This window comes from Camelus dromedarius, chromosome 9 (genome assembly GCF_036321535.1).
Source record: "Camelus dromedarius isolate mCamDro1 chromosome 9, mCamDro1.pat, whole genome shotgun sequence".
Classification (NCBI taxonomy): domain Eukaryota; kingdom Metazoa; phylum Chordata; class Mammalia; order Artiodactyla; family Camelidae; genus Camelus; species Camelus dromedarius.
Window position 1 is genome coordinate 35817580 of NC_087444.1, and position 144179 is coordinate 35961758.

At 45.6% G+C, this 144179-nt stretch overlaps 2 protein-coding genes and 1 non-coding gene across 4 annotated transcripts; all 3 read right to left on the reverse strand.

The window, feature by feature from the left end:
- Nucleotides 1-3936: 3936 nt before the first annotated feature.
- Nucleotides 3937-71782, reverse strand: CDH1 (cadherin 1). The gene is made up of 16 exons (XM_010979234.3): nt 71632-71782; nt 70663-70777; nt 27150-27373; nt 23411-23554; nt 23129-23284; nt 22241-22385; nt 20672-20847; nt 20272-20400; nt 18512-18694; nt 17021-17265; nt 14813-14958; nt 12816-13040; nt 12268-12498; nt 9257-9387; nt 7356-7499; nt 3937-5690 (listed from the first exon to the last, which is right to left on the reverse strand). Exons 1-16 carry the CDS (start codon nt 71680-71682, stop codon nt 5481-5483), a joined length of 2655 nt encoding a protein of 884 aa, XP_010977536.1. The 5' UTR covers nt 71683-71782; the 3' UTR covers nt 3937-5480.
- Nucleotides 14590-14662, reverse strand: TRNAA-GGC (transfer RNA alanine (anticodon GGC)). Its single transcript has one exon. It is a non-coding gene; the product is annotated as a tRNA-Ala (tRNA).
- Nucleotides 71783-98365: 26583 nt separating the features above from the next.
- Nucleotides 98366-134912, reverse strand: CDH3 (cadherin 3). 2 transcript variants are annotated; one of them, XM_010979238.3, is made up of 16 exons: nt 134776-134912; nt 134450-134570; nt 114434-114516; nt 113093-113218; nt 112712-112867; nt 112476-112620; nt 111012-111187; nt 110221-110349; nt 108974-109159; nt 107309-107550; nt 106781-106926; nt 105789-106013; nt 102687-102893; nt 101348-101478; nt 100833-100979; nt 98366-99236 (listed from the first exon to the last, which is right to left on the reverse strand). In XM_010979238.3, the coding sequence occupies exons 1-16, from the start codon at nt 134833-134835 to the stop codon at nt 99027-99029; spliced, it is 2490 nt and encodes an 829-aa protein (XP_010977540.1). In that variant the 5' UTR covers nt 134836-134912; the 3' UTR covers nt 98366-99026. The 2 variants fall into 2 exon arrangements, with proteins under 2 accessions (XP_010977540.1, XP_064345096.1); XM_064489026.1 differs by lacking the exon at nt 105789-106013.
- Between the last annotated feature and the right edge of the window lie 9267 nt (nt 134913-144179).

Here is a 144179-nt window from a genome sequence, read left to right on the forward strand (position 1 = left end):
TCTATAACAAGGCCCTGTATCTAAAAAAAGGGAAGCATTCTCAGACCTCTCCTGGCCTAAAAAATTATTCAAAGGGGCTTTAAATTACCCTATTTTCTAAGAATTCAGTATTTACACTCATGGAATTTAAGTTTATAGGAATTGAATTTGGGTAGCCCCTTCCTCAGTTTGTTCTGGGCAGCTCTGTTAAAATGCAGAAGTACAGCTGGGAGACCCCTGCTAATAGGCTATTAAACATCCATCACAACCGATACCCACCGGAGCTACATGCAATGAATCGTATGGGGATGTTCAAGACACACACATAGAGGCCTGTATTCGTGTACAATGTGTTCCATTGATTTGAAGTTGGCCAACAATGAGCCCATGATCAGGAACTTTAGGGTCAGCAGCCAAACAAGCTATCTAAGCAGGCGGTTTGTCTCAATCCAGAATTAACCCAAGCCTAAAGCATCCAATAGTTAACTGATGGTTGTTTTTATAGAAACAGAATTTCCAGTGAAGACCCCAGCAAACTGAAGTTTCTTGTGGGTTCTCATTTTCTAAAGCCACATTTGGTAACTCGAGTGGTTGCATTCCATTTCCTTAGGTGACTCCTAAGTTCTTACCCTGCTTGTCTCAAAACGATAGTCACTGTGATAATCCCTGCCACCCACTCCACAGAGGTAATTTGGTTTGTTTTCATTTTTTAATGGAGGTACTAGGGGTTGAACCCAGGACCTCAGCACGCTAAGCAGCAGCTCTGCCACTGAGCTGTGTTTTCATTTATTTTAAGTTTTCTCTTTTTATTACCACTTCCTTTTTTGCACCAATCAGATCCTTGTCACAGAGGAAGAACTTTTTCTCTACCCTCTATGTTCTGAATATGAAGGCCTGTGAATTAAACTGACAAGACAGATCAGCAAGAGGAAAAGGCAGGTTTATATCCACCTCTGAGGGAGTTCATAGAGAAATGTGACTCAGATGTGGTTAGAATTGAGGGCTTGATACATCATCTTAATAGGGGGAGGGGAGGGAGACAAAGGGAAAGACAAATGACTTTGGGGAATGATAAGTCAACCTGTAGAAGAACAGATGGGAGACAGGACAGTTCTGTGACTCTATCTGTTTAGGTCATTTCTTATCCCAGTGGAGTCAACTGCTAGTCTGTGGTGATAGGAATGAATCGGCTCTGGTTGTGGAACCCCAGGGGAAGGGATTTTATGACTGTTGAACTCTGTTGGGAGGCTCTTTTAGGCAGACAAGAGTCCAGTTAAAAAAACAAACAAAAATACCAAAACTCCTCCAAAACAACAACAAAACTTTTACAATGGTACATTCTGGATCCTCTCATTTTTTTTCAGCCTCCAGAGCCTCTTCACTGTCTCTGGTCCCCTCCCCAAGCTGGTTCATGCCCACTTCCCAGAGAACCACCTTGGGTCATATAGTTCTCTTGCTCAAAACACTTGAGTGGTTCTGTCTGACTCACTAAATCCAGTTCAAAACTAAATGCTTGGCCTTTTCTCCCCTAACATCCTGCTTTTACTTAAACGATCCCCTCTACCCCAGACTCCCTTGCTGTGGCCCTCACTCAATAAGAAAAATAAAAGCTAACATTTAACAGAGCACTACCACGAGCCAGGCACCCTGCTAATGCTTGAAACGTGTCAGCTTATCTAGAGTTCAGTGACCCTCCCAATGAGGTAGGTTATCCTTCTTTTGGAGATAAGGGAACTGAGGTACAGAAAGGTTAACTTGTCTAAGCTCATAGTTGGGAAGGACAGAACCGGGATTTGAACTCAGGCAGCGAGGCTCCCATGTCTTGGTGTCCTCACCACTCACAGCCGTGTCAGTACCTAAGGAACCAGCAAGAGAGAAGCAGAAGCACTGTTCCCCAGGACCCTGGCTTCTTCTGTGCAAATATTCAGAAGTAGAATTGTTGGATCACATAGTAATTCTTCGATTAGCTTTTTTAGGAACTGCAGATTGTTTTCTACCATGTGGAAAACATGGCTGCACCAGTTTACAGTTCCACCAGCAATGCACAAGGGTTTCAATTATCTTCACGTCCTTGCCAACATTTCTCTGCTTTTTGGCCAGTATGTGTGGAGTGGTATCTTATTTTGGTTTTGAGCTGCACTACCCTAATGATTTGATTTGCATTTTCCCTAATGATATTGAACATCTTTTCAGTGCTTATTGGCCATTTGTACTCAAATCTTTTGCCAATTTTTTGAGGTTTTTTTTTTTTTTGCTGGTCCTAAAAAACACATTCTGAATATATGATTTGCAAATATTTTCTCCCATTCTGTGAGCTGCCTTTTTGCTCTGTTGATGGTGTCCTTTGATACACAAAAGCTTTTAACTGTAGTGATCCAATTTATCCGTTTTTTTCTTTTGTTGCCTGTGCTTTACTCTTGGTGTGATAGCCAAGAAATCATTGCCAAATCCATCATGAAGCTTTTCCCCTGTTTTCTTCTAACAGTTTTATAGTTTTTGCTCATATGTTTATGCCTTTGATCCACTTTCAGTTACCTTTTGTATATGTAAAGGTGCATCCAACTTTATACTGTCCTTTCCTCATTGAATGGTCTTTGCACCCTTGTTGAATATCATTTGACCATATACACGAGGGTTAATTTCTGGCTTACTTATTTCTCTGTAACTTATTTTGAAATATTTTAAACCCAAAGAAAAATCAAAATTGTAACTGAACACTTACATACCTTTCACCTAGATTCAGTCATTGTGACCTTCTTGCCACCTTTGCTTTTGTGCTGCCTCTCTTGATACATGTTTTTGGCTGAACCATTTTCAGTTTCCAGACATCATAACTTTACCCCTAAATTCTTCATTTATTTCCTAAAAATAAGGGTTCTTCTAGTGAACCACATAACCATTATATCCAAGAAAATTAGTATTTGGGAGTATTACTACTGTAAGATCCATGTTAAAATTTTTCCTTAAAATGACTCTTACAGATTTTTAATTTTCACTTGAGAATCCAATCAAGGTTCATGTATTAACAGTTTCTCAAAAAACTAAACATAGAATTACCATACTCTATGGTAATTCCACGCCTAGATATATAACCAGAATTGAAAATACAGACTCAAAACAGTTATGTGTACACTGATGTTCAGTGTTCATTGCAGCATTATTCCTAACAGCCAAAAGGTAGGAAAAACCCAAGACGAATGGATAAACAAAATGTAGCATATACATGTAATGGAATATTATTCAACATAAAAAGGAAGTTTTGACACAGGCTACAATATGGATGAACCTTGAAAAGATTATTCTAGGTGAAACAAGCTGAATTTAAAACAAATTATTAAATGATTCCACTTATTTGTTTGGAATGATGAAAAAGCTCTGGAAATAGAAGTGATGGTTACACAACATTTTGAATGTGCTTAACACCACTGAACTGTACACTTAAAAGTGTGAAATGTAAAGTGTTATATGTATTTTACTAGTTTTTTAAATTATCAAAAAAAAAAAAAAAAAAGTCATACCTCTCCAGCAGAGGAGGCCTACACTAGGGTTTTTCAACAGCAGCATTATTGGCATTTGGGGCTTGATCATTCTGTTGTGGGGGGATGTTTAAGCAGCATCCCTACCCTTGACTTGAGGTGCTGGTAGTACCTCCCCAGTGATGACAATCAAAAGGATCTCCAGAAATTGCCAGTGTTCCCTGGGAGAGGGGGCCACGGTCTTCCCCAGGGGAGAAGCACTGAGCCTGTACTAACTTTGCTGACAATGTTATTTGAAGCCCTGCTTTTTTCTATCCCTCAGGGCAACCCACAGTCTCCCACTGACAAGGGAATTTTATTGGTTTCACCACGTGCCACATGGATCGATAGTCTTCAAATAGCTTCTTTCTTCATGTTTCAACTGAGCTCATCCACCCTTGGTCTTGCTTGGAACCATGTAATCAAATAAAACAAGCTTGACAACGGTTTAACAAAATTCTTTAATAAAATTATAAAAATGAACATTTAAGAATAATATTTTTCAGCTTGAATTGTTTTCCTTTTCCACACCCAAAGAAAATACAAAATTATCAGCACCAACACACATAGACAACTCAAAACTATAGTGGCATTGTCTACACAGAACTACACTAGATAGAGTTTCAATTGCTGAAAAATCAAGACAATTCCAAGAAGTGTGATTGCAGAGATGGTTTTTTCCTTCTCAAAACAGTTGACAGGTAAGGAAGCAATTTGGATAAAGTTCTTTTCTGTAGTTGTCGAAAGTTTTTTGAAGGTTGCATTTCAACTAAAAGAAGACCCAAATTAAGGGTCTCCCTACCTCCACCTCCCCTTGCTAACACCCTTTCGGCAGTGTTTTCTTCCTGCTCCTGAGGAAGAAAATGGATTTTAAAACAGTCTTGAGTTTTCACACACAGTTGGAATTTGGGGCAACTGTGTTCAGATCAGCCAGCATTTTCTGTAGAAATCAACTAAAGCAGGCACTTGGGGATTCTGTGCTTCGGGTACAAAAGATCCTGGCAGGAAACACATGTTGAAATTCCTGTGCTCTTTCAGAATTTTCAGGGCTAGAGGTAGAACCACCTCAACCATCCTCAGTCTCAGTTGACTAAACTGCCACTTTTCCTGTTTCTGCTCTGCTGTGACAAGTCATCTTCTGTCTTTGGCTGCAGCACTTCAGTCACTATTCTGAGTCTCGGAATATATCACTCCTTTGTTTTAGGGATAAATGAACATTTAAAGTTCAGTGGCACCTGAAAACTCACCACCTTTTCTGGTCCAGGCTCCCTGTGTGGAACCAAAGTACCCCATAATGACATTTACATAACAAACATTCTTACTCAGGACAAGTACATTGGATAGATGCCCATTTCAAGTAACATACTCAGGAGACGAAAAAGGAAAACCGTTAAAGGTCTGAAGAGTACATAATACCCGGTCAGGATATGGCCAGACTAAGATATGTCTCTTTCCCCAAAAGGGCCCATTAATTTCTGCATCAGAGAAATTTAACAGAATTCCGAAGTAGTAAGAGTGGATTTTAGAACATGGAACACCAGTGCAGTGATGGGAGGAACAAAAGCACACAAATTAATCTTTTTAATGTATATATATATATAATAGGGAAATTGACCCCTCCCCTTCCTTTTAAAAATGAGACTAACTCCTTAAGAAAATTTGAAAATTGCTAGTAGACCCTTGAGGCTGAAGCTATTCTCCTGAAATATTAAAATTCAGGAGTCTTTTGGGCATCATCACCATGTAAAGAGTGATGAAAGGGGGAAAAAAGATTCAAAGAAAAGTCAAAAATCTTTCTAACACACACAGATTAGATCTATAAACCGGAAATCATAACTATTCTAACTGCATCAGTGATCACGGTGTCTCTTCTCCAGAAATTTATCTCAAGTGAAGGGAGCTGGAAAACCACCAGGAATATTATTCCTACATTTCCCGTCATAGGAGGATAGGGACCCACCTCTCTCCCCACCTGTCTTGAGTCCCCTAGTCATCTTCGCCGCCTCCATACATGTCCGCCAGCTTCTTGAAGCGATTGCCCCATTCATTCAGGTAGTCGTAGTCCTGGTCTTGGTCTGACTCCGAGGAGTTCAGGGAGCTCAGACTAGCAGCTTCAGAACCACTTCCTTCGTAATCAAAGACGAGCAGAGAGTCATAGGGCGGGGCAGTGGGGTCACTATCAGCTGCCTTCAGGTTCTAAGGAAAGCAGACAATAGGATCTTTCAATGAAAGGAATCAGCCACTTGTCATCTTAGGCAGGATGCTTTCTCTTGGTGCCTAAAGCAAAGTGTTACAGCAATGCAACAATGCTGCAGGACACCAGGAGCAATTAACGCCCACATGGTAAATTTATACAAACTAGAATGGAGGACAGACATGATATATTGTTAATGAAAAGAGAAAGTATGCAGAATCTTACCCCTTAACCTAAAATGGTGAATTTTATATAGGCAGGTGAGATAAGCACCAAGCAATCAGGATGGACAAGGACTAAAAGCACTGAGGAGAGTCATACCAGGGCACACAGGCTGCATTTCAGTCTGGGGAGGTCTGAAAGGATGAATGCCAAACTGCTACGTTAACTGTGGTGAGTAGGATTGGGGAAAATGAGGAAGGATTTGTATGTTTTTCTTTACATATATTTTCATAATTTATATTTTTAAAATAGCAAACATTTTATTTTTGTAATTAAGAACAGCTACAGCCAGGTATGATGATATATGAATGTGAATGGAGGAAAAGATTTTGAATCCAGATGTCTCTGAAAGGGATGGTTGAAACTGGCCCTTGCTGCTGTCAGTTTTCTCTAAGATCCAGTGCCTAGAATGGATGCTGCTTGGTCACTTCCAACACTACTGTGCTTTGTACAGTCCTTGGTGACAGCTCCCCTGGAAAGCCAAGGCAAAACCAGCCTCCACCACCAAGACTTGCTGAGGGCCAATGGACCATCAGACAAGCCCTGAAAATCCTTCCAGTAACTGAGCAAGTGATCAGGTAACATAGTTTAAGGAAATAGATCCTGCTGGATTATTAATCTTACTTGGTTCTCTGCTTATCCCCACCAATTTTTCCTCATCCTACTCTAAGCTAATTAACTTAATGCCTATTTCCCATCCTCCCTTGCAGATGGGAACAATCCTGCCAGTCCTGGCCAATAACATGTAGTATGAACTTCCTTCTTGCCTAACAGTTTGCTAGAAGAAAGATTTTTGCCCTCTGCTCTACCCTTCCTACTTGTTGACTGGAATACAGACCCCAGGCCTGGAAGTGTGGCAGCCATCTTGTGATCATGAGGCAACAAGCATGAGAACAAGGATCTGCATGCTTTAATCATGTAGCAGAAAGGTAGAAAAGGCTGATGCACTAGACTTGACTGCTTACCCCAGTCTTCTATTTGCATGGAATAAATATACTTACATCTATTTAAGCTTCTGATATTTATAGCTGAATGAACTTCTGACATGCACAATATGGAAGCTATTTTTCTGGCCCTCAGGTAGCCATTTAACGTTATATCCCAACCAGCAGTGGAATGCAGGGAAAGAGAGACCCATTAGTGAAACCAAACTGAATCTACTTTTAAACTCTATAGTTTCATTTCTGGTTCTACTAAATCCTTTCAAGCAATTTTTGGTTTTGCTGTATGGACTTTGCCAATTCCCTAAGACTAATTCAAAGTGCTATTAGTTTTGAAATTCAGACGAGGCACAAATTTAAAAAATAGGGCTCAGGGATCATGAAGATGAAAACATGGTAAAGTTAAGAATAAAAAGACTTTCTCACTTTTGACACAACTAACCGCTCCTTTCTAAGTTTAGAGATGAGTTCGTTGGGCCTTGGCTTTTGACTTTGCTTACTTACTTCGTCAATAAAGTTTCCAATTTCATCAGGGTTGGCGGGGCGGGGCCGATACTGGGGCACACTCATGAGGGTTGGCGCCACATCATTGCGAGTCACTTCGGGCCGAGCGTCCAGGCCCCTGTGTAACTGGCTCAAGTCAAAGTCCTTTCGAGAAAAAGGTAAAATGATAGCAAAGAGCAAAAAAGCAACAGTCATAAACACAGGGTCCTACCTGGTTTATAGATTATGGTACCAGATATGCCTTAAACAGCCACTATAGGGTATCTACAAGGCTGTGCCAATGTAATCTGAAATGGTAGTTTTCACCTTAAGAGTCTCCAAGAAAAAAGCACTGGAAGGACAGAGCATTAAAGGCTTTTAAGGAATACTTGTGGGTGCAGATGTAGGCTGCTTTACCTTATTAACTTTTCATAGGGTACCATTATTAGCTTATTATTCAGCAAATATTCACTCCTTTCCCACCCTACCCTCTGTGAAAAGAAAAGAAATCCATTAGTGTAGGGCTTTGTCATGTAACTTATTTTGACCAATGGGACATTAATACATGTGACACAGGCAAAGGCTTTAAGTGTACTTTGGACTAGCCTGCTGCTACTAAGAAGGTAAGAGTTGCATGGAAGAGTCCTGGACACAACTCACAGCATAGAACCACCCAGCCAAACCTAGCCTAGACCAGCTGAGCCCCAGGCAACCCACAGATTCTTATGAACCGAGATGTAATAGACTGAATGTTAGTGTCCCTCCCTAAATTCACATGTTGAAACTTAACCCTGGTGGGGAGGGTGTAGCTCAGGGGAAGAGCGTGTGCTTAGTATGCACAAGGTCCTGGGTTCAATCCCCAGTAGCTCCATTAAAATAGATAGGTAGACAGATAGATAGATAGACAGACAGACAGACAGACCTAACTACCTTCCCCCCACCCCCCAAAAAAAATGTTTAAAAAGAAAGAAAGAAAAGAAACAAAAAGAAAGAAGGAAAGAAAGAAAGAAAAGAGAAACTTAACCCTGAATGTGATGGTATTTGGAGGTAGGCCCTTTGGCAGGTGATCAGGTCATGATGATGTATGGAACCCTCAGGAATGGGATTATGCCCTTATAAAAGTCACCCAGATCTCCCTTGCCCCTTCCGCCATGTGAGATGGCCATCTATGAAGCAGGAAGAGGGCCCTCACCAGATATCGAATCTGCTAGCAGTTTGATATAGGATTTCTCAGCCTCCAGAACTGTGAGAAATAAATGTCTGTTGTTTAGAAGCACCCGGTCTGTGATATTCTGTTACAGCAGCCTGAACAGAGTAAGACTAAGCCACAAATGCATGAGAAAAACATGCTTATTGTTGTGTGCCACTGACATCCTGGGGTTGCTTGTTATGCAGCATTACTGTGGTCATAGTTCACTGGTACAGGGTAAAGCAAGTTAAGAACATCTCCAAGACCAAGGGAAATAAAGAAAATCTAAAGAATTAACATCGAAAAAAGCAAAAAACAGTTTGGCATAGCTTAAAAACTCAAAGGACACAAAGTATTAAAACAGGTCAGTGGCTCCATGTCAAAGATAATTTGAAAAAAGTTCGTGTCCTGAGAAAAGCAGTGAAGAGAGTAGGCTCTGGAGTCAGACCACGTGGTTCTACTGCTTCCTAGCTGTGTGACTTTGGGCAATTTGCTTCACCACGCTGTGCCTCTGTTCATTCATCTGTGTATAGAACAGGAAGCAATCAATAAATGTTAGCAATGTTGTACTGATGATGATGGTGGTGGTTAATGACAATGTCTGTTTTCTTGGGTAAGACTTTAAAAAAATACACAAAGAAACACACATTTCAAATGCCTGCCTCCTCCTAATCACTGTTTCCTCCAAACTGAGACTGCCTTAAAGCTTTCTTCCACAGTTTTAAACACCCACCTGGTCCTCTTCTCCACCTCCTTCTTCATCATAGTAATAAACATTGTCCCGAGTGTCGTCTTCTGGGGGCAGTAAGGGCTCTTTGACCACCCTTCTCCTCCGAACAAGTAGCAGAAGCAACAGAATCAGGACTGGAGTGGGGAAAAGAGAGATGAGGGCCACAGGTCAAGACGGCCGTAAGCAGCAGCTGGCACAGAGCACCATGGCCTTGCAGACCAGACAGATCCAGACAGATGGCTGTCAGACAACCCATGTGCCTTCACATCCCTGAGGCTAATATTCACAGTACAACACAGTGTGAATTCAAGTGTAGTCTTTAACCGGATCGTAAACCGATCAGCCATTTCCCAAAATCTAAGGCAAAGTGCTCCAGGCAGCACAAATGGTCCAGGCAAAGGCCCTAAGGCCAGGTGTATATTTGGTGTGATTAAGGAAAGGCCAGGTCAGCTTGGCTGAAGCAGGGTAGGTGAGGGGGAGAGAAGGGGGGAAGAGGTCAGAGAGGCAGCAGGGACGTGTGGACCTCTGGAGGGACTTTGGCTTTGATTCTGAGTGAGTAGAAACCATTGAATAAGATTTGAGAACACGGCTGGGTCAGCCTAAATGAGATTGATGCACATGTATTATTGTAATTTAGTTACAGGTGGTGGGGCACAGACTGTAAAATCACCTAGTCTACAACTAACAAACACCAAAAAAACCTTGAAAATCAAAAATAACAACAAAAATCACTTGGTATATTCCTTATCTTCTCTTAGGGTAAAATCGTGTAACAAGCTTTCAAATCTGTTTAGTTTCCAAGGTTTTCATCTAATCTTGGGCTATTTCTGGGCTACATAATTATTTATATTAACACTTAATTATTAATCTATATTTAACATTTAACTATTTAAAAATATTAAACAATTTATTGTGAATGGGAAAAAATGTGATTCAGTGTGTTTTCTAATTTATAGGTACTTATGCCCGAGTACCTGTATATGGCAGCCTAGTGAAGAGTCAAAGCAATGAAACAGGAAGGGGCACAAACTTAGAAGTACTCAACCTACCTTTCTATTTCTGAAATCAGAAGGATTCCAAGCTCTTATCCAGATAAACAACATAACCCCCTTGATCATAATTCATGGACAAGAATACTGAGTTCCTGCTAGGTGGGCCAGGCCTGCCCCAGCCCTGAACACAATACAGGATGCAAACAGCCCCCACCCACACGGAGCTTAGAGCACGTGAAGAGCCAGAGGAACGTTATCATTTCCAAAAAGATGTTTCTTATCAAACATTACTTAAATGTGACTTAAGGGAAAATAACCAAAATGTTGTATTATTGTCATCACTTCAGAAAGAACCAGCCAACCCCAGCTGTCTCGAAATTCCTGAATCCCCTGTGTCTGATACAAATTCTGCACAAAGTAAGCAACTAAATATTGGTGGACTACACAAAAACCTTCATAACCTGGTGTCTCTACAACATTCCTTAGACGCTAAAGTTCTATGTTTGCCCATAAGGAATAAGACATTGGAAATCTGCATCCTGACATTATTTCTGCTGCAAATGTTGTTCTCAGCCCCAATGTCTAATGAAATATACCCAGAGCAAAGTTAGATAATGCTATTACTTTGAAAAATCAGTAGGAGGTGGATATAGTTCAGTGGTAGAGCACATGCTTAGCATGCTTGAGGTCCTAGGTTCAATCCCCAGTACTTCCATTAAAACAAAACAAAACAAACCCCAGTATTTTAAGTGTAATTACAGTCTTCATAGTTTCCCATCGTGGCAGTAAAGCCACATGAGTCCTAGAGGAAGAAAGGTCCAGAAAGCTCGCTGAATTCTAAACAACTCTCCCCTTTCTTCTCAATTTTGAGGGGACACAGGCAGCAGAGGGCAGGAGCAAATGGGCTAGACTGCAACTATTTCCTGAAGGCCAAAAGGTAACCCCTTCTCCAGTCTGTAGAAGCAGCAGCAGCAGCAGCAGCAGCAGGATCAGTTACACTGTGCTGACTCTGAAATAAAAGCCCCGAGCTGGTCCCATTGCTCCCCTCCAAGAATTTCTTCTATTCCAGCAAGGTTGGCCTCTCTGCTCTGCACAGTCCATTCCAGCCCTTCTCTCTCAGTGCCTTCGCTTGTGTGGAAATCACCACAAACATCCCTCTGTCTGTTTGGGCTCCACCAGCCCCTGAGGCCCAACTGTCCTACATCTTCCAACAACCTTCCCTGAGACTCAGTGAACAAACAGCCTCTTCAGCTGCTGCAAAGACTTTTGTGACCCAAACCACCCGTTATAGCTCCTAATGACAAAAACAACAATAACGCTATCTTTGAAGGTGTTCTGACTGACTTGAGGTCACTTGCTTCTAGAAACCCTAATAGCACCTGGGTCAACCCTAAGGGCTCAGTCTACAGGTTGGCTCAGGCAATATCAGTTTTAAGGACTATGGCAGAAACCACCCAATTTTCCCAAGTAACCATTTTCTCCTTCATCCTTTGAGTCATTGATCCTCATTGTTCAGCCCACACTCCACACCAAGTTGTAACATGGTCACCCAGTTCGAGTGGGAGCTTCCAGATGTGACTGTGTTGGGGCCAATGGGCTGAGTGAAGGTGATATGTTCAATTCCCAAATATGCGCCTTCACTTGCTCTAGCATCCCTCCTCCAGGGTGGAACATGGAGGAGGAGGTGGTGAGCTGGCTCTGACCAAGGCCTTGCTGCTCTGAGTGTGGTCCAGAGATCTGTAACACCAGCATTTTCTGGGAGCTGGTTAGAAATGCCGAATCTGCAGCCCCACCCCAGGCCTACTGGATCAGAATTCTCATATATGAAGAGACACAGGAGATCTGCGTGCCCTCAAGCTTGAGAAAGTGAAAGAACAAAGTAGAAGGGCTGGGCCCCTGTTGACTTAATGAAACGGAGCAGTCTTCCAGCCTTGGACCACTTACCCCTGAAATGTTCAGTAAGGGATAAACCACCCCCCATTTTAGAAGTTAAAGGCTGAAATACTCATCAGCTGTACTTACTCAGAAAAGCAAGGATGCCTCCAAGAATCCCCAGGATGGCGGGAACTTGCAGTCCTGCCTGGTTGAAAGTCCCAGTCTTCCTACAGTTGCTGACGACCCCTTCACAGTCGCACACGTGCACCTCTAAGGTGGTCACCTGGTCTTTGTTCTGGTTGTCTATGAGCTTGAGATTTATTTTGTAGTCTCCCAACTCTAAAGTCTTCTTTGGCTTCAAAATGAGAGATTCGTGTTCTGGAGGAAGCAACAAAAATAAGGGGATCAGGAGAGAGAAAAAGGTCGTTCTAAAATAAAATTATTAGGGACCTAAAGACATTCCAAAACTGAGTGAAGCAAATGGCCGCTTGGGTTGTAGGTTACTGGGCAGTACGTCACGGGCTCAGATACAGGGAACTGAAAGGGACTTTTGGTTCAATGCCACAAACGTAGAAGTCCAGGAAACATGCACTGAACAAAAAGGGTAATATTGAGAAGGGAAATTCAGAAGGGGGATGGACAGGGGAAGCACAAGGGTCAGAGCAAAGTTTCCAAAGTAAGACTCAAGTGCCCACCTGGGTCATTGTACTCAATGGTCCAGTTGACACTTGCCCCGTGTGTTAGTTCTGCTGCAAAGGGAGACGTGTTAGGGGGAAGATCTGGATCGATGATGCTGATGATATGAGGCTGTGGATTCCTCTGGCAGAAGTCCATAATCCGAGGTTCTGGTATGGGGCCGTTGTCATTCACATCGGAGAGGAACAGGAGAAGGGTTCCCGTTCCAGTAGCAGGTGGAGAACCTGAGAAAATACACAAGAAATATCACAGCTCAGGAACCTTGATGCGTCCTTACTGCTCCCATCAGACTAAATCCAGATCTTGCCCTGGCTCTTCAGGGGCCCATCATCGGGCCCCACCCTGCCCATAGAGCCTCCCACCCTGCCAGTCCCAGGCCATCTGCACTCCCCACTGGGCAGACCTCTGACATGCTTATTCCCCACTTTGATAACAATTATCTGGGGTATTCCTCCCTCCAAAGACCCTCTCCTTCTTCTCACATAACTTCATTCATCCTTTAAATTTTAACTGCTCCAAGAAGTCCTCATTGCCCCCTCATTCTCCCCTCTCTGAACTTCTAAGGCTTTTAAAGGTCATTGTCAAAGGGTTGAGCCTTTTAAAATGGCTATGGATTGCTTTTTGAGTTAGAGGTGGAGATTCGTACACACTTCTGTTTGTATTTCTTTCACATCCTGACATAGCACTTGGTAGTAGAAAAAGCAGATCCTCAAGGAATCATCATCATTCATATTAGTAAATCATAAGGGGAAAAAACCCCAGAGGAATCTATCTCAAACCCATAAATATTTATACCTGGGCGGCAAGATTCTAGTGATTATTTTTTCTTTTTACCTCCTAAACAAACTGTGGTGAAAAAAAAAGCATAAGATTTCTCATTTTAACCATTTTTTAAGTGTACAGTTCAATAGTTAGTATATTCACCTTGTTATGAAACAGCTCTCCGTAACTTTTTTATCCTGCAAAACTGAAACTCAGTACCCATTAAACAATTCCCCATTTCCTCCTCCAGTTCCTGGTAACCATCATTCTATTTTGTTTCTAAGAACTTGACCACACTAATACCTCACGTAAGTGGAATCAGAGAGCATTTGTCATTTTATGACTGGTTTATTTCACTTGGTATAATGCCCTCAAGGTTCATCCATGTTGCAACATGAGACAGAATTTCCTTCCTTTTTAAAGGCTGAATAATATCCCATTGTGTGTATACCACATTTTATCTGTTCATCCATGGATGGATCTTTTCATCTTTATCATTTGAATTTTCTTTTCTTTTTCTGTCTTTTTTAAACAATGAGCAGGTATCATTAAAAATTACATTTAATTAAAACACACAGAAACAGTCTGGAAGAAGCCACACTTCACTAATAATGATGATGATGGAAATAAAAATAATGACAACCTTCCATGAGCATGTACTATATAGCAGGCAGTCTTCCCAGCACTTTTACAAAATTAACTCATTTAATCTAGATGGAATGTTACCTTTTGTCAGATAAAGGAATTGAGGGACATAAAAATTAGGTAGTAAAGGAACTGAAGGACATGAAACTTAGGTACTAAGTCCAAGGTCACAGAGGTATTAAGCTGTGGTCCTAGGATCTAAACCCAGCCAGTCTGGCTCCCATGGGGTTCAGGTATAGAGAGAGTGGTAAAAAGGAAATTCTGGTTGACCTAAATTCTGTGCATTTTTTCCCCACTTTTTTGGGGGGTGGGTGGGTGGGGAGGTAATTAGGTTTACTTACTTGTTTAACTTTTTTTTTTTTTAAATGGAGGTACTGGGGATTGAACCCAGGACCTCGTGCATGCCAGGCACACACTCCACCACTGAGCTATATCCTCCTCCCTGTGCATTTGTGACAATGCTCTGAGAATGCTGTGTTTAAGAATGAAAGAAAGAGAATTCATGCCTCCACAAGAAGGAGTGGAGGCAAGGAAGTGAGCTAGGCAGGAGGGAGAGGCAGCAGAAGCCATGGCAGAGGGGCGTCCTCACCGTTGTCAGTGGCTATGATGAGGGCCGTGTACGTGCTGTTCTTCACGTGCTCCAAGTTCTCTCTGTCCAGCTCAGCCCGAGTGGTAATGGCACCCGTGTCCGGATTAATCTCCAGCCAGTTGGCAGCGTCCCTCCAAATCCGATACCTGGAAAGGCACAAGCTCTGGTTTAGAACAGGAACAGCAAACAGCAGGTTGCTGAAGGTTACGGTTCCTCTTTGTTGATAGACTTCTGACTTTCTTTTTTTCCAAAAAATAATCACGCCTAGAGAAATTTTACCCGAAAAATTTGATGACCATCCATGTACCCTTCACCTAGATTCACCCATTGTCGGTATTTTATCACATGGGTAAGTTGATGCACTATAAATATAATTTCTTGTTTTGCTGAACCACTTGAGAATAAGTTGCAGACATCATGTTCTTTTACTCAAATACTTCAGTGTGTTTGCTCCTAAGAACAGAGGCATTCTCTTACATAACCACAATTTGATTTTCAATTACGGGAGAAATATCTTTGATATGATACTATCAGTTAACATATTCAAACTGCTAATTTCCCCCCAACTGTCCTTCACAGCATCCCCTGCCCCAATTCAAGATCTAATCCAGGACCAGGCATGGCATTTAGATGTCAGATTTCTTTAGTGTCTTTTGGATCGGCCCCTTAAAGGATACAGCAGTTCTCAAATGGTCACAATATGGCACCCAACACCCCTGCCGTGAGCATTTGGAGATTTGGGTTGACACAGGGACCTGGGGGCGTGTGTTGCACTACTGACATTTAATGGGAAGTGCCGAGAAGGGTAAAGCTCCTTCTGGTCTTACACAACAAGTTCTATTCAGAATGCCAATTAGTCAGAATCCTGTTAAGCATCACCTTATTAGGAATACCAGAAACAGAGAAAATAAAAGTATGAAAAACAGAGATATACTGCCCAGTTATCTACTGGGGTCATGAAAGTCTCAGAAAGGGAAATAAAGAAACCTGAGGAAGGGGTCCTGGATAACTGTGAGCTCATCCTCACATCCTTATAAGTGCAAAGCAATGAAATACATACGTGGAATGATCTTTATTCCCTGGGTAAGAGCCTCTACCAACAGAGAGAAGTCTTGTGAGACTTGGTCCCTGAACTTCCCCAGTTAGATGCTTTGAACTATCTATTGCACTACTACAAGCTAAGATATCAACACAGCCTGAAAATCATACAACCCAAGGCTTTAATCACTGAACAGAAACCCTGCAATAGCACAATGCCACTAACACACCTAGTGAAAACAATAATAATTACTTAATGTCAAGTCTATGTTCAGATCTCTCTATTTGCCTCATGGGTGTCTTTTATAGTTGGATTGTTTTGATCAGGATAGAATTAGCACTTCCCAGAATAACCTCAGAAGCTGAAGCTGCACTTAAACTCTTCTTGTTTGTTTTACATTTAGTAAGTCACAGGCACTGATACTAAAACACAAACACTCCCCCTACCCCCAAAAACAAGAACATGCTCAATTAATTACCAAGTGTGCCTCTATTCTGGATTTGCATAACACTTTTTCTAAATAGTTCAGAACATTCTAACAGTTTCATCTCAAGTAGATATTAACAGGTAGGAATCTCTCTGAGAAGAGGAAGCCAGCATGTTGACTGATGTCTGTTATTCCTAGAAATCACGCTGTTACTAACAAGACACAGATATGCCATGTTTGGAATTGTGCTAATAGTCTTCCCTTTGAGTCTACACCATTGTCACACCAGAGCACCAAGTATGCAACCAGATCCAGCTCTCAACAGAGTAAGGACATTCTTTATCATACATGGTCATAGGGGTGTTGCTGTTGGTTGGATTGTATGTGTGTTTTAAGCATCTGTGGCTGTGATTTACATTACAGAGGCGGCTTCAAGTTTTAAAAAGAGAAGAAACAGTAAGCAACTTATAACACCATACCATGTATGTAAATTAAAACCACATTCCCACTACACTACATGAATACAAAGAACAGAAGCACGGTAAACCCAGAATGGCTGACTGGGGAGGAAATGGAAAGGGTGTGGTGAAGGGGCTAAAAGGGAGGAAAAAAATTAATAAGCCAAACAAGAGAACGTTCATGCACAGACCAATGATGATAGAATGCCATGAATGAAATATTTTATACACATATACGCACACACCCAGTTGCTGTGAGTCAGTTGCAAACCCGTCACACTTACGTGATCTTCTGCTCCATAAATGTGTCAGGCTCCTGGGCGGTGTAGGACGTGATCTCCAGGCCCACGCTGAAGTCTTCTGGCACTTCCACTCTCTTTTGAGGAGGCACAAAGATGGGGGCTTCGTTCACATCCATCACATCCACGGTGATGGTGGCTGTGGAAGTGGAGAGAGTGACCTCAAAGGCGGCCACGTTATTCACTGCCACGTACAGAATGTACTGCTGCTTGGCCTCAAAATCCAAGCCCTAGAGGGCAGGAAAAAATGAGTTAAAAAAACGTTTTGTTAGGAAACAAAAATTAAATCCTTATCTGTTGCTTTTTGGTTAGCAGTATAGCAGTGGTTCTCAAAACTGGCTGCATTAAGAATTAACTTGAGAATTTTGAAAGAAAGCAGATGCCTGGGACCCTAACCCCAGACCCTGTGAATGAGGCTGGAGCCTGGATGTCGATATATTTAAAAAGCTCCCAATAACAAACATGCAACGATATTAAAGTTGCGAACCCCAGGAAAAGAACAGAGACGAACTACGTGAAACCTCAAAAGCCTCTGTTAACAACTATTAGTACATTAAGTCATTTGTTTACTCAAGACCAGTGAGAAAGTTCACATCCTATGTTGACATGCGGTCCACATGACAGAAAATGGACAGAAGGCCCTGCCTGTCCACTTCCTTAACCCTAGTACGTTTAGTGGCAAGAACATGGAGTTCCGAGTCAGTCAAAAATGAGCTCAAATCCCCGTCAGGCCACTTCCAAGCCACTTCCAAGCCGTGTGATCTGGGCAATTTAATGTCTGGGTCTGTTTCCACACCTAGGTAAGCAGGAACAGGACTGACCTCACAGAGGTGCTGTAAGGAATCAACTATAACTTTTATGAAGGACTTAGTGTATGGCAGGGGCTCAGATTACTAGCTTCTTTCTTTTGTTGATAGAGTAACAGAAAGCACTGACATCAAACATTCAGTGGGAGAGAAGATCGCGTCCTAAGTGATTCAGAAATGGAGAGTCTGCTCATTTGCTCCAGGCGAAGTCCAAGTTCTGGGGCTAATTTAGGAATCTGTTAACTCTTCAACTTCAACAAAGAAATCACTCAACTCTTAGTTTTCAAGCTTCCAAGGCACCTTTCACGAACATATTTGCCCCACTTCCAAAGTAATCCGGCAAAACAGCAGAGACCAGGAAACGATTTTTCTTCTCATTTGCAAAATGGATATGGGGGGTGGGGGGTGGGGCAAATGTTTCAGACAAAGTGTATTGTAACAGATGGTATTTCCTCTTCAATTTTAGGGCACGGTTTAGGAGCTTGCTGACTTCTCAAATGAGTCTAAAGAGTCACTGCAAACCCCAAACAGTCCACCAGAATCTGGGAAAGCCTCCCACTCCCATCCCACCAAGGCCACGCTAATCTACTTCTGAGAAGACCCCAGGGCGCAAGGGAGTAGGCAGCTAGCTGGGCTGTCATTTCTGCATCTTGCCAGGCACCATACAAACCTTAGCCGTTTTCAAAATGCCATCATTGGTCACTGGGTCTGTGATGACAACAAACTGCTTCTCCTTATCATTTAATACTGTGTAAACAGCCTCCCACGCAGGGGTGTTGGGGACATCGGCATCGGTCACTTTGAGCGTAGTGATCACCGCATTCGCCTCATTCTCATACACTGACCCCTGGTACTGCAGAGGAAAGGAAAAGATGGCTCACTACGACACACTGAGACCCAACTGTGGAGCCAGGGCACAGGGGGCTAAAGGACTCCTTTCTTTAGTTCAAGCTTCAAGGAGAAGAGTCTTGGAAGGAGTGCCCACTTGACCCATATTTCCTGTGGGTGGCAGCCAGCACTCAAGGGCACCGTCCTCCATGAGTACCTGAAATTGCTTCCCAAGGCCCCGGCCCTCTGTGCCCCTCAGCGCACTGGCCCAGCTGCCAGCATTGTGGTTTATTCCCCATCCCCCTCCTCCCCTGTCATTCTCAATGGTACCAGTAATTTTTGTAAAATGAAAGTCTGGTCATTACAGTCCTCTTCTTAAAAACCCTTTGATAATATCCCACTGCACTCAGGACAAATTCTAAAAATTCTTACCTCAGTCTACCTGGTCCGGCAGGACCCGACCTCATTTGGCTCACTACACTGACTATTTTTCAGTTCTGCTGTGCATCAAGCTTCCTCTTGGTTCAAGGCATTTTGTACATGATGGTCCCTCTGCCTAGAACACTTCCACCCTTCCCTGTCTCATATTTGCCATCCTCCTTTCAAGTCTTACTATAAATGTTACTGTTTTTCTTAAGCCTCCTGTACTCACAATGCCTAGGTTAGGGTGGCAGACACTGCTAACTGTCCACTGAATATCCATCCTCCCCTTCTTCACTAACAACATTGTTGATGACAGCAACATGCCCAGATAAAATACTGTATTTCCAGTCTTCCTTGCAGACAGCCATTGCTAATGAGAGGAAAATGAAACTTGTGGGATGGGTCTTCTCAGAAATAAGAAAACTTGACTTAGCATCAGTGCTTTATGCAACCCTGGCCTTCTTCCTGAATAAAGCACAGATATGGCTGGAGCTACAGCAGCCATCTTGGGCCACAAGGTGATACTGGGGATAGAAGCCATGTACCAAGCATAGTGGAACAGCAGACAAAGGAAGCTTGGTCTCTACTGGCAGAGTGGACTATCTACCTCTGGGCTTATTGTGACACAAGAGAAAAAAAATCAACCCTATTTGTTTAAACCATAAAAGTCAAGTCTCTGTTACTAACCATTAAGCCAATTTCTAACACAGTAAGGCTTAAGGTCCTTTTGTGCAGCTCTTAGTATCTTCTCCTTGACTGCATTTAGTAAAATTGCACACAATAATTTGTGTAAGTTGTCTAACATCTCCCTAGCTAGACTATAAAGTCCATGAGAATAGAATTGTCATCTGCCTTGTTTGTGATAATATCTCCAGGGTCTAAGACAGAGCCTGGTGTAAACTCAGAAAATATTTGTTCAATGAGTCAATAAAACCTCGTAAACTCTGCTACCAAGATGCGCAGTATGAAGACTTGGATTCAGTAGGTGCTTTGTGCAACTTTGCAGACCTGTGCCAATGGGCCCCAGGCTGAGGGTGGCAGAGACACCCGACAGCCCCATCTGGTTTTTAGCTCAACATTTACTAGTCTGGGCAAAGTTTTCAAAGGGTACCCCCATGAGAATTTGTGAAACAGCCAAGGCCCTTTCTTTGGACACCGTCTAAGGCGCGGCAGGATTACCATGGTCGGGCTGAAGACGGGAGGGTTATCGTTGATGTCAGTGACTGTGATCACGGCTGTTGCGGTTGTGCTTAAGCCTTCACCTTGAAGGTCTGCAGCTTGAACCACCAGGGTGTACGTGGGAAAACTCTGTAGAGATCAAATGCACCTGAGTCAGGACTGACAGCCACATCAGGCCCGGCCCAGCGCATCACGTAGAAAAAGAATTATTTTCTCATCTGCTTAAATGCCAGCCTGCCTGCCTGCCTGGCCCCAAATCTCTGGACAATGTTTAGATGCAAAGCCTCAGACCATCACCATACTAAGTGGCAACTGGTCTCAGCAGAGGTTTACGTTGTCCATAGGGTTAAGCTAATGTATATTCGCCCTCAGCACCCTCTGGATCCTCCTGACCCCTGACCTCCCGGTCCAGCCCGGTGGTAAGCACGCTGATGACTCCCGTGTCCTTGTTGATGGTGAACATTTTGTTGTGAGGCAGCATAGGTTCTTGGTCGATAATGCTGTAACCAATGGCAGCGTTGTAGGTATTCACATCGTCGTCTGCGTCTGTGGCCGTGACCTGCATCACAGAGGTCCCTGGAAGCAAAGGAGAAGATTCATTCAAGCTCTACTTTAATTTTCAGAATTCTCATCAAAGTGCTAAGGGAGGAAGAAAGCTTTGCACCAAATAAGTGAGGTGTTCCCAGAATCAAGCTTTTCCAGTGGATATTTTGGGTAGGGAGTTGGGGTGAGGAGTATGGGGAATAAATAACCTGAAACTAAAACAGTTTGCTGTGTCCCTTATACTGCGTGAATAGTGTGTAAAAATAGGAAAAATCCTAGAAATTCCCGCAATTGGCTTCTTAGCCACAGCTCCACCTGAGAGAACATCATCTGCAATCATGGCCTTCAAGAGGGAAGAAAATATTTACAACACTTGTGACTGCAGATAGCTCCCAGAACAACCAATGAACTCTTTAAGAATAAACAGGCAATGACACAACATTGTAAACTGCCTATACTTCAATAAAAAAATTTAAAAAAAAAAAGAAAGAAACAGGCAAAAGACAAATAGTCCAAGAGAAAAAAAAGGGCAAAAGACTTTACAAGTCGTAAAGAAATCCAAATGGTCAGCAAACATGATAAGACGCTCGGCCCACTAATAACCAGAGAAATGCGATTTTAAATGGCATTGAGATATAATAACACACTCAGTAGATTGGCCCACAAAAGTCTAGTGATTCCAGGATATATACTGCTGGTGAGAGTACAAATTGTTTCATCCACCTTGGAAAATGGTTCGTCTCCATGTGGAAAAGTAGGCAAAACTAACAAGATATTATCCAGGGGTAAGTACACACAGGGTAAATGATAAATGAAAGCCAGGGAAGGATTACCACAAAAGTCAGGGCGGTGGCCACCTTGATGGGGGAGAGAAATTGAAATCAGGGAGGATTGTACAGGGGCCTTAGACTACTGACAAGGATCTCTTTCTTAATCAGGAAAGGTTGTTCTTAAACTGCTCCTTTCTTAAACCATGATTAAACATTTAATACAAGTGTCTATAGGTAGGATCTCTCTCTCTCTCTCTCTCTCTCTCTCTCACACACACACACACACACACAGGCTTCCAGAGAGGTTCTGTTCAGAAATAGACTCATAGACATAGAGAATAAACTTATGGCTACCAGGAAGTAAAAGGGGTGAGAAGGGATAAATTGTGTTTGAAAATTGCACCTCTTGGGGAGTGATGGAAATGTAAGCTATCTTGATTGTAGTAGTGGTTTCACTGGTGAATACATCTATCAAAATTCATCAAATTGTACATTTGAAATACGTGCAGTTGAATGAACAGGAACTATACCATAATGAAGATTTTTTTTAAAAAAGAAGTTCTGTTCAAAGGGCCTAATGCCCAACACTTCAACACTCAGGGTCCAAAGGATCTAAATGTCTTGCTGGGTGGCCAGCTCCTCGTTGTTGGCTATACCTGGGAGAGCTCCCTCCATGACGGACCCCTTAAAGACCTCCTGGGTGAACTCTGGCTTGTTGTCATTCTGATCGGTCACAGTGATCACAATCTCCATCGGGTCCTCAACTGCTTCCCCGTTCGAAGACACAGCATGAGAGTAGAGCTGCAGGAGCCAAGCGATGGTTACTCAGGAAGAAGAGGCGGGAGAAGTGATCCAACTAGAGCAGAGTGGGCTCCACCTGCTCCCCCTCCTTCTCACTTAAGTGTGGACCCCACAGCACTGAACTTCTCTCATACACGTGCTGCTGCTCCAATTAGGTCATGACATTAGTTAAGATCATGACATATGAAGACCCATGGGCTGGAGGACACATCCAGCAGGGCAGCACCCCCATTTCCCATATAAGAGCTGGGGGGCCAGGCCTGGGAGATAAAGGTGGAAGCCTAAAACACTCTGACTTATTCCAAGCGGGGTCAAATTTGCTCTGGCCACTCCAGTCTGGTGCTTCCCCCAGATTTTTCTGCATTTGGCATTCTTGCATTACCTCCTAGCTTCCCTAAGCTCATACCACTCCCAAAGCCCAGAAACGGTTTTTGTTCCCCAACATTAACACCAACCTCTCCCTTTGTGTCAGGGACTTTTAGTACCAAGGTTGACAATTTGTGTCTAAGCTCATGGGTGAGGCTTAAGGACTCCCCACCCTTTATTCCTAACAAGGAAAACATGAATAGCTCCCAATTTTTCCAAGTTCTCCTGCCACTTCTCCTTATCAACATGTCTAGAAGTGTAAAATTCACCTCTTCATATGTCTAGAACATCTGATCTAGGGGTTCAACATGGGCTCATTAAAGAAATTTTGGAAGGATATGACTCTGTTGTTATTAACAAGCTTAAGAGACACTCACAATGTACTTGGCAATGGCTTCTCTATCCAGAGGCTCCGTCACCTTTAGCCATCCTGTTTCTCTTTCAATAATAAACACACCAACCGGGGGTTTGTCAGCTCCTTGGCCAGTGATGCTGTAGAAAACCTTGGTTTCTTTTTCCCTATTAGATTTGATCTGAAGACAAAACAGAAAAAAACAGAATTAGTGAGGAAGGATGCTGACCTTGGCTCTTTTCCCTTTCTCTCCTGGGTTCTTCTCTGCCACATTCCTCCCAGAGAAAGGGAGAACTTCCTTCTGTACCTGGACCAGATCCTTAGGAAAGGGGCCTTTCTCATTTTCCGGGCAGCTGATAGGAGGGATAACCCAGTCTCTCTTCTGTCTTCTGAGACCATGGTGGGAGCCAGGAAATGTGAGCACTTCTGTCTGGGTTCCAGAGAGAGAGTCCTAAAGGGAGAGAAGATGAGGAACAGAACGAGATAATTCAGGAGATGAGACAGGCCTAATAGTCCAACCTTTCCCATCAGCATCTCCAGCCTTCAAAGGGCAGGACATGGTTTTAATTTAATAACAAAATGAACAGCCAAAACAAAACCCAATGAAGCCCTTTGCCATCAAGACAATTCCTGTTTTGATCCTCCTTAGTGCCAGAGTTCAAGTAATCATTATGCACACACGATTACAGGTCTGAGGGCTTGACATTATTTTATGAGTTATTTCACTCTTACGTATGACACCTGTCATTTTTAATAGCATGTTATACTTCAATGATTTAATATCAGAGCTTATTCAGCAATTAGATATTCAGGTGTTTTCTTTTATGTTTTTCATAGGGATTTAGGTCTCCAAAGTTGAGTTAGCCTAAATGAGTAAGTTTTGGGAATTAATACTAAGAACTACTTTGTGATCAATACTAATCCCTTTATCCCACTGTGTTACTAAATCCTCTATGGTTTCCATTTGTTCTAACAGAAGTTGTCAGGATGGGAACCAAAAATGTCCTCTGAGACTTGTATTGAATGGTTTTCATGTGCAATAGATACCTTTATGCACACACAGGGAAATAAGATAGCTGAGGGTGGAAGGAAAAGATCTTCCAAATTGTTTAAGTGTTTTCAAATGATTGGTGTTAATACAGTAAATGTTCCAGAGGACAATTCCACCTCCTCCTCTCCACATAGTCACTGGTCACTGTTTCTCAAGTGTGAGTCAAGCCCTATTTCCTGACTTTAAAAATGTGACTCAAAATGCACAAGACAGACAGGAGATGTGACCAGGTTATCATCATAAAATTTTTCCCAACCCTGCATTCCTGCTACCAGTCACTCACACACCCCTGAACACACACACACACACACACACACACACACACACACACACACACACCCTCTCTGCATCCTTGCATTAATCTCCTAGAGAAGCAGTCCCGCCTTGGCCAAGGGCAGGCTCTGGAGCCAGGCTGGCTGCCCTGCTTGGAATTCTCACAATGACATCTTCCTGTTCCAGGCAGATTACTTTACTTCTATGCCCCACAGTTTCCTAATGCTGAAAATGAGGACTAGCTTAGTACCTACCTCATAGGATCCTTGGAAGGATTAAATGTGATACTAGTATCACAGTAAAACACTTAGAATAGTGCCTGAAACGTAGTTAAGTGCTCAGTAATCTGACTGTGAACACTGTATCCTAACCCTAAAACTCACCACCTTGCAGTCAGGGTGAGTGAACAGGTATGGATGAGTGAGTACCAATTCATTTGCCATATTGAAGAGAAAGGCAAAGAGCAGACCTTGCTGACATCAGAATGACAGATATTTTCAGAGGATGGTAATAAATTATGATGAACACGGTGCTGGCAAAATATAACCTTCACATCTTCAAGTGTGAAATTAAAGGGAATTGTGCCTGAACATATTGAACATGGAATCCATTCCTCAGAAAAGGATACCAGACTGAGAAAACCCATCCAACCAGAGAAAGAACTGTAAAGTTAGATCTGTTTTTATTTTTTCCCCAGCTTTCTTGAGGTACAGGTGACAAAATAAAAATTGTATTTAAGGTATACAATGTGATGTGTGTGTGTATCTGTCTCGGATCTATTCTTATAGGAATTAAAAGAGAGGTAAGATTGTCACCCCTTCTAATGTAGGGCCACCTGGCTTCACAAGGGTCCCTTGAAATAAAAACAAACCAAAGTGAACTTCAAACCAGCTGTGGCAGAGTTGCCACCTACCACTCACTATCCATTCTTTCTTTCTTATTTAAAAACAAACAAACAAAATATTTCTCCCGTCCCTCTGTTTCCATATATATACATTTTATATCTAACAATGTAGCCAAGTAAAAGACTACACTTACAGCTAGGTGTGACCATGAAGCCAAGTTATAACTAATGAGATGCAAGCAGAAATATTGCTTGAAAATTCCCTAAAACCTTCTTCAAAAGGTGGATAGACAACTAAGTTATACATTTTGGGGATTCCTCCCTTTCTTTTTCCTATCATCTAGAATAAAGGGTGATGACTGGAGCTCCAGCAGCCATCTTGGATCATGAGGTATCCTTGAGGATAGAAGCAGACAGACCGGAAAGGAAAGAAAGAATCTAGGCTCCTGATGACTGCAAGAGCCTCCATACTGACCACAACTTACCACTGAATTGCATTAGTATGAAAGAGAAATATTCTATTTTACATAAACCACTATAGTGTGTGATTTTTCTATAACATGTATTTGAACTTACTTAATCATGAAGGCAGATGGCAAAGGTAGAGAGGAAAAGCTGAAAAACCAAACTGAAAACTGTCTTTGGCTCATAAGAGCTTCCAAGCACAACTGCCTAGCAAGAATTTACCACAATGCACTTGTGTGAATGATGGAGTCAACTGGATACCCGAGTTGGGAAGCTGTGAAAATTTAGTTCTACAAAATTCCTCACTTCTCTGGTCTATCCAGTTATACTAGGGAGAAAAATCGTATCCATCAGTACTATTAAGTTCCCAGAATCTCAGCAGTCCTTGGGGATTAAAACAGGAGCCAGCCTGAAAGGCCCTGGCACATACAACACTCCACACTCCCAAGGCAATAGCAGGATACAACAAGAACGGTTCCCCAGAGAGACATTTCAGTAGGGAGCACCACGGGAGCTGTTTAGAAATTGGCAAAGGCATTTGGCTTTGGGTAATAATTTCCAGAAATATTCTTGCCAAGAACCTGGGCAGATATATAACCTTTCATTTGTGGCCAATCCACCCATCTGTCCATTCAGTATCTACTGGGCTCCTGGTATGTGCCAGACAAAGAGCCAGACGCTGCAGATACAATGGGGCAGGACTGTGTGGAGATTCTAGTGCAACTGGGCAAAAGCTTCCCACTGATTCTTCCCCTTCTTTGCCAAGGCCCCCTCTCCATGAGGAACACAAGCAAAATGATCAGAGAATTGACCTCCTGTTCATTCTTCCACCAGGAAGGGAATGATAAAACAATTAATAATTACTGAGTACTTATTCTGTGCCTACTGTAGGTCTAGCATGTTACATGTACTAATTCATTTAGTCGTCATTAACTCCATTTTACAGATAAGGAAATTCAAGCACAAACAGATGAAATAACTCCCCCAAGTTCACTCGGGTAGTAAGTGGAAGGGCTGAGATCCAATCCCAGACAGCATCCACACTCTTGCTCAGTATTCTACACCACCTGCAGAAATAAAGGTAGTGTCTCTTGCCATTCACTCAACAATAAAATCCCCCAACAAGAGTTTAGTTAGACCAATGGTTCTCAACTGGGGGCTACTTTGCCCACCATCACCCCCAGGGGGCACTGGCAGTGTCTGGAGACAATTGTGGTTGTCACAACTGGCAAAGTGCTACTAGCATCTAGTGAGTGAAGGCCAGGGACACTGCTAAACATCCTATGATGCACAGGACAACCCCACAGCTAGAAATTACCCAGTCCCAAATTGTGAATGGCGCCAAGGAAGAGAAACCTGGATTAAGCAGCAAACTAAAATTACAGTGAGTTTCCAAGAAGCACTCCAACGTACATGATGATGGTGGTGGTGATGGTGGTGCCCTGGTGCCTTCAGCGTCACTTTGGTGGAGAGCTTTCTGCGGGTGGAATCCCAGGCATGGACATGAAAACTCATCTCTGGATTATGAAGTTGTAAAGGCCGTTTGACTGCAACCACGCCATCTGTGCCCACTTTGAACCGGGTGTCATCAGAAACATAGACTGTCCTTGGTTGACCAGTGCATCCTTCAAAACTCACTGCAGGACATAAATCACAGTGATCAGGAAGTTGGGGAGACGAAAGGGCTTTCCTTCTCTAAAAACTGAACTTCATTCACCCACCAAAAGCCCCACTCACACAAAACAAGTACAGGTAAAACAAATCACAGTCTGGTGACAGAACAGCAAAGATAGCAAAGTAGCTGACACCGTCATTATGTTCTTCACAATTATAGGGCGACTTAATTGTGGTCTGATTTTTTTTCTCATCTAGTTGCAGAGTGAAAACAGTAACCTGTCTAGAAAGTAACTTCTGTTCAATACAGAAAAGGGCCTGACCTTCAGATGGCTCTTGACAATATGAAAAAAAGCTGAGAAAGAATACCTATTGACTATCAAAGTTAAGAGACTAAAGTTAGAGACCAAAGTTCAGTGAGATGCTGTGGATTGACTACACTTAAATAAGCAGCTTACATTTCAATAAACAGAGGCAGGTAATAAGAGGGAACCAGCATGGACAGTGGTTAAGAGTATGGACTCAGGCAAATTTCTAAACCTCTCTGAACCTCAGTTTTTTTATCTTCAAAATGAGGGTAATCATGGTGCTTACCTTCGGCTCCCAAACATAGTATTTTCTCTGCCAAGGGTGGGGCTCAAGTCCCAGCTCTGCTTATTAGTTCTGTGACCTTGAGCAAGTCATTTCACCTTTCTGTGCCTCAGTCTACCTATCAGTAGAATGAAGGCAGCAACAGCAACTACCTACTAGGGTAGTTTTAAGATACATAGAACAATGCCTGGCAGATATCAGACACTATTAAATAAAAATTTAAAAACAAATGTAGCTTTGGTTCAGACTGGGATTTCAAAATGTAGAATAGATAAACAAGATTATACTGTATAGCACAGGGAAATATATACAAGATCTTACAGTAGCTCACAGAGAAAAAAATGTAACAATGAATATATAGATGTTCATGTATAACTGAAAAATTGTGCTCTACACTGGAATTTGCCACAACATTGTAAAATGACTACAATTCAATTAAAAATGTTAAAAATAAAAAAAGTAGCTTTGGTTAATCATTTATTCAGCCCCCTGTGAGTATTCTACAAAAGATACTGATAATCACAGATATTAATTATCTGATTATATGCTTATTGTCTGAGACATTGAAAGGTAACGGCTACTTGCACTATGAAGCCCTGAGGAGAAATTGATCACTGTCACTTAGGGGAGATAGTGAAGGTTTCACAGGAAAATCTTCAGCCTGATCATATAAAGCAGCAAACAAGACAAATGGAAAAGACAGAGGAGGACTACTTGGGTAAGGGAACTTAGTATCAGTGACTTACAGACAAAACGACTTGAAGCTTTACAGTTATTAAAATTATTGAAACCTAAAAAGTATTAATACCCAGTGCTGGAGAATGAATGGTGAAAAATGTCTGTGCTAAACATCAGAGAACCAAAGGACTCATTCAACAGGCTCCATCAAACTTCGTTAGAAACTGCTGGGCTCTAAGGACAAAATTGTGAACAGGACAGACAAGGCACCTGCATTCACTGAGCTCACACTATTGTGGAAGAGATGGATGCATAACAAAACCAACAATCTCAGGTAGTGACAAATGCTAGATACAAAGGAAATAAAGAGGGTGATACAAGAGTGAACGGAGAAGACGGAGGTGTGGGGAAGGTGTAACTTATATTGTGGTGAGGGCTGGCCTCTCTGAAGTTGGAGGCATCTGAGCTGAGACTTGAAAAAGCCAGCCTTGCAGAAACCTGGCTCAAGAGCCTTCCAGGCAGAGGGAACAGTCTATAAAACAGTTCATTCTGGGAAACTCTTAAGTTGGCCTGTTTTCTTCCCTTTCAAATAATTGCCCTGCATTCCTCCAGTGGGGATTTCAATTTTTGTCCAGATGATCTTTCATAAAAATTCCTGCTCTTGTGACTATTTTACACAGCTAGACACCTCTACATGCAAAAGGATCAGGTCTTTGCCAGAAAGCCCTAAAGCCAGATACGATGTCTGGGCTGCAGTTTTCATTTCTTCCATTAGGGGCCACCCTTGCAAACTTCTCTGAAACCAACAGCCCCACCCTAGCCAAAGAAAATCAGACAGTGTTGAGGGGCAGGGGTAAGCACTTTGATTATCCCCATTTTGAAGATGAAGAAACTAAGGCTCAGAGGTTAAGAAATTTGCTTGACACCCTATAACTAATAAACAGTAGAGCTGGCACTGGCCCTTAACATGAGTAATTCAGTCTCATGGTTCACTCTTACCCCGAGAGACCCTATTAGGACCCTGGCTATTTCTAAAGGATGCTTTTGCCTCCTAGCTAGTATCCAAAGATGACAGAAATCTGAGGCCACTTCATGAAGTAGCTAGGAGTCTGCTACCTGGCAAATAAACTGAGCTGCCGAAGCAATGAGAGTTAGTTCACAGGAAGAGATCTGGATCCTTTGACTGATCACCCTCCCCAATCCTCCCTTGCCAGTTTGTTTAAAAAAAAAAAAAAAAAGTCAAAACCATGCCTCCACCCCTACCCTCATCTTTTAGGTAGATTCTCCAACTCACTTCCCAAACTTGAGAATGGGTGAGAAGGGGAAGGCTAAGGACAGGAAGAGGTTGATAAGAAGGGGCTGGTCTCAGAGTCTCTGACTGTACCATAAACCCAGATTACCCCATGTTCTTGCTGAGCAGACTTGAGCAAAATACTTAACCTCCCTGGGCTTCAGTTTTCTCTACTGGAACATGAAGGATACCATCACCGACTGAGCCTACCTCTTCAGGGTTTTGTGAAGATTAACCAGGATGGTGAATATGATCACATTTGGAAGCAAAAGAGCAATCAAGTGGAAGGAGGTGACAATTATTTCTGAGCATTTGCGGAGACAAACTAGAGGACAAGCATTTGCTAAATGAACAGATGAACCCCAAAATAACAACAGAAGTAGGAAGAAACAAAATTCTAAAGGATGGGCAGCTAACACCCTTTACATCTAAAATAAGAATTTCTTTTCAAAGTAGCAAAACAAAACATTTTTCAAATAACCCACCCTCAGCCCCACCCTAGTAGAAGTAATGGGGCCACCAGACTGTGTTTGGGGGCTTGTCATATAAGCAGAACAAGAACAGCCCTCATTTTCACACTGAATTCCTTTCCCCAGCCGGACCCAATCGGGCAGTGAAAGTTGGGACAAGCATGATTGGACTTGCCAAGGGTGGCGGCCTGAAAAAATGAAAATGGTTTTGCAAATGACTTAATGCAAGGCTCTTAACCTGCTTTGGGGCATCTTGTCTTAATGGTGGCTAAGCCCCACCCTTTGAGAAGTGACGGAAGTGTGCAGACCCAACCTGAATTTCCAGGTGTTCATTATGGCCCATTATCTTTCGGTGCAACCTGATCCTCCGGGCTGATAAACCTGAAATTGTAGAAAAGACTAGGGGGATCTCCAGCTCTGGGAAGGCTCTGGGAAGCTTGCTTCAACCCTGGCAAGGGCTGGGCAGCGTCTCAGAGACACAGTGAACACTAATGGCAGCATGTGGGAAGACACAAGAATGGCAAACTGTAGAAACCAGAGGACTGGGACACGGGGATTGGCTACATTTGAACATTTCCACAATAAATAGTTAAACAAAAATAAAGTCATCAAGGGACTAAATATTCTTTAAGTCAGCATGTCGTCCTATCTTCAATATGTTATTTGGTCACTTAGTCTAGAAATGTAATCCCCTAATACCTCTAAACAGGAAAATCTTGTCACCCTGGTAATATCATCACCACCAGCAAAAATGACAGCCTCAACTAAGAGCCTCATCTACCTTTTATTTACTATTTTCTTAATATTTTAAACATATGAGAACAGTATGTGTCAGGCTCTATTCTAGGCACTTTACAGATATTAACTCACTTCATCCCAGAGCTCTGTGAGGTTGGTACTATCGAAATCCCCTTTTTACAGGTGTGGAACCTGAGGCCACTGGTAAGTGGCAGAGCCAGGATTAGATCCCAGGCAATCTGAGAGTTCCTGCTCTTGACCACTCTGCCTCGTGCCTCTTCTATGAGCGAGACCCTTACACTGCACGCTTTGGGTCCAGTTTTCTGATTTAATCTTCCCCGCCACATCCAGCCACCCTTTGGGGTCGGCATCACTATGCTCATTTTCTTTGCCCTAAATTATATGCCAGCAAGTGGAGGACTGGGCTATCTGGCCCCAGGCTGAGCACTTACTCTTCACCACATTCCCATACAGGAAATGGGGATATGCTTTCCAGCAATAATTTAAAAAAAAAAAAAAAGAAGAAATACTTACTAAGGAAAAACAACCAACAACATGAAAAAGACATTCCAGAACAGTACAGAATTCTACACAGCAGGAGGCTAACAGTAATTTGGATGGAGTTGGAGGGAAGATGGATCAAAAGTTATAGTAGGGCTGGGAGGCAGTTTTTCTTTTTTCTTTTTTTTTACGTATTTTCCTTATACATTTTTGTATTATATTGTGTGTTACAATGACAGTGAATTACTTTTTAAAATGACAAAAATAAGGTTGACTTAAAGAGCGTCTTTAACCCATTGTGACTCTTGCGTGTTGTTCTTCAGCCTTTAAGTGCCCTATTTTCTTGCGTACTTGGCAGAAGTCATAGCTTTAATCAGAGGACCCTGGAAGAGATGATTGAAGTTCAAATAAAAATTAAACCCAAGCTCATGAAAAGCTTTTGGTCCCGGGACCAGCTTTGATTGCTCAGCAACATTCTTCTCTTGGAATTGCCATCATGACCCATAACAGTCCTGCTTTAAGGACCCCATTTCTTCTCCCGCCCCCGCCCAGCCTCAGCACTGGAATGTGGGTGGGTGGGAACAAGACAGTCTCAAAGGCCCCTGTATATTTCCGAGAGTTGTTGAAATTTAAGGACGGGGCCTGCTAGCAAAGCCGGCTAACCACAGTTGAGTTATTTGGTAACTAGTGGGATAACCCTTAGAAGCAACTACTTGAAAGTAGTGATTCCCCCCACCACCACACACAAAGGCCTGTGTTACAGACTCCCTCCCTCTCAGGAGATCGCATGTCCCACAGCAAACACCAAAGAGCATTTACCTTTATTTTAAGAACCATTAGCACTTGAGTATTGTGAAGGGAAAATCACACACACTACCTTGAGGACAAGATCAGAGAGCCTTCTGGGCTCCTGGGGTGTCACACTGCTGTTGTGTACCCCCAAACCAAGGGCTTCGGTTTCTAACTTAAACGCTGAAGATGAAAGACAAGATGAAAGTCTGACTACAAGGACAAAAGGAATCCTGGGGAGACAGACACATGCCATCTAGCTGGGCAGAAGTTCCTTTTTACTGGTTAGGATCGGTGTTTCTAACTCAGCCGCAAAAGCCGTAATTCTCCAAGGATACCACCGCCCAGAAAATTTCTAGTTTCCACTTTCTTTGATCGCACTAGGTGATTTGGAAACATCTTCCTTTGATTAGTGTCCACAAAATCACTAAACATTCCGGGTTTACCAGGTACCCAGGTGCAGCAGAAAATGTAATTTTATGTTTAAAAAGTGGGAAAGAAAGGATGATGAGGCCTCCAGTTTGTCTGCCCTTGGGGGATGTTGAGGAGATTTAAGTTGCACCAGGAAGACCGTCTTTTTAGCCCTAGTGAGTCTCCAGTTTTCTGTGTCCATTTGCCACTGAGAACTAGGGACAATAACACAACCTAATAGCCTTACTAGCCACAACGGCCCTGGGCGGTAGGAGTTTAGCAGCCCTAGCTGATAAATGAGGAAACTGAGGCTCGAAAGTCCCAGTGAAGAGACTTGGCTAAGGCTCTCGGCTGTGAAGTGGCCAGTGACGTGGCTGATGACGCACCGTTAGGACTTAACCACCAGGCAGGTGGACTCTTAGTTTGATAACATTTGCGAGACTAGTTGCTAATTGAATGGACACAGGGAAGTTAGTTCACACAAAAGAACGGGACAGCGGTGGGTGTAACCAGAATAAAAACTGCAGAGTTTCCTATCACTGTCCTTCCCTTACACATATTCACTCCCTCTCTCCTTCAGTGGAACACTGCACCTTGGAAATCCTGTTCTGGGGCCTCAGAGAAACATAGGGACATTCAGACAGACAAGCTGAAGGAGGAAATTTTAAACTTCATATTCAAGAATGTTCCGCCTTAGGTCACCACATTACATAAGCTGAAATAAGTCAGAGTTCCTCTGATCATCCAACCTAACTCCCAAACATTTTCCTGGGGAAAATAAGCAGCTTGGAGTATCACATTGCACAACCACAACCCACAGGTGTGTCCACAGCGCGTACGATACGCTTGGCTGGGGCGCCCATATCCCCCCAAATCTTCCTTGTTGAAGGCAGCTCCCATGGGAGCCCCGGGATGGGAAGTTTACTTTCATGAAGATGATCAAGTTCTTTCTCCCAGCCTCCCAGCACCTCCATGCTCAGAATAAATCATCAATAGTCTCCATCTTCATTTAACTTACCCCTTAAAAACAGATGTCAACAACAGGCGCTGCCTGGGGAGGAAGCAAGCAACCAAGTTCCCTTTGCTTTGTTTCCATCAAAACAGACTGGGGTTGGGGGAGGGGGATAATAGCTCAGTGGTAGAGCATGTGCTTTGTGTGTAGGGGTCCTCCATTTTAAAAAAACAAAATAAAACAAAACCAAACTGGGGTGGAGAGGGGGCTTCAGGGCAGGGAGAGCAGTGAGGTTGCAGATTGAGGACAGATTAGCCCAGGACCCTGCAAAGGGGAGCCCACATGATGAAGGCGTGACCCGTCACCCTGGACTTTGTTTTACGGTTACCTGTGCTGCTTGGGTCACTCTGGCAGTGTATTGTTTGCTCCCTGGTCGTGTTTCTGCTTGGGCTAACACTGTTTTAGTTCTCAGACAACAAACACCATGGAGGTTGATCAGAATCAGCCTAGTAAAAAATGTCATAAATGGCACCTCCGCAGCAGGTTAAAAGCCAGTGCAAATACTTTTATAGTTTTACATTTGTGTGAATGGGGTCAGACCCATTAAGGTCAAATCCCTGCTTTGCTTCTTAGGTGCCACTGTAGGCAGGTTACTTTGACTTCCCTTGAGAATCAGTTTAATGGAGACATCCTCATGTCTCCCTCGAGGGACTGTCTCAAGGATTCTTTTTTCAACAAATGTTTACACAGCCTTTACTGCCTGCCAAGCATCATTCTGGGAAGGCCTGGGGAATACAGCCGCGAACTAAGCAAGGTTCCTGCCTTCATGGGGCTCAGGTTCCAGTGGGTAAGAGATAATGAACAAAATTAAGTATCAGGAATGAAAAGTGTTAATAGAGAAAAAAATAAGCCAGTCAGGGGGTCCCAAGGCTTTAAGCAGCAGCAGGGCTGGAAGGGGCAATGTACTAACAGGCATTTGGGGAAGGCCCCCAAAAAGAGACACGTGGAGACACGGCCCCAGCTGCTGGCTGCAGCCAGAGCAAGGCGGGGAGCCGCATGGCCATGTGGGGCAGCTCCACGGGCTGCTCTGACACCACACACCTGCCACGGGCCGGGCCCCATTCTAGTGCTGGAGACCTGGGTGTGAACACAGCAGGCAGTGACCCTGCCTTCCTGGGGCTCTTGTTCTAGTGGGATGAGAGTAACACCATCACGTGGGTCCCACACAGGCCTGTGTGAGTGGCGTTGGCTCCTGCTCCTGCAGTCTGGAAGGGCCAGAGGGCGCCCCGTTCTCCTTGCCCTCTTTGACAGAAAAGAACTGTTTTAAATCCTTTACCTTTCCAGGCCTCTCCTGGACAGTTGAGAAACGAGCCCACGCTCACTGACAAAACCTCACCCTGTTTAATCTCAACATTCCTGCCTCAATGGCGCTCCGGTGGCTCAGCTGGAGAAGCTGAGGCTGCTTCTCTGCTCAAGTTCGAGACCGAGGGCTTGGCTTCAGTTTTCCAGGGTGGACATTAACTGCCAAGGACTCTCAGCTCAATTCCTTTAAAAAAAGGGAGGAGGGGGAAGCAGGTGAACTCCATTCTAAGAAGGAGCTGGCCTCTGGCCTGCAGCGGAGGTGGAGACCTCCTCACTGTCACAGAGAGGGAAACTGGTTTTGTTTCGTCAAAAAGAACAAGATGCTCTCTGGCTTCCACACTAAGTTGGAGGAGTTTTATTATCCCAGGTTCTGGCTGTATGTTAAATACACAAACACCCGACCTGCCTGCCTGAATAGAGGTGATAATTGATCATTCCCTCGGCTGCCACCCAGGAAACATTCCTGTGGCCTGGTTGGGCAACTCCAGGAACTGTTTGCTTATTGATTAGAAAGAAAAGGGTCCCTCCCACACCATAGTATCTGCCCTGTTTTCGTTTGTTAGGTTCCCTGTAGGCCAGGGAGGGCCCTGTCTTCCAAATTAAAAAATGGCTGAACCCTTTCCCTCTCCAACTCCTGCTGACCCCTCACAGGAAGGGGCGGCTAACAGGCCTGGGGGGGGATGGACCATAAGGCCCTAATGCAGCAGGAAAACCTCTCCAGGGCTTGGTGGCCCACTTGTGAAATAAAGTACCCTGACCAAAATACCCCTAACACTGTCTCCACCCAGGGTCTGATGTAATATGCACCGCATAGAGACTCCTGGGATGCTTTTTTAAAGTACCCAGCCCTGGGCCTTGCCCTAGGCTAACTGAATTGGATCTCAGTAAATGGCTGGTAAAGCTTAGGCATGGGTATATTTTAAACCTTCACCAGGTCCTTGGAACACCCAGTGGGCAGGGGGTGGGGGTGGAGAATGGAGACAAGAGGCATAATTACCACTTTATTTTATGGCAATAACCAATGAGGGACTTTCACTTTCTCAGTTTATCAGTAAAGGCTCAGAGATGTTAAGTGACTCCCCCAAGGTCACACAGCCATGAGTGGCAGAACTGGGATTCAAACCCAGGTCTGACTGATCCCAAGACCCAGAGTCTTACCCTCTGCATTGTCCTGCTTCTCCAAGGCCTGACCTGGGTTTCGAGGCCTCCTTCTTTCCCCACCTCTGTCTCTCTGATAGTAGGATGTGAGCATAGCCAGCGATTTCCCTGCCATTTACTCTGGGCTGTTGGATATCAACATGATGGGAAAAACACACACACCTAACATTCCTCAGTCACTTCTTATCAGGGTGCTTTGTTACCTACATCTATTCTTTTATTCCAAATCTTAATTTGTTTTTAATTTCAAAAGCAGTACCTTGTGTATATTAAAAGAGTGACAAAACACAGATGACATAAACAGCGTTATTCATAATAGGCAAAAAATGGAAACGACCCAAAAGTCCACCAAATGAAGAATGAATAGGATGTAGTATATCTATACAAGAGAATATTACTCAACAATGAAAAGAAATGAATTACTGCTACAAGCTACCCCATGGATGAACCTTGAAAACATTATGCTAAGAGAAAGAAGTGGGTCACCAAAGACCATGTATTGTGTGATTCTGAGATAGGAGGGAAGAGGGCAGGGCACAACCACTCAAGCAATGACAGCAGTTTAACACCAAAATGGTGGAAGATTCACCTCCTAGTTGGCCTTAAGGATTAAGAGGTTTAACTTCTAGTAGACCTTGAGCTTCATTATATGCTCATTGTAGCAGCTGATCAAATAACATGCCCACAGGCGGCATGACAGCCCCAAGGCTAACTGCAAAAGGCCAAAGAATGGGCGGTGGCCCAATTCCTGGTAATCTCAGCCCCTTCCCCAGGGCGGTTGGATTGATCCCACCTGTAGGCATGTGAAGCTACTGAGACCATAAAAAGTGACAATAACACGCTTAGTGGCGCTTTGCGCTCTCCCCTTGGGAGACGGCCCGCACTCTGTCTAAGGAGTGTGTGCCTACTTTTACTTTAACCTGAGCACCCAATTCCCACACCTCTTTCCTTGCCTTTCTCTTGCCTTACACTCTATGCAGTATGTATCTCTCTAAACAAATCTACCTTTACTCAACGATGGTTCCCACTTGAATTTTTTCCTGCGTGAAGCCAAGGACCCACACTTGGCGGGGCTCAACCCTGGAACACGGCCCTCCTCATGCCCCACATACATTTTCCTGCATCAATTCAATGTATATGAAATGTCCAGAATAGGCAAATCCATAGACCAAAAAAAGATTATTGGTTGCCTGGGGCAGGGTGTGGGGGTGGGGCGAGCCAGGGAAAGGCAGTTAAGCGGGGAGGGGTTTCTTTCTCGGATGATGAAAATGTTCTGAAATTGTTTGCAGTAGCACAGCTGAATATACTGAAAAGCCATTGAATCCTACTCTTAAAATGGGTAATGTATGATGTGTGAGTTATATCTGAAAGCTATTATCAAAAAGAAAAAAAGAAGAGAGAGGCAAAAAAAAAAAAAAAAAAAAAGAGCCAAAAGCACAAAGCACTCCCAGTCCCATCCAGGCAGAGAAGCCACCATGGTTGTAATGTGTCCTTCAGATCTTGGCCCACCCCTTTTCATAAGTCACTCACTTCCCCTGATCAGCATCCCACGATATGTTCTCATTTTCTTAAATTAGGGTATGAACACTACTACACTTTCAAGGATCTTCTTTACTAATTTTCTTCTTTCTCCCCATTTGCCCATTAAACCATTTAAAAAAACCCCAACCATATCATTATTAGGATGCATAAAATATAGTATAGCTACTCAGCAATAAAAACAACAAAATACAATAGCATAGATAAACCTTCAAAGTATTATGTTAAGTGAAAGAAAACAGACAAAAGAAAGACTACCAGCCCTGGAGATTGGATTCAATTAGTCTGGGGCAGGGCCCAGGCCTGGGTATTTCGAAAAAGTACACAAAAGACTACATATTCCATTTATATGAAAATTCTAGAAAACCACAGATAGTAAGATTAGTGGTTGTCATAGCTGGGGTGGGTGTGGTCTTGATTGCCAATGGGCACAAAGGAACTTGGGCAGGGGATGATGAAAAGTATTCTAAAGCAGGGTTGTGGTGATGGCCATGGGCTTACAGTGGGTAAACTGTATGGTATGTAAATTACATCTCAGTAAACCTGTAACTAGGATTTCCTTTGAGGAAGACCCCATGAGTCCAAGTCTTGGGGTTCAAAAAGACACAATTCATTCCCCCAATAATGCCAAGGTCATAGTTATAAAAAAGTGAAGAGGGAAAAGAGAAGTCATAAATAATTCTTAGTTAGCATTAGAAGAGTAAATATTCAATTTAATGACAGTCACTCCTGAGAAGCAGATGGGGGTTTTAATCCCTGGATACGATGAGCCCCTGAGGTCCAGAAAAGCTTAAATCACTGACTTGCTCAAGGTCACTGAGCCAATCAGTCTCAAAAGTAAGAATCACACACCCAGAACCAGCTAAAAGCAACCTGCCTGAAGAGAGATCCAGAGGAAGTGGAGAGCAAGGTGAGATGGGGGCAAACCCATGCTGGGCACAAAGGTAGATGTAGAAACCACAGCCTTACTCTCCAGACAAGGATACAACCCAGATGGAAATATATGCTAATCTGCAGGCAGCATCTCCCAGGCGCTAGCTGACCGGAAACTGGCCGTGCAAACATGGGTAACTGTCAAGGAGTTTGGAATTGCGGCTCATTCAGTAACTCAGAAACAAGGTCTGTAAACTTCTTCCACAACACCAAGGACGAATCCCAGGCTTCCACCATTTCCAAATGTGGGCTGTGCTGGCAAAGATTTGGCCCTCTGCTTCTGACATTTGGAACAAAACTCCTGAAACAGCCCCAAAGAACAGCTGGACGCCAAAGCTGCACAAGCGAGGCATTTCCCACAGAGTCTCCAGGTCACATGCATTTGCAGATGACTCCAAAACAAGTGCTCGCTTGTCCAATAGAGCTTACAAGAGGAGGCTTTCTCTTTCTTAATGGAGGCTAGCATCATTCTTCATCACCAAGAACAAATAAGCATTGATGGGAAAGGCAGTCACTTCCAAGAGTGTTTGCTAAATCTGCTCAACTGGCTCTAAAGGTAACTGCTCAGCCCCCACGTGCTCAAGCTCCTGAGACAAACTCCACGACCAATCCCGCGCCCCTCCAAGGCCCAGGAAGAAGCAGAAATATCTCATATTGGGGTGCTCACTCATTCAGAATTAAAAAAAAAAAACAAAAGAAAAAGAAAATGACATAAAGAAGACCAACCCGCTGGTCCCAGAAGTAGACTTTGGTATATGCTGGGCACAGCCGGGGTCACAGGGCTAAAACTCTCCCAAGACGCTGGGGTGCACTTGCTGCCATAAGGACCTGGGGCACCTGTCCCAGCAAACTTTTAATTTTTCCTGGTTGCAGTTCTTACAAGACTCTGTGGTTTCTTTACCTGGCCTATTTCCCAATGTGATCAAAAACTGGAAACTTGCACACATGCAAAATGACATATTTACAAGGTTATTCACTAAGGCATTATCTGTAGTAGCAAAACATGGGAGACAACCCAAGCATCCATCAATAGAGATTTATTAAGTAAACTATGGAATTTCCTTACAATGAAATACTCTGTGGCTATAAAACAAATGAGAAGGCTCTTCATGCACTCCTGTGAATGAACTTTAAGATATAACATTAGGTGACGGAAGCAAGGTGCAAAGCAGTGCAGGGGATAAGAATGTATGTTCATGTTGGTTTTATGTGCACATAGAAACTTTGCAAGAAACCAATAAGAGAGATCACAGGTCTGGAGGAGCAGCTATTGTTGGACCAAAAGAGGACAGGGTTGGAGTACAAAATACTGTATATTTTTCATATTTCATACTTTTCATCTATGAATATATTATCTGTTCAAAAAGTAAAATTTAAAAAAAAAACCTAATAGGGGACCATAGGTAAACCACATAATATTTACTCTGTAGGAAAAATAAATAGATTTTTGCAAATGCTCAGAGGACTTGTCTCCAACAGACCTCGAACCACTTCTGAGAATCCCAGTAACCCAGGATGCAAGGGTCTAACGCAGGGAGAAGTCTGTGTGAGTGGTGGGAAAGAAGCAGGGTGACTCACACGTGACTGCAGAAGGAAGAGGTGCTGGGGGAGGGGGCACTCTGGTCAGCTGGTCTAGGAAGAATGCTAGATACCAAGTCAGGTGACCACATTCTCTCTGGGGTTTGTCAGAAGTGCTCAGGCAAGTCCCTTTCATTCATTCCTGTAATGCAGAGGCTGAACTGTATCAGGGAAGAGATGGAGCTCAAAGACCTTCTTGACCATCAACTGGTAGACCCAGCAGGACATTTTTGGAGGGCATCTTGACTGTGTTTACAGATTCCACACGCCTACACCCTCTCATACGGCAAAGCCCATATCTAGGAGCTCATCCCACAGGTCAACCCACACATGTGCCTGAGGACAGATGCACCAGGAACTCACTGTGCTGGCAAAAGACAGAAACAACATCAACAGAGGCCTGGTGAAATAAACAGTGGGCATGCACTCAACAGAAAAGAGTGCAGAAACTTAAAAGAACGAGAGAGCCATTAGAAAGAATTAAGTAAATCTACATTTAATAATGTGGGAAAAACTTGTCTTTAAAAAAAAAAGAAAGAAAGGAAGCAAAAAGCAAAATGGGACGGAGATTATGCTTAGAACATCTTCCAAAGGATACAAGAAACTGGTACCACTGGGTTGTGTCAGAAGGTGAACTGCTGGTGGAGGGAGTAAATGGTAGCGGGGGACACTTGCTTTGATAGTCTTTCATCCCAGTGGGGTTACTTGATGTTTGTTTCCCCATCTTCACATAAACAGACATTTTTCTTTTCTTTGATGAAAAGGTTGAACTGAAGGAGGGATGGTGTTCGGTTGACTGACTTCAACAGGTAAGCCTTGCATTTGGGCTTCCCAAACCTCTAAGGCAGACTTCAGTTGCATTATCAGAAATAAGACACTCAAAATATGGGGGCTATCTGGTGCTGTTCTGTCCAATTCTATTTGTGGTTTGCTAAGTACACTCTCAGGGTTACAATCTAATGATCTCAATGACGAAGGCCATTTTTCCCCCCAAGAGTTATGCTTTAAGAGGGACATTGACCCATGGAACTTGTCCAGAGGCAAAGGGGCAAGGAGAGAAGTTGCCCTCAGCAGAGTGAGGGACAGACTAGAAGAGACAGACTAGACCTCAAGAGGTACAGGGCTGAGTCCTTCTAGAAAGGTCAGTGACAATGGTGCCAGAGGGCCAGTGAAGAGCAGAATGAGGCCACTTGAGAAGAGAAGGAAGTGTCTTACGCTACGAGCTGACCCCAGATAGAGACATGGGCTGCCAGCCTCCCGGACGCCCTGCTCTCGACACAGACGGCCTCATCGGCTGCCGCCTTCCTACAGCACCAAGGTTCAGGGCAGACGCTTGGAGTCTCCATAGATTTGGATTTTCATCTCTCTATGCCTCTGACGAGCTGTGTGACTTCAGGAAGATTAAACCTTGAGTCTCAGTTTCCTCCTTCTAAAGAATGGTCCTGGCACACTGTGAGGTCTTTGGGAAGATAGGAGTTTTTATCAAATGCTCAGTCAGAGGCTCCTTTGTGGTTAGCCCTCTAAGCTTTGCTGCTGTTCATACTGTAGATTTATGGAGCTAGAAACTTCTGCAGCTGCCTCTGAGGCCACCTTGCAGGAGGTGGTGTGGACTCTTATCAGTAAATGAAAACCCATCAGTGCCTCCCTCTGGCCCCATCCACACCCCTCGGGTAGCCCCTTGCCTGTGGGCAGGCTCTAAACTTGGGGAAGTCAATCTGCTCCTACCCTCCTGACCAAACTTTTGGTCCCACGGGGAGCCACATCTGCCCCACTTGGAGACCTCTCTGTGGCCATGAAGGGAAGTTGCTCATATTACTATTCTGCTCTGTCTGACCCCCTCCCTGAGGACTTAGCAGGGAGGACCTCTGACTTGAGCGAAGCTTCCAGCTCTGCGAATGGGCGTCAGGGAAGGCATAAGCCCCTGGGATTATGAGTAGAGATGCGGTGCCCTATGGGATGCTCCATGGCCTTTGACAGTTTCTCAAAGGGGACTGAGATCCCCCAAGAGGAGCCCTGGACTAGACACACTTAAGGCTTAATATTGTGGGTGTTGAGAGGGGGAAGAGAATGAAGGTGCTGAACGGAGGCCACATGTTGTTGTTTCCAATGCCTCCCCAGCGCCAACCCTCTGAGCATGAGCAGATAAGTAACTCTAAACCTCCTGCTAGCACATAGAGTGCTGTGGATAATAAAAACAAAGCACATGTGACAGGTGGGGCCAGGGGCTCAAAATGGGATGAGGGAAGAACATGGACACAGCAAAGCACCTGATCCCTTTTTCCCTGTAGACCTGTTTCATCTCTTGACACCTGGACTATTGCAGTAGCCTCCTGTCTTCCCAGCTCTGGCCCAGCTCCCCACATCCTCTTCTCTGCACAGCAGTCCTGGCGAGCCCATTAAAGCCTTAAGGGGATCATTACTCTCTGCTCTACTCACAGACCTCCAGAGATGACCCCTCCCTCCTTTCTTTCACTCAAGGTCACCCCACTGTCTCCAGCACCCCCTCCTTATCCTTCTTCCCTGCTTTACTCATGTATTACCTACCATCCTCCCAGTAGAACATGAGTTCCACGAGGGAAGGGGTTTTGCCCGCCCCTGAAACGTGTTCATCGCTGGACATCCACACCATCTACAACACTGCTGAGCACTTGGTAGGTTCTCAATAAATATGTGTTGAATGACTAAGTGGTACCTTTGTCTTCCCCAAACATCCAGCCAGGCCCCAGAGGCCCCACATGGCCCCAACGCCAATCAGTGAGGAGGCTCTTCAGGTGAACCTTGAAGACATGGGCCAGCAGAGGTGAGCACACTTTCCAGAGGCCGTGGTGAGGGCCCAGGTATGGCCGTGAACTGAGGGCTTTGGGGCCCCAGTTTAGCTGCTACCTAAGGGACCTGGGGTCAGTCCCAACAGAAGAGGGAGATGCTCTTGAGCCAGAAATACCCACCATCTTTGCAAGCAGCCTAAGGCCACATATCATCCTAATGATTTCACACCATGGTTACCAGCAAGTGATAAAATACTAACCCTATGAGAAGCACCTCACAGAATCTCAGTTAATCTTCACAGTAACCCTGGGAGGTAGGGGCCGTGTCCCCATTTTACAGCTGAATAAACCCAAGGCAAGACTTACACAGGTGAAGTGACTTGCCCAAGGTCACACAGCCAGCAAACAGGTAGAGCTGGAAACTGAACCCAGGCCTGCTTGACCCCAAAGCCTGTCACTTTTACCTCCACCTGGCCCTGCCCCTCTGACCTGTTCTGTCAGTGTGTCTCCTCCCTGGTTGTCTCTGCCTTTTCTCTCTCTGCGCAAAGTCACCAAAAGGGAGTGTCAGGTTCCAGATGGGAGTGGTTTGTTCCTGAGACAGCCACTAGGCGTCTCATTAAGACCCACGGTGCAGGTGGAAGGCTAAAGTGCTGACAGGCAGGCAGTGTGCAGGCATCTGAAAAGGCCCATTTAGATGAGGTCTTTGGGGAATTTCAGCCGCACAGGATCTGGCTCTAAGAGCTGCAAATAAAGTTGGCTCAGCATCCTGACTGGCAGTGGGGCTCGCTGGCCCTGGCAAAACCTGAGGAGCCACCTGGCCATCCCCAGAGGCCATAATTTGCTTAAATAAGAGCACCACCTTTGCGTGTTAATTCCCAGAGAACTTCCTGCCTGCTAGCACAAAGGGGTTAAAGTTAGGTGTGTCAGGCAAGGAGAAAAAAACCTCCCTCCCTGAATCAATTCCATGGGAGAACCTTGCATTAACTAATCCCTGTGTGACAGGGCAAATGCATGCCACTGATGCCAGCTTGAATACTTTCCTCCTCATTCTTAATGTGCCTTTCTGCTGACTGGGCAGGAGATCAGACCAGTCAGGCTACAGCTTTCTCTTTTAAACACTCTTTTAAGCCATTAGCTTAGGCTCATCTGGAAAGCCTGCCTGCTTGCCTGCCTTTCGATTACACAATATATCAGACTTATCTGGGCGTCCATTTTCTTCGCAGTTAGGTGGCTATGGTTTCCCAGAATCCCTTCTGTTTATGGGAAGCCTGCAGACCAAGGTTGCTCAGATAGCGGGGCCACCCGGACCCACCCACAACTTGAGGTTGTTGACTACTAGCTCAGAGCAGGAGCTCTCCTACTGCCAAGAGCTACTGTTTCACCAATGATCATATTTTCTCCCCCTTGGCATTTTCTCAAACTGAGATATAATACACATACAAAATTCACCAATTCAAAGTGTACGACTTTAGTGGTTTTTAGTTATTCCCTAATGTTATGCAACCATCACCTCTATCTAATTCCAGAACATTTCCATCACCCAAAAAGAAACCATGTACCCCTTGGCAGTCAGTCTCAATTCCTCTCCTCTTCGCCTGGCCCCTGGTAACCACTCATCTATTTTCTGTCCCTATGGATTTGTCTGTTCTGGATATTTCATATGAATGGAATCATACAATATGTCACCTTTTGTGTATGGTTTCTTTCACTCATGAAACTTCACTTTTCATTCCATGTTACAGAGTATATCAATATTCTATTCCTTTTACTGGCTGAATAATATTCCATTCTATGGATATACCACATTTTGTTTATCCATTGATTAGTGAGTGAACATTTAGGGTGTTTTCACCCTTGGACTATTAGAAATAATGCTATGAACATTCATGTACAAGTTTTTGTTTGGACACGTGTTTTCAAGTCTTTTGAGTATATACCTAGGAGTGGAATTGCTGGATTACATGGTAACTATGTTCAACTTTTTGAGAAACTGCCACTTCTGCAGTGGCTGTACAATTTTACATTCCTACCAGCAGTATATCAGGGTTCCAATTCCTCCACATCCCCACCAACACCTGTCATTTTGTTCATTTCTTAATTACAGCCATCCTAGTGAGTGTGAAGTGTTATCTTACTGTGGTTTTGCTAATGACCTTTTAAGGAAACACGTCACCTCTCCTAGAACATCACCAGCTCACAAACACTACTTTGAAGGTAACCCTGGCTAAAGCCTTTGGTGGTGGCAGTAGTAGTAATAACAATGATGATGACGACGACAACCACTACTACTGTTAATACTACTGACACTTTTATAGAACATGCTATGTGGTCAAGTTTATCATATTAAACATTTAAGCTTCATAATAACTATATGAACTGAGTGCTATATTACCTCCATTTGACAGGTAGGAAAACTGAGGCACAGAGAGTTTGAGTAACTTGCTCAAGGTCACGCAACTCACAAGTTACTGGTATGAAACTGAGATTCAAGCATGGGCAGTCTGGCCCCAGAGGACCACTATGCCTTCATGAATGGTTTTCTGGCACACAGTTTGTTGAGAAAGCCTGGAGGTAGCACAGAAAGCAAAGTCAACATATCTGAACAGCACCTTAAATAAACTCAGGGTGATGTCACAACTCAAGACATAAGGCCTACATACACTAACATTCCATTGTGACAGGGCTATAAACACAGGAGGTGGGACTATGTGGCGGCTCAGAAGGCAGACACACCTGGACTGAAGTTTCAGCTCTACCACCCAGAGCTCCAGCTGAAGTCAGGTCATCTGCCCTCCCCCAGGACTCAGTTCCTCATTTGTAAGATGGGTCTAATGGCAACCTCTAAGTCAGAGCTCAGTGGTGAGGGTTAAATGAGAATGTGCACAACTACAGGAGCCTGGCAGGCTCACTGACATACAAGCCCGGCAGGCTTGGATTTTATGCATAGGTTATTTTGCTAAAACCCGTGCCTAACTCAAAAAGTGCCAGATTTTCTCTTAAAAGTAGATGTGAAAGATTCCCATTCTTTAAAAGTTGCATATAAAATGGGACTTGACTTTACAAAACATTATAGTGCAGTTTTGAGTTTGAATGATTCAAATTTGCCTAATGTGAGTGCCAGGTACAAGGGCTGACGCTGAACTCTTCAGTGAGAATCAGGCATCACGTAAGCACTTAGTCTCTTGGTGGTGTTTAGGGACTGGAGATGGTAATTATGCAAAATAACAGAAGTATATAAACTGTGCTTGTTACCTGCTACTGCATTAAAAGAAATCTAAAATAGCTCTTGAGGGGAGAGTATAACTCAAGTGGTAGAGCGCATGCTCAGCAAACGCAAGGTCCTAGGTTCAATCCCCAGTACCTCCTCTAAAAATAAGTAAACCTAATTACCTCCCCCCCAAAATAAATACAATAAAATATAAATAAACAAAATAGCTCTATTGGGAGACTTTTTCTGACTTTCACTGCTAAACTTCTCCCCTTCTGGGGTCTGTGGAAGATAGAGAAAAAGTAGCAAGGAGGATGTTTAGCTACAGCTAAAGCCCAAGTTATCAGGACTGACAGCTCTGGAAAATGCTCACACCAGAGCTTAAACCGTTTTAACCTTAAGGTCTAATTTCAGGGACTATTAAATCATAACCCTTTGTTCCTTTTGAAAGCAACATGCTGACACCATCAGCTCTGTTTACCCTTAGAAGCTTCAGATCTAGAAATGCCAGCTATGCTTTATTACAGGGCTGGGAAATACAGTAAGTCTTTTTAAAGGACAAACTTAAATGCCATGTGTGGCTGGTCTGTACACGGATACAGCTTACATGAAACTCATGTGCTTATAAACACAGAAACAGAAACTTCCAACCCATTCCTCCTGGCATCCAACAGATGTTTCAAGTTCTACCCCAAAGCTGGAGAACAAGAGGAGGTCAGAAGGCTCTGGCTGGAGGGCAAAACGCCACCTTTATTCTATCATTGCCGCTGTGTACACAGAGGCAGCTGTGATTACCGAAGCCAATGCTTTAAATGGCTTGTGTGTAAGATTCTATAATAAATAAAAGACATTCTTGAGATACTTGGGGATATTTGAATCTGGAGTGGATGTTAGATGATATCGTAAATTTTCTTTGTTGTGATCATGGTTCAAAAGGAGAACACCCTCACTCTTAGGAGGTGCAGGCACAAGTGTTTAGCGGTGACATGTCTTTAACATACTTCCGAATGGCTCACAAAGCACATATACACACAGATAAAGCCAATGTGACAGTGTTGCTCGTAAAATGAGGGTATTCTGGTATTCACTGTAGTGTTTCTCAAGTTTTTATGTATTTTTTAAAAAGTTTTTCATAATTAAAAGTTCTGGGGGTGGGGGAAGATTCTATAATAAGAATGAACCAAGGGAGAGGGTATAGCTCAGTGGTAGAGCACTGTGCTTAGCATCACAAGGTCCTGGGTTCAATCCCCACTATCTCCATTAGGAAATAAATAAACTAACTACCCCCCCCAAAGGAATGAACCAAATTACCAGCTATGTATTCACTGAAAATATAGTCAAGACTGACTGATGTTCAGCTAGTTTGCTCTGACAGATACACCAATGGCTCCAATATTGAAGGATCACCTCCCCTCCATCAGTTGGTGAGAAGCCTCTGCCCTGAGCTGCCTGGGGGCCTCCCCTCTGCCCCGTCAGCTGCTGCTCAGGACCCCAGGACCTGCTTAAGCACCAAACACCAGGCATTCACTTCAGTTGCAAAGGGTCCAGGCTGTATGGGTCATCATTAAACACTTTAAAACATCAGCCCTGCATCGTCTTAACTACTGACCATTCATCCCAGGTCATTCTTTCTCCTTAATAAAGTTCCAGACTCTCTCCTGTTAGCCATCTCTGTCAACATAACTGCCACCTCCGAGCTGCATAACCCTGGACCTGTCCCTTTACTTTTCCGAGACTCAGTTTACCTCTCTGCAAAGTAGAGACAATCGTCAGTTCTTCTCTAATGCTTGTTTTGAAAATGCAGTTTTGTTCCAACATGAATGATTTCTTAGGCAACAGGAGCATAACTCAGTTTTCAAGCTTGCTCATGTGTGTGATTTTGTCTGCGAGAAGCACTAGGTGAACGCAGAAAAGTATGCTCAGCTGAAGTGTAGGAATGTACAAAATACACACCACCCGTCTTCCAGCTCCCTCGGTTCCTGGCATGGCGTGTGCCACACCCATTCCATCTGGGGCTACAACTTTCTATTTCCTTCCACATTATCCTCTTTCCACAATAAATCACAATATGCAACCCTACCAGACTTTCCCATAAGCAAACTTTTTTTTTTTATGTATCACAGTGAAGTTTCTGAGTGCCCTAGCCATTTCCCCATAAGCCCTGCGGTTGTTATGGGGTGCTTTGGCATAGCATGGTGATTTTTAGGAAGGCCTATGTCACCTTACAGCAGAACTGACTATGGTTCCTACCTCAGAGTTGTGAGGTGTATACCAGATATATATATTTGCAGGGCGAGGTTAGTCCAGTGCTGGGCACATTGTAAACACTCAGTAAACACTGGTCTCTCACTCTTAATACAGACTGAGTCCGGTGTATGAAAGACACTCAATAAACATTTACTGAACTTTCCTTGAAAGGTCTGTGGCTTATTAATCTTAGTGAACTAATTAAAGAGACTTATCCTTCTCTCCCAAGAGGTTGGGAGGGGCAGCAATTGTCAAACTGTACGTTAGAGATGGGGCTTCAAAGAGCCAATGGAGCCCCGCCCTTCTGTGCCGGCCAGAGAAGAAGAGAAGTCATGAAAGACAGTGGCCTGTGTGCAAGGAGTTAGGGACTACTGGCCACCGCGGGGCAACATGGGGCCAAATTTTGAGACAAGTGGCCCAGACTCCAAGTCCTTAATTCAGGGCCACAGTATAGCATTAAGTGATTAAGGTCCAGGGTGAGAGGTCAGATGACCTGAGTTCAAATCCTGGCTCCACCCCTTACCAACTACACCACCTCATGCACATGTCACCTCCTGCCTCACTCTCTCACCTGTAGAACAGAGATGTTGATGGTCCCTGTGTCCTAAGTGAGTGGGATAACTCGGCAAGTCAATCCATGTAAAGCCCATAGCACAGGGTCAGACCCCTAGGGAAAGTTTGGTGAACATCAGCTGCATTTCCAGAGCTAGAAAAAATCAGATGCTACCAGAAACAGAGCTGAGGCAGAAAACCGTAGTATGGAGAGCTGCAAAGGGAAGTCTGATTTAGCTGGAATTGAAAGGCAGGATCCTGTGGGCAGGAACTAATTTCCATCAACCGTCTAGCCCAGATCCTCTCTGACACAGAGCCCACACTTAGCTAAGCCATATTCACTGAACAAACTTAATGGTCTGGTCTCCTGCTCATCATTTCCAAAAGAAACAAGAGTCTCCTCCGGCTGACGGCAAAGGTTCCCTGATCAGCCAGAAGGATGCATCAGTGGAGTGGGCAGGTTCGCATCACTTCATCTGGGTGGAGGCTGATGCAGAAGCATCTGTCTGTCCGTTAGAAGAGACCATCCAGACCAGAGACAAGATCTGGCCTCCCCCTGCCCTTCTGATGTCACCTCCCACCTGTTACCTTGCTGCGCTCTCCAGACCCTCCCACACTGGCCTCAGGTGCTGGCTCCTGGCCAGTTTCCTCTGCTTGGGGTTCTCTTTCTGCATTTCTTTTCCAGGGCGTCCTCCTCCCCACCACTACACACCACACACACTTCCTGGTGACCACTCACCTGACCCACTAGAGGGGCCCCCTCCCCACCATTACTCTCTACCTCATTTCTCTGCTTTATTTCCTTTATAGATGTACACTCCCTGAAATCCTATTTATTTACACATTAATGTCCATTTAGACACTAGAACTGAAGTTCCCAGAAGGCAGAGGCCTGCTGTGTCCCCCTCTCTGCAGCACTCGGGGTGCCTGGACTAGTACCTGGCACACGGCAGGCTCTGAAAGGGGCAGACAGAAGGCAGATGTGGACTTACTCATCTATCCATAAACATTAGAGTGCTGGGCACTGTGCATGGGGCTGGGGCAGGATGGGATAGAAAAGTGGTGTCAGCTCTGACCTCTGATGTCCTTCTAGCCCCGGGGGAGGATGTGGTCAGATGGGGCATAGCCAGAGTGGTGTCCATGGGAAGGAGGTGACCTTTTAGGGTGGGAGGCAGAGCTCCCTGGGGCACACATGTGGTGATGGTGAGCAAAGCTCTCAAGCCAGCATGTAGGAAGCTTGACCATCTAGGCTAGAGAAAGACCTGGACCACGTGGCCCCCAAGAGCCTTTCCAGCTCTGAAAATATGATTCTCAGGCAGAGGTGAGGAAAACAGAATAGTGGTCAAGGTAAAACATGGAACTGACTGGGAGGAAAGGTCTTTTTCAAGGGACTATTACTTGAAAAAAGCCGGGTTCACAACAAGCCTCCTCACAGGAATCAGGAAGCCGCGAGCAGATGTTGGTATGTTATATAAGATCATAGTTATGAACTACCCACACACACATCTCTATCTATAGAATACTTACATAGGCTTTTTATTAGTCATTACTGATAGAGACCACATCTGTAATAAATACGGAAATAAGAGAGATATAGAGGAAGTCACTTATTCAAATATCTGAAGATGTACTCTGTGCACAGTAGTATTCCGAGCCGTAAAAGTACAGCAACGGATAAAACAAACTAAGCCCTATCCTCAGGGGACTTATGTTCTAAGAAAGGGAGATAAGGAAACAGTGTACATTATTAAGTTTAACAGTAATAAGGACCACAGGGGAAAAAACACAGGGAAAGGGGGGTACAGTGACAGGGTACAGGCATGTACTATTGTACAGGATGGACTCCAATGAGGGTGAAATCGGAACAGCAACTTGAATGAATTAAGAAAGAGGGCCACGGGACACTTGGGGGAGATGTCTCAGGCTCAAGAACAGCATGCACAATGGCCTTGAGGTAGCTGAGTGCTGGGCAATGACATACACTAGTAAATACCCACCATTACATATTATCGCTACAATATGCATTTATGTTATATTACAGCCTATAAGATACAGTAGCAGAAACCTTCAAATGTTTCCTGGTGATACCTAGGTAGTGATACTATGCATCAATTTATATCTTTTTTCTCTTTTCAGTTATCTACACTTTCTAATGTTTTCCCCACAACAAACATGTATTAGTTGTGTAATAAAGATCACTACAAATGGGAAGTGTAAAAGGTGTTGCCAGAATTTCAGGAGGGCATGAGGTCTCTGGAGCAGCCAGTTTCCCTGCAAAAGCACTGATTTACGCTTAACGGACAAAAACCCAATCATGCAAATAATCTTACTTCCCTCTTTGTTTTGACTGGTAGGAAACTCAGAGTGCCATTTGTGGCCAGCTTTTAGCAGGGCTAAAGACTCTGTGGTAAGCATTTGGACACTCAACACCCCTCCAGTCCTCATCTTTTATCCTTACTTTTTGTTTGCCCATTTCTCTAGCCCTATCTGAGATACAGATATTATGGACCTAGTTACCTATCCCACACCTTCAGACTCCGCTGGAATGAGGTAGGGATGGAGAAGGAGACCAACAGAGACAAGAGGTTCTTAAAGAAGTCTTGAAAAAGGAATGTTCTAGTAAGTCTTAGCACCACAGGAAAGAGAATCCCCTTCTCTGGAGGATCTTAACTTTCCCATGAGTTGCCCATCACTGCCTATTGCCTAAAATGGAATAGGGGTGATCCAGGCCATCAGCTTCCATCATAAAGAGGATAAAATGGTCTTAAGACCTTCTAAGTAGCAGAGCTCCATATCAGGGTGGACCTCGAGCTAAATAAGCCTGTCTGGGTCTCATTTCCTCATCCAAAAATTGAGTCTAGAACACATTACTCCCACAAAGTGATGGGGAGAATCATATATTCCTACGCAAATATTCAGGGCAATGCCTAGCATATAATAAGAGCTGTATCAGTGTTAATACTAATAGCTATTCTATTTTACTATTATCGATAACAGTAAAAACTGCTACATTTGGGTGCCCAGTGAATGCCTGACACTATATTTTTCATCTTTTTCGGTCTCCCCAATAACCTTATGAAGTAGGTACTGCTAATCCCATTTTGCAGAGCTTCAGTCTCCTCATCTACAAAATGGGAATAATTTATTATAGTTATTATAATAATAGAGTTGGTATAAAAATGCAGTGTGCTCATATACATAATACCAAGTGCATATCAATAACAGAAGGGTTGTTCATAATGCCCTTCAATTATTTGACACTTACATGGAGGAAGATTAGCTGACAGCAAGACATAAGATATGAGGAGAAATCTGATCCAATCACAACAGAGAGATTTCCCATAAGAGAAAAATAAATCTTTAAGAAGTATTAAATATCTGAAAGTCATGGCATGTCCAGAAATACTTATTAAAAAGGAAGAGAAACAAGGAGATATATCACCTGTTTTAGGGAGAGTCTGTTTAATAGCAAGCAAAGACAACCCACTAGTCTTCAGGTTCATGATTAATTGCCCTCTCTAAAATTTCAGGGGTGGAGTTAGTATCAGATTTCTGAAATGCCTTACATAGTCACTGGATCTGTTATCAAACTCCACATGGATTAATCATAAACTGACCTCTCCCCCCCAAAAAAAATTGAAAAGCAACCTTACTCCCTGACCACAGCCAGGAAAGTCCCTAAAATTCTTACTTGGCCCGACCTAAACCTGAAACTGCAGCTGCCTTATCTCCATGTTGGATCTGATTTCTGCCCTGCTTGAATTTCATGCTGGCTTCTCCAGGACAGCAGCAGGGCTTGGCGAGGCATTTTAATATTGGGCTTGACAACTCATTTATTAGGGAAGTGTGTTTGCAGACTCATAAATGACACCTCGGTCCAAAACCAAGTCAGTTAACTTGTCAGGTCACCCCCCAGTCTGCAGTATCCAGGCTGCCCTCCCTGCTCAGCAGCCCAGATCGCTTATATCATGGGCACAGCAGATGCTCAGTGCCGATCTTGAATAACAGGTGGATGGCGGGACAGAGAGAAGGTAGGAAGGGAGAGAGAGGAAGAACGAGCCCCTTGGCCATCCATGCTCTACTCTCCAAATGCACTGGAATTCTTCTTCCACCAGGGTTCTTGTTGTTTGTCAGACATCTTGCTTATTTTGCTCATATTTGCTTCTCCAAGAACATATGAGGAGTTTGCAGTCCTCAACTTTAATTTTCCTTCACCCCTGCCTAAATGGACCTGGAATTGGTTCCCACTTCAACTGGCTCTTCTGCACAGAGCCAAGGCTTGAATGCCTCTTTTGGGGGAACATGAATGCCGCAGAGCATGGCAAAAGCTGTGGACCCTCTGAACCAAAAATAAAAGCTCACACACACTCTTCTTGTCTGCAACTCTAGGTGGGTTCATGGACCCCCTCACCAACACCACCGCCACCAAGAATCACATGGGGAGTGTGTTTAAGGTAAAAAAATTCCCCAAGTCTCCTTAGACCTCTTGACTCAATCTCTGGAGGTGAGGCCCCTCAAGTCTGTACTTTTAAATCTTCTCCATGAGATCGACTCTAGCTTGGGTCTGAAATGCAATCATAGGATCACCCATTCAAGTACAGAGTGGGGCTTATTTTAAAATGCAGATTCCTGGATCCCACTCAGATTTATAAATTGGAAATCTCTGATGGGGTGAGACACCCCACCCCCCGCAGTCCACATTTTAAATTTGTTAATGCAGTGGCTTTGAAGCACACAAAAGACTGAGAACTGTTTCTCCAGAATTACAGGGTTAACACTTTAGGGCTGAAGGCCTGTAAACAATTGCTAATTAACTCATAAGCATTTCAAATGGCAGAGCTACAGGGTGACCACATTCCAAGGAGTGGAGCAGGGGAGCATGTGACAACCCCCTCCCCACTCCCAGGTCCCACAACCCTCTTCCAGTTCCCTTTCCCTCACCCTCCCAGCCACTTCCTCAGCAGCCCAGGCACCGTCTCATCCCATCAGACAACGGGAATGGGCCTGGGAGTCAAAAGACTGTGGCCACATGGGGATTAGAGGTGCAACCCCCACCCAAGACTCCTATCCCACCCACCCTGCCTTCTCTGCCTTTTCCCCCACGTGTGAACCAATCACCTCTGAACATTTTACTTATTCTGTTTGTTGTCTCTCCCCTCCTCCTTCTAGAATGGAAACTGCACAGCGGGTAGGGATGTTCACAGAGGGTCTTGACTTCCCAAGGCCCACTCTGACTTCCTGGGCACAGGGCAGGCTCACTAGGTTGAAGAGCTGAGTTTAAGTTTTGGGCTCAGTGCCCAGCTGATGCTAAGGACTTTAAAAAAAAAAAAAGTAGTAGCTAGCTATCACCCTAATTTCCCTTCAACGTAAAAAGCAGGGGAATTGAACGCTTTAAATTAAGCTGCTTTTTACAATTGATTTATCTTTCAGGAGCTGGAGAGGATAAAACTTTTAAAGCTCTCATTTCAAAGGATGATCAGAAGGATCGCATCTAAGCTCTGCTGAAAGTGGGGTTTGGGGGTTCATTTTTCAGAAGAGGAGGAGCAAAATCTGATGGAAGAGGTAAGAGGTCTAGGAATCTGGCTTCCTCTTCTACATTACAATGCACTACTCCCTCCCTCCAAAGTCCCCAACAGATGGAAAGGTCAGCCCCCATCCCTGTAGCCTAATTCTCAAAGGGCCCCCCAAACAACTACTTATTGTGTATTAACTACACTCTAGTTGCCTCACTGAGGACACTTCACAGGGCACCCAGCCTGGTGGGCAGGGGAAAAAGGAGAACTCAGGGGATTCCAACCTGAGGAGGCATTTGGGGGAGGGGGGAATGTCCTGACCCAGCTCTCGGGAGCAGAGGATCAGGGAAGGCTTCCTGGAGGAAGTAGCATCCACTGAGCTTGCCCAGAGAGATGAGTTAGCCAGGCAAGGAGCAGAAGAAAATATGCTAGCTGGGGGATGGGGGAGTGTGATAGGAAGTCTGGCTACTCTGGGGAGGGACCAGCAGCACTATTTGAAATGTGACTCTATGGGCCTCACTCTGGCCCAGGTCAGTCAGAAGCCTGGGAGAGGCCCTAGGCCTCTGGGCCCAGCTCCAGGCCTGAGCAGTCAGGGGTCGAGGTCCAAGCTATTAATCATCAGCCTAATCCTCCCGGTGGTAGGAGCCCCTCAAACAGTGAGTGTCCCACTGCCTGGAATGGAGAGAGGGAAGCTCTGCGGCAAAGAGGCAGAACTGGCAGGAGGTGGTGGGTGGATCTGGACTGAAGGGGAAAAGAGCCACGAGTTAGAGACAAGGTCCTTACAAGGCACTGGGCCACTGCCCCCTCCTCCTATCACCCCTGCCCCTGATCCCTGGAATCCGAGCACACAGGCCTTCTGGGTCTCCCACTCCCTCAGGGCCCCACCTTGCTGCTCCCTGGGTCTGCAACGCCCTTCCCCACATATCCTGATCCTTCCCTGCTCTTGGAGCTTTGCTCCAATGTCCCCTTCAGTGAAGCCTTCACAGACCACCCCACTGCTTCCCAGCAGTCCCTTACTCAGATTCCCTTTTCCTAAATGTGTCACCTCCCAACACTCTACATGTTTTATGTATTTACTATGTTTATCATCTGTTCCCATAGACACACTAGACTTTAAACGCCACACAGGAAGAGATTCGGGACGAGATAAGCATGCGTCTGGTTCTCTGCTGTATACCCAGTCCTAGAACAGTGCCTGGCACAGCACCCCTATCATTACTGAATGAATGAATGATGAATGGAATGGGTGGGGCCAGTTGCTGAGATGGGAAGCAAGGCTGGGGCTGGAGGAGTGGATTTGGGATAAGCACTTGGGAAGGCTGTGAGACAGCCAGGTGGGGTGGCCCTGGGTCTGACACACCAGGCCAGACCACACTGGCCTGAGGGCCCCCATGGATGGTGTGGCTCATTCCTGGTTCTCCAGGGCCACTCCAGATTGCCCCAGCACAGCCTAGGACAGCCTTGCTCCCTTGGCCCCAGGGCAGGCAGAGGGAGAACCTGCTGCTCCTGTTCCCCAGGTTCCTCCGCACAGAAGGCCCCTCCCAGCCAGCCTGCAGCAGTCACATCACACACGGTACTTCTGTGGCCCTGCTAGGCCCTCAGTCAGCCTCAGAGGACAGAAGAGCCAAGGGGAGTTTCCTCCTAGCCCCCACCATCCTGGGCAGGAAGCTCAGTTTCACCTTAGCTCCGTGAGTCACCAGCCACACATCCTCTCTGTCCTAGTCACCATCCACACATCCCCTCTGTCGTAGTCCTGACCCCAAGAATCTGCATGGGAGGTCCCCCCCTTCCGCCTTGGCTTAAGGCATACACCCCTCAGCCAACAACAAAGGCTGCCTCCTCCCCTCCCTGCTCACATGCCACCCAACACCTCAGGCCTGGCTCCTTGGCTCCCTGGCTCCCCTGGCTCCCCCGGCTCCCCCAGCAGAAGCTCCGCCAGCTGCTCCAGCCCACACAGCTCCTACCCCACCTGGATTCTGAATGCGCTCATTGTTTGAGAACTTGGCATCTCAGCGTTTTCCAACGCCCCTCCTCGACCCATCGCCAAACCCCTCAGGACAGGAGAAACCTCGTGACTGACAGAGCACACAGTAGGCATGCACCTTACTGAGGGGAATGTGGCCGGCTTCTGCGAAATTAAAAACACCTTCCTGAGGTTAAAGAGAATGAAGGGGGAAGCTCCACAGATTGAAGCGCAGAGAGGCAGGAGATGGTCACATTTTACAGAACAATTCACATTGCCATTTATGGAAAACCCCAATTTAAAAAAAACCCACAAATATGGGCACACAAGCTCTGTAAATGCTTAGAAAAATGTCTGGGAGGATCTGCGCCAAATTGCTAATGTCAGCCACCTGAGAAGGGGAGGGTGTTTCAATTTTCTGTTACAGATCGTCATTCAGGTTTTCTTGTAGAATCTGTTTGCACTTTATAATGGAGAATTTCAAGCATGTACAGAAATTAGCCCCACATATCGAGCACCCAGCACCAGCAACGCTCCACACACGGTGGTCTTACTGCACCTACCCCCGGTCCCAGACCCCTATCTTTCCTGCTGTAAATAATAAGTCCGTGTGTATCTCTAACGGATCAAGACCCCTCCTTCCTTTTGTAACACAACCCCAATCCATTACTACTAATATGAAATTTCTTAAAAACAAAATACTTTCCCTCACATTCTGCTTGGTAGAGAAGTCAAGCAAGCTGTGACATTCCTGCAGTCTACTGGGCTACCCTCCACCCCAGAACCCTGCCCCACCCCTAAAGTGAAAAGGAAGAAACTTTCAGTGGCAGTTTAGAAAAGACTGATAGTAATTAAAAGGAAAACTATGAAGCTCTGAAATGGGTTGCTGGCAAACTTTTTGACAGAGTTCACTATTCAGATTTAAAATGAAGCCCAAAGCGGCCAGGAATACCCCTGTAGTCTGTGTTTCCAAAGAAACAGGCAGGATCTGCAAGCTCCTTATCCAAAAGGCTAAAACCAGTCAAGGACTTTGGGGGTTGCACGAGGGGAATCTTGAGGTTCCTTTCTTGGCTAAAGTGAAGAATCTAGAATGCAGATAGTCTCAGAAATGCAGCTGCCGAGCACAGGGAGGGGTAAAAGTAGGCCAGGATGGGAGGTGTGCCTTTTCCATCCCACTGTCCCTGTCACTGTCACTGGCTGTGTGACCCTGGGTTGGTCAGTAACTTCGAGAGGCTTTGGTTTTATTATCTGAAAATGGAACTGTCACAGTACCTACCTCAAAGTTTCGTTCATGGATTAAAAGAGATCCTACACGGATAGCTGAGTACTCAATCAATAAATGGGCACAGTCAAGTTATGGTTCCTGTGTAACCACAATATTTTTATTATTCTAATTCTGACACCTACCAGCTGTGTGACTCTGGCCCAGACACCCAACCTTGCTGAACTGCCCATTCTCGTATAAACTAAGAAACTAGATGACTCTTAAGGCCTCTTCTAATTCTGCCCCCAAAGAATGGATTTTAATGCATGAATCAAACTCTAGCTGTTCTTTCCCATCTAGCAAAGATGGTGAAGAATGGATTTTTAAAAGCATACTCTTTTCTCTATGAGTTTAGTGCTAAGCAATTCTAACTCTTCCTCTAGAGGGAGGGTCTGTGAGGGTTGCAGCAGCAAGGGAGTGAGGTGGAACAGGTGCTTTAGGTGTCAGAAGTGGGAAAGGGCTGTCGGTCTCCAGGCCATGCATTTCCTGGGCTTCAAACCAATCTCAGAAGTCCTACCCTACCCCCTCCTGCGAGTTACTGCCCCATTTCCTTTTATTCCATGGTTCTCCATGGGACCTCAGAGAGAATACCCTTTGCAAGTATTTAAAAGTAGATTAACTGGTTCCCAGCTTTCTCAAAGGTCAAAGAAGCCAGTCATCCATAAAACTCCCAGCCCTTAAGGAGCCTTAAGTATCCCTGGGGTATTGGGAACAGAATTACTGAACTATGGATGGGCACAGGGAGAGACTGGGCAGGGAAACCTGCAAGAGTGAGAGAAGTTACCTGTGGCTTGATACCAATGCTGCCCCTACTTCAGCCATCATCACGAAACCCTAAAACCCAGTGCACCTCTCTAACGCCCAGGGCCAGCTGCAGGAGGAATCTATCCCCTGCCATGGGTAACCATCCCAAAGGTCACAGAGACCTCCATGTCACAGGCCCTTCTGCTCACACCATCTAAAATGCTCCTGACATTGCTTCTAATAGTGAAAAAACAGGAACGGCCAGTATCCATCATCAGGGGACTGATTATACAGTAGAACACTATACAGCAGGTTAAAGATAATGAGGAAAAGCTCCAAGATACATAGAGCTAAGAAAACAAGTACAGAACAGCATGTTAAAAAAGGGGGTGTGGGGAGCAGTAAGAATCTACACATGCCCAATTCACAAGCATAGGGAAAACATATATAAAATAACAACAGGTTATGAAAGGGATCTGAGAGCAGTTGGATTTCACAGAAAAGCACTGGCCAGGTTCAGGTACACTAGTGGTGGCATAAGCTTTGGGGTCAGCAGACTAGGGTTCAAATCTCTGTTTGCCATTTCCTGCTTTGAGGCCTCAGGCAAGTCACTAACTCTCCCTGAGCCTCAATTTCCCCTTCTGTAAAATGGAGATAATACTAGAATCAAGTTCAAAGGATGGTTGAACCAAATGGGTGTGATTATCAACTAGTGTAGTCACTGAATGATGGTGTGCCTGGATGGCAGCAGTCAGGGTCTGGACAACCAATTTGCACTTGAATGGGCACTGGGTCAAGGAGCAGAGTGACCAGGGGATATAGCCCTTCCTCATCCTTGGTTCTCCCTGGCTCCTTCAGTCTTTAGCATTTACACATTTTTTTTAACCTCCTTGACAAGTCTAAAGCAGAAACATCTAGTAATAAAAACTCAGTACTTAAAGACTGTTTGCAACGTGCCAGGTGCTGAAAGCACTTTGTGTGTTAACTCAATGAACCTTCATCACAACCCTGTGAAGGAGGAACTATAATTTTATCCTCTTTTTACAGGTGAAGGGGACTGAGGCACAGAAAGGCTCAGTAACTTGCCCAAGGTCACAGGGCAAGAGTTGAGTCAGGATATGAACCCAGGCAAACCTGTTTCTCATACCCCCCTCCCCAACTCATCTTTACTCTCAGAGGGAGGCTCACTCCTTCCTTTCACAGGTTAAAAGGAAAATAAACACTGACGATTAAAGCCACAACCTTGACATCAAATTTCTTTTGAAACCAGGAGTAAAACTTCACACCTGGTAAGTAATGTACAGTTGCCCAGGCTGAAGAGCCTCCTAAGTATTTAGTTCCCAAAGTCTTAAGTACTCCCATGGCTCAGGTGAGAGGATTAGTAGCACAAAAAAGAAAAAAAAAATCATAACCAAATTCCAAAGTTCAAAGAAAAATCAGCACAATTTACATAGAAGTTTCAAAATCAAAGACTCTGATGAGCTCTGAAACACCTATCAGCAGGGCACAGATGAGCATTTCCTTATGAATGCAGGCTTGAGAAGGCAAAAGGTACAGGAAGTACACCCACAACTTCTTTCTCCAGAACGTTTAGTCATGAGAACAAGCCCAGAAGTAGGGGTGGGCATGAAACCGACCACGTGACCTTCACCCAGCAGCTGTTGAACCCAGTCATTTCTGGCAAGACGGGTTTCTTGTTAAGGGTGCAAAGATCTAGGGCCAGTATCTCGCGGGATTTGTGAGTAACAGCAGACACCTAAAGCACCTGCTACCAGGAGAGGGTGATTCAGGCCCTGATACTGATAACCTCACCAGGGGAGGCCTCTCAGTGGCGGTGATTCAGGGCCCCACCCCACCAGCCAACAAGGCCCAGGTTATTGTCCCGAGCTGACTCAAGGGGTGACGTTTTCTATGGAAAAGCCACAACTTTTCCCACAAACAAGTTGATCACCTCATTCCCTTTTCAAAGACTCCCACACAATTGTGATGAAGAATTTGTGGGGGAGGAAGTTTGTAGTCTTTGAAAATCCTCATACTGAACCCAGGCTTCATTCTAACTAGCAGGTCCTGGGACACTGGTATATGTGTAACCAATATCCCCCCACACTGTGTGCAACACACCCCCCAAATCTGCCAGGGAAGTCACGATGCCTATTTTGAGCATCCTCATCCCTCCGCCATGAGGAAGTTAAGCAAACTGGACTTAGAGCCACATTCCTCTTGGGCAACACGCCAAGGGGTGGCGTGGCTTGGAAAGAGAACTAGATCTTGGTTTGAATCCGATACCCTTTAAAGGAGATGTGGTGACAATTAGCTCTCAAGATTATTCTTCCAGAAAAATGCCTGCCTAGAGTATAGCTTTAAATGGCACCAATATGGACTGAATGTGGGAAGTCTAGCTCACTTGAGAAACAGTCCAACCCTGGGGGGTCAAGGTATAGCTCAGTGGTAGAGTGCCTGCCTAGCATGCACAAGGTCCTGGGCTCAATCCCCAGTACCTCCATTAAATAAATAAATAAACCTAATTACCTCACCCCCAAAACAAACAAAAATGAAACAGTCCAATCCTAGTATCTGTTGAGCACCTCACTTCAGGTCTTTACACAAATTATCATTCTTTTTTAGTGACGACTTCCCCCAAATCCCTCCACCACAACACACATAGTTCTTATCGCCCTTCCTGCAGCATTTTTTTCCCTTCCATGGATCACCATCGTCTCCTCCATCTCTTCCAATTAGAAGGAAAGTCCACAAGGACAGGGATTTTTGTCTTTGTCCCCTACTACATCGCCAATGCCTAGCACCGTGCTAGGCAGGTACCCAACATAAATTTGTTCCGTGAAGGGGTAAATGAATGCCTGTCACTCCGAGAGACTTCTCTCCTTCCGCCACGAGACCTTCAGAACAGGAACCATGCATCCCCTTCACCTGGCGGCTCACAGACCAACTTGTTAGTTGGCATTTCCTGCTGGAAAGAGTGGAGGCTTTGGAGTGCAACAGCCACTGAACACGTGGCCAGGCTTTCCCACTTCCTGTCTGTGTGAACTGCATAATCTCACTCAGGGTCTGAAACAGTCACTTCTCACTGGTTTTGTGAGGTGTAAGGGAGAGACAGCATCTGGGAAAAGCCCTAGACACATAGTACTACTATCCATACAATGTTGCTTATGGAAGGAGTAGAGGATGAAACAATAATCTTTTTACTAAGTATGACTCAAATATTGCACAGGACCTACTGATAGAAAAAATTAGTCATTTTTTTTACCTGAAATCAAATTTAACATTAAAAAACCAGGATGACCAGTTACACCTGGCAACTCTGCCCATTAGGCATTATCTTCCTGAAGGCAGGGAGCTGTATCTTTACATAAAGATTTATAAGCTACTGTCCTATACTACTCTCTCAATGAATATTTGTTGATCAGATGAATTTCAGAGCTATGAGATTTTTATCTTGGCTAGGAGGTGATTGAATTAGCCTTAAATTACTGTTTTCAAATTTTCTGCATCTCTCAACAGGCTCCTATGCATTGCCAAGAACTGGAAGAATGGAAACCAGGTCTTAAAGAATTAATGGGCCCAAAGGATGCTGCAGACACCCAGGAGAAAGGTGTTGGGTGTATCTGGAAGCCTGGCTCAAAGAAGGTGTCACCCAGACAATAGGACACCAGACGGATGGCCCTGGCAGGCTCAGATCTCTGTTTAGATTTTGATCTGGTGCTTCCTTACACCAAGAAGTGTGGGGCAGAAATGGCTCATCTGACCTTTAGACTCTAGACTGCAAGCTGCTTTGTGACAAGACAATTAGGTAAGGTTACACCAGGGTGTGCAGGGCTCGGAGAAACTGAGGAGTGCCAAGCAGAGACACAGGCCCTGAGAATATCCCTCCTACTTGTGCCCTTTCTGTGGCTCATCCTGGAAAAGTTCCTTCTTTCCTTTAAAACAAAAAGCACAATTACACCTGAAACTACATGTCAATCACATATCAATTTGTTTGAAAAAATGACCAGTGGTATAACTTCTAAAAGCAAAAGACACATACAGACCTATACATACACTCTGAAACCTCATTCATTCCTTCAACAAATAGTTAAACCTATTATGTGCCAGGAAAATTCCAGGTGTGATAGAGCCTGTGAACTCAACAAGACAAAAGCCCTGGCCTCCTGGAGCATTTGTTCTAGTGGGAGGAGACGGATAATAGGAGAAATAAGCATGCTAGATGATGACAAGTGCTATAGAGGAAAATAAAGCAAAGAAAGGGGAAGGAGTTACTGCCTCTAACAAGGGGTTTAAGAAAGGCCCCACTAAGAGGGTGACACTTGAGCAGAGACTTAAAGACACAAAGGCCATACAGCTAGCAGGGGAAAACTATTATGAATAGTCTTCAGAGCCAGTGCAAAGGCCCTGAGGTGGAAGTGTGCCTGCTGTGCTCTAGGTTGTTGGAAAGCAACGAGGGTAAGAGGTAAGTGGGGGGCGAGGACAAGGAGGGCAGGTCATGGAAGGTTTCTATGTCATAGAAAAGACATTGGTTTTCATCCTGTGTGAAATGGGAAACCATGGCGGATTTTGAGTAGGAGTGAAGTTTCTAGCTTCAGTTTTAAAAACCATCACTCTGGGGGCGAGGCGGATGCGTAGGGACAGACTGGGAGTTCGAGAGCTGTAGATACTGACAGGTATATATAGAATAGATAAACAAGTTTATACTGTATAGCACAGGGAAATATATTCAAGATCTTGTAGTAGCTCATGGTGAAAAAGAACATGAAAACGAATATATGCATATTCATGTATGACTGAAAAATTGTGCTGTACACCAGAAATTGACACAACATTGTAAACTGACTATAACTCAATTTTTTAAAAAATTCTGGAAATAGTGGTGATGTTTACACAACATTGTGAATGCAATTAATGCCACTGAATTTTACACTTAAAATGGCAAAACAAACAAACAAAAATAAAAAATAAATAAAAACCATCACTCTGGCTGCTGAGTGGAGAAAAGACTGTGTTGAGGGAGGGGCAGAGGAAGCGGGGAGACCAAGAAAAGGAGGCTGTTGCATTATCTAGGCAAAGACACTCAAAACAGTATTTTGGGGGAAACTCTCCTGGGAACAGGGGTGACAGATCAGTGCGTCTGAGTGCCAAACCACAGAAACATGTATTCTTCTTAGCCCAGGTACTGTAAATCTGAAAGGCTTTCAGCTTGTTATACGCTCTCCTAATTACAAACCCCACTAATTATTATGTAGACCTTAGCCAATTATCCCATGGGGTATTGTGCCGGCCACCATTTATGAATTTGCTCATGCGGAACGGGTTGAACCCTTATGGGCAGGCCCCACGAGATCCCAGCAGTAATGTCCGTGCTCACAGGGAGCCAGGCACAGGCACGCTCTCCCTCTCCCTGGGGAGAGTTCCACACCCCGACCTCGGCCTGGCTCCCACACCTTGAGTAAGTCCCAGCTGGAACATGAGTTTGTTTAGGACAGTTTCCCTCCCTCCCAAACCCTTATCTCCAATGCCAGTATAATTGCATTTTCAGAGACCCAGAGAGTCATACAGACAGAAAGGAAAAGAAGTGCTGTTCACCTAGCATTTATTTGGAAGTGAAGGTCAAAAGGGATAGAGGCTGAAAATGGCCCAGAAGTGAAAAACAAGTTGTCCTTCAGAGGCAAAAAAAAAAAAAAAAAAAAAGGCTGAATTTTAGCATCACAACTAAAAGTCACGCGAGGCAAATGGTATAAAGACCTCTTTTCTGGAGGGCAGGAGGGGATTCTGTCCCCTTAGAAAGTGAATCAGCTTCAGCGGAGAGGCGGTTTGGCCATCAGGCAGGATAGGGTGTGGGAAAGAGCACAGCTTTTCGAAGATGGAAGCAAAGGACTGTAGGCCCAGCTCTGTCACCATCTGGCTAGGTGACCCCGGGCCAGTTGTCCAACTTCTTTTTATCTGTGGGGAATAATGATGGTTCCTGCCTTGGGCCACTGTGAGGCTTAACAAGCTGTCAGGTCTGTGAGGACCCATTTTTGTAAGCCCCACTCCTAATACTGGGTAGAAACAAATATTTGTATTTTGATTTGTTGGCCGCCTCCACAGACATACTCTCAGCAAAGCCCTTTCATCATGTTCTCCTCCACTTTGTGGGGTCCCTGCAAAATCTCTGCATCTACTGACTCAAGATTAGGGACAACAGAGTACCATCCTATACAAATTCATATTTAAACCAGTGCCTACTGTATTTCCAAGCTCCAGACCTGACAGTCTCAAATACCTCTTTGATGATGCCACTTCTGGGTCCTTCAGACTAATTTAACACTTCCCTAACCGAGAATGAATTTTCCTTCCCCAACCTGCTCCTCTTTCTCCTCTATTCCCAGCAAAGGACACTCTCTCATTAACCAAGGCCCAGCAAGTAAAGCTGACCGCTCCTCCATCCTTGAACATTTTCCCACCCCAGTGACATTCTCCAGGATGCTGGAATGGCCCACTAGGAGAGGGGGTCTCTCTAGGAGATTTTCTGCAATCTCCCTGAGGGCCCCTGTGTACTGACTTAAGTCAGTCCTCCCAGCAGTGGGTGGGTGGCAGGAGAGGTTGGGGCACAGACACTTCTCTGGGTCCCCCATCTCGACCCCACCTGCTCCACTTTGCACCCACAGAGCTCGCCTTCGCTGACATGGCAGTCTTATCCCTCCCCCATCAAGGGTGCCCTTGGATCCCTGGCCTCGGGCAGGAAAACCAGATGCCCACACCTTGGCTGGCACCAGGTATTTACTCATCAAACACTGGTAACCCAGCCACTGGAGTTGTCCAGGGCAATGAACCAGGTAGCAGGAGGCACCTGGGGAGCTTTTAAAAATGCCATGTCCAGAACTCGACCTTCAGAGACTAACTAGCTCAGTGAACTGGCAGGAGGGCAAATCTGCATTTCTGAAGCGCCCCAGGTGATTGAATGCTTAGCCATGTGGATAAACCATGATCTCAGGGGCCAGGGCCATGTGTGTTATGAAATTATGTATTATTTAAAAAGCAAGCAAAAGCTGACCAGTTCAAGATGGTCCTGATTCCCCTGCCCCACTCCTTGCAACCCAATTCTGAACAATATTCATGGGCAGGTCTACAGGCAAACCCACTTCAGCCCTCCCCAAGCACACTGCACAGGGGCAAGCAAGAAAACACCAAAGAATTTCCGTTCTAGGCAAAGGGCACTTTGGTCTAGTCACTGCTGTTTGCAGAGCAGTGTTTGCTTTAACACAGAAGCAGGGAGAGTGAGGAAACTGGTTTGGCAGGTTTGCTGGGTGGGAGAGAGCACTTGAACCAAAGGTAAAACAAGGGAGAGTCTCAAATAGAAGGCACCAAATATTCCAGTGGCTTTGTAATCAACAGTCCTTGAGCACTTGATCTGTACTATGACATGGGGACTATTATGCCCATTTTACAGAAGGGGAAATTCCTTGGCCTCAGCTGGCAAGGGGCATTACCTGGATTTCAATCTGAACAGTCTGATTCAAGAACCTTATAAATATTGGGAAGATGCCATCAGGGCTGTGGTGGGGAGTAGGGGATTGGAGGTGGATAAGAGGAGGAAAAGGGAAGAAGGAAAAAGACAGGAGGCCTAAAACCCTCCCAACAGTAATAAGCAAAAGCTGAAGTACGTACAAGGAAAACTTGGTGATGGAGAGGGGAGGAGGGCAGGGGAGGGAGAGAGACGCCACCACAAATTTCTTTCTAATTGACCAAAGACAAAAAACACTTAAAAATGTCCAATTGCCCTCCCATTTCCAGAATCGGGTTTGAGGTCTCCCCTCTTGCCCTCCACAGCTTTCAGAGGGAAGCACTCAGTACTCTGTATCCCAGGACACACTTACCACTACAGTCTGGCTTCAAGAGCCACTGACTGGGCATGCAGCCCTCACAAGCATCTTAGAAAGTTCTAACAGACCCAACATTCCTTGCCAATTACCATCAACATTGAGGGCTGGGCTGAGGCCGCAGTTTGAGAGGGAAAAATAAGCCAAGGTATAAGGGGTAGTAAATATTTATTTACTCATTCATTCATTTGCTCAAAATAATATTTGAGTGCCTATTCTGTCCCTAAGAAATATGAGCCCACCATTTAATGACTCTTTCCTGTTTCCTTATATCCATCTCACTTTATGTTCAGCCCACATCAGCTTTATTCTTTCTGTAACTCCAGGGTCCAGCCCAGTGCTCACCCTTAGCAGGCACTCATATTTGTTGACCAAATGAATCCAAACAAATGAACGGATAGACACATTTAATCCTCACAACAAACTTATAAGTAGTATTGCCTCCCCCCATCTTACAGATGGGGGCAACTGAGGCTCATAGAAGTAAAGGGATTTACTCAAGGTCACACAGCTAGTAGCTGAAATTCAAACCTGGATCTTTCACGGACCTAAGGACCAGCCAGACCAGCCGTACTCATCTCATTCCCCTCCTTGAAAGACTAGAGCCCTGAAAGGAGATGGGGTTTGGCAGAGCGAAAACTCAGAAAGTCTGGATTGTGACAAGTGCCTCTTGGGGATTTTCAGGTTTTGGCAGCTTCTGGGAGATGTGAGAGCTGATTGCTTCAGCGTCTGGCTTATCTGGGGCTACACTTGGAAGGGATTGTGTAACAGACACCAAGGTGAGCATTTTGGGGAAAAAAAAGGCTCACTGAACAAAAAGACCCAGAGAGCAAACAGGGATTTCCATAACCACCTGGCTGAGATGAAGGGCAGGTCAGGTGGCTTTGCAGAGAAGCAGCAGCAGCCGCCAGCCTTCCTCAGATGGCCTTGCAGGGCCCAGGACCTTTCCACCACTCCTTGTGGGACACAAAGGCAAGGCAGGAGGATGACCCATTGATGTCCTACCTCAGGGAGCTCTGCACCAACCCTCAAAAGATGAGTCATAGGAAAGTGATGTTTAGGAGTTTGAGGGGCAGAGGAGAGGGGATCTGATGACATAAAGTGATCCCAAAGCGGGCTTCCGTATTTGTTTTTCTTAAAGCCTAGTTTAACTATGGAGCCTGTGTACTATTTCAATCACCTTTCAGCACATCTTTTAGGAGGCGGAAAGGAGTGTATTTAATCCACTACAGGTGGGTACTTGTGAGCTGGGTCAATCCATCAAGCAACCAGAGCTCTAACCCAAAATACAAGGCTGTTTGTCCAAGGCCAGGTGGTGGAAGAAGCAAAGTAAGGAAACCATCGGTGTGAAAGCCTGCCTGCTTTTTTCCCAACCCTCAATCCACTTCAGGCTGAGTGCACTAGGGTAATTCTCCTGAGATCCGAGAGACTGGGTTTCTCCAACCAGTTTGTCTAAGGAAAAGGAAAATAATCAGAAACTCTAAAGAACTACTTTACAAAAAAACAAAAACAAAAACAAAAAAACCCCCACACTTTACAGTTGCGGTTGCGGTGTTTGTTTTAGCATCCTCCATTCCAGAACTTGGAGAGGAACCAATGGAATAAATGAAAGTCTGAGTGAGACTGTGGGGTCAGCCATCTCACCGGGCACAGGAATGACCCCAGAAAACCACCCCAAGATCCCCTGAATTTGGATAAAACCCTATCTGTGCCACTCTTCAGCCACCTGTAGACATAAAGTAACAGGCCCCTCGTTCTCAGACTCCCACGCAGCAAATTTCCAACAGGCCACGGTTTAACCTGGCACTAATGTTGCATCCTCCATCTTCCTGGGCTGTCCAAAGAGAATGAAGCCAACTCCCTAAATCCTGGCTGCCTTTTTAAGTCACAAAGCCAGTTCCCCAAGGTTGCACCTGTGATTTTACTAGAAGGGTACTTTCATGTTGGGGGGGAGTTCCACATTGCATTGGTAGGTGACCCAATGGTCCAAAAAGGCCAAAAAAAAAGTGAAATTCAGGAAATCTGTTGAGTGGGGCTGGGTATGTGCCTATAAAAGAAACTAGAACTGCACAAGCAGCTTCCAGAGGCCGCCTCTCCCACCAGCACCACCAGCTCCCAGCCCCTCCACCTCCCATTGGGTCTGACCCATCTCCATCACCACCAGCTCCCGTCGGGGGTCCCGCCCTGTTGACACCTCTGCTCTCCAGGGCACAGAGGGAGGATGATGTCTACTTCATGATAGACACAAACTGCCCAAATACCCTCTTTCTTTTTTTTTTGCGATTATTGAGAAGGGGCGAGAACAGGAGGAAGAACACCTGTGGATCCCTAAGCAAAGTACGAAATTGCCTTACACTTCAGTTTCATCATCTCAAAATAGAAATAACAACGATGCCCACCCTCATAAAGTTCTTGGGAAAATTAAATAAGATAAAATATGTGAAGCACTTGCCCCAGAGTCCAGTTCAAAAGTGAATAGGTGTGGCTATTAATAATGATAATATTTATGTTATTACTAATATGTAATAATATTATTATTGGTCAGATCCAAGAACTTGTAGGGTGGCAGGGGATAGACTAACCCACCTTGGTGCTACCAGATGTCTTGGTGAAGGAAAACAAAGTGACCAGCACCTGTACTGCAACACGTGAAACACAGATGCGCACACCATTTCTAACCTCTGCCCTGAATTCAGGACTGGATCAACTTCCTCCAAGAAGCCAGTCTTCAAAACATCCCAGGCCACCACACATTCTGGCACCTAAATGCCCGTGTCCAACAGTGCCATCTAAGCGGGTTCTGGGACAGTTCTCAGCAACCTGCTGGAACATGAGATACCAGGGGCAAGGCTGGAGAATCCCTGTATCTCCTCAGTCACTCCTGGGGTCCCAGCACAGGGCCGGACAGAACATCGAGCAGAGACTGGCCGCATAATGGCGGACCCAGTGCAAAAATTGGGCAGACAACACTTCCTTTTTAATCCGGTAGAAAGCTCCACACAGCCGGGCCCCAGAAAAGCAAATATGTTTAATCAATCAAACTGCAGTTTCTCTGTTTAAAAAAAAAAAAAAGCCACTGTTGGAACAACTTCCAAAGTTCAAAAAAAAATTCGGACAACAGCGTGATTGCTGCAGATTTTCCATGTGGCCAGATTGGAAGACTAGGGGGGAGGGTAGAGCTTAGCATGAACCAAGTCCTGGGTTCCATCCCCAGGTACCTCCACTAAAAATAAATAAACCTAGTTACCATCCCCTCCAAAAACTAACTAACTAAATAAACCTAATTACCTTGCCCCCTCAAAAAAAAAAAAATTAAGAAAAAAAAGATTGGAAGACTAAACAGTAAATTCCTTCAGGGGAATTATGGGTGATTTCTCATTTCAATAAAGTGTTTTATTGTTATGATACTCACCCAATCAACTGAATCAAGAGGGAGGAGAAAGTCGAAAAGGAAATAAGCACCTGGGAATCAGTGAAACCAGAAAAGAAAGCAACCTCCCCTTACTCTCACTCCTGGGCAACAGTGAAGTCAAACAAAGCAAACTCTAGAATCCTGATTATCACAGTGATAAGGCCCAGAAGTACACTATGTCCATTTTCATTCCCTGAGTCAGAGCTACCAAGCTTTAAAAAAAAAAAAAAATTATTCCTTAGAGGAATAGTACCTGTATCAAAATGTTTTCATCTCTATGAGCAAAAGCCACAGCCTAGTAACCAAGAGGGCTCCTCAGTCATCCCAGAGATGGTGCAGAATGGGGCCTGGGAGTCAGATCCCTGTTCAGATTCCTGCTCTGCTGATCCTAGGGCAAGTGGACTCCACCCTCAGGCCTCCATTTTGCTCATCTGCAAAACGGGAATTACCACCCCCACCCAGACACCCTCTTCCCACACATCAGATTTTTGCAGCCTGAAATGACAGACTGTCTCATAGTGGTCAGAGCAATAAGAAACACATACAAGGCCTCTAATAAGTGCTCCCCCCATAACTAAGTTCACCATACAAGATAGCCCCCTCAACCCCAATGCTCTATTATGGTAAAATTTTACATCCCTGCATCTGTGTAAATTACAAAGAAGTGTCATCTGAGCCAGGGAAGAAGGGGGTCGCCAGCCCAGGGGCATGAGAGCGCCCTTTCTCGAACTCTTCCCACTCCCACCCCACCCCGCTCAGGGACACCGGCGGCGCGCCCTCACCTTTGCCCAGGACTCGACCTCTCTCCAAGTGCCGCCGGGGCACGGTGAACGTATAGCTCTCGGCGCCAAAGCCAGGATTGCAGGGCTCCGGCTCCTGGCAGAGCCACGGTGAGACCTAGGTAGGGGAAAGGTATGGAACCAGGGTGACTTGGGGAGGTCCCCTCCTACCTACACCGAAACCAAGGGCCCCTCCCCTCCCTAGCTCGCGGCGCCAGGGCTGTGGGAGGGACCCATCCCCATACCCGGGGGGCAGGCAGCCACACCAAACTCTTTCAGAAACCCGCAGCCCCAAACCCCCAGGAATTCCCGGGGAGGCTGCTGGGTCTTCTCCTCCAGACCTAGAACCCCTTTCCTTCCAGTCTCCTTTTTCATTTCATTGGAGACATTTTTACTCCTCCCAACTCCACTTTCCTTATACCGAGAACGCCCCCACTCCTAAGGCCAGTTCCTCCCACCAAGAGGTACTCCAACCCCTTTTGACCCCACTTTCTTATCCCGGGGTGCCCAATACCTATTTACTACCCTTTCTTTACAGGGAAGGTGACTTATTTCTACTGGTTTCCCTTCCCTTACCTCAGGGGTCATCCCCACTATTCCTGGCTCCCCTCTGACATGGACCGGAGCCTCCCTATTCCATACCCAGACTCCCACCCTACTCCACGCCCCCCATCCCCCGTCCCTAGCCCACCCGAGTCCAGCGAAACATGCCCCCAACCTCGGGTATTTGCGGGAGGCAGTGGGCAAAGCAGTTCTAGTGCTTCACCCGCACCGGCTCCCAGTCCCTTCTCCCTGGAGTCCAGAGCGCGGCGCAGTTTCCAGGCGGTTCAGGCCCTTTGGACCCAAACTTTCTTGGAAGAGGGAACGGGGGCGACAGGAAAGAGGAAGGGACGACGAAAGAGAGGGACTGGTGGCCGGGGCGCGGTAAGTGGGGCCGGAAGGAGTCCCTCAAAGTCAGGGGACCCAAGGTACCTGCAGCAGCAGCAGCAGAAGCGGGGAGAGGTTGTGGCACGGGGGGCCCATGGCAGGCTGGGCGGGGGTTGGGCCGGGTTCGGCCGGACTGGAGTCTGGCTGGGCTTCCGCGAACTCACAGGTGCTTTTGGGCTCCGGACGCCACTGAGCTGGGCAGCGCCGCAGCACCCAGGTGAGCCGCAAAGGCCCCGCCCCCTGGACAGCTGATTGGCTGAGGATGCACCTGCCGCCTGCAGCCAATGAGCGGCGCGGCCTCCGCTTCCTCCCCGAGCGGGGTCGGACGCTCCGCCCCCGATACTGTCCTGCCTCGCGCCCACCCAGTGACCCGCTGGTACAATCAGCGGGGTAGGGGCTCCAAAATTCCTATTGCCGCCAGGTTCAAATACTAGCCTCTCTGTGGCTCATTAACACCTGGAGCCAGAAAGGACTAGAAAGGATTTTACCCTTTAACTATGTCTATCTTTTTTTTTTCTTTTTTAATATCACACATAATGCTTTTAGTTCCTGAGGTTTCCAATCTAATTATTTTCAATTGTTTGATAATACTTGTATTTTTATTCAGTTTTAGTTGTATTAATTTCAGTGTTAAAAACGCTGGGGTTACATCACTATCAGTAATGAAAGGTAGTTTCATCATTGCAGATTAAACTGATGCCGAATAGTCTCAATAGGATATTGGAAATTTGCTTTTAGATAAAAATATTTCATTTTTATTAAGTTGTTACCTAATGACTACCAATGCCAGGTTCTATACTAGCACTAGGCACATGCTAAGACTTCCGAACATGAGGGGAAAGAGCAACATACAAAAAAATAATTAAAATACTATTTCCATCTTTTTAAGTGAGGGTCTCCATCAGTCAGTGACTCTGCAAATCAGTTCATTGGGCAGAACTCCCTCCCCCTTTCGAAGCCTCAGTTTCTCCACCTTCCGGATGGGAGTAATAATCACAAATGCCTCACTATGTTGTTCTGAGGTTGCCATACAATTAATAATATCAATATTTCCTGCACGATAAAAGTTGTATACAGGTTTGAAGGATAATAATAGTAACAATAGGTGCTGGGCATACAAAGTTACTGTGCCAGGCTCTGCGCTAAGCATTTGACATTGACAGCTCATTTAATCTCATCTCAAAACCACTCAAGAGCTGTGTTACTATTCCCATTTCATAGACAGGCAACTGAAGCATAAAGAATTTGGGGCCAGTAGGAGGTGGTGGAGGAACCCACGTCCCTCTGATTCCAGGGTCTGTTCTTCCATTAGCTTCACCTCATGTGGCCCCACATAGTCTTGCATCTGGAGCTACAGTTTTCAACCTGTCCTATAATGTTGACTGAAAGAGATCCATTAGAGAACACGCAAACCTGTTATTTACAAATAACTCAACATCTCATGCAAGGGAGACCATCATTCCCTTCACCCTCCAAGCACGATCAGAATTACAGTGTGTAGAGTCAGCTACTAACTGTGTGACCTTGGACAAGTCAGTGTTCTCCTCTGTGTAAGTGGGTTATTAGGTGCTAATACAAGAAAATCACTAAGCAGAGTACTTGGCGCCTCATAGCAACTGCTTAGTAAGTGTTCGGTGTGGAGGTTGTGCTTTGGAAAGGACCATCTCTTTTCCCCCTTGCTCATGGGGAAGGCAAAGTTTAAATATTTCACCCAGAGCTTAAGGTGAATCTAAGCCCACGGAGGCTACCTTCTCAACCCCAGAGGAGAGGTACTGTCTCAAACCAACACACCGTTTCAGGTCAGTCCAGCTCCCCACTCCCACCCACCCCACCTGTCCCCTCAGTTTCAAAGAGTTTCCCCACCTGTTTCCTCTATTTTAATGGGATTCTGAGCATACGCCCAGGCCATTTGGATTTCTGCATCTTGGCTCTTTCTGCCTCTTAACTCACCAGGAGGCTCAGGGGGAAAAAGTTTCCAGTATTGCCTTTCCCACTGAGGCTCCTGCTGGACTGTGCATTAAACAAGATAATGGAAATACAGAAACAGGCGTTTCCCCCATGTGGCAGCCTTGTCCGTTTATTTTTTTTCCCTCAGTTATGCAAAAATTCATATTTTATACCATCACTCGGCCCAGGGAGCCTTTAGGGCTTTGCTTTCCTCCTCCCAGCAAGCCCTGGCCTTGCAACTCTGCAGCGACTCTCATCGACTCCTCCATTACACTCTGATAATTCAATAAAAAGGATTTTAGAAAACAATTAGGGGCAGTGAGGACAGGTCGGGCATGAGCTCACCCCAGACTTCTCGGCAAGCCCTTCTCCAAACTCCAGGGAGCTGATGGCGAAGGGCTGCTCGCTCAATGGTCCAGAGGGAGTCAGGGACACACAGGGGTTTCCCATGGAGGCAGGGCATTGTGTGGCCCTCTGTGAATTGCCTCAATCTCCTATTCCATCAAAAAAAAGATACCTCATTGTGAGGATCAAATGAGCTGCTGAAGGCGCTGATCTCAGGCTAATGGAGGATTCAAGTTCCTGTTCTGCCAATAGCTGGGTAGCATGTCACTTGCTCTCTTCTAGTCTCAGTTTCCTCATCCATAAAATGGGGATGTTGGTAGCAAGTAATTCTCAAGATTATTGCAAGCGCTGTAGGAAGTTAGCTATTAGCCCTCTAGGCTCAGTGCATTCCCCTCCCAGTTCTAGTCCAAACTGTGAGCCCCCATGGGGCCTCCCCACCCCTAGGCTCTCCTTTTCCCAGCCCTGCCCTTAAAGTCTCTTAGGCTATCTCTGGGAAACTCACACCGACTGGTTAGTCATTTAGACCTTCGCAGGGTCATCTGCATTTTAAAGAGAGCTCTGGGGTATAATTCTTTCAAAGGAAGGAACTTTGGAACTAGTAAACCCTGCCCAGGTTTCTTAACCTGGTATCTGTGGATGGGCTTCCAGGGTGAGCGGTCGTGAAACCCCTGAGATTGTTGGACTGTTGGGTGCAGGTGGTAAGGTCCGTTGTATTCGTTGGTGTCTCATCTCAAGGGAAGAAAAATAAAAATCTTGAAGGTGAGGTCTCTTGGAGGGCTCCTCCAATGTTAATGGAAGAACTGCAGGCATCAACAGGGAAAAGAAATGTTGACCAGAGATCTTATGGGTGCCACTCCAGGTGCATGACAGCCCCTACTGCAGTTGGTGCTAATCAGGCACCCATGGCTGAGAAGGGCAATACCAGGGTTTCCGTGTTGCCTGCAGGGTGTGTCTCTGACCTTTATTTCCTGGGCGTCCTGGTGACCAGTGAGCCTGGAGGCTAAAGATTAATTCCCCAGGCAGTCCTGTTGCTTTCATCTCCTGGCAAAGGGATGGTGATAATGGCACTTGGACTGGGAGGGGCACCCCACCCCCAGCCTCGGCCAAGAAGAGCCCAACCACCCAGCCAGCTGGGGAGGACTCCCAGGGAAATTGGAATTGCTGGGGATTCCAGTCAGATCAGGCTCCCCTGTGTGGGGAGAGGAGGCTCCTTACCAGCTGCTGCTGGGGGCTCCTGACACCTCTGCTCTGCCGGGCAACATGCGGGGAGGGACCTGGATATCCCACTTCAGCCTCCTGTTAAAATGATGGTAACTGATAGGGGTGCCGCCCTTGGAGCTCAGCCATTCACTGCAAAAAAAAAAAAAAAAAATTTATTTCAAACACAATGAAAATAGTATAGTGCATACCATATATATGTAATGAAACACCATATAGCTACCATCTGCTTCAACAACTTTTTTTGTCATTTTTATAAATTTGTAATTTGTAAACTTTGTTCCAAATCTTGTTTCATCTTTTCATCCCAGTATTTTTATTTTTAAATTGACTATTTTTGGTGGGGAGAGTATAGCTCACATGCTTAGAATGTATGAGGTCATGGCTTCGATCCCCAGTACCTCTGGTAAAGAAAAAATAACAATGATAATAAATAAAATAAATAAATATTACCTCTTCCCTAAAAATTTTAAAAAATTGACTACTTTTTAAAAGTTTGTTGTTGTTGTTGTTGTTGTTGTTGCGGGGCGGGGATTGGGTTGGTTGGTTGGTTGGTTGGTTGATTGATTGATTGATTGATTTTTAGAAAAGGTTCTGGGGATTGAATCCAGGACCTCATGCTTACTAAGCATGTGCTCTACCACTTAAGCTATACCCTCCCCACAAGCCTATTTTTTAAGAGCAGTTTTAGGTTCACAGCAAATTTGAGGGGAAGGTACAGAGGTGCTGGTGTTCTGGCTCCAAGACCACTTCGGCAAAGTGGTTCCCAGCAGAGATGTTGGGGCCTCACTGCCTGGGTCTGAATCCTGCCCTCCTACCTGCTAGTTCCAAGCCTTTGAATAAGTCACTTAAATCCTCTTTGGCTCTCGATTTCCTCATCTATAATGTTGGGTGGTTGTGGGACTTAGAGAAATACCCTAAGTAAATGTGGCAGACGGGAAGTCCTGAATTAACACTGACTATTGTTATTTCCACATTCCACGATGCGAAGGGGCTAGGTTTTTCCCTGAGTGGAGTTCCTGCGTCCCTGAGCCCTTGAATTCATGGGCAGCAGGATTTCTCCAAGCTAAGTCTCACTGTCTCCTAGGCCCCCTGAAAGAGGAGGGGCCAGCTGTCAGGGGGCTCCACAGCTGGCTGGGTGCTCTCTCTTGGCACAGACACTTTTGTACCTGGTGTCTCGAGATAAGGCACTACTGAAGATCTACAGAACACAGAGCCTCAAGATAAGGTTCCACAGACCTACACTTTCTGGCTCCCATCTTCAAGCAGAGAAGGCCCCATCCCTTCTCTCAGAGTCAAGGACCATTCCACGTGGTGGGAGGGAGGGAAAAAGTTCTCCCCAATCTCGCCTCAGGGTTAGACAAAGCCAACCCTCTCCAGGGTCAGCAGCCAATGAAATCACCCCAAGTTCAGCTTGGCCCCCAAGTCAAAGAAATTTGGAGACAAAGGACTCTTACGTTTTATAATTAAAATATTATTTTTTTCTGCTCTTGAATCCTTAATATGAAACCCTCATAGTTCAATTTCCTCCAAAAAAGGAACTTTGTGACTAACACAATTTATTTGCCAAATTCCAGGAGGTGGCTAGAACACAGTGTAGGGAATTGACCTTGTGACTTGAAGCAAAATCTCTTTCCTTCCCTAAGTCTCAGTTTCTTGTCTGTAAAAGAACTCAGTAGGCCTGGAAGGATCCCCCAGTTTTCTCCTGCCTCTAAAAACTATGACTTTGAGCTTCTTTGGGATGGGAAATTATGTCACTGGCCAGGTTCACATTTCCTTCTCTAGGGGACCAGGAGTTCTCAAGTGAGAGATATTTATGGAGTCATGATGCTGTTTATTTCTTTTCAGTTTTTAGACTCAATCTCCAGACAAAGCACAAAAGACCTAAAGTTACAGAACAAAATGTAAATGTCATGAATAATATATAACTAATAAAATTTGGGAATTGCTTGAGGGGGAAGCTGGGGAGCTGGATAAGGACACTCAGTCCTCATCTTCCAACAGATAGTTCTCGGGATCGGGAGATTTTGGATGAGCAGCAAGTTCGCAATTATTTATTATATTATTATGCTTTATCACTTATGTGTGTGATATATCTATTCTCTTTTTATTTTAAATATTATCTCTTTTAAAAAATAAAGAAAAAAGCAATATGGGGAAAAAATTGAAGACATAATGAATGAGATAAAAGGAATCCATACAGCAAAAAAAAAAAAGTATTTGGTCTCTTCCTCTACAAGTGCAAATTTGTTCAATGATGAGCACTTAACCCTTTCTGGAGATGTCTAAAATGGATTGAATCCGGGTGGAGGGGAGGAGGTTGGCAATAAAAAGGAATGAATTTCTGATACGGACTACAACATGGATGACCCTTGAAAACATTCTGCTTAATAGAAAGAAACCAGGCACAAAAGACCACCTATTTATTATATGATTCTGTTTTTTGTGAAATTTCCAAAATAGGCAAATCTATTGAGATGGAAAACAGATGAGTGGTTGCCTAGGGCTGGGCAGGATTGAGGGGTGGGAGGGAAATTGGGAGTGACTGCTAATGGGTGTGGGACTTCTTTCAGAGCGGGATGAATATATTCCAAACTTAGATTGTGATGATGACTGCACAACCTTGTGAATATACTTTATATTTATACAAAAAACACTGAATTGAATGCTTTAAATGGGTGAATTGTGTGGTTTATGAATTTCATCAGAATAAAGCTGTTTCTTCTTTAAGTGGGGAGGAGGTCTTGCTAAGAGCAGCCTTAGTAGAGGGGTGATTTTTGTAGCCCTATACTCCCTACTGTCTTTGTTTCACAAATAGAAAAATCTAGACACCTGTCTTCCACATACACATATAGTATACTAACAACAACAACAGTAATAATGGCTCTCATTTATGTAACACTCACTATGTTCCAGGTGCTGGTTCCAGGCACTTTTACTTTTATTAGCTCATGGACCTCTAGGAGGAAGATTCTATCTTACCCCTTCTTGAAGAAACCGAGAGGTAAAGTGTTTTTCCGTGGTTGTTAAGTGGCAGAGCTGTGGCAAACCCACCAGGTCCTGTGCTCTGCACAGGCAACACAGAAGTCCACCCTGAAGGCCACCACCCTGCCACTGTCCATGAAAAATGGCCCCATCAGCCAAGGCTGGGATGACCAATGGTCCATGTTTGCCAGGGACCAAGAGGGTTCCTGGAGTGCAGGACATTCAGTGTCAAAACCAGGAAAGTTTGGGATAAACTGGGATGAGTTAGTCACCTTAACACAGCCAAGTGAGCGCTGCTGAGTGCCCACTCCTGTGCGTGCGGACATGTGCATATCTGTGTGTGTGCGTGTGTGTGTACATGTGTAGGTTCATGAAAGGGGTGCTCAGCAGCTCTCAGCAAGAGTCCAAGTTTTTCAGGAAGGGAAGGAGAAGCTGGCCAGGCTGGAACCAGACTGCAGCAGTTGGAGAAAGCGAGCTTCCTGCAGGGGTGGAGACCAGCAGAGAAATAAAACGTGGGCAAAGAGCAAGGTTTCCACCACAGGCCTAGGAGAAAATTCCAGAGTCCAGACTGAGAATGGGGGCCCACAGTTTTCCAGAGAGACCCCAATTTTTCAGGCCACAGTCATTCATTCATTCGCTCATCCATTCGTTCATTTGGTAAACAGTCACTGGGGACCTAGCATGTGCCTCCCTACCCTCAGACAGCTTTTGGTCTAGTGTGGTGGAATAAATAAACAAAGAAACCAGGAATTTATGATCCAGGGCAACAAGCAAGGATGACTAACATTTAACAATTGGCAGAGTCTGGGCACTGCAGCAATCAAAAGGAACACCAGCCATTAACACCAGAGCAGGGTCCCCAGGCCTCCTGCTGGGCTAGGCTTTACCCTTTTGGTTGCTGGGTGGTGGGAAGCCTGGGGGTGTGGTAGGGACTGGGGGTATGCAGAGCTTCTGAAGGACTCAGGTAAATAGCTGATTACCAAGTAATATGGAAACAGTTCAATACCATATTTGAGCCACTAGAATAGCCATATCAGTGACCCTGGTTGGAGGACTGCCCTGGTGGTAATGATTCAAGATTAACAAGGGCCATGATGGGAAGGCACAGGGGCTCAGGGAAGGCTTCCTGGGGGGAAGTGACATCTAAGTTTAGTTAGCCAGAGTGTTCCTGGCAGAACCTGGCCAAAAGCCCAGAGAGGAGGAGGGCTCATCATTTTCAGGTAGTTGAGGCTAGCTGGAGGAGGGAGGGATGGGCAGGAGACTAGACCCAATAGGCAGGTAAGGAGAGTGTGTGTTGGGAGGTTTGGGGGGGCTGTGTTAATCATGATCAGTGGCTTGGACTGTGTCTTCAGAGCAAAGGGGGCCACTGTAGAATTTTAAGATCAGGGGAGCCACCTGATCCAGTTTGCAAATCCCCCAGGGGACACCAAGGAATCCATTTGTCCAAAGACAAGAACAAGGGCTCAGAATAGGCACATGAAAAGATGCTCAATATCGCTAATTATCAGAGAAATGCAAATCAGAGCTACAATGAGGTATCACCTCACAATGGTCAGAATGGCCATCATTAAAAATTCCACAAATGATAAATGCTATAGAAGGTGTGGAGAAAAGGGAACCCTCCTATACTATTGGTAGAAAAGTAACTTGGGGAAGCTACTATGGAAAACAGTATGGAGATTCCTTAAAAAACTAAAAACAGAGTTACCATATGATCCAGCAATCCCACTCCTGGGCATATATCTGAAGAAAACTCTGATTTGAAAAGTTACATGCACCCCAGTGTTCATAGCAGCACTATTTACAATAGCCAAGGAATGGAAACAACCTAAATGTCCATCAACAGATAAATAGGTAAAGAAAATATGGTGTGTATATATATATAGTGAAATACTACTCAGCCATTAAAAAATGAATGAAATAATGCCATTTGCAGCAACATGGATGGACCTGGAAATTATCATACTAAGTGAAGTAAGTCAGACAGAGAAAGACAAGTATCAGATGATACCACTTACATATGGAATCTAAGAAAATGATACAAATGAACTTATTTACAAAACAGAAACAGACTCACAGAAGTAAAAAACAAGCTTATGGTTACTGAAGGGGAAAACGGGTGGGGGAGGGATAAATTAGGAGTTTGGGATTAGCAGATACAAACTACTACATATAAAATAGATAAACAACAAAGTCCTACTGTACAGCACAGGGAACTGTATTCAGTATCTTGTTATAACCTATAATAAAAAAGAATATGAAACAGAATATGTATATATATGTATAACTGAATCACTATTCTGTATACCAGAAACTAACCCAACACTGTAAATCTACTATACTTCGATAAGAAAAAAAAACAACCACCACCAGGACTCAGGGAGGTTAAAACACCTGTTAGGCATCATGGACACACAGGCTGGACTCAGCGTGAATGGAATTGTTCACTTCTGGATCCCTTCCTTACCGAATACCACATGCATCAGAGGCTGCCCACTTGTGTACGGAGCTTTAGAGTTTACAAAGCACTTTACAGGTTACATGGCACTTTCCCATCCATGCATGTTTGATTTCCCCCCACAACACTGTATTACAATGATACCATTTCCATTTCACAGTTGAAAGTACTGAAATATCTCCAAGATCTAATAAATAGTGTCTCTTTGACTCAAATTCAAGCCTTAAGGCTCCTCATCCAGTCATCTTTCCCCTCAACCATGCTGTGTCTTGGCATTTGTTTTGGTCGCTTTGGGTTGTAAATGCCAGAAACACAAATGCCTAAGCAGAAAAAGGGAATCTGGAGACTCACATTCTGAAAAGTCCAGGATAGATGGACTTTGGACATGGATGGTTCCAGGAGGTCAAATTATGTCACCAGGGATCTGTCTTGCTCTGTTTCTACTTTCCTCTATGTTGATTTTCTTCTTAAGTTCTCCTACCAAGGCAGAGATAGGCTGCAACCAGTTTAGCAATCCCAGCCACAAAGTACTATAATTTTCCAATAGGTACAGCAAGTCTCAGGTTTCACTTCTGTGCCCTGACTTGGCTCATGTGCACACATGAACCAATCCTCTGGCCAGAGAGATGGCTGGGTGGTTCTGATTGGCTAAGACCAGGTCATATGTCCAGCCCTGGAGTGAGGCAAGAGGAATCAATCTCCTCAGAACGCCTTGGACTAAGAGTAAGGGAGGTGTGGTCCCCTAAAGAATAATAATGGTGCTGTCACCTAGAGAAGAGCAAATAGATACTGGGCACATAAAAACTAACATTCAAACTACTGCACGATCCCTCAGTAGCAGGAGGAGGCTACTCACCTGGGGTGGTGGCGTCCTCCCTGACAAAGGAGCTCAAAATGGTAGCAAACATAGTCTGCCTGATGCCTGCTCCTGGGGCAGGAATCCTGCTCCTCCATAGAGCCCCACCCTCCCAGAGCCAACCAGCAAGCTCCAGTCCAGCTTGGAGCCCCAAAGCCACTTCCCTTCTATTTAATGCCAATTTTTGGCCTGTGTCTACTGGGGCTGGGCTTGGAGTCTAGGTTCCCTGTAGACGTTCCTCTTAGTAGACAGACCTTAGTCATGGTGTGACCTAAAAATCTAAAAAAGGATAAAAATAAAATTTAAAAAGTGCCCAGAATAACCTTTGGATATTGGCTATGGACAGAGATGCTGGGGCCAAGTTTGCAATAAAGTCTTCCCATTTGTAAGGCTCTTTCCCCACCCCATCCCTGCTGAGACCTGTTGCTGGGCTGTGGCTCATACTGCAAAATCACCCCAAAGGCAGAAATGCATAGTGTTTAAGAATACAGACTCTGGAGGCAGGCTGCTTGGGCTCAAATCCCAGCTCTGCCACCTATCAGCTATGTGCAAGGTGATTCTGTGCCTCAATTTCCCCATCTATTAAATGGGTTTGATGTTAGTATTAGAACCTCCCATTTAGGGCTGTCTAGGAATCAAGTGAGCTAGTAGTACATGTTCAGACCAGTGTCTGGCAAAGAATAAGCCGTATAAAGCAGGCTATTATGTGCCACATCAGTTCCTTTTTATTCCCAGAGAGCAAGGCTAGGTCTGTCTTGTTTGTCACTATATTCCCAGTGCTCAGTGTGAGACTGAAACAGAGCGGACCAAGGTAAATATCTACTGAATGTAGACTTTTTTTTTAGTGGAGGATTGGGAATTGAATCCAGGACCTCATGCATGTTAAGCATGACTTCTATCACTGAGCTATTACTGCCCCCAGTATCTACTGACTGAATGAACGAATGAATGATTGAATGGCTACTGCCATGGGAACAGGGATTACCTTACTCATGGCTGGCTGTGTGACCTTAGGTGGCTGGCTTCTCCTCTCTGAGCCTCAGTCTCAGCCTTGGCAAAAGAAATCAGATCAGTTAGTGTTGTGCAAACTTTTCGGATCAGGACCCCTAGAAAGAAATATATTTTACATTGTGCTGGAGCACACCCACTGAAATTGAATTTTCACAACACTTTCCTATGTGCAATATACTCTGATATTTTCTATTTTCCTCTGTTCTACTCTATTTTACTCTTTTTTTCACTTAAAAAAAATGCAATTCTGATCCTCTGAATAGATTTGAAGCCTCTCTAACTTCTGGAGACCTGCAGTGAAAAAGATGAACTAGATAAAAGGCAAGGTCTTTTCTGACCCAGACACTGACCGTGTTACAGAGAAGGAACATCATTTGATTCTGTGTGATGGTTAAGAGCTTGGCGGGAGAGGAGTGGGTTCAAGTCCTAGGGATACAGGCTTGTGCTGATCTTGGTGTTAAGTAACCTCTAGGTGCCTGTCTTTCCTCCTTAATACAATGGAGGGAACAATGGTTCCGACTCTGAGGAGTAGTCTGAGGATTTAATGAACGAATACTTGCAAAGCACTAAATATATTTAATGCTCCATAAAAAATTTTTTAAAAACATTATTTTCACTTGAAAGAACGTATATAACACTTTGTGGGTAGCCTGGCACAAAGTCAGAGCTCAATAGATTTTGCGCATTTTTAGAGATTGTCAGAGCATTCCTCTCCCTCTCTGGAGTTTCCTGGAGGGAAAGGTACTTGCCCAAGGTCACCAGCAAGTAAGAGACAGAGCTCTGGGGCATCAGGTCTCAGACTTTAAGGAAGTTCTAAAAATTGCTGATTTGGGGAATGCATGGGAACCCCTCCTTTATCCTCGCTGCCCAGAATTCACAGACCTCAAGCCCTCTTTCTTTTTCTTTAACAGTTTTTCCCTATTTTTAAACATTGAGGTATGCTTCACATATAGCAAAATTCACCCTTTTTGGTGCACAGTTCTGTGAGTTTTCACAGACACATACAGTTATATATCAACCCCTGTGCTTAAGATGGACAGTTCCATCGTGCCAAATAGTCCCCTGTGTCCTTTGTGGACAATCCCTCCACCCACCCCTCGTCCCTGGCAACCACTGAATTCTTTTCTGTCCCTGTTTTGCCTTTTCCAGAAATACTCTTGAGACTTATCCATGCTGTTTTTTATGTATACATAAATATGTGTATATATAATGTGTATATACACACACACACATATATATATACACATACAAACATATTTTGCTTAGCAGCGCTCCATTATATGGAAATACCACAAATTGTTTATCTATTTACCAGTTAATGGGCATTTGGGCTGTTTCCAGTTTGGGGCTATTATGAATAAAACTGCTAGGAACGTTCGTGTGTCTGTGTGGACATATGTTTTCATTTTTCTTGGGTAAATACCTATGAATAGAATTGCTGAATCACATGGTTAGTGTATGTTTAACTTTGTAAGAAATTGCCAAACAGTTTTTCCAAAGTGACTGCACCATTCAGTAATGCCATCAGCAACGTATGAGAGCTCTAGTTGCTCCATGCCTTCTACAGCAGGTGGTATGATCCATCTTTGAACTTTTAGCCATTGTGATAGTTGTGTAGTAATATCTTACTGTGGTTTTAATTTTTATTTACTTAATGATCAATGTTGAGCACCACATATCTTCCCTCTTTCTTTAGAAAAAATTATACAAGTAGTAAATAGCCACAGTAGAAAAAAATTAATGCAGAGACAAGCAAAAAAAAAAAAAAAAAAAACCCCAAATTAAAATAAAGATCACCTGTTATCCTAGAGATAACTACAGCTGACATTTTGAGCTGAATCCAACCTCTGTCTCTTCAGACAAACATACAATTGTATTTTATTAACTGATCTGAAAACATGCATCTGGTACAAAGCTTGAAAGGAATGAAAGGATAAGTATTGAGACAGAAGTCTCCCATTCATTTGGTTGCTGAAGTTTAAAAGTTTAACTAGACGTGGGATAGTAGAGAACTTGCATTAGCCACATACCTCTGATGTGCTGGTGAGAGTGTAAATATGTCCAAGTCTAGGAAAACCGAACATTCACAAATCCTACTCCCCAGAGAGTCCATTCCTCAGCCTTTAACCAGAGAAAGCAGCAGACATGTGTGCAGCAGGATACCCTACAAAACAGTCATAGATGGTGCATTATTCATAACAGCACAAATCTGGAAAAGTCCAGATGTCCATTGACAGGATAATGGATTTTTAAAACACAATATATTCATACAATGGATGTGTACAAAGCAATGGAAAAAATGAATGGACTGCAGCTATACACCACAGTATGAGTGAATCTTCACAATAGGATGTTGAATGGAAAAATTAGTTCCAAAAGATTCCATACAGCGTGATCCTCTTCTTATAGATTAGAAACAATGACAAGTACACAATAGATTATTGAGACCACATGTATATATGCAACACCTATACAAAGGAGCAAAGGAAGGACAAACATCAGAAGATTGGTTACCTCTTGGGGGATGCGGAGGCATGGGAAAGGGAAGGATGCCATGGGTAGACATAAGGTGTCACTGTGTTCTATTCTTTGGGTTGGACAGAGAGTTAAATAAGTGAATTAAATTGAAAACTGGGCATCAGACAAATGATAGAAGTGACTGTATTACGAATCAAGAATTATGGTTAATTCTGAGCACAAGAGGTGTGTTAAAAACGAAAGAGTAAGTCTTCCTCTCTGGCTCCCCAGCCAATGTACTGCCCTCCCTAAAGGCAACTACTGTTACTGCTTTCTGTGTTTCCTTCAGGAATAAACTACCTTACTCTACCTATTTACAGAGTAACCTGTGTTTTTACTCAACAGCAGCTCACGGACAACCTAACACATCAATAAATATAGATTCCCAACAGCATTTTAATGGCTGTATAATTTTCCACTATTTAGATGCCTGTAACTTATTAAACTAATTCCCTTTTTGACGGACCTAGGATTTTTTTTCCAGTGTTTATTCTTATGAATAATGTTATGAGGAACTCCTTTGCATATACATCTTTGATGAATTGTGTTGAGAGGGCTTTAGGATAAATTTCTCCAAGTGGAGTTACTGGTTAAAGATTATGTGTGTACTTCAGGGTTTTGAGCCATGTACTGTGCTCACCAGCAAGGAGAGGGGACTGTCTGAGAGGTCTGGCTGCTGGCCTGGTGCTGTGAGGTCTTTTGTTACTGAAGCTACCCCAGAGGTTACGCAGCAGCAAAGCAACGTTAACCATTCCCAGGACCTCCCTGTGGGGCAGCAGGAAATGGGGTGGCTCCTCGGGCAGAGGAGAACAACAAGTCTTTATTAAAATGCTATTCACCAAGAATGCTTTATTAGCAGAGATCTTGGCCTTGCATTTGGGCAACTCCCTGCAGACTGGCGTGGGACTATGTTTCCTGAGGGCAGATGAGCAGGAGTCCAGGGTTTGTGGGCACCTTAGCATCAGAGCCCCACTTCCGTTCACTCAGATATGCAATTAAAATCATGACTTGGGCAGGAGCTGACACTAGAGTCAGATGACTTGGAATAAAATTCTTGTCTCTCCATTTCTTCGCTGTTTGACTTTGGGTAAGTTTGGACTCTCTATAGCTTCAGTTTGCCCTTCTGTAAAATGGGGTTAGTGCTACCCAGTTCATGGGGTTGTTTCGACACTTAAATGAGTTAGCAGACATAAACACATTTGGCACGCTAAAGTGCTCTCTAATTATGAACTATCACTAAGAACCTGCCCTCGGCTAGACCCATAGCCCCCGCCATCAAGCCATTCTCAGACAGGGGTTGTGGGGGGATGGACATGTAAAGAGGCATTTACAATTCGGGGTGATGAGAGCATTGTGATAGATGTTAAGGACACTCACAGGAGGGATACCAAACCTGGAAGGCTTCCTGAAGAAGCAACATCAGGGCAGGAACCAAGTCACTTACAGGCTACAGGAGAGGCAAAGTGGCTTTGAGAGACAAGAGGCCAGCCATTAACTCTCTTTACTGGAAAGGTGAAGGTGAGATTCAGAGAAGATTTTTAGCCTTGGATTTCAATTCAGCAATCTCTCAGCACCTGCCCGGGTCCCAGGTACTGTGCTCGATGCTAGGGGTGAGTGCAGGCTGGAGACAATAAGGCAGAGTCCCCCAGTGAGCCCAAGATCCAACTGGGGAGAGGACCGTGAAGTGTGTCAGAGCTAGAGTCTGACGAGATCTGCTAAGGAAAGGAACACAATGTCTTGGGAGCAACTAATTCTGAGACCCCAGGACTGTGAAAGACTTTGCAGAGGAAATGCTTATAAGAATTGATCAGATCTGAGGAGGGTGGGGGAGAAGGAAAGGCACCCCAGGTAAGAGGTCAGGCAACAGGAAAGCCCATATCCTAGAAAGAGTGGCTTGTCCAGTGTGGCCTGTGGGGCCTGGATGGGGAAGCGGTGGGGGTGGCAGATGAAGGCTGTGAGGTCAATGGAGGCCAGGGTCTGTAGGGTGTCACATGACATGCCACTTGGACTTCATCGAGTAGGTCATGGGAACGGAACAGAAGTGTTTTAGCAGAGAAGAGAGAACCAGTGATGAGATCTGTGTTCTAGAAAGGTCACTCTGGCACAGACGGGAGAGCTCGAGGGGCACTGTCTAAGTGACAAGTCTGGGGGCTCAGAGCGCGCGGGTGGAGCTTTTGTAAGCAGCCCTCTGAAACACTTGAAATCCAAACCCTGAAGTTATTCCCTGGTGGCTCGGGAGTCGAGATGTCTAATATCCCTGGAAAAACAAACCTGCTCCTGACCCCAGCCAGCAGGAGCAAAAGCAACCCGATATGCTTGTTGATTAGGATTTGGGAAACTTCTTCCTTTTAAGGGTCAATCGAATTATTAGGGGAAATAGTGTAACATATTAAAGTGAAATGACTTGATTTTATTGCTTTTTCCTTAACGGAAGCAATACATGAGATCAACATTTAAAATATTTCTCAAGGATTGTCAAGTGTAGTCCACCAAAAACAATCTTGACTTCATCTCCATAGAGACATAGAGGAGGGACAGAAGGGTGGGGGGATCTCAGGAGGAAGGCGGGCAGGCACTGGCCAAGTGGGAGTGGCTGGGGCCAGTGGCTGAGGGAGGAGGAAGATGGCACCGAAAGGAGGATAAGGCACTGGGCCTAGAAGGTGACTGTGGACGAGCCCTGGAATTAGAGGCCTTGAGTTCAAATCTCAGCCAAGTTTCCCCAACTTTCCTAGCCCTGATGTCCTTACCTGTTAAATGGGGATCATAATATCCTTATCATATGGCACAATGAGTGTTATTTGTCTGTATCTTAAAAGGATTCGATTGCTCTGGCCACCTGACTGGAGTGGGATAAAAGAAAATGCTTTGCAGAGGACCTGGTTTTTAAGAGCTTCCTTAAGAAAGTTCCTAAGACAAATGGCTGCTGCTGCTGATGATGATGACAGCTTTACTATCATTTCCTTTGGAAGTTCTCATTGGCCACATGTTATTCATGGCAATTCAGTTCCTCTCGTTTGATGGGTTTTTTTGGGGGGGGGGGGTAATTAGGTTTATTTAATTATTTAAGTGGAGGTCCTGAGGACTGAACCCAGGCCCTCGTGCATGTAGGCATGAGCTCCACCACTGAGCTACACCCTCCCCCGCTTAGCTCCTCTTGATGGAACCCTCTCTAGATCAGTGCTCTCTTGCTCTTCAGTACTGGTTGATCCAGGGACATCCTGCTCCCTCCATCCCCAGCCTCCTTGCTGCTGGGCCTTTCAGGAAGCACCAGGGGTTAAGTGGGGTGACTTGTTCGTCTTGCTCCCACCTCCAACTGCCTGCCAGCTCATGAAATGATACACACAGGGGCCCTAGAGCACTCTCCTTCATGCCTGGTACTCAGGCCTTGCCCCTCAGCTTTTACTTCTCTCCGGGAAACCATGCCAAGGGCAGAGATGAGTAATGTGAAATAAAGGATGTGGGTTCCCTTCGTGATAGGGGCACCACCACTTCTCCTTCACTCTTCTTCTTCCTTCCTCTCTAGCTGGTGGAACTTCCCTCTCCCATCTCCAGTAGAAGCAGAACAGATGCTATGGGAAGCTGGCACCAATGCCCCTCCCTTCCAGGGTCCCCAGGCCTGTGTGCCATGCAGACGTCCCTCCAGAACCCCACACCCACTGTAGAACCTACTCCACCTGAACATGTGCACTTACATGTCCAGCAGGCTCCTCAAAGTTAAAAAATACAGGCATGTTCAGAACCAAACTCATCACTGCCCTTCTCCAACCTGCTTCATTTCAGAAAATGGCACCATAATCAAGCCAGTCACCTAGGGCAGAAAGTGGAACTTGTCCATCCTCTCACTCACTGCCCGCATCTGATCAGCCCTTGAATCCTCCCAAATCTCCCTGAAAACTCACTTCTGTCCATTCCCCACCACCACTTCTGTCCCAGCCACCATCACCCCTCCTCTGATGACGGCAGTGTCATCTGCACTAGTTCATCCCCCTTCGCCCACAGATCCACTCTCCTCCTTTGTCTCCTGCTCTGGGCTCCAGGAGCCTGAACTGTGTGGACAGCACTAACCCCAGATCCTTGTATTCTGGCTTCCAGGGGGTTAAACTGAGGAAAGGAAGCCCCAAGAGATGGGGCTGGGAGGAGAGTGAGCTCACACTCCCTCATCCCCTCCTGGCCAGGCTGAGGTTGGGCACTGGCTGTGTTCTACAACCTATGGCCATGGCTCCTGTGGCGCGGACCCTCTTCTGTGGCTCCAGCTCTCACTGGGGTGTGAACGGCCATTTCTTCCCCTTGCCCTGTTAGGCCTGAGGGGGGCAATGGCTCCCCATTTGCTAGTTCCAGGATGTCTTGCTATCCCACATTAGTTACGTAGCCCAGTTATTCTCAACCAGGGACGATTTTGCCTCTTGAGGACATCTGGCAACGTCTAGAGACATTTTTGGTTGTCACAGCTGGAAAGAGGTGCTACTGGCATCTAGTGGGTAGAGGCCAGGGATGCTGCTGAACATCCTATGATGCACAGGCCAGCCCCCCAACAAAGAACGGTCGCTCCCTAGTCAACAGAGCTTAGATTAAGGAGCCCTGCAACCCTTCCCCCAACACTGTACGCAGTACCTCCATTAACTCTGCTCCATTAATCTTCTGAGTTCACCTCTGTTTCTTGCCAGCACCCTGCCTGTACATCTGGTCTCCCCCTTTTCTCTCTCTCCAGTCCATTCTCCACACAGCAGCCCGAGGGCTCTGCCTCCCTCCCTCCCTCATTACCTTCCTCCCTTGCTCCGTCCTTTCATTTTTTGAATCTAACTTTTGAGATGGGTAAGGCATTCACCTAGTTCAAAACTAACAGGCACAAAAAAAGTATAAAGTGCAAGCGCCCCTTTCGCTCCTGTCAGCCGCCTGCCAAATTAATACCCACCCTCTCCCTGCCGTTAACTAAGTACTGTTTGGAGTTTCTTTCATGTTCTTCCAGAGCTGTGCTGTCCAGTAAGGCGGCTACTAGTCACGTGTAACTATTAGATTTAAACTAATAATTAAATTAAAATTTCTGTTCCTCAGTCACACCAGCCACATTTCAAGTGCCATGTGTGGCTAGTGGCTACAGTGTTGGTCAGCAGAAATATAGAACATTTCCATCATCAGGGAACATTCTATTGGATAGGGCTGTTCTAGAGATTCTCGCCACGTATTTAGGTAAAAAACTCATAGTCTCATTTTCCTCTTTTTTTTACACAAAAGGTAGCACACGTGACACATTGTTCTCCAACTTGCTTTCTCATCCCACAAGATACCTTAGAGATCTTTCCACATCTGTGTATAAAGAGCTTTCTTGCTATTTGTTTCCAGTTGCAAGTAATTCATGCTGGGATTGTGGCAGAATTTATTTAAGCAGCTACCACTGATGGACTAAGGGTTGTTATCAGTGTTTTGCTCTTACAGACAATGCAACACTGGTGAACCACTGGTCCATCTGGAATCTTGCATGTATGCAAGTGTGTATCTAGGCCACACACATGAGGGATCATTCTAGAGCACCGATTTGGTCGTGCCTCTCCCGCTGCTAAGCACACACTGCTTCTCCAGCTCATGGCAAACTCCTACACAGCCCTCAGGGCTCAGTTTGGGTGTTGCTTCTTCCGGGAAGCCCTCCCGGATGACTCCACACAAGGCCAGGCTGCCCAGTAACTGTCTGGTGCTTCCTGGTCTCCTCCATCTAGAGCTTTATGAGGGAGGCTTGGGGTGGGGCCGTCTTGTTTTTCCACCTTTCCCCAGGGCCTGGCGCTCAGCAGGGGCCCAGTAAATATTTGCTGGATGATGAGGCAGTTCTTTCCACTGCTTCATGGGCTCCCATACCATGGAGCTGGAAAGGAGAACCGCTGGAGAGCAGCTGGTTCAGATGGGTAAACTAAGGCACAGAGGTGGCAGCCTTCTGATCAGCCTCCCTGACTCCAATCTCTTCTTTTTTGTCCTAGCCCGCCCATCCTATAGTTAATAATAACTATCAGGATTAGTATTTATTGAGTATTTCTATGTGCTGAGTGCTGTTCTAAGTGTGTCATGCATTAACTTATTTGATTGTTAAGCAACTCTGTGAGGCATGTGCTCTCATTATCCCCATCTTATGGGAAAGGAATTGGTAACTTGTCACAAAGGGCAGAGAATGACTTGAACCCAGGCAGTGGGGCTTCAGAGCCCACAGTCTCATGTACTCTGCTGAGCTATCTACTGATCTTGGCAGCTTCTCCCTTTTCTGAAGCTCAGTGTGGCTCCTTATCACCTCAAGCCTAGAGCCTCTTCTCTTGTCATTCCCACCCACTGACCCTGGTCCAATCCCTGTCAGCTTGACTTAGTTTATTTTCTACTTCATTGGGTTCCCCCTGGAACAAGATCCTGAGACCCAAGCCAGACTGGGCTCTCCTGTCCACTTGCTACAGCTACCTTCTGTGACTCAGTTTTCGCATCTGTGCAACAGGTTGATGGCAAGGGAAAGTATGAGACTTACTTTTCTTTCAGCCCCTTATCCCATGCCCATGCATCCTTTCAGGCCAACTCAAGGGGCTTCCTCCTTCAGGAAGTCTTCCCAGATTTCTCCAGTTCCTAAAGTTCCCTCTTACTCCTCCCTGAACTGTGGGCAACTTAACAGTCAGATGAGCACTTAATTCTTCTTTTACTTTCTGGATGTAAACTGCTGCCAGCCCATTACCCCCCAAAATGATACTCTTTAAAGAACATATAAGACAGAAAAGCAGAACATGGATTTCAATTTTCCAGCTTCATTTTATAAAGTGCCGCTTTCACTGTTATGGTGTCCTTGAATTCTACCTTCACTAATCTTTACTTAGTATTGTTTCTTTAAATGGTGAAACTCAAAGAAATTTATTTTAAATAAAAAACTAACAGTAATATAAATGAAAAGCCAGCATCACTTGCTGTAACTAAAAAGTAAATATAAGTACAATGATATCAGAACAATGTTGTTAAATTCTAGGTCTTCCTTCTCTGGTAAAGAGAGAGAACCATAGGTGTTAAAGTCATTAAAGACTTATTTACTAAGCACAAAAAAGAGGACTCCTTCCTTGATGCAAGCAGAAGGATTGAAAATGGAATCACTCTCTTTGTGAGTCAGGATCATTGAAGACTTGACCACCTTGCTCACATATCACCTAACAAACATCATCTCACATCCTACCAGAGACACAGGCACAGAGCCCACACTCCAGGAAGCAATGGCTTGCTCAGAACAGACAAGTACAGCTTCATCGCCTCTGCCACTCTCTAGCCTCCGTTTGCTCCTCTGTAAAATGGACTAAGCATCACCGCTCAGAGTTAAATGCAATGTCACATGTGGCATCCCTGGATTCTCTTGGCTCTGCTGCTTACCATCTGGGCATGGCCATGGGTGACTTATCCTGCCTCCCTGGGCCTGCTTCCCCATTTCCAAAAGGGAATTTATAAAACCTGCCCTGAGGGTTGTAAAGCACCTTTATTCCTAGTAGGTACCTACTACGTTCCAGGCACTGTCCTTTCGGTTGGGAAAAAAAACATACACAGTATAGTTGGGTGAGAGGTAATAAATGCTATGGAAAAATAAGGTATGGTGGGTGGGGGTGGGGTTGCACTTCCAAAGCAGGTAATCCAGGGACAGAATCTCTGACAAGCTGACATTTGGGTGATGTCTGAAGGAGGTGAGGGGCCATGAGATATATTGGGGAATGGCGTGTCAGGCAGTGGGCACTACGAGTGTGAAGGCCCTGAGGTGGGAGCCCACCTGGACTATTCTGAGAAGAGCAAGAGGCTGATGTAGCGAGAACAACGCTGTGAGTGAAGTAAGAGAGAGGTAGGAGGTGAAGTCCCGGGTGCAATGGGGTCAGATCCTGCAGAGCCTCGTGGGACATTTTAACATTTTGCTTTTGATTTGGTGTGAAATTTTAGCATATCGTCTGGCACTTGGTAAGTGCCTAATTCGCAGAAGCTCTAATGGTAATAATTCCTGTAATTACTTAACATTGTCTCCCCTGAAGGCCTTGGTTGTCAGGTTCCTGGGTACCAGAGGCCTGCCCTCCCCTGCCCTATCAGCGGGCCCCGGTTTACTGGAAGGCAGTGGGGACAGGAATGGAATGGAACCCAGCCCGAGCATTCCTGACCCACCCATCCTCTCTCAGATTCCCCTCCAGGCTCGGCACGCCCAGGCAGCTTGCTGGGCAGTGGGCACAGGAATGCTGAGGCAGCTGAGGGCAGGCTCCACCCCTAACTCCACCCCAGTTCAGAGAGGGCCTAATGACAAGCAACGACAACAGTAATAATAGCCATTGCCACTTACTGAAACTTAACTGCCTGGCAGGCAGAGCTCTCAGTGCTTTTCCCATATTACCACACAACGGCGTCCTTTCGGTCCTTTGAGAGATGTGTGGTCTCAAGGAGGGGGAGGCTTGGAGAGGCCACCCGGGGAATCACCCTTACCTCTGCTACCTCTAGGGTCTGCTGCACTCTTTACCAGGGTTCTTGCCCCCCCACCCCAGACCTGGGGCTCCTTTCTGACAGGCTCCCCTTTTGGTCCAGAGGCCTCAGAGAGAGAAGAATCTTGCAGCTCCTGCTTGCCAGCTCTGCAGTTGCCCGCAGGCCCGGGCAGGCCCCTGGCCATCTCCTCGGTGACTGTGGATGGAGTAGAGGAGGAATCAGGTTTCACTAGCTCCAGGATGGAGGCGAGGCTGCTGAGTCAGGCCTTTTCCCAGGGCTTCTGGGACCAGGCCTTGCCCTGAACTCAGCCTCCAGGCCTGGTGTAGTGGCAGCCCTGGACTGGGCACCTGGACCCCACTCCAGACCTATCTGACCTCATCTCCCACTGCACTTGTGCTCTCTCCTTCTGCTCCAGCTATACCAGCCTCGTGGCTGAACTCTGCTGAAGCCCACCAAGCATACTCCTGCCTCAGGGCCTTTGCACTTGTACCTTTTACCAGACACACCTACATACTTGCTCCCTAATATTCTCCAGTCTTTACTCAAACTCCCCTTTCTCAGCAAGGACTTTTTTGACAACTAGAATTAACCCCTACCTCAGTCCTTTACTTCTATGCCCCATCCCAGCTTTATCTGCCTTTATAACCTCACGTTTCACTGTACCATCTGTTTTACTGACTTGTCTTATTTATGGTCTGTCTCCCACTGAATGTCAGCTGGCTTGCTCTCCCTGCCCAAATGGTCCCAGGCCCTCCCAAGATCTGTCCAGAGGGCAGCCAGCACAGCCTGGGTGTGTGCTCCTAGGCCGAAGGGGTGGTCAGTGAAAGGTTGCTTGGGGGATCAGTAGATGGAACTTGGACAAGTGGGCTGGGGAGTACATACACACACACACACACACACACGCACGCACGCACGCACGCACAAGGACCCTCACGGTGCAGGATGGAGCCTGGGGTGGGTAGAGTAGTAGACTGATCACTGCTTCTGGGCTACGGGTTAACTCTGCCCGTGTAGCCACATTCTGCCCAATACTCCAGATTAAAACCTGGCCTTCCAGATCACTGTGAAGGTGTGCTTGTCCATGGAGGAAGATAGGCTATCTTTTATTTAACAGTGTGTGACCTGGACTCATACAGTTTGTGGGCTCAACGCACATTTTTTCCAGAGCTCCTCATATATAAAGGAGCAGGAGTTTTTCTGCATTTTTGTGTTCCCAGCACCTATAATAGTGCGTGGTACAAAACACATGCTCAATAAATTGTTAAATTAATAAATAAAAAAGCCCGGGTGATGCCCCACATACCCCAGAAGCAGTTGAAAATGCTGAGTTTTTTCCATGTCAGGACCTCAGAGTCTCAGGGTCAGGTGGGGCCAGCTCTGCCATGGGGTGGGGGTGGCTATGCTGTATCCACAGAACCTCTTCTGCCCCCTGCCTGCTCCATGCCCCCATTGTAGCTGGAGCTTTTTATTCTGACCAGTAAAAAGAGCTCATACTAGGGACTCAAGGAGATGTGGACCCCAAAACTGTCTGCTACTTCCTGGCTGTGTATGGTCATTCATCTCTTTGACTCACAACTTCCTTTAAAAAGGAGAATCATAAAACCTCTCTCCCATGGTTGTCAGTGAGAAAATGTATATAACAGTCCACGCATGTGAAGGGCATGGCCAGTCATCACCCGATGAACAGTGACTGCCACCACCACTGCCACTTGCATCATCGAAGTGTCTGAGGCAGTTCCTGACACTCAGCCAATTCCTGTACATGGTGCATGGCAGCCAGAGTGACTGCTCCACCCTTGGGTTTCCTTGCCCTTGGTGGCCAGGCTGAGAGACACTGGCCAAGCTGCAGTTCGAGTGAATGGTGCCCTCTGCTGGGTGCAGATGGTAAGGGCCTTCAGGGAAACCACAGCCACCCTGACCAATTTCTGCAGTTGGGGAAGCTCCCACTTGAGTGGGAAGGGCAGTTTCCACCCCAGGTGTGAATGTGGAGATAAAGGCACAGTAACCGGCCTTGTCAGCCCCTCAACAACCATCACAGTAGTGGCAAGAACGGGTCTTCTAAGCACTGTACAGATACTAACTTTTACTCCATCTTCCAGGTGAAAAAAGTGAGGCACAGAAAGGTTAAGTGATTTGCCTAAGGTGTCATACCTGGAGGTGCTGGGATTTGAACCTGTGCCCTGGACCATGCCTTCTTGGTGGATTATTTTAGTGGGAGGTGGGAGATAAGGTCTGCCTTTAGCCAAAAGTGCTGGGTGAGTCTGGAACGGACACATAGGTTGTGAGGTTGCCCAAGGGGCTTCCCACGGTGACCGCTGCCACCCTTTCAATGGTAGGGCTGCTGCCTGGCTGGCCTCAGGGCCCCTCCCTTATTAGCCATCCCTCAGCATTCCCCTACCTGGGTCTTCTTCCTGTATCCCTGTGGTTAAGAAGGTCCACATCTAGCATAGGAAGCCAGGAATTTGACCACCTTCTGGGGGGTGAGAGCCACCCCTTTGGGCCCCTCCAGGGCCTGTGCAAAGCCCACCTGGCAAGACAGCTCCTATCTGCAGCCTTTTTGAGAAGAAAAGAAAGGTTATCAGGTCAGCCACCATCTCTGCCCACTGGAGGGATCTTGGTGAGTACTAGCTTTTGGAACCTCTTTTTCCATCTGAAAAATAAGGGTGGATAGGGGACAATTTTTAATATGCTCTGCATCTAGGGGTTCTTAAAGAGCAACACTGGCAGGGTGAGGCCAAGAGTTAGGTCTCTAGGCACTCTGACCCCTTCCAACAGTTTCACTTCGATTATCTTTTTTGTTGGACTTGGGTTCTGCAACTTGGCTTTAAGTCTGGGCGGAAAACATTTAATAGAATGAGGCCGAGGAGTCCTTTCAGTACCAACCTGTCATCCTAGACCAAACCCTCCACTCAGACTTGGGCAACCTTGATCCAAACCAGGACCACGGGGCCCCTCATCCCGCCCTAGTTGTTGGAGGACTGGCTCTGACGCATCTGCAGAGATGGATACTCCAGGAAGGTTATTTTAACCTTGTTAAGGGCAAAAAAACTAGCATCCCTAGTGTCCATGGATGATGGTGAGATTAAATAAATGCTAACTTAGCATCCAAACTGGGTGTGTTGGAGACAAGAAGGCAGCCTCCTTGTATGTCCTGTCATGAAAAGATAAAATGCAAAATGTGTGTGTAATGCACAGGGGGAAGAAAATACCAGAAGGATGCACACTCAGCTGTGGGAAGCGAACATTCAGGGGGTCCCCAGTGGTATGGCTGGACATATTCACATGGCTGACTATTCACAGTCAGCACTCACTCTGAGTGGTTAGCTCTGGTCACTTACTAGCTGCAGATACTTCAACTTCTTATTACAGGCCCTAAAGACCAGAGTCCATTTTGCAGCTGACAAGCAGGTTCAGAGTGAGAGAGTGAAGGAACATGCACCCCCATCACAGAGCCCAGGCTCGTTCTTTCCCAGCCACTCAGAGGCTGGTAGCTGGTTCTATCACCGAGGGAATCTGGATCCAGTCACAGAGACCAGGCTTGGCGAGGAAAGGCTGCTTTTGCTCCTCTACGCCCTCCAGAAATCTCAGGGGAGGAAGGCCAGCCTGAACACTGGCTGTTTGGTTTTATTATTAGTCTCAGCTGAAGATAGGGTTTCAGGCTTTATTCAGGCATCTCAGAGAGGAGTTTAAGATAAGGGGCAGCAGGTGTTGACTGGCAGAGACACCTAATCCTCCCCACACAACCTTATCAGCAACAGCAGCAGGGCCCTGCTAGAGGGGAAGCTGGGGCCGCAGGAGCAAGGGGCTGCAGCTCCTGACTGTGGGCCGAGGCACTACGGACCAAGGGTGGGTGAGGAAGTTTCTTACCCTACTTCGTTCTCTTTTGACTTCAGGGTTTGAGGCTTCATGGTACCCACAGCCGCATCCTTCAGAGTCTCAGTCTTAAACTCACGCATGCGTCAGAATCACTTGATTGCAGGGTCCTGCCTGCAGAGTTGGATTCGGCAGGTGATGCTGCCGCTGCTGGTCCATTTGGGGCACCATTGCTTTAAAGAATCAGGAAGGAAACACTGATTTCAACCTCAGCAATCCTTTCAGCTTCACTTCGGATTCTTTTATTTTGGTTCATTGCTTTGCTTTAATAAAGACACACATGGAATCCCTGCTGCTTCTTCATCCTTATTCCTGCACCTGTGCCCTGGTGTTGTCAGGAATGTTCCAGTTTCACTGACATCCTGGGTGAGTCCTCTAATTTTTTGTCTGGCTTGATTTTGAGGACGATCAGGTGTCATTTAAAACAAAAATATAATAAGGCCATTCTTGGAAGGAGGAAGATCCCCTCAGAGGGTGATTGTGAGGATTTGTTTAAAGGAAATCATTGAAGCTAAGTGCTCTCTGGGTCTAAAAAGTACTGAGTAAATGGTAGCTGTTACCAATGAACACAAATAGCACTTACTATGTGCCAGATATTAATTTACTTAATCTCCACAAAATTCTCCTTTTTATACATGAAAAATCTGAGACAGGTAGAGGTTAAGCAACTTGTTTAGAAGTAGAAGGGCTGGATCCTCCCCAAACCCTTCCTTCGACGCAGAGCCCACAGCACAGAAAAGGAAACCTTCACGGACTACACTACCTACGTGTGTAGCCGCTGGTCCAGAGAAGACCTGGCCTGCACCCCTGGTGGGGCTCAGCCCAGGTAAGGAAGTAATTGGTTCTCACACAGAGACAGCAACTCTGAATCTGTAGGGAGAAGGGCAGAAGGACTGCCCCTACTTGGGCCTGTAAACAAATCCTGAGCTTCCTCTAACAACCATCAGGAGGAAGCTGGGGTGAAGCCCGCAGGGCTAGAAGCACTTTCTCTGCCCTGCACAACTCTGAAAATTCTAGAAGCCGCTGAATTGTACACTTTAAATGGGTGAATGGTATGGTATGTGAATTATACGTCAATAAAGTTGCTAAAAAAAAAAAGAGTTCACTCCCCTGGCACCTCTGGGAAAAATTCCTTTAATAAAAAAGTTCTAGTACATTTACAGGATCGTTGTCACCCTTTGTCTACAACACTCGATAGGGAAAATAAAAAATAAAGCACAACCTAGACGCGCTCAGTATAAAAACGCAGTAATCCATTCAAACAGGAGGCCTTGGGGCTCGGGGATGAGAGAGAAATGTGTGAGGGCACCTGAGCCAGGCAGCTCTGGCCTGGGCCTCTGGAGGACTCCAGGGGACGGTTGAGGACCCGCCTCTTTTTGAAAATAGCATCAAAAAAAAAAAATCCAGATTGCAATAAGAGGCCTCTTTGTAAGGAGAAGGGTCCATTCTAGAGAGAATGTCGTCATGGGGGCGTCAGAGTCATTCCAGGCCCAGGACACAGAGCTGAGTGTTTTATGGCAGGGACAGACTCTGGAAATTCGGCATCCCTGGCCTAGGCTAGGAGGTTTTCATTGTTGAAATCAAACTGCTCACATCCCTCCATTCTGAAAGGTGTAGAAACCTGCCCCTTCAATGTCAGAGGTGAGGCTTCTTCCCTCCACATTGCTAAGGCCACTTCTCAACGAGCTCCACAGTCCTTGGCTGAGGTGGGGACTGAGATCCCTTGGAGGTGCAGCTGCAGCCTGGCGCTTAGTCCCTGGCCATGCTGGCAGGGGGGGCCTAGTCGTCCTGGCCCCCACCGTACATGTCTGCCAGCTTCTTGAAGCGGCTGCCCCACTCGTTCAGATAGTCGTAGTCCTGGTCCTGGTCAGAGGCCGAGGAGGTGAGGGAGCTCAGGGAGGCGGCATCGGAGCCACTGCCCTCGTAGTCGAACACCAACAGGGAGTCGTAGGGCGGGGCCGTGGGGTCCGTGTTGGCTGCTTTCAGGTTCTGCCAGACAGAGAGAGCAGGACAGACAGAGAGCAGGTGGTTCGAGATACGGGATCAGACATGGGGCAGCCACGAGAGCTCAGGCCAGTTAGTTCACCTGGCTGAGGCTGTATGTCCTCATCTGCGAAGCCATTTCCCTCCTCCCTTATGGATTTGGAGGTTGAAAATGAAATAATGCACACAAATCCTTAGCACAGGGCCCAGCCTACAGCTAGTGCTCGGTGCGACTGGCCGGCGGTTCAGGGTGGGGACCCTACAATCAGCTTGTCACCACTCAGACGTCACACACTTGTGTGTAAACTTGGGCAAGCCTCTTAACCTCTTGATGCCTTTTTCCCCTCGTCTCCAAAATGAGGAGACTTCACATAGTTTCAGAAGAATAAATGAATCTATGTAAATATAAAAGCACTTATTAGAATAGTACCTGGCATACAGTGGAACACTATTTCCTTATTTGTACAATAAAGAAAACAATAGGATTCCTACACTGCAGGGTTGATGCAGATATTAAATGAGGCAGTATTTGTAAGCCATCCAACATAGACATTCTGGAAACTGTCTTTATCTAAGTGGAAAGAAAATCTCCTGGTGTCTGGCTCCAAGGCACGGTTGCCCTGAACAGCTTTCCCAAGATGCTTTTGTTTTTGCACAGGACTCTCAAATATGCTCAGGTTAAAGAACAGAGTCTCACCACAGGCTATTTCTAGAAAGCAAGAAGGGTAATAAGGGTTCAAGCCAAAGTGAGGTGTCCTGACCACCCATCGAGCCCTGAGCCCACTATTGCTTCCTTGCACTCCCTCCCTCCCTCCCTCTTTTGAAAACCCCCTTTTACTGATTGCTGTTGAAGTACCAGGCTGCATTAGGCTCATATCCTATATCCTATGTACCTACGTTGTGGATCTCACAACCCTAGCTGTCTATTTGATTTCTTTCAGGAGCTAAAAAAATATTTCAAAGCCTAAAGAAAAAAAAAGAAAGAATGTCTGAGTCGTCCCAGGAACTGACATTTTTTCAAAGTTCCTCAGATAAATCAAACATGTGACCAGAACTGAGACTACTGGAGACCCTTAGCTATTAGCAACAACAGTTATCATTCCCTAATGTACGTTAGGTACCAGGCCATTGGTTCTCAAATTTAAATTACCTGGGAATCTTTAAAAAATTTCAAAGCCCTGGCCATATCCAGGTCAATTAAATCACAACCATGGGGGTGAGCTGGAGGCATCAGGAGTTTTTAAAGTTTCCCAAAAGATTCTACTGTGCTAGCACTGTTTACCCAATCCTTAAAGCAACCTATAAAAGAGGTTCCCAACTTTGCTCCACATTGGAATCACTTGAGATCTTTAAAAATTCAAACCGAGGTATTCTGGCTCCAGAGTTTACTCCTAATAACCACAATATTTGAATAAATAATTCCTGACCTATTCTTAACCACTCTGAAACTTAGGGTTTTATGGAGGAAACAGAAGCCCAGAAGTCCACACAGCTGGTTGAGTCAGGATTTGAACGCAGAGCCAAGACTCAAAGCCCATGCTTTCTCTTGTGTGGCTAGTGCTTGAACAAAGAGCTGCCCTAGGCTGGTCCCCCATGCCTCACCTCGATGATGAAGTTGCCGATTTCATCTGGGTTGGCTGGACGTGGACGGTACAAGGGTGTAGGGATGAAGGTTGGAGCCACATCGTTGCGGAGAACCACCTCAGGCCGGGCCTCCAGACCCCGGTGGAGTTGGGTGATGTCATAGTCCTTTATGAAAGTGAAGGAGGGTGTAGGATTGAGTAGGGCCCTCCTACTCCCTTCCATCAACATTTCACCCCACTTCCGTACATTTGGATGTCCTGGTTCATGGGTAGGTCTTAGAAGATAGATCACGTCAGATTTCTGAAATCCCTAGTTTCCACACCCCCTCCTCCCAAATTAAGCGCAGTCTCCAGGTCACACTGGCTGGGGCCAAAGAGACTAGAGCAGTGGACAAGAGAACCTCTCAGAAGACTGATGCTTCAGGCCAGGGTCTGGTCAGCATAGCTAACATGGTTAGTTGGTTGACCCAACCGTCCCTGCCAGTAGCCCTGGGGGCATCTACCTCCCGACCCCCAGACCTCCCAGTGTCCCACCTGGTCCTCCTCGCCACCCCCTTCTTCGCCATAGTAGAAGACATTGTCACGGGTGTCGTCTTCTGGGAGCAGAAGGGGCTCCTTGATCTTCCGCTTCTTTCTCACCAAAAACAGGAGCACCAGCAGGAGGACTGCAAGAGTTGGGGAGTATGAATATTCACCCCCAACAACCATATGGCTGGCCAGGACCCCCAAACCACCTAATTTTAGACCCCTCCACTCAGTAGCCAGAGCTTAACACACTTCAATGGCTCCCTGGCACCTAGGAAAGCCCCCCGTACAGTCTGTTCAGTAGATGTCCTATAAAATTCAAGTCAGATCTCATGAATCCTCTGCTCCAAACCTTCTGTGACTTCCCATTTCACCCACAGTCCTTACTATAACCCACCAGGTCTAACACAATGCTCCACTACCCATCACCTCTCTGACCTCATTTCCAACTCTTTTCCCTCTTGCTTGTTCCAGCCCAGCCATTGCTGTTTCCACACACAGCACAGAGCTGCCTCAGGGTCTTTGCACTTGCTGTTTCCTAGATCACTTCCTCAGCTCTTTCAGGTCTTTACTCCAATGTCCCCTTCTCAGCAAGGCTGCTCTTGCCCATCCTCCTTAACATGGCAGACCTCTTGCCCCCACTTTCTTTTTCTCCATAGCAACACCTATTTCCCTACCAGATTATTTGTTGTCTGCTGTCTGCTCGGGAAAGCAAGCTTCAAGGCGGCAGGGACTGGTCTGGTTTGTTAAGTGTTGCACCCCCAGAGCCTAACACAGTGCTTGGTACATGCTATGATGATTACTTAAAGCTTGCTCTTGTTGTATTTATAACTCATTGAATGTGTGTTTTCTGTGTAAGGACAATTCAGAGTGGAAAAAGCAAATGTGATAGATTCTACCTTTAGAGCAAAGAAGTTAGTTTTTAACAAAACTTTTCTGCTCACTAGACCAGTGGCTCTCAGGCTCTAACGTGCATCAGAATCCTCCAAAGGCTTGCTAAGCACAGACTACCTGGCCTTACCCCTAGGTTTCTGAATCAGTCGGTCAGGAGTGGACAGAGAACTGGCCTTTCTAACAAATTCCTGGTAATGCTAATGCTGTTGGTCTGGAGACCACAACTTCAGAGCTGCCGATCTCATCTCTAGATGACATGGCGGAAGGCCCAGTTTGCTCACCACTGTGTCCCCAAAGCCTGGCACCTTCAGAAGCTCCCAAACATCTATGGACTGAATGACACTCCTGGAATTGAGTATAAGGAACAGATGGGCAATGTCATTCCTCAAAGTTCAGGGTAGAATCAGGTCTTCTAACCTGAACCCTGAGGATGGGGGCAGGCGTTGGTACTCACGCAGCAGAGCCAGGACAGCACCCAGGATGGGGAGGAGGAAGCCCCCCTTCCAGGGTTTGGGGCAGGTCTCCACGTGGCCGTGGCAGTCGCACACAGTGGCGCTGATCACCGTCAGCTGTTCCTTATTGCCGTGGTCAGACAGAGAAAGGTGCACATCATATGTGTCTTGCTTCAGGAACTTCTTCAGGGACAAGGCCACTGTGTCTCCTGGAGTGGACAGATAATTATTCACCTTGGGAGACCACAAATGGTGGGAACTGAACATGCCATGACGGAGGTGTGGGAAGGTAGCCTCTGCATCTGTGCAACAGGGAGCAATATCCCCAAAGCACATTTATGCCAAGTGTTGAAAACTGATATTCAGCCAAAGCCAAATTCACCACTGCAGAAAGGATTATTTGGATAGAAGAAGAAATTCATCACTTTAATTATTAAAAAATCAATAATCACAATATTTTTAAAATACGAAGTTTTTAAAAAGTCATGGTATGCAGGGCCAGTAATTTTCAGCACTATTTGTTGCTAGACTGTCCTTTGCCTCAAAATCAATCAATCAATCAAACCACAACACATTGTTCTTCCTAAGAGATAGCTAACCCAATCATTTAATGTTTACATTAAATGGCTGTTTTCCTATTCGAAATTTTACTATCTTTTATTATTGCAGCTTTTTGCTCTTGAGATATTAAGTATGTTTATACATCATATAATAGAATTTTATTATCTGAAACCCTGATACTGCTGTGTGAACATTAATTTTTTTCTAATGGAGGTACTGGGGATTGAACCCAGGACCTCACACATGCTAAGCACATACTCTACCGCTGAGCTATACCTCCTCCCTCTGTAAGCATCATTTATTACTAAATCCAAATTCACAGGACTTGGTGATATAACTGACGTTGCTAAGCAGATCAGAAAGAGTGCTAACCTGTGTTATCACAGCATTAGTGACTGCACTGTTCAGAGATGCCAGCAACGAGGCTGCAACAGGTACGGTGCCAACTGGCCCTCAAAGCATTACAGAGCCTCTAAATGCCAGTAGTGTCCCCTCCTATCACTGGGGCAATCAAAAACAATGCCGTGTTTCTAGCCCACTCACCCTCAGGCTTGCTGGCCTGTTTCAGCACTGACTTCCATCCATTCTTAGTTCAAAGGCCCTGCACACTCACTAGCCGTTCTTAGTAAAAAAGCCAGATGGGAAAATGCACCACGTTCCCATTCAGTAATGGCAGGCAGAGACAGCTCTGCAGGCTGTTTGGTCTACCACATGAAGAAGCCAATGTATTTCACCAAAATATCCCTCCTACCACCCTGTTCCCATGCTGGAGGGCTGACTTCTCAGCTGACGATGGTGATGGTGGTGCTGTTGGCAGTGGTGACTGAATTGATACTCCCTACGTGCCAAGCTCAACTCTGATCTTCACCTCAACTATAAGAGGAAGGTTCTGTTATCTTCATTTTGCAAATGCAGACACTGAAGCTTAGGGAGGTCAAGTAATCAGCCTGAGTTCATACAGGGGTAGAGTCTGGATTAATTTCTCTGACAACAGGACATGGTCGGATAGAACAACAACAAGAACCTGGTTCTTAAAACCAAGAACCAGGTGTCAATGCTATTATCAGGTGTTGGTACCACTGGGCTTTGTGCATAATACTCACACTTGGCAGAGCCAGATCTGTGACTGTCTGGGAAATAGCACATCTACTGAGCACTGATATACCAGACTAGATGCCCTTCATGTACTCACTTAATCTTCACAGTGACTGTATGGAGTAGGTACAATTATTGGCCCCATTCTATAGGTGGGGAAACTGAAGAAGAGTGAGGTTTAGTCACTTGCCCAGTTGGGTTTGAAACCAAGGCATTCTGGCTCCAGAGCCTAAGCTCTACAGTCAGGGAGGGAAGAGATGGCTTCTAGGCCACAAGGGGGTGACAGGAGACCAACTTGGGGTCCCCCAAGGAAAGATGCTGGACACACATACCCAAATCACTGGAATCATAAAAATGAGACAATGTGCATGTCTGAAGCAGGTCTCCCGAAACTCTTCTGGGCGGGGCTCAGCAGCAGTAACAGAGACTGGACATTTGGTTACTTTGGGGCAGAACTTGGATGTGCTAGTTCCCCATTTCCCTCCTGGGGGACTGTGGTCCCAACAGGGAGGGAGAGACATTTTAAACCAGAGTGACCAGTGTTTCTCCAGGGGCCTTACTGTCACTTCGGGCTGGATCTGCCTTTCTCACACACCTGGGTCCTCACCTTGATGCTAGTTAAGACCCCTCTCCAGTCCTGTGACAATTAAAAAAAACCCTGAAGACTGAGAAGCTCCAGGGGGATGGGAAAGACAAAGGCCGTGGAGGTGGATGGGAGCCAGGGTGCAGGGCCCAGGGACCTCGGCTTCAACTTCTGCTCCACCACTTACCCACACTGCCCCTGGGCGCACTATCTAACCTCTCTGAGCCTCGTTCTCATCTGTAAACAGGGCTAAAAATACTGACCACATTGGGTGGTAGAAATCTTAAATAAGGAAAAGTAGAAAAAGCATCTTGCGTATCTCCATGGTTCAGTAAGTGGAAGCAGAGCATCTTGGTAAATCAGACTGCCTGCATTCCAACCCTAGTGCCATCATTTTCTAGCCATAATGCCCTGGCAAGATATTTAAGCGTCTGTAAGCCCTGGTTTCCTCATCTGCAAAATGGGTGCCCATACATGTATGTGTGTGATAAGAGTACCTTTTTCACAGGGTTGTTGTGAGGATTAAATACCCTAATCTATCAAGTGTCTGAAGTGGCATCCAGCACAAAGCAAGCACACTCATGCATGTTAGCTATTATCACCGTGCTGGAGTCTGACTCTTACTGTGTGATACTGAGTCATGCCCCCTCTTTCTCCAGGCCTCAGTTTTTCCAACTGTACAGGAAGGTGGTTAGGCTAGCATAGCTTTAAGGGCTCCTGTGGAATCCCAAAGGCTTATACTAAGTTAATAAACAGCATTTGATTGATGTTCTTGAGGAGACTGTTAACTGGGTGACCCACAAGATGCTGGGGCAGGAAAGCATGACGGGTCCTGGTATGGGGCCTGCCACCACCACTCAGTTACCTTTCTCACTGATCTCTGCCGTCCAGTAGATGTCCGAGTCGTGTGTGAGCTGGGCCTGGAAAGGGGAGGTGTGAGGGGACAGGTCCTTGTCTGTGATGTTCAGCACTTGGGGCACAGGGCTCTGGTTGCAGATGATGATCTGACGGGGCTCAGGGACTGGGCCATGGTCGTTGACGTCCATCAGTGTTAGCAGGAGGGTCCCTGTGCCAGTGGTGGGAGGGCTCCCTGTTCATAATCACACACACGACCCCTTTTCAGCATCTGCCCTTGGTTGTTTTGATGAATCAATGTTAAGCTCCCCTAGGACCTACCCAGTCCTCAAGGAGAGTCCTCTTTACTGCCCAGCTGTCACCTTTCAAGAGCCTCTATGCCCTGGCTTCATTATAGATCAAACCAGTGACATGGCAATCATCCCATCATTCTCATTTTGTGTTCACAGCAGACATCACTGATTATAGCACAGTTGTGGCCACTTCATCCAGACAGCCACTGTCAATCTATCACAAAGAGAACCCTATTGGCCACCTCAGGGCTGATGCAGTGTTTGCTGATCAGCTTCAGTAAGTTTCAGTTCACAGCCCCGCAGTAACTTCTTGCCTGCCTCCAGGCCTTGGCTCAGCATGTGTCAAGTGGATATGGCGATTACATCATAACCCCCAATCCTGTCCTGGTGTGATATCACTAATCAATCATGGCACTTTCCAGGCAGCCCCTCTCAATCAACCATAAGGGGAAACCAACAGGCCAGTTCAGGGCTCAGTGAACCACAAACTTAGGCTGAAAGAAATCTTCAGGACGTCTCCTTACTCCTGCATCTTAGGGAAACTAGAACCATGGCCATCCAACTCTAGGACCAGTCTTTAAAAGACTCCTGAGAGACCCCTTTGACCTTCCAGATAGAATTGCTGACACCCCTTCCCCACACCATACTCTGCCTGTGGAGGGGATGTGCTGCTTGGGCCCACACGGAGGGGCTGGGAGGAAACTCTCACCATCGTCTGTGGCCAAGACCATGACTTCGTAGATATTGTTCCTCACAAACTGCTCATCTTCACGGTCCAAGACCCCCATGGCAGTTACCTGCCCACTGTCTGGGTCCATCGCTAGCCACCCTGCCGGGTCTCTCAGGATGTGGTAGCTGGAGCAGAAAAGTTGAGAAAAATCATACCCAGAATACCTAGAGTTCTGATGTCGTCATTCAAAGCCTCCTCATGCTAACAGGCAGGTGGTGTCATGGGACCCAGGGCTCCTAAGTGGGAATCACGTGGAAAATGGACTTCACCCCTAAATGGAAGTCTGGGCAGACGGTAGGGGGCCCAGTAGGGGGCCTGGGAGGGACACATGAGAGGGAGTGGGAACATCTGCCCCCTGAACTTCAGAGGGTAGGAAGGGAAGGCCCTGTGCCAGGGTGATGTTCAAAATACTCAACAGTCTTTATGGTAATTAGTACAAACGCTGGTTGTAATAACCCATCCAATAACCTGTGCATTAGGCTGAGTTTGAGCCCGGATCCTGCATACCTGATCTTCTGACTCCCCTTGTCAGGGTCCCGGGCGGTGTAGGTGCAGACAAACTCCCCAATGGAGATGCCCTCCTGGACCTCAATGACTTTGGAGGGTGGGACAAACACAGGTGCCTCATTCACATCCTTCACCTGGACCACTATGGTGGCAGTGGAAGTTGGGAGCTTCACCACAAAGGGAGCCTCGTTGGTCACTTCGACATATAGGGTGTGCTGGTTTTTGGCCTCAAAATCCAAGCCCTGGGAGAGAAGAAGAAGGGGGATGTGAGCCGCCATTTTGTGAAGAGACCCCATGCAGTACTGAGATGTCAGAAGGGTCCACAGTGAGGGGCTGGAGGCCCCCACCAGCAACAATGCTCCCCTTTCCCGATTCCATAGAGCCTCCTGCATTTCCTGAGCAGACATCCAGTGGGGCCTCTCAGACCACCCCAAAAGCAACTAAACTAGTAAGCCCTAGAACTGGTTCTCAATGGGGTCATGACTCCCTCAGAGGGTGCTCTAGAAGCTTGGTGAAGGTAGTTCTGGTTGTTATAACGACTGGGTATGCCACCGGCATTTACAGGCTGGGGAGGCTGGGACACAAAGAACTGCCCCATATTCCACATGACTTGCCAGAATCCTCTTGAACATTTATGTATTCATGGCTGTGAAGTTGTGCAGTTATAGTCTAGAACGTGTTTTACATACAAAGCAAGTTTCTGGTGTGGTTTTAATATACATTGAGTGTTCTAGGAATGCAGCTTCTGAGGGGAGCTTGTAATTAGATTTGTTTAGGCCTTTCCCAAAGTTGTTCACTTCCTGTTCTGGAAAGACATCAGTACCACCTGTGGTATGAGTTGCCAGAGCAACATACGGTATCCACCTTTGGACAACTCTGCAAAGAGATGCAAGAAGCTGACCACTTCATTACGTTTGTAGTGTAGTTGTACCCAAAGGTTTACAGATGGAAATATTTTATTATCAGTAACTTTTCCTGTAAAATTCTCCTGTATTTTACAATTGGTGCATTCTATTTTTCTAGAACTTATGTAAGTTAGAGAAGTTATATTATAAATGAAATTCATTTCACAACGTGAAAGGGGCATTACAAAGTTTTTGTTGCAAGGAGGGGATGGTTTTTAAAGTACTATATAAAGTCCTGCTTCTCAAACTAGGCCATTCTTCAAAATAAACCAGGAGGTAAAATAAATCAAAGGAAGATTAGGCCCATCTTCTTGAAGCATCAATTTTATTCAAAGACCTTTTGAAAGGCAAGGGTATACCTAACTACTAAGCAATTTAAAACATTTTACTATCCAAACACCTAGACATGAATTACGGATTGAATGCAAAATTAGCAAGGATTCTAATAAACAGAGACCCTGTGTGTGAGACAGACTGGGAGAAGCCACTGGACACTGGGACCTGGGAGGAGGAGCCCCAGTGATATGCCTCAATTAGATCAGTGAATCTTATCTGTTTTATGAATGGGGTCCCTGGGTAAGATTTAGTTTGAACAAAGAAATTCCCAACACAAGAAGGATGGGAAAATGTTGGAAACCACTGGTCTGGTATACTCCCTGGTGAGTGGTCCAAGATATGTGTCCCAAGACTGGTGGTATTTCCTGGTCCTAGACCTGACCACCCCGGGTATGGCCCTTGTGTAAAGCCAAAACTGACTCACCTTCTTGGTTGTCAGGATACCCTGGTTGCTCTCGGGGTGGGTGGTGATGGTAAAATGGTCCCCGTTGTCACCTTCCACAATGCGGTAGGTGGCACGCCATGCCGGGGAGTTGGGAGCATCCAGATCAGTCACTGTCAGCCTCTGCACCTCATGACCCACTGCATTCTCAGGCACATGGGCTTCGTACTGTCAGCGTGGAAGCACAGCATAGTCAGAGCAGAGAGACTGACCACCCTGAGAGACAGTTCCACTCTTTATTAGTTATGAATCCTCCATCAAGCTCCAGGGGAGCTCCACACCACTCACCCTTTCCGGGACTGTGCAACCCAGGGTTTCAGGGCATGCACAGATGCAGAACATCCTGAGAGTCAGCCTCACGCCTGCTGGGACAGACCACAGCAATCTTGGGCCTATACTCCCTACACCCAGGGATCTGATGCTCCAGGAATCACACTCATTTGGGTTCCCAAGCCCTGGCCATGAGTAGCCACATATGTCTAGCTGAGATCAGAAAGGTGTAGGGAAGGGGGGAGGGTATAGCTCAAGTGGTAGAGTACATGTTTAGCATGCACAAGGTCCTGGGTTCAATTTCCAGTACCTCCTCTAAAAATAAATAAACCTAATCCTCTGCCCACCCCCGACAATAAATAAACAAATAAAATAATACAATAAATAAATATTTTAAAAAAAGAAAGGCATAAGGAAGGCAGCAAGAAGGACTAGGTGCCTGGTTGCTCTGGGGCACTGACCAGGAACTTTTCTGGAAATTCTGGAACAGGTGGCAAAGAGGGAGAACTCAGCTGTTCAGAACAAATTTGTAATCAGGCCTAAGTAACTGATCAGCCAGAGTTACCTAAAGATGGAAGGGGTGGGTATCATCTTGACTGTCATGTGGAGTATAATGCATTCACTAGGGGAAGGTGGGCAGGTATAGGTGTGAGGCAAATTAGAAGACTTCACATCGACAGAGATTTTCATGTTGAGCACTTATATACTGGGGATGGTGTTAAGAACTATACATAGATTATTTCATTTAAAACTCAGAACAATCAAGCAAGTATTATCATTGTCTCCCTTTCACAGGTTAGGAAATGGGGCTCAGAGGTCAGGTAGTTCACCTAAGGTCACATAGCTAGTAAGAGCTGGGACTGGGACTTGAAGCAGTCCTAGGCTCGTTCTGGAGTTACATCAGGAAGGAAAACCTTAGTCCTTCATCATCTGTTGAGGGAAGAAGGAAAGGGCATTACCTTCTGGGGATCAAATATGGGAGCATTGTCATTGGCATCAAGGATTTCCACCATGGCCACTGCCGTGGTGCTGGAGCCGTCCCCATCCATGTCCGTAGCCTGAATGGTCAGTGTGTACTCAGGGACTCTCTGGAGAGAAAGGGAGAGCAGAAGTCCACTGAGTTTAGTCTGAGGGGCCCCACAGCCTTGGGTCCATGTGGAAGGGAGGGGAATGTTTCTCCCTCTCAGTGTTCTCTTGACTTCCAACCCACTGCTCGCCCACCACAGGAAAGACCAGAAGCAAAGGGTGGAGGGGGAGGGAACCTCAGATCTAAATGATTCTCTGGGGCCTGTCATGAGGTGGAGCCTGGGCATTGCCTCCTGACCCTGGGCGGATGCAGAATGGGAGCTTTAAGCGGGGATTTGGGCAAAGGTATTAATTAGGAAATAGGAGGCAACTCTAATATCCACAGAGCTAATTCTACTTTGTGGCACACGAGGGACAAATCTGGACAATGTGCATGCTAAGTGAGCCATTCTGAGAGGAAATGAGAAAACCGACAGAAAATATCAAACGTCTGCATTTTATAGCTGCCTCCTCAGCCTTAATGAGATCGTATGGCAACATGCCAGCGGCCCATGGTGCTGTGGGACATCAACATGGAACAGAGCAGCAGCCGTTCCCAGATGACTAGGGTCCCCACTGCTCTGTCTTGGGCTCTGCAGGGCAGGGACAGGCACTGCTGCTCTAGGTGTCAGGCCCTGGCCTAGGCCAGCCTGGGTGGGCAGCACCTTCTTGAAGGGCCCCTTACCTCCCGGTCCAGGCCACTGGAGATGACGCTGATGGTACCCGTGCTCCGGTGGACCGTGAACATGAGGTCATGCGGGTCCTTTGGCTCTTGGCCATGGATGGAGTACGCAACCACCCCATTGTAGGTGGTGATGGCATCATCCTCATCCGTGGCTGTCACCTGCATCACGGAAGTGCCTGGGGTGGAGGGGGAGAAGCGCTGAGGAGCGAGCACCTTTCCCTCCTGCTCTGATCCCAGCCTCACTCACTTCGGGAACTCTGAGGGGCTCCACCTTGCTCATCAGCTTGGCCCCATCTTCCATTTGTGGCAGAGATTGCTAGTTGGTGCCCATTTCCCATTCTCCTCTTGTTTCTTAGAAACATAATCCTCATAGTCATTCTAGGCTGGGCACAGGCCCACCAGGAACCAACACTGTTCCCCATCTCTTCTTGCAGCTGGCTGTGGCCATCAGACTGAGTTCTGCTGAATGGGAGATACAGCTTTGGGGGAAGTGTTTTTCTGAGTAAAGGGCTTATTCTCCCCACCCCTCCCCTCCTTCCAGATGTAATGGTTGGAGCTTCAGCAGCAACCATGAAGTAATCTTGGGAACAAAGCCAAAACAGCAGAGCAACAAGATAGAAGGAACCTAGGTCTCCCACACTTTAAAGCACCACAGCCTGAATTGACTGCCTCTGGGCTTCCTGAATACAAGCCAGAACAAGGCTCCATCTTGTTGAAGGTACTGTTTTTCCTTCTGGAAATGTCTGATATCAGCAGCCTAACCAATTCACACTTCTCTGTAATTCTCTACAACTCACAGAAGGAGAAAAAGGAGGAACCCTCACCAGCAGCACCTGTCTTCGAGGTCATTAACATGTACCTAGTTCTCTGGTTTTTTGCAGCCCCTCGCACCCTCTTCCCTAGCCTGACAATACATTTCTACTCTCTGTAACCACGTTCGAACACCTCCCAGCCTGTGCCGCCCTCCTTGCAGCTGCCATTTCCCCAAAGAACCTCCTGTCAGGTGCTTCTTATCACTCAGCAATAGGCATGTGTTACTTCTAATCGTCACAGTTCTTTAATGTTGATGTTAATCCTATTTTCAGATGTGAAGACTGAGGCTCAGAGGTCAGGACCTTGCCCAGGATCACAGCAGGTAAAGAGGCAATATCCAGATTCAAATTTAGGTCTTTGCAGCTCCGAAGCTACTGATTCCCACAACTGGCTGATCCTCCTAAGTGTCTGGAAATTTTTCATATATACAGATTCCAGAGCTCTACTCCAGGACCATTCTTATTCAGGGATTTGGGGATGGATTTTTAAGGAGATCCCAAGTGATCTGATGCACAGACCAGGAAATCAGGTGTGAAGGGTTCCTCCAGCCTTTAAGGGTCTGGGCTGCCACCCAGATCATTCCAGAGGTTGATCCAAGGCCAGACCTGGGCCCAGCAGACCTCTATAGCTGTCCCTCCCTAGTTCTCTTACCAGGTAGTACCCCTTCCAAGACACTTCCTCTGAAAACATCCTGGGTGAACTTGGGCTTGTGGTCGTTCTGGTCTGTTACAATGATGGAGATGTTCATGGGCTCTTCCACAGAAGCACCGTTCTCTGATACAGCATGGCCAAAGAGCTGTGGGTACACAGGTCTGGGGTCAGCCTGGTGCTGCTTTCTCCACCAGGCCTGGGGTCCCACTACTCATTGGATGCTAAAGGTTACTTGCCTCATACTTGGCAATCTTCTCCCGGTCCAGTGGCTTATTCAACAACAACCAGCCTGTTTCCTTCTCTATGGTGAAGACACCCTCAGGGGGGCTGTCTGCCCCAGGTCCTGTGATGCTGTAGAAAATCTTGGTGCCTCTGTCCTTATTAGATTTAAGCTGGAGGCAAAAGAAAACGGCAGCTGACTAAGTGACAAACATCTCACGATCACAGCAAAGAACCCTCTGTGGGGAGGGCTGCAGAGGCACTGCCTGATCAGAAACTGCTATCATAGAGACTTTCCCCTGAGGACGCCAGGGCAGCAGCAAGAAACCTCATCTTCAGGCCTTTGGATGGGGTCCCTGCAGCCATCAATGACTCCCAGGAAGAAGGCACAGTCATACCTGATTCAGCTTCTGGGGGAAGGGACCCTTGCCATTCTCAGGGACAGATATTGGTGGGACCACCCATTCTCTCTTGCGTCTTCGTAAGATGCGTTTGGATGAGGAGATCTTCAATGCTTTCCTTTCCTACAAGGAGAGAAGACCCCTTAACCCAGATATGCAAACAACTGGAACACATCCAACATGCTCTCATGCACAGGAGTTCAGGGTGAGGAGGGAGGTCTAGATGGGCTTGTTGCAAAAGAAAACTTGGAAATAATCTAAGTGTTCACTTGTGGAGAAGGCCTAATTAAATACACTGTAACACATCCACCTAGTGGAATTAGTATGTAGCTTGAAAAATGAGGCCTGAGGACCCTCTCTATGGGCTGACATGGAAAACTCTTTGTTACATACTTAAAAGAAAAAGAATAAAGTACAGGACAGCTTAATGTAGTTTAGTATTTTATTTAACCAACACTTACATAGTGCTTAATGTGTGCAGGTACTGTTCCATCTTTTGTGTAAAAGGGTAGGAAAGGCATATTATATTCACATTTGCTTATACACAAAGTCTGGGGAATACAGAAGAAACTAGTAACAGTGATTATCTGTGAGAAGGGGATAGGCAGTGTACTGATATATTTTTAAGTACAAAAAAGAAGGTGCAGACAAGTGAATAACATGTTAGCTTTTGCATAAAGAGAGGAGGGAAAAGGTTATTTTATACCTATATGTAATATATAAAAATATATTTAATATAAATATAGAGCAAATATATAAATAAACTCTAGGAGAAAAGAAGCTGGTAATAGGGTTACCTGTGCCTTCTCTGGGAGGGGTGAAGAGGGCATTAGACATATGGGGAGAAATAAGGGGGGGTTACTCATTGAAGAACTTTTTAATATTTAAAATTTATGAGCTATTTTAAAAATTAAATTAAAAGAAACAAAGAAATGTGGCCAAGAGCCTGAGGTCTGTCTTCCCAGAGGCTCATAGGATTGGCAGTCCTGTGTAGGGGTCACCTTCATTTTGGGTTTACTGGGGTAATATGGGAAAGATGGAATGGGAGGTGGGACAGGGAATTCACGGGAGGAAGGGCACAGGACCATTACTCACAAGGCAGCTCTCTGCCCCCTGGCCTGAGTCTGGTGCCCTCTCCTGGGCAGCTGCAACCACTACTCTGCTTAGATGGGTGCCCACGCCCACAGCTATGGGGGCAACTGAGGGCTAACACTGCCTCCTCTGAAGGGCTAATGTGGCTCACAAAGCCACAGCAACCTCGGACTCTTGGCCAACAGCAAGCGAGGCATGCATGGAGAATGTCTCTCTTCTGTCCTGCAGGGGGACACAGCGTTTTACCTGGACTGTTTCGTCGTTCAGAACAGTGAAGTCATCAGTGCTAAGCAGGGCTGACTCTTGCCCAGGGCAGTCCATGAAAACTACTGTGGGGAAGGGGAAAAAAGAGTATTAGGAAGGACGGGGTTTCTGGAAGCTACCCGCTGGGAACCAAGACCTGACAGCAGCCCCCTGACTGGAACAAGGATTGTTCCAAACTTGGCTTACTTCCTCTGACCAGCAGTGTGATCAAATATGAGTTTCAGATGAGGCTTCCAAGTTTGGTGTTGATAGGGAGGACTACTCCTTGGTTTGTGGACCAAAGAACCAAGACCATAGACATTCAGTGACATAAGCCCCAGGGAGCCTCATGAGACACAGAGCTGACCCAAGGTCACAGCTGGAGGCAGAAGATATTAAGCATTTCCAACGGCTCTGAGTCTACCTACATGCAATATGCATCCTGCTACCCTGTCACCCACACAGATCATTCTAGATGACCTCTGGTTGTTTCAGTTTGTCACACTCCTTCTGAATCCTCCCTGCTTGACTGCCCTTTAAACAAGCACTCTGAGTTAATAACTACCACCCCTTAAGCCAGAGACTGGGCCCATTTCATCCTTACAACTATGCTACCAACATAGGCATTAGCCCCTTATAAAATATGAGAAAACTGAGGTTCAGAAGCCAGGTCAGCCTGACTCAAAGGCACACACTAGAAAGTAGTCACAATCTGTGTTGCTACCCGCCCTTCCTTGTGGCCAAAGCATGGAATCAGGGAACCTGCCAGGGGCTACAAAGCACCGTGCTCTGGCCCAGGGGTTCCCTTAATGCCGGCCCAGACACCAGCATTCCTAGGCTGCAGCACAACAAGGACCATAGGGGCAGTCCTGTGCCATGGAAAGAAAGGTCCAAGTGAGGTCTCCCAACTGTCCTTTTTTGAAAAATTTCCTTTAGTTTCAGATGATGATGATAATTATTTTTTTAAATCCCTAAAATAAAAAAGGATAAGAGATGAGGGTATTTTTAGCTACAAAAGTAATGTGAATATGATGAAGTATTCAAACAGTATATAAGAATATAACATAAAAAAGTAGAATTCCAAAAAACAGTATATAAGAATATAACATAAGAAAGTAGAATTCCAAATAATATCCAGACCATATAACAAATTCCTAAAACTCAAGAACAACAAAAAACAACCCAATTTAAAAAAATAAAATAAAAAGTCAAAGGAGTTAAAAAGATATTTCTTCAAAGACAGTATACAAATGGCCAATAAGCATATGAAAAGATGCTCAGTATCATCAGTCAAATCAAAATCACAATGAGATACCACTTCATACCTACTAGGGTAGCAAGAAAAAAAAAAAAGGTAAATAACAAGTGTTGGCACAATGTGAAGACATTGGAACCCTCCTGCACTGGGAATGTGAAATGTGCAGCCACTGTGAAAAAGTTTGGTGGTTCTTTGAAAGGCAAACATAAAGTTACTATATGATTCAGTAATTCTACTTTTAGGTGTGTACTCGAAAGAACTGAAAGTAGGAACTCAAACAGATACTCAGATACTCACCATACAAATTTTTATATCATCATCATTCACAATAGCCAAAAAGTGGAGACAACCCGTGTCCATCAAGAGATGAACAGATAAACACAATGTGGTCTATACATACAATGGAATATTATTTAGCCTATAAAAGTAAAAAAAATTCTGACACACGCTACAACATAGATGAACCCTGAAAACATTATGCTGAGTAAAATAAGTCGGTCACAAAAGGACAAATACTGCATGATTCCACTTACCTGAGGTACCTAGAAGAGTCAGATTAATTGATATAGAAAGCAGAATAGAGGTTACCAAGGGCTGGAGAGAGAGGGGATGGTTGTGATTGTTTAATGGATACATAGTTTTTGTTTGGGATGATGAAAAAATTCTGGAGATGGACTACGGTGATGGTTGTACAACACTGTGCATGTATATAATGCTCCTGGTTTACTTTAAAATGGTTAAGATGGTCAATTTGATATTATACATATTTTACCTCAAAAAAAAAAGTAGAAATCTGATGTGGGGGTGTAAAATGTGAGTCATTTTGGAAAACTGTTGGGCAGTATTTACTCAAGACTCAGCAATTTCACTTTGAGGTATAGACTCCCCCCAAAAGGTACATTTACTGAAAGACAAGTATTAAAATATTCATAGCAGCACTAAAAATGGCAACAGCTCAAGTGTCCATCAAGGTAGAAATAATACTGTGTTATATTCATGTAATGAAATGAATCAACCACAAGGACATACGACAACATGAATGAATCTTACAAACTTCTGAATCCTGGCTGAATAACAGAAGCCAGATACAAGAGAGGACACATCTGATTCCATAAGAAGTTCAAAACCAGGTAAAACTAACATGGGTGAAAGAACCTAAGACATTGGCCATCTTTGGGGCAGAGCGGTTAGTGAATGGAAGGGTAGGAAGACAAGGGGGCTTAAAGCACACAGAATGCCTTCCGCTCCCCAGAGCCCAATGCCAGCTCCCCAGAGCCCCAGAGCTCACACACAGAGGCAGGCTGGAATGTGCCCATGAGAAAGAGAAGATCACTTGGAAACCAGCCCTGCCTCCTTGACGACAACCTCACTGAGGAGTCATGGGTTGTGACAACATGGTCAGCCAGTGGGAGGGGCGGAAAGAGGGAGCTAGGCCTGAGTCAGCTCCAAAGGGTCCCAGAGGCAGGCAGATTCCCAGGGTGATCCTGCCCTTTATCCAGCAGATAGCTTGGTGGTCTCACCTTCTGAGGAATCTTGCTTTGCCTTAGGGCTTACAAGGACCAGGAATGATATGTGGCAAAGTTTAAATCAACTTAATACAGGGCAGAAGTTAAATAATCTGTGGGGCACTCACTCCATGGATTTTTCTAATTCAGCTATGCAAAATGATATTTATTAGTAGAGTTTTAAAATTATCTAGAGAAGTTCTTATGCTATGAAGTAAAACAAAACAAGGAGAATGTAGAAATGCATATATAGTATATTTAACTATCATAGAAAAAAAAAAAAGACTGGAAGGAAATGAAGCTCCCAATGACTGAGGTTACTAGTAACTTATTTTCTCTATTTCTCTGTAGGTCTAAAATGAATGTCTTAACATGAATTGTGTCTCCCGAACAAACTCATACGTTGAAGTCCTAACCCCCAATACCTCAGAATGTGACTGTATTTGGAGAAAGGGCCTTTAAAGAGGTGATTGAACTAAAATGTGGTCATTAATCCAGGATGACTAGTGTCCTTATAAGAACAGAAGGAAATCTGGACAGTTAGAGAGAGAAGACTATGTACAGAAACATGGAGAAGACAGCCATTCACAAGCTAAGGAGAGAGGCCTCAAAAGAAACCAAGCCTGCTGACACCTTGACCTGGGACTTCTAGCCTCCAGAATTGTGAGAAAATACATTTGTGTTGTTGGAGCCCGCCAGTCCGTGTTGCTTTGTTACAGCAGCCCTAGCAACCAATACAATAAGCATCAATGTCAACAGTCAGGAATCCCTCCCACCATGAATTACTGTTATTAACAGCTAACATTTGTATACTCTCTTATTTAATCTTCACCAAGCACCCTATGAAGTAGATTTTAACGCACAGTTTCTAAACTGGAAAAATGAGAGGTTAAACGAATTCACGAAAGTTACATAGCTAGGAAACGGAGGAGCTAGAAGTGGTACCCAGACCTGTCCACAGACTGAGTCATTTTTTCAACCACCATGGTTTTGCTATCTTTCTGATAAACCTGAATTTGTTTTCTCTTCTCCTTCCCACCTCCCATTACCTGTTGTCCTTCTCTATCTACTGAAATAGCAAAAATAGAGTTTTAGAAGCCCAGTGAGGTAGTGTGATATTTGGAGAAAAGTATTAGACTTGGGGGTAATAACAGTACCTCTTTTACAGGTAGTTGTGAGTATTCAAGGAAAATAAACGTAAAGGACTGACAAATAGGACGCATTATGGCAGGGTCTGCTGTTAATACTATTAATGGAGACGGGGACCCCATTTTTGTGCAGGTGCTGGCCTTAACTTGCTGGGTGATTCTGGGTAAGGCACTTGAATTGAATTCTCTGGGCCCCACAATCGTTTGCTGAAGCTTTGAGCCTGAGGTCTGCCTTCCCTTGGTTTGAATCGAGAGAAGCACGTTATGGAGAGAGCTATTAAAGAGTAGTGGGACCAAACACACTTTCTCCTCAATGTAGTAAGAATAAGAAAAGCTTAAAGGGAATACCTAAACTCACAAAATGATCTCGCGTTGCTTAAAGTTGTGTGAAGGAAGCATGCAAAGGTCCCTCAAAGCTCTGTTAGCTGGAAACATCAATATGTTGGTGCCAGACTTGAATTAACTTATTAGGAATTTAGGTTTTCTCATGTGGAAGATGGAAGTTAGACTTCACAGAGTCATCCTGAATATCAAATAAGGTAAAGCTGCAAATCACAAATGTGTAAACTGCAGAAACTTATATTATACAGACTCTTATATAACATGAGGAAATGGGGGTTCAGAGGTGAGATGGCTTACCCAACATCATACAGCTAGTGAGTGGAATAAGAACGAGAACCCGGGTTTGGTCATTTTCTAAAGTCAAGCTCTCCAACACAGCATTTATTTAAGAACCAGTGGAGTGTTTCCTATATGCCCAACATTCTTCTGAATATTAGGGATGCATATTCTAGATATTAGGGAAACAAAAATGTCTATCTTCAATTACCTTTTAGTTCTAGGATACTGCCTCCTGTCCAAAATCACCTTTCCTCAGCTATCTACCAAACTGATCAATAAGGATTGATTGTAATAGCAAAAGTCCAGACAACCTAAATGTCCATCAACAGGAGATTAACTTTGTGTTATACCATCTATGCAAGAGAACACTATATAGCCATTAAAAAGCTGTAAAAGATAAGGAAGCTCGTATGAGTTGATACAGAAATATGTCCGAGACATATTGTTAATTTAAAAAAAAAGATATGGAGCGATGTAGTCTATGTAGCCTACTGCCGGAAAGTGACCCACAAAACTGGGCTTATGGGTGGAGAAGCCTGGAGCCAAAGAAGAGGAGTGAGATTTATCACCATGTACCCTTCTGAATGCTGACCCAGATGAATGCATTTGCTATTCAAACACTGATTAAAAAAAAAATAACAAGTCACCTTTCCTATTCTTAAAACAGCCTTTTTCCTAAAGGAAGACCTTCAGCTAGCAGAGGGGCTGGCCAGATAAGCCTGTCAGCTATTTCCCTTAATGAGAGGCTCTCAATGAACCCTCTCCTACCAAGTTACCCAGCAGGAGGCTAATGGATTGACTTCCCTATTACTCAGATCCTTAATCCCCCAAACTCTAAAAACTGCCAGGAACCCAGAAACCCTCTTCCTGCTGTCTGCAAAATCTTCCCCCTAGGAATGTACAACACATTTCATTACCCTGTTTCCTGGCACATTTCCACTGTTACATGGTTCCAAACATTTGTAGCACAGTTATCTGGGCCGTCCTTCTATTCTTCGAGGGGACAGTGCCAACAATCAAGGAGAAGTCAACAGTCGTGTACTCCATGTGTACGTGCCTCTCACTCAGGCTGCATGTTCCAGCTGCACCAGAGGGCCTGGCCCCATCAGTTCTCACCCACATTCATTTAGATGCAGAATACAATCAAGGAGCATGAGTCAGGCAGGTAGAAACAAGCTTCAAAGACCCACTCTGCCTGAGACACCCAGCTAAGTGTTTTCCTACCCAATGCCTCAAAAAATAGCCTGCAAGGTAGATATTAACTCCCCTATTCTAACAACTCAGGAAACAAGAGGCTGCCCCAGGGCTGAAGTGCCTCAGGAAGCAGCTTCAGAGAGGAAAGCAAAGTATATGAGGCCCCACAGCTAGGAAGTAGCATGACCAGATTTCAAATCCTAAAGGCAGAGGCAGGTAAGTGATGAAGAACATGGGATTGGGAGTCCAAAAGATTTGGATTCAAATCCATGTTGTGTGAATATAAGGAGGCTGTATTCTCATCTGGAAAATGGGAATAATAATTCTTATGTCATAAGATTACTTGGGAGGATTAAATGGGATGATGTCTGCACCTGGCCCAGAGTAAGGCTTCAATAAAATGTACATTTAGCTTTCTAACTCCAAGTCCAAGCCTCTCTCTACACAGTAGAGAAACCATCTCTCAAAGTGGGTACAGGGTTAACTACAGCCATGTGCTTTTCCTGCGGGCTGAAGCTCCAAAGGGAGAAGGAGATACACAGGACCAAAGAGTGTAACAGGGACCTGACTCAGTCTGCATTTGGAAAGGACTGTTTCATAGGGATGCTTCCATGATTTACTGGGAAAGACAGAGGATGAAGACCTCACAGACAAGCTGACCTGCCAGGGAAACTTGCTGAGGCACCTGTAGAAACATGAGCAGCTTTCTCTGCAAGCCATGAGTCAAAGAGAGGCTGGTAAACAGTAATCCCTGGGGCAGATCATTACAACTTCCTCCCAGATGCTTCCTGGCACCACTAGCTTGTATCACTGGTTTCAAAATGAAACTGATCCAAAACCCCAGGTCTCACCATCACTCATTCCCCTTCTACCCTGCCTTCTCACAGCTAGCGAAGTAAGCTGATTCCTGTTCCTGCAGCCTAGCTCCACAAGGCCAAAAATCTCGGCCAAGTCATGGAGGCAAGAAAGGGCTTGCATCAGACTCTTTCAGGGGCAAGTTGGTGAGCACTGATGAGCACATGGGGCAACATTTCAGATCTTAAGGCTGGAAAACAAGAACTAAACACAGCTCTTACTTCCACACCCTACTGGGACCTTAAAGTCATCTGACTGCTTTGGACTCAGTTTCTCCCATAGAGATTCTGAATCACAAAGTCAACGTACCTGATGAAGAGGTACGAATTTAATTTGACAGCTTTCAGCACTGAGTCCAAACATACAATTCCTAGAATATTGTTGGGAAAGAGTTAGTAATGCAAGACTGCTTCTAGAGAAATATTAAAACAAACAACAACAAAAAAATCAGAGCTCTGTGTATCTGCACTAGACAAAGAGCCAGTGGAACCAGAAGTCTGTGGCTTGTGCTCAAAGCTCCTCTCTAAAGACCATCCTGCCAAGCCTGGCCTCAGACCCTGAACTGGTGCCACGATAAAACTTGGGCAAGAAGGGTCAAGTCCCTAGAGTACTAGAGATGTCGCAAAAAGAAAGCTTTTTAAATAGACTTATAAGAATTGATGGATACTCAGCTGAGAACTCATTCCAGCCATTAGGTTAGAATTGCCTAGATACCTACAAACTCTTAGGGAAACACCTTCGAAGGTCATGAGCTTGTCTTCTCAGCCATGACACAGAGGTACTATGTAGTCTTGATGTCCAACCTTACTCAATGTTCTGGCAAAACAAAACCACTCATTTCTCTGGGGCTAAATGTCCTTCAAGTCATCAATCTTGGACAGTTCCACTACTGATCTTTGGGGCATTTTGATGAGAAGAGTAACATCAGTTTGAAAATGTTATGGCGAAAAGGCATCTCACTGGGGAATGGGGGAGAAACTGTCAAAGATATTTCCATTCTACCTTGGTTTAGGGACACATCTAGCTCATAAAACAAATGTATCCTTGTAGCTGTCACTACCTTCTATTAAGGGATTGGGAAGAGAAGGTGCAGCAGGAAAGTATATGGAATTGCCTTGAAAGAACATTCTGGCATTTTCCTGAGTAAAACTAGATGTAGGAAAAAGTTCACTTACTAAGAAATAAAAATTAAAAGGACAAGTGTTGTGAAATACTTGGGAAACGGATGTTGCTATAAATTGTTACGGGGTGGGGGTTGTAAATTGGCACAAACTTTTTGGTAATTAAGCCTCAAATAAGCCCTTTGACCCAGGAACTGTGCCAGGAAATCATCCAAGATGTGACAAAACCATACCTGCACAGACGTTCATGGCTATTGCTTAGAGTTAAAACAAAGCCTCAACAACCTAACTTGCAACAGAATACTTAATTATATGTGCTACAGTCACTCCAATGTCTCATCTATGGCCTTAAATGCCATAAAAAAAACCTATCAAGGAGAAACAGTGCTCAGCTTAGGGAAAAAACCAGGTCACAAAACAGCCGTTTATAGTTTACAGCCTGAGCCTGACAATTATAACATAAAATATTAATATTTTTATACTCATTAGAAAAAAGGTGAGGGGTGGAGCTGAGCCTTGGCACCAGGAAGGCAGACAAGCTCTCTCCAGAACCAATGACTTTTCAGGTCAAAGAAGTTCAAGATGGTGGAAGATGAGCAGAGTCTGATCCAAGGAGGACAATGGACAGAGGCCACAGAGCACGCTGGGGTGTGGGACACAAAGAGCCTGTGAAGCATGCTGGGACCCCAAGGGGCTCAAGGCCATTTGACATGGGAGCCACCGGATGGCATGTCGGGAGATAAAGTGCCCAGCGTCAGGTCCGTGTGCCCAGCCATAGCCATCTGGTGCCCTCAAAGGAGCCAGGCTCTGATTACTAAATGCTGAGAGCAGCACAGGGGACCCTCCGCCATGGAAGTGTTCATGATGATTCGTCACCATAAGATCACCATCTTCAGGGACACTAAGGAGACAAGCACAGTGCTGAAGCGCTTGGTGAAAGGCATTCTCAAGTGGCCGCCAGCACAAGAAGCAGCTTTACAAAGACAATTACCTCCTGGACAAGAGAATGACCCCTGGAGAGTGTAGCCACACCTGGCAGACACCCCCATCTACCACCGTTCACCCTAGACCTGGATCTTCCTGCAGATGGGGCCGATGGGGTGTCTGAGGCCCTCAGCCTGTAGCCCTTCTCCCACTCACCGAAGAAGATGAAGCTGGATTGTTAGGGAAGCAGGGCAGGAGGGCGAGCTGTCGGGCAGTGAAGCAATGGGACTTGGGCCCTCTCCCTCAGATCAGACATCTTCAAGGAAGGCTTGGTTAGGGAAGTGGACCCAGAAGATCAATTGAAAATGTTCATTTGAAATGAAACGACTAAGGTCCTTTATGGGTGGTGGAACTCCATTCTGCTTATCTTCCAGTTTTTCTATAGTAAGCATGTATTTGATTTGCAATCAGAATGAGATGTGACTTTTTATCCCCTCTGACTAGTAATGTTATGTGGCAACCCCACATTGTTCAGGAGAAGGCAGTTCTTTCTAGGAGAGCTTTGTCTCTCTGCAGAAAGCTCTTTGAAAAGAGCTACATCACTCAGATTGTTTCTTATCCTTGGGAGCTGGGTCCTCCCTTATAATCCCCAGAGAGAAACCCAAGCTGGGCTATACTCCACAGCACTTGGGAGTTTGGAACGTGGCTGACTCAAACCTCAGTGTGATGTGTGCTATCTTGCTCACTGATTCCCACCCTTAAGGACCAGAACAGATATTCAGTGATCAACCTGGGACATCTGGGAGGGCAATAAAGGGTCTGGTGGGTAAAGCGCTGCACACTGGCCCTGTGGCCTTGGGCACGTCACTTCATATTTAAGTTGTTTAACAGTAAGCACTCAACAAATATAAGCCCCTATTAATCTCCAGTCTCTAAAATAGGAACACACATGTACACACAGACTCTAGTTAGGACCAAATAAGATGAATTGTGCTTTTAAAAGCACAATTAAGTATTTAAATACAGGGATGGTGATTTAAAGAGCAAAACAAAAGGACAAGAAGGTGAAGGTCATTCAGAATCCTGATGTAAGCAGAAAATTAAGGGAAAAAAAAAAGGATCAACTGCTACAGAGGCAAGAATTGAAGGCAAGTTAAATTCAAAATGCCATGCTTTTATTCACATCTCACCAGCTCATTACTTTCTTTTAGATCCTCTCTAAGAGATACATTTAGCTCTCCACGATGGCCTTCATGATATCACAGAGCAACGGTTCCCAAATGTTAGTGATAAAATCACCTGGAGAACTTTTTAAAAATCCAGATTCCCTACTTCCAGCCCACCTATCACTTCTACTGAAACAGTTTCTGGAAATGGATCTAGAGAAGGTAGTTTTTTTGTTTTTTAAAGATCTTGATTCTCACATTTATTTCTTGTAAGCAGGTAAAATGGTACTGTTTTTGCAGGGTACTTCAGAATATGTATTAAAATTTCAAATGTCCAGATCCTTCCTCTGACCTGTTCAGTATCTCCCCCTGGATGCTTTAAAGGAATTTAAAATCATTATGTCAAAAACCAAATCCATGATCTTCTTTACTCTTGGCCTAAATATGGTCCTTTTCCAATGTCTCTCCCCCAGGGAATGGCAAATCATGCACTCAGCTACACAAAATCAAAATCTGGGGCTCCGAACTAGCCTAGAGCCTGGATCTAGAGCACCCAAACTCAAATTTTGGTTCCACTGACTGACTTTGGGCAAATATGTTTCCTTCCCTATAAAATGGGAATGATGCCAGTAATATCTACCTCAAGGAAAAGAGTAAGTATTTAGCAAAGTGCCTAGCACATGGTTTTCTAGCATTCCTTCCCTGACCATTTCTCCCTCAGACTCCCCTCCCAAGTCAGTCACCAAGACTCATGTCTCTCCATCTCTACCTCCCCCTTAGTACTTACTTCATTACCTTTAGCCTACATGAGTGCAAAACTCTCCATTTTAAGAAAAAAAAAAAAGGAGCTTTTAAAAAAGCAACAGATGACAGGTACTGCAGCAATGTTTGAGTTTAAGAAAAAACCCATAAGCCCTTCTTGGAAAATAAGATCAGAAATGAGTATTCTCTTTAAAAATGGAAATCAACTTTTATTCATCAAAATGCTTGCTAACTAGATTCTGAAATCTAAAGAAAAACTTGAAAAAAAGATTCATTTTTGCTTTGACTGAATGTCACATTCTCAAGATTTCAACACCCAAGGAAAATAACACAAGTGCTAACACATTTGATAGTTTACTTCTGAGTTATGCAATTTAAATTTTTAAAATTTTAAATTTCAAATGTTTTTGAAACATTCAGATTAATTTAGTCTTAAAACAATGGTTACTGTGAAAGCTAATGATTTTTAAATAGTATAGTAACTTTTTTAAGCTAACTGCAAAGCATGTCTTGAAGGTATTATTCAAACATTAACATTTATTTTTTTTTCAAACATAAACAGTTAATTTATCTGAATGGGGTTAAGAGGAACAGTTCATTCAGTCATCTTTCTACAGCAGTCTTTCCTAATAAGGTGATTCCTGATAGCTGGATTTCTAAAATCAAAACACTTCACAATTTTTACACTAACTCCTCCCCACTTCCACATCTGTAAAAGATAAAAGTAGGGGGTCAGCTAAATAAATCATGGTATATCTACCATGTAGAAGACTATGGAGCTGTTAAAAACAAGACAGATGTGTACTTACTAGTCTGGAAAGATGCCTGTGATTTAGTAAGTTAAAAAAACAAGCTGCAGAACAATGTTTGTATGCATGATACAATCCAATCCCTGTTTGAAAAATTCCTCTGTGCAGACATAAGTTCTTTGTAAAGAAAAAGATCTACAAGGATTCACATTGAACTATTAACTGTGCTTATCCTGAGAGAGTAGATGAGGAAGAGAACTTTTATGTGTTTATTTCTGATTTGCTTCTCTTGAGAGGCAGTGGCGTTCAATGGTTAAAGCTCGGGTTGTTTAGATTTGAATCCAAACTTTGCTATTTACTACTTGCCTGATCTTGGGCAAGTTACTTAACCTCTCTGGCCTCAGTTTTCCCATCTGTAGTATGGGGATAGTAATAGTACCTACTTCAAGGGATGTAATAGTGATTAAACAAGCTAATACTTATAAAATGCTAAGAGCTGTACCTATCACACAGTACATGCTATTTTATTGAAAAACATTGTCTTTACAGTGAATATATATTCATGTATTAATGTGAAATCCCAACCAACCAGCCCAACTCTACATAAACTATATAAAATAGTATCATATATCATATATACTATCATATATACTCTTCATATAGAGGGGAGTGATAGAAATAAAAAGCTCCCTAGGCAATTCTGATAGTCAGCCAAGCTTGCAAAGTACTGACTCAGAGGCCAAAGGCAGGGGTAAACCAGCTGGAGAATGCAGAATTCTGGAAGCGGAAAAGGACCATAAAAGACAAGAAAATAGCAGGTCTTGAAGCCCTGGTGGGAAGCCTGGGCTGAAGCTGACTCCACAAGGAGAGGGCAGGGTGTGGGCCTGGCATCTTGTTCTGGCTTGTGTGTGGGGAGCCCACAAGGAGCTGTCTTTTCTTTCTGCCTGAAGCTACGACAAGATAGGGCTTGTTGTGGGAAGGCAGTTGGCCTTAAGCAAGACACCTAGGATGGTAGCTGAGCCCTCCAGCCCTGCCCTCTAACTGACCTACCCTCCCCTGACCCCTATGTCCAGGACCACTGAGGTTAGAGCCTCAAGGCAGAGGAGCTGGGACCAGAGTAACTTACCTCAGACCTAGAACCCCATTTTCCCTTTTCTGTGCCCAGATGCACACTGTCAGGCCTGTCCCCAGTGCTGGGTTTGATAGGAGTCTGAAGAACGTCTGAATGGACCTGGACTGTGGGATGGGGGACTGTGGAGAATACACTGTGGTTCCCAAATTTAGGGGAGGCCTCTTCTCAGAAAAACACACATGCACACAATTAATTGCAAGGGAGCAATGACTTCTTAAAGTTAATGTGAGACCCTGAGGTTAGAATCTACTGCTAGTTTTCAACACAGGTTTGAGTTTTCCTGATAAGAGAGAGAATTTCCCACTAATCTTATGTGCCCTTACACAAGCAAAAATGAGGTTACTGAGCTTGAGGAGGAAGAGGAAAGCCTGGAATGGTGCCTGCCCAGCTCCAAACCCCCATCTAGCCCTTGAGATGCCTCAGAGTCCTGGGGAAGAACAGCTCTCTCTGCCCTCAGGTTCTGTGCAGCCCAGAGAGGCTCTCAGGAGGGGGAAGCAGCCACCAGCCCTCCCACCTCCTGGCTATGTGGCCCTCTCCTCAGATAACAGTGACAGAGCTCTGAGCTCAGAGATGGGTTAAAGGGAGAAAGGAAAGTGTTCCTTTGCCTTTATTCCCCAGGATGCGGCATTTTGGTGCACTGAGCAAGCAGCAGGATCCCAGTACCCTGAAGTTCCTCGGGACCACAGCAGCTGCAGCCTGGAGGAGATTTTGCCCGCTTGAGGAATGTGCAGACTACTGATGCTCTAGGTAACCCGTCACCACACGGGTGCTCAAATTTGACTGGGAGAGGAGGAGAGGGACAGAGTCTACCAAGCTCCTCCACTCAGAGCAGGCTGGGGGTGGGGGGCTTGATGCTGGGAGAAGATGGGGGTGGGGTGAGGAGAGGAAGAGGATGAACAGCCAGAAGTAGATTCTCTGTGAGAACTGACAGTGAGAGCCCTGTCTGCTATTGGGCCTGAGACCTGAACCCTCCCACGTGCTAAAAGGGTGGCTGGGGTCCTGAACAGAGTGCCCCCTCCTCGACCCTCCCCCACCACTCCGGATCCTGGTGATTAACAGAGGCCTGCAGAGGGAACAGGAATTCAAAGGTCTTGGGTCAGATGTTAACTATTTCCAATCTTCCTCCAGCTTGGCTGGGGCCAGAGGACTCACAACCTCTTTCCTTCTCCCAGCCTGACTCCCAAAGTACCTCACACGTAGGAATCTAACCTGGATTCAAGTTCTAACTCCACAATTTACTAGCTGGGTGACCTTGGATAGGTTACAAAGTTACAAGCCTAGGCTTCCATACAGTTAAATGGGGCCAATTCCACACTCATGGGGCTTTTAGGAGGATTAAAGGGGCTTATTACATAAAGTACAGAGTGTAGTTTCTGGAACTCAGTAAGCCCTCAGTGAATGGTATTTAGGTTGTGTTTTTGTTGTTGTTGTTGTTGTTTTGTTTTGTTTTGTTTGAAAGCCCTCCCTTGCTGGCCCTGCTGCCTGGTAATGCCAGGTAACTAAGTGAAATGAGGGGGAATGTTTGGCTGAGGATGACCAGGTCTGGGTCTGGGAAAAGTCCAGAAAGGCAGTTGAGAAGGGATGCTAGAGGTGGGCCCAGGATCCTGGGTCCAGAGGAGACTTCAGAGACACTGGCCTCCATGAGGGCACAGCTGGAGCTCCAGCCCCATCTCCTGCAAACACCACGCTGCCTCTGTTCTGCAGGGAGAGATGTTCTAGGCTGGATTGGACCCTGCCTACCTCTCCTTTTGTTGCTCCCCACCTTACACTCCATGGTCCAGCCAGATTAAAGGTTTTTAAGTTCCTGGACCCAAAAGGTCTTTAAGTTCCTGGACCCCATAGGCTGCTCCTTTGCCAGGAACCCTCCCTGCCACCCCTCATGCGCCAATCCCTTCCCTAACTCTTCCTCAGCCTCTGACTTGGACATCACTTCCTCCATGTGCCACCCTCCCCCCCCCAGAACATGTCAGCAGCCCTTGGTATGTGACTCTATTTTCCTTCCCCTACCTCCCTCTAGATTACATTTATATATTACTTATTTTGTCTATCTCTCTCCACTAGCAGGTAAATGGCCCACAAAGCCTGGGTTTTGTGCATGTTCTGCTCAATGATGTATTTGCAGCACCTAGAACACAACCTGGCATTTAGTAGGTGCTCAGTAAATACTTGCTGAATGAAGGATTCACTATTAAAATTGCCTGGTGACTGATTTGCTTCCTCCTGTGATCAAGGAGCTCTTTGAGGTTAAGGAACTGTGGACCTTGCTTGCCTCTGAATTTCGAGCCCCCAGTAGGTACTCAGACATTTGTTGGCTAAATGACCAGTCAGCTGGCCTTGGGTCTGGGTCTCAGACACCTCACTGCCTCTGTAATGAGCGAGGAGCTGGACTTGACCACCCTGGCCATGTTAGTAGGCTGCTGCCCACCCTGCCCAGGATAAACTTCTCTACCCAGGAAGAAGTTCTCACTTGAGAAATTCAGGGCCCTTTTCAGATTCCCCTTCTACTATGAGGAGAGTAACAAGCAATAGATTAAGGACAAATAAAGGGAAGTGACTTCTCCCCAAGACAAAGGACGTGACCAAGTACATGATAAAGAACTGCTGTCTGTTATTAGTACAGGGCCAGGTGAGAAGCTAGAGTCCAGAAGGGATGCTAATGAGGAGACTGTTGGGAGATGGGGATGGTAGAATCCAGAAGAGACTCAGCTACTTCAAGACGGAGAAAAGCTAACTTCTCAGTACTCGGCCACAGGACTGAGATCCTCAGTTAACCCAGCACTGATGCTCCCAGGTATGTACCCGACTGATCCAAGTTTACAGTTTCGCTTGAACAATGGTGTTTATGGCAGCACTAGCTGTAATGGCCAAAAAATGGAAACTCCTCAAATATCTGTCAACAGTAGAACTGTGGATGGTCATGTGAGGAATACTGTAGAATGAGAATCAACCCCAACTACATCCAGAACTGGGCCAGAGTCTCACGAGGTGCAGTTAAAGGAGCCAGAGCCAAGAGGATATTCTCTATGATCCTTACACACAAAGTTCAAATACAGGCGAACCAACCTATGGTATCTGAAGTCAGGAGAGTGGTTTTCTTGGGGGAGGATAGAGCTGGGGAGGGAAGTGGCATCTGAGGTGCTGATAATGCTGTTTTCTGACATGTGTGCTGGGTACATGGATGTTGTAAGTTTGTGATGTTCACTGAGCCATACACTTATCATCTGGGCACTTTCTTCCACATGTTACTCTTCAATAACAGTGGTTCTTTCAGTGGAGACTGTTCAGCCTCAGGACTGAAGCCTCAGATGATTTGGGGAGGGAGGCCCTTCTCTCTCCCCTTCACCATCATCCTCCAAATACTTGGCAGAGCTATCGTTTCCAGTCCTAGAAACCCATTGCTCATTGTTAGCAGTGCCTTCCTCATGCTGCAGGGAGCCCTCACCTCCCTGCATGGGTAACCTAGGAACAGAGCGCCATGTGAGGAGGTAGGAAGGGAGACTAGAGGTTTGAGACCTGCTCCCCAGGCACCAGCTAACAGCAGTGTATGTCAGGCTACTCAGCTGCTGAGCCAGGAAAGCAGCCAGGTGGGCTGGAAACCCCAGTTCCCAGATATTCATTCCTCAGAGGCAGATTTATGGGGTACCATAGAATCCTCCTGGGTGCAAATCCTGCCCTTACTGCTGACTGCCCCAGTGACCTGACGCCAAGTTCATTATTCCCATTTTACAGCTGAGGGGAAGTTACCACCACCTGCTTGGCAAGGCACTCATATGCATAAAAAATAATATTAGACAGTCAGCTCCCCCAGTACAGGGTGTTAGTTTTGTTCCTTGTTTTAGAACAGTGACTGATACATGCAGATGCTAAATACATGTTTCTTGGAAGAATAAAATGTAAATAGAAGGCATAGCCTAGAACGGGAGCTTCAAAACAAAAGGCAATTTTTACACAAAATAAGCAAAATCATCTTGAAGTTAACTCATGCTCAGTCAGATTTATTACTGAACTTTGAAGTTTCCTAACCAAAGCTAATGAGGGTTAGCTTTAATCTTACCCAAACGCTGACTAAGGGTGAGCTGAACTGCTGAGGGGCCATAATGAAATACTGTATTTCTTTCACTGTAATTAAGCTGCTTCTCTTAACTGCCCTCCATGAAGCATGTAGGCACCACTTTAGGTCACTCACTTTAAAAAAAATTTGTTTCAATTGAAGTACAGTTGATTATCAATGTTGTGTTAGTTTCTGGTGTGCAGCAAAGTGATTCAACTATACATATATATATTCTTTTTCAGATTCTTTTTCATTATAGGTTATCACAAGCTATTGAATACACTCTATGTGCTATATACTGTAGGACCTTGCTGTTTATTTACTTTATATAAAGTAATGTCTATCTGCTAATCCCAAACTTTTCACTTATCCCTCCCCTCCTTTCTTCCTCTTTGGTAACTATAAGTCTGTGAGTTTGTTTTGTACATAAATTCACATGTATAATTTTTATAGATTCTACTCATAAGTGACATCATATGGTATTTGTCTTTGTCTGTAGGTCCCTCACTTTTAATCACTGCACTAATACCATGCAAGCCCCTCCTCCCACCTCTCCTCCATCTCTGCTTCTAGACCACACTTGAAGGAAGGTGGACACCAGACTGTGGGGTTCGGGTGGGGGAACATTCCTGCTCTACCTCCTTCCAGATTAACCTCTCACTCTCAATCTAGGCAAGCCTGGCTTCACTTGACTGAAGCCCCCATCACTAGGACACTTACAGACTGTATTTAAGGTGGTTTCCTCTGGAGGAATGTTTCTGAAAACCCCTACAATGAAAAGGAATAAATGACTAAGTGCCCTTGGGGTAGGGGGTTGCTGCTGATGGGATCTGGTGCTCCAACAATCCACTTTTTCATTACATCCACCTCCCACTTTCTGATAGTAAAAAATGCCCAGGGAACTTGGGAATCAGAAGCTTCAAGTCCCAGCTGGTCACTGCAGTGATGACTTCAGTGAAGCCACAACCACTAAGGTTTCATCTGTAAAATAGGCAGAACTTTACAAGATTGTCTCAATTCATACAAATACCTACTGGGCACCCTATTAAGTACCAGGTCCTGGACATAAACCTGGAGGTAAAAGTCCTATCTATGACCCTCAAGAGTTTAGCCTAGGGAACCGAATCCATTGAGCTGTTTCTGTATTTCTCCACCTCTAAAACCTCCAGCAGAGCAAGGCTACACAAGGTTTCTGAAGTCCCAACTCTGGGATTAAGAGATCAAGTTGTTTAAATGTACCTCACCAGCTTCAAGAGAATGTCAGGAGGATAAAGCAAGCTCAGAGCTGTGCAAATGCTTTGAAGAAGAAAGTGCACCTACAAACAAGGTATTAATTATATCAGATAATTTCTTTGAGCTCAACCTTATAGACACCTGTGATATTCATAACCCAGGGGTGAACAACAGGGGCAACTGTTCCTTAGCTATATAGAAACTGTTGTCTGCTTGGCCAAACTTGAGAGCATGTATGTACCCTCAGGATAACCCTTTCAACATGGCTGGATCCAGGATGGGGTTCCTGTGTATTGAGGACAGGGAGCTGGGGTGAAGCTAGGGAGATAGAAAGATGTCAGCTACTGAGGACTAAGGAGAGAAATACCAATATTTTTTGCTGGGGAGTCCCAATTTATGGGGACCAACTGGGCCTAGAAACTTGCTTTCACTTTAAGAAGTGGCAGCCCATTTCACAGGAAGACTGTTCTGAGAACTTGGCATGTTGCAGGTTAGCCAAGCACATTAACCCACCTTTTATTTTATAACCCAGGTGTGCTCCTGGCATGAACCCACCATTTTCACAACCATAAACCAGACATCCGAGAAAGTGGAATTTTCTCAAAAGGTTTAAAATGCCTGACGTCACCGAGAAGCACTTGCCAACCAGACCATGAAATCGAAAACCTGATCACCGCTTCCCTCCAACAACCTCAAGCTTAGTGAAGTGACAGTTAATCTGATATTTCTTGCCTTAGTAAGAAAGATAAGGCACAGACAACACTCAAAGCCATAGCCTGTTCTCCCAGACTGTAGTCAGAGAACTTGACAATGATGGGGAGGGGTACAGATTTGGCAGAAGTCTGATTAGCAATAAAGCTTCCTCAGGGAGCCAGAACTGGATTTGAGGCCCTGCCCAAGTTAACATTTTTACAGGTTGGCTGAGTTGCAGTTTGTTAGCCAGTCAGTAATAAACCCATGTGCAAGAACTTAAAGTTTATGAGGCATGGCCTCCTAATGCCTCTCCTCGGCTCCCTACTGCCAAGAGTTTAAGGAGCTTGGCCTAGCCTGGGTGTTAATTGTTTTGTCAATCTGCAGAGTTATTTAGGGGAAAAAAGAAGAAAAAAAAAAAAATCCTTCCACAGACTCAAGGCCCCCAATCCTCTTTTGGAGAAACAAAGCAGAGCCATTCTGTACCCTAGGCAGTGCACCCCCACATTCAAGCTGTGGGAATTTGTACCTGAGGTGAGAAGTATGCTGGTGGAGGCATTAGAAAAATGCTAGGTAGCATCCAGTTTTTTAATTGTTTTGAAATTTTAAAACTGTAGATCCCCTGCCCAGGAGAATGGATACACAAATTTTTAAACAATTTCACAGGTTAAACACCCTCTGGAGCCCTACCCAAGAATCCTGGGTTACACCTCTGTTTAAGAACTTGGGTTTGATCCAGTGGAGGAACCCCCACTCTCCTGGATGGAGGGAAAGAGGCCCCCATCAGCCGGCAGCTGCCAGGGTCTCATAATACACTGGGTGTTGGCACCAAACTGATCCCCCCCACTCACAAGTTTTTAAACTTTAAGAAGGGGAGAACAAGTAATTGAGAGATCAACAATGTGCTTTGATCCCCCATCCACCGCCCTTGCAGCTCAAGACCTTCTGGCTTCTGGACTCCCGCTCCCCCAAGTGCCCTAACATTCCAGTCCCAAGACACTGGGGGGCAGCGGTGTCCCCAGTGCGTGGTGGCCCCAGCCCAGGTGTGCCAGGCCCAGTTTCCAGGCAGGCTGCAGGGGCGCAGGCCCTCCGGGAAGGGCAGGGTTAAGAGTGCATTCCAGCTGCCGGGGAAGAAGGGGGGCGGAGGAGGGGAGCGAGAAGAAGAGAAACAGACCCGGTCTGTCTGTCGGAGACACAAAGCACGGTACACAAAGGGGGCCCGAGAGGGGCGAAGGGGGCTGCCCCGGGCACGGCTCATCCCCACACCTGCGCGGGGGCTGGGGGAGGAATGTGGAAGGCGCATTCCTCTGTTGGGGCCAGCGGAGGAGAGCCTCCCACCTCCGAGCTGGGTGAGGCGCTCAGCAGCCCCGCACCCCGAAGGAGGGGGTCAAGGTAAGCCGCCGCAGCGGGGCAAGGTGGGGCTGGACGACAGAGGGCGCCAAGTTCTCCGGCCTTTTCCGTCAGCCACCGCCCCCATCCCAACACCCGGGATGCTTTCTGTGCCTCCCCCATATCTGAGGCGGCGCCCGAAGTCCCCTGCCCCAGTCCAGGCACCCCAGGTGCGGCCCCCGTCCCGCGGTTCCACAAAGCGGGCTCCCCGGAAGTCTTACCTTTCCCTGGTGCCTGGCCCGGCTCCAGCTCCGCGCCTCGAGCCTTCAAGGTCATTTCAGCTTCCCCGAAGCCTGCCCGGCACGGCTCCGAGGCCGCGCACGGCAGCCAGCAAACCTGCGTCTGAGAGTAGAGGGGAAAAGAGAGAGGCTGGGTCATAGGCGTGCCTGGCCCTGCACACCCACTCTGGGGAGTCCTCACAGGCTTTTCTGGAGTTGACCCTCAAGGAGCCCAGCCCCAAGCTCTCCCCGACGACACTGACGCGTGCGGACCCCGCCCGCCCTCCGAGGAGCGTCCCGGCCCGGGTCAGGGGAAGGCAGTTAAGTACCTGGAGTAGGAGGAAGAGGCGGAGGAGGAGGGACGCGAGAGGCCCACTAGGGAGCCCCATGGCTGGAGAGAGAAGGGTGAAAATTTGCCGCGACGGCGGGCTAGTGCTCCGCTAAGCTCAGCGCGCTTCTTTGAGCACCGCGGCTCGCGGGAGCAAGCGGGGGGGGGGGCCCAGGTGAGCGCAGGTAGGTGCTGATTGGTCCAGCGCCACAAGATCCCGCCCCCTCGCAGGTGGGGCTGCAGCTGGCGCGGTGGAGACAACGCCGAACCTCTCCACCCCTGCCCTATCCTCCCCGGTGTCCTCCTGCGTTCTCTCTTGCTTTTCTGGAGCTGCTCACGGCAGGGACCCAGGCCCTGTCTCGCAGACTCTGTTCAAGGGGGAAAAAAAACCCCATCCACTCCTTAGCCTCCGCAGCATGTGAAGAAAAATGTTTCTGTGCCTTGCGGCTGCAGTGGAAAAAAAAGTGGAGACGCATCTGAACCCGACTGGAAACAGAGGCGCCCCATTCATGCTACCCCGAGGCACTCAGTTATCCAAAGCTTTGATGGAGGCTGGGTGTGTCTGCCCCACACTCGGCTACAGCGGGGGCTGGCTCCTGCCTCATTCCCCACCTCCCATGTCAGCCTGCTCCCAGGACTCCGAGGGTTTAAAAATGGCAGAGAGGTCCTGAGGGACCGCGTTACAGAATCTGCTACAACTTGCGGAAGACTCATTACTTCCCTGGCACAGCCGAACAAATGGAGGCTGAGAGCAAAGGTTCCAGGACTTGGAAGCAGTGGTGACACCAAAAGGTGTGAGGTAGAGGGGTGGTTATTAGCTTCATCATTTCCAGCAAACCGCGCCCCTACCCCCGTTAAGATATAAGTAATTAACAATTTCTCAACTTTACGTAAAATGTAAGTGAAGGCATTTTAAAAATCGAGACTGTTTTTACTGGTCTTAAATACGAAATATAATCTAAGTAAAAACTGCTTGCTGTGCGAAGCAGCCTTCCAGTGAGCTTCCTTTTGAAATAGCCCTTCAACATCCTTCCTGGGAGACATGCAGCGGAGCCGGGATTCATAACCCTTCTTTAGGCCTGAAATGCTTTCCTCCTTGCAGCACTTCAAGGGGCCCTGGGCACTGAAACGGTCCTGAGACTCCACCCTGCACGCCTACCTGCACGTGCTCTTCCCACTGAGCTGAACTTTCCTGGCCAGTGCCAACCTCCTGTTCCTTGAGGCCTCTCCACCTTCCCTCGCTGCCTTGAGAATTCCAGGCTGACTCCTCATCCCTTTTCTTCTTCCTCCCCATTCCAGATTTAGGGGTTTGAAGAGGAGACTGGAGTCTCTAATTATAGATTCTTTGGCCCTCAAGGGCTAACCTGGTAGCCTGCGGCTAAGAGGAGTACGGTTTGTGTTGAGACTGTGAGATCCTCTTTCTAGCAGAGCATGGGCTCTGGGACCGCATGGCATGCGTTCAAACCCGGATTCCACCAGTTATTAGCGCCACAGCTTTAGGTAGTGAAATAACCCCTCTGAGCCTCAGTTTTGCATGAGTCAGGTGGGGCTATTATGATGTCTGCCCTCTAAAGTACTAGGATTGAATGAACTAATACATGTAGGCGAGGATTAAATTGATTAACACGTTTAAAACGCTAAACTCAGCACTTGGCACAGAGGAGGTGCCCAAATGTTGCCTGGTATTACTGCTTTGGGATCTAGCTCATTCGTCCTCCTCTGCCGCCTCGCGAGCCGTTTCCCTCCTCTGTGGCACCCTCACATTCCCCAAACTAAGAGTATGAGAAAAGCTGTAACCGTTCAATTTCACGGCTGATGGTAAAGCGAGCAATTGGCATCTGGTTTCAGGGGAGCTCTCGGTTACCCGGCCCGTGGTTCCGGCAGCTGGGGGTTGGGCATCGATATCGCGCAGGAGAAGCCCCAAGCAGCTAGCTGAGCTCTTGCCCCCTCGCCTTGCTCTCCCGCAGGGGGCGCTTTCGGCGACCGAGAAGAGGCTAGATACCCGCGCCAAGGCTTTTCGAGGCGGTACTGGCCCCAGACAGTACCCGGTGGCCCCGCCTATCCTCGCCTCGCAGGTTCCCTTGTGCCCGCCCGGAACCAGATGAAGCCATTAGGCGGACAGTTAAACACGAACGAGCCTCGGGATACAGGCCCTAATTAAGTAAACACCCGGCTGGAGGGCTGTTGAGCGCGCTCATTTCCGCCTCCTTGCAGGGCACGCAGCACTCCAGGCGGAGGCGGGGAGGGGCAGAGGAGAAATCGAGAGTCAGCACTTCTGCTTGCAACTTGGACCACAACGCTGTCTTCTCTGTAGCTCCTCTAGTCGTTAGTTCATTCATTTAAGAGATATTTGCTGACAGCCTGCTATGTGCCAAACACTGGAGATACAACAGTGAACAAAACAAACATCCCAGCATCTTTAGACCTTCCATCCCAGAGTGTGAGGGGTCGAGGAAAATAAACAAATAACTAAACATGTTAGATGATTATGTGCTACATAGAACTGAATGGGAAGTGCCAATAAATGGGACAGAAGTTAGAGTTGGAAATTGTGAATAATATGATCTAGACAGTGTTTGGGTCAGGATGTAGTGGGAGATAGAATCCAGCTCAGATGGTTCAAGTCTTAGTGAAGGGACTAGAGGAATGGGCACGGTTCAGGGACCAACAGGGGTGCTGAAGGTCCAGAGATCAGCAGCAGAAAGGCCGTTACAACTCTGAGTACTGGAGGACAAAGGGAGAAATGGTATCATTGGACGTGGAGGGTTAGGGGGGAGCTGGAGAGCACAGGGCCACCCCTCCCAAATGCAGCTGTGGTCCAGGAGGGACAGGCCACTGTTCAGAGCAGAGCAGGGAGGATGTTGGGGGAAAATAACCCAACATCTCTCCTTTCACCCTTCATCTGGCAGTGTCTCCCATGGACCAAACCCACCCAGAAGCCAGAGGGCAAGAACGCCCAGGTGGTGGGGTCTATAGAGGTCAACCTCAAGGCAGAAAGGCAGAAGGGCAGAAAATGGATGAGCGACTGATGAGCAATGGGGAAAACCCAGAGGTCTCCCTGAGAAATGAATAAAACCTGAAGGAAGAGAGGGAGCAAATTACGCTAAGGATATCTGAAGAAAGAGTATTCCAGGCAGACAAAAGAACATAAAGGCCCTGAGGCGTAGATTACTTGGAACAGGAAAAAAAAAAAAAAGCTAGTGTGGCTAGAGTATAGTGAGCAAGTAGGAAATGAGTCAGATTTGGGAGGGAGCAAATCTTGCAGCGCCTTATAAGCAATTGTAAGAACTTTAGTTTTACTCTGAGTGGGAAGGAAGGCACTGGAGGTTGTGAGCGGAGACTGGTGTTGAGAAGACTCAGGAGAAGGGGGCAGAAGCAGTGAGGTCAGTTGTGATTCCACTGCAATCAGCCAGGCAAAAACTGAAATGGCTTGTTTTAGGGTGGTCATTGTGGAAGGGGTAAGAAATGATCAGATTTTTTAAAAAAGAACAGAAAATAACAAGTGCTGTTGAGGATGTGGAGAAACTGAAACACTTGTGCGCTTTCGGTGGGAATGTAAAATGGTGCAGCCACCATGGAAAATAATACTGCAGTTACAAAAAATATTAAAAATAGAATTGCCACATGATCCAGCAATTCCACTTCTAGGTATATATTCCAAAAGAATTGAGTCCAAGGACTCAAATAGGTACTTCTACATTCATGTTCATAGCAGCACTATTTGTAATATCCAAGAGGTGGAAGCAACCAAAATATCCATCAACAGATGAATGGCTAAACAAAATGCTTAATAGGTACAGTTTCAGTTTTGCATGATGGAAAGAGTTCTCTGGATGGATGATGGTGATGACTGCACAACAATATGACTGTACTGAAAGCCACTGAACTGTATGTTATGTGTACTTTACCATAATTTTTAAGTTACTAAAAAAAAAAAGTGACCAGACTGGGTATATTTTGAAGTTACTGCTAAGGACATTGGCTAAAGGATTGGATGAGGATGTGAGACAAAGCAGGTCAAGGATGACTCCAGGGTTTGGGGCCCGAGCAACCAGCAGGATGGCAATGCCATTTCCTGAGATGGGTAAGGAACAGGCAGGGGACACTGTCAGGATGCTCGCTGCTTAGATCCTCTGGGATCCCTTTGATGGTTTCTGAGCATCCCTTGTTTGGTTTCTGTGTGTTGATGCTCCAAGCAGCCTGCACCTGTGAAGAGCTACAGGCCTCCCCTCCAGCTACTGGAGTCCCTTTGCCCTTGCCAGGAAATGCCCAGGAGTTCACTTTCCCAGCCCTTAGCCAATGACCCACTGGTACCGGAGTGTGGAAGACCAGTGCCATCCACCCCCTCAAACTCTCAGGGGTAACTTACATCTAGCATTTGCCTGCTGGATTAGGCTACCGTTAATGGACTTGCTCTGAAATTACACCCTTGCTTGGCTTCTTGTCCTCTTTATCCTGCTTCTCCCACTCTTTAACCAGTTCCTCCTGGGAGCCCTTCCTTATTTAGTAAGTCATTCAGGCACATGAATCCTTCTCTCAGGGTTGGCTTCTTGGAATCTCATTGCAGATAGAGCAAGTCTGGGATCAGTGGAAGATAAGGACTTCAAATTGGGGCATGTTGAGAAGTGCCCAGTAGTGGCATGTTGAGGAGGCTGTGGTTGGAGACACCAGTCCAGGGGACATGTCTGGCCTGGGATATACATTTGTCACAAAGGGAAAGCATCAAATCTGGGGGCAATCTGTGGAGAAAAACTTGCCAGGGTAGAACTCTGAGCCTTTAGGGCCTTCCCATCTCTGCCAGAGCATGACCATCTTCAGCACAGACGTCCATCCTGTCCCAACACCCTCCACCCAGACAGGACCGGGACTCTGTCGCTCATTTCACTCTTCCAAAAAGAAGCGCAACTTCCCTGTGCTTCTTGTCTGCATTTCTCCTTTAAACATGTGCTACTTACTGCCTTGTGGGATCTCGACCATTGTTACTTTCCTCACAGTGCCCTTCTGCCTGACTTTCCACTACCTCTTTCCCCACTCCTGGAAAGCTCCTGGAGGTCAGGGTTCAGGATGATCAGAATATAACTTCTCCAGATGCCCCCACAGCACCCAACCAGCCAAAGACCTGTGGCATTTAAGTTAGGTTTGACAGACCTACGTCTGAATCTTGCCTCTGAAAATGACTGCTTAGGTGACCTGGCAGAGAGCGATTTAATCTCTCAAAGTCCTCTGAAACGAGTCATTCCTATTTGGTGTGTGATAGTGAGAATTATCCCAAACTGAATTGATTTGCTCCTCCCACAATCCTTCTGTCTCGGCCAAAGGCAACTGCATCCTTACAGCGGCTCAGCCTGAGCTGTCTTTCACTCTCTGACCCATCGTCTACCACTTGCTCACTCTGCTTTTCCAGTGCTGGCCTCCCTGTGGTTTTCTGAACACACCAGGCATGGGCCTTTGCACTGAGCTTCCCTCTGCCTGGATCGCCCCTTCTCCTGAAGTCCACCCACCTCTCTCCCTCACTCCTTCAGGTCTCTGCTTACATGTGGCCCCTCGCAGAGGCCTCCCTTGACCTCCCTGCATGGATAGCCTTCTCCCATCACCCTCTTTCCCCCTTTACCCAGCTTTATTATTTTTTTCATAGCACTAATCACACCCTAATTTATCAGCACATATATAACTTTTTTTGAGAAGAAACATACAGTCATAATTAAGAGAAGGGACTCTGGAGTCACACTGTCTGGTTTTGAATCCTGAATCCAGCTCTCCCAAGGTGTGAGACCTTGGGCAAAAAACTTTCAACTTGTGCCTCAGTATCCTCATCTGGAAGATGGGATAAGCATAATAATACTGTTCTCATAGCTTATGAGTTAATACTTGTAAAGCACTTTAGAACATAGTAAACAAAAGTATTCATTAAACTGTATTTATTGTCGCTCTCCCCTCAGTGTATCTTCCCCGAGAGACAGAGATTTCTGTCTGCTTTGTTCATTGCTGTACCCCTAGTGCATAGAACAGCCTGGCATAAAATAGATACTAAAATATTTATTGAGTGAGTGAAATCAACAAGATAATAACTGTTATGCATCTGGCAGGTGCTAGATGCATAACAGACGCAAAATCAATGTGGGTTCCCTGACTTACCTCACAGAGCTGATATGAAACCCAGTGAGCTAACAGAGGGAAAAGAGTTCTGCAAAGTGTCATACAAATAATACAAGTCATAATAAAATGAAAAACTACCATTTCCTGAGCATGCTCTGGATCCAGACTCAGCATTTGCATGCATGATCTCATTCTAATCCGCACAATTCTACAAGCTAGTTCATATTACATATTCCCTTTGCACAGATGAGAAAACCAAGGTTAAATCCCTTGCCCAAGGGCACATAGCTAGGATGGAGGGAAAGCCACTGTGTAGCCCAGTAATATCTTATTCTAAAATTCACTGCTTGAATCAGTTGCCAACCTGCTATCCATCAATATTTGCTGGAAGAATTGATTCAGGGAGCAGGTTTTTGGTATATTTAGGAAGAATTCCACAATATGCAATCTTTTCTCTTAGGAACCTATTAAACATATTTGCCTCTGGTCCAAGGTTAAATTCTGGGTCCTCCAAGAAATATTTAGAAAGAGCTTTCCTGCCCATTTTTGGTAGCAAAATTCCCAGAGCTCCACTCCCACACAGCAGCACTCCTACAGGGCCGTATCCCAAACACAAACAAGTGTTTTCCAGTCTTTTCTAGGAAGTAGCCTTAAAACTGGGTGAAGCCCTATTTCCTGCTCCATGCCTCCCCTGCCCAGTGCCCTAAACACATAGTTCCACACTCTTAATTCTCTATGTCTGTTCCTCAGCTTCCTGGGACTCTTCTTTCTGCCCAGTGCTGTCTCTGGCCAGCTCTCCCCTCTATCACTTCTGAATCCTTAAAGGTGCTGAGGCAGCTGATCCCAGTGAGAAACCTGGTCCATATACCTTCCCTCTCCCTGAATCTCGGGTGGGGCAGTGCTGCCTTCAGCACTGATGAATTTTTGCCAACGCCTAAGCTGTCAGTTTCCAGGATCAGAGCTAAGCATTTATGTATGCTTATGCATAGAGGGAATGGAATCGATTAATCAATAAGCACTCACGAAGCCCTGAATCCCTGTGGGTGGCTGAGGTCTAGAGACTTTGAGAACTGTAGGGCTTCAAAAGGACCTTAAAGAAAATAATGATAAGAACAAAACAGTAATAATCTGTCCTCAGAACCATTCTTCATCCTCCCCCTGAAAGGCAGGGTGACCTCTGCAGATGAAGTTTCCCAGGCTCACATGAGAGATGATTTCCTGCTGGGTTTAGCCAATAGGAGGCACTAGTGGGAGACTGGGGGGTGAGACAAAGGGAAAAGGCAGGGTATTCCTCCTCCTTCATCAGTGTCTTGATAATGGCTGTGTCTAATCTACAGCTACAGCTCCTGCTGTGGGTCCAAGTTCAGCCAGACTCTGGGCTCCAGAAACAACACCTTTCCCTCTTCTTCCTCCTGCTAAGGGGCAGATGATTTCTTGATGCCTTATCTCTGGGTCGTATCACTGTCCCCTGTTTGGCTTCTCAGCCTCTCCATAACCTCTGCATTAAGTTCCCTCTGCTGTAAATACTCACAATGGTTTGTCTTCCTGATTGGACCCTGACTGATCAGGGTAGTTAGAATAGTTAAAACTTACACACAGCGTAATTAGAATAGTTAAAACTTACACAGTAACTTACTTTGGGCCAGACACCATTTTGAGTGCATTTAGTAAATTAACTTATTTAATTCTGCCATCTGAGGAGTGATTATCTTTTACAGATGAGAAAACTCAGGCACAGAGAGTTTGATCTACCCTAATGAGATACCAAATCTAGATGGCACATCAAAAATTGCCCAGGAAGCTTATTAAAAATAGAGGAGGTGATGGATGCCATTCTAGCCCTACTGAGTAAGACTGGCCAGACTATGGGGCCTAGGGATAGAGATTTAATAAGCTCTCCAGGTGATTCTGCTGCAGCTAACCCAGCTCCCCTCTGTGAACTGGTATTTAGGAAACCCTGACCTCAGTTTGGTGATGAGGACACAGATCCCGATCAGGAATTCAACCTGCCCACAGTTGCATAGCAAGCTCAGTGGCAGACAAAAACATCACCAAGGACAGTGCTTTCTGCTACTTCCACTGCCTTCTCCTTCAAGGTCACATGGCTGTTTCTGATGTTTGGACTTGCTCTTCCTGGGAGCCATTTGAAGTCACTTCTTATTAGAAATGTTTTGGAAAATTCAGTGTATAAACAGATGTGTATCCAGGATTGCTGAGTGGTTGATCAGTGTTTCGGAAAAGGAAAAGGGAGGCAGTTTAATCCACGTAATCTCTTATTTTCAGTCCTTTCTGAATAACTCAGGGAGACAGTTAACCCTTCCCTCATTCTACCCTCCCCAACCTGACCAAGACTGCAGTTGGGCCAAGAACCTGTATTTTTCAACAGGGGCCCAAGGTGATCTGCCAATTTAGAAAATATGGTCAAAATCCAAAAGGTTAAGAATCTGACTGAACCTCTGTAATAACGTCAACCCCATGAGGGTTGGATTGTTGCCTTCCCACCACCGTCCTGCTGTATTCCAGCACCAACGACAGTGCCTGGCACGCAGTAGGTACTTAATAAATATTTATTGAATGAAATAATAATTTTTCTTGCATTCTGAAAATATTTTCTGTACAGTTACTCACTAATCCTTACAATGGACAGAACAGATCTCACAGTCCTCATTTTACAGAAAATGAAACTGAATTCAGAGACTGGGTGATTTACCAGGTCACATAGTTAATGAGAAGTGTTGGAAGTTCTCTCCATAAAATTCTTCCCAGGTGATGGTGGTAAGAAGGAACACAGGTGGAACAATGCAAATATGGATGCTGAATAAGGCAGAATAGAGGTTAAATAACTCGATAAGGATAAGAAATTCTAGCACTTATCACTGGAGGAGGAGATTAGAGATTGAAAGATTCCAGGGGGTACACAAGTCCTTCTATCTCTGGACTCTTAGCTTTACTGTCATTAAATTCAAGCAGTCCTCACCTGCCTCCTATATTGGTAATAGCAACCTCCACTCATTCCTTATTCAGTGCTAAGTGCTTTGCACATTTAAGCGCTATTCCATTTAATCGTATCATCTCTCTCCTGGACTGTTGCAGTAGCTTTCCTTAGTCACCCTCCAATCTGTTTTCGCACTATTGTCAGACTGATCCTTTACAACTGCCAAGTCTGATCACTCTGCATCTCTGATTCAAATCCCTAGATGACTCCCCACTCTGCTCTGTCAAGGTCCTGCCTGGTCTAGGCCCCACCTATGACCCCATTCATTACATTCAAGAAAGATTTATTGAGGGCCTACTATGTGTCAGATGCTA

Bases quoted from the DNA above. Each gene is read 5' to 3' on its own strand.
- CDH3 (XM_010979238.3), bottom strand. From the start codon at position 134,835: ATGGGGCTCCCTAGTGGGCCTCTCGCGTCCCTCCTCCTCCGCCTCTTC. The intron at 134,571-134,775 runs GTACTTAACTGC...CTCTACTCTCAG, and splicing joins GCCTCTTCCTCCTACTCCAG to ACGCAGGTTTGCTGGCTGCC. The intron at 102,894-105,788 runs GTAACTGAGTGG...TGTCCACTCCAG, and splicing joins GGCAGAGATCAGTGAGAAAG to GAGACACAGTGGCCTTGTCC.
- CDH1 (XM_010979234.3), bottom strand. From the start codon at position 71,682: ATGGGCCCCCCGTGCCACAACCTCTCCCCGCTTCTGCTGCTGCTGCTG. The intron at 27,374-70,662 runs GTGAGGGCGCGC...TATGTCCTGCAG, and splicing joins AGGTCGAGTCCTGGGCAAAG to TGAGTTTTGAAGGATGCACT. The intron at 7,500-9,256 runs GTGGGTGTTTAA...TTTTCTCGAAAG, and splicing joins GAGGTGGAGAAGAGGACCAG to GACTTTGACTTGAGCCAGTT.